This window comes from Callithrix jacchus, chromosome 4 (assembly GCF_049354715.1).
Source record: "Callithrix jacchus isolate 240 chromosome 4, calJac240_pri, whole genome shotgun sequence".
Lineage (NCBI taxonomy): Eukaryota > Metazoa > Chordata > Mammalia > Primates > Cebidae > Callithrix > Callithrix jacchus.
In genome coordinates, this window is record NC_133505.1 from 36228256 (window position 1) to 36370683 (window position 142428).

Below are 142428 nucleotides of genomic sequence, written 5' to 3' on the forward strand. Positions count from 1 at the left end.
GTCCCCACTATTCTTGGAATCTATCTCTCTTATTAAATGTACTCATGTTACAGGCTGCTCTTTGTTAGAAAAGAAAATGATTTCAGGGCTGCGTTTCATTACAAGAAAACCTTACTGAGGACTTCTGTACCCTCACTATCTGCCTAAATAATTTCTTCTTAGCTCCTATGTCACTGCCAGACTCTGAGCCACAATGCGGTGACTCAGAGAGCCTGGGACTGTGCAGAATGCATTTTAGTGGAAACAGCTGAGTGGCAGTGGCGATGTCCAGTTTCCAGGAGCAGCAGTGGCATCTGTCCTAGCCTCAGGGTCCAGTGTCCAGCACTAGGATGTCAGAGGTGTGAGCAGTGGCATCTGTGCTCAGCAGCAGGGGCAATTGTTCCTCGGAGGGACCTGATCCTGGGTGGGCTGTGGATTCTGTTCCTGGCTGTGTGATTTCCAGCCCTGTTCTGTGGCCTTCCCTACAATAAAATTAGCCCCCAATACCAGATATACCACTTTATGTGTACATTAGAGAAGTTTGGTTTCCATAGTTTGCTCCAAGAAGTGAGTGAGAAATCAGTCTGTGGAGCAGTGTCAGAGAGCAGCATTCAGGCGTTGTTCTTTGTGTGAGAGCCACATCCTGAATTGTCTATCTGGCCTCTACCCCATGGTGGAGAGGTCAACAGGGAATATCACATCTCACAATTGATTATATACATCCTGCCTTTTATTTCTGAGAGAAAAATCTTCTTTTAAACAAGGTTTGAAAACCCACCCTATCCACCCACCCTGGGCACTCTGATCTCTGATTTCAATGGTTCCCAATCTGGATCCCAACAGGGAGGGCAGGGGCTTAGAAAATAATCAGGCCACTTTCCAGAACACCTGTCTCAGAGTAAATGCACAACACCAAGCCATCACTTATATAACAAGCACTACAGGCAGGCTGATGCTCAGACATGTGGGATCCTGGTGTTCTTGATCTGGAGACCAGAAACACAGGCCCAGTCTTGTCAAAAATCCAGAATCTCATTCAACCCTGGACTTCTTGGATCTCAGCACCATGTCCAGGTGATTCCTGTGCACATGGGCGGTCCTTGCCTCAGTGTCCTCTAGGTGTGGGGTCAGAACTGTGCAGTCTGCTCTCAGTATGGTCTGATCAGATCCCTTAGAACTGGAGGTCCAGGGTTCAGTCTCTGCACTCATTCTCTTCTACAGCCAGTCACTTCCTTGGTGCCCTCATCCATGCTTGAGGTTATAAGTATTGTTTATATGGTGTGACCTCCTAAATCTATGTCTCCAGCCCCGTCTATTTCTCATTTCCCCTAAACTCTGGAGTTGTCTGTCCAACTGCCACCCCGGCTCCCTCACCTGTATTCCTAGTAGACATCTCCTCCACTGAGTGCCTGGGATGTTCCCTCCTCAGTATGCTCCTGCCAGAGTCTCTCCATTTCCACAGCAGCCCCACCCTTCCTTCTACTCACTAATTTTACAACTGTGGGTGTCCTTGATTCGACTTTCTCACACCACAGATACAATCCATTGGCAAATGCTGTGAGTCCATGTTAAAATTCATCCAGAATCCCCTCATGTCCCACTATTTCCCTGCTCACACCCCGATCAAGGTAGCAACATCTCCAGCCTGGAATACTGTACTCGCTTCTCACTGTTTTCCCTTCTGCCTCCCTCACCCCTTGCCTCTCAATTCTGTTCTCAGCACAGCAGTCAGAGCTCCTTTTAAAAGAGTTGTACCACATCTCTTGTCTGCTCAAAACTGTCTGCTACCTCCCCATCTTAGTCAGAACAAAGGTCAGATGCTTCTTCACACCCTCCAGGCCCACCTGCCCTGGCTGTACCTTTGACTTCACGTCAGATTCTCTCTCTCCAGCCCTCCTGGGCTCCTTCCTCTCCTGGGAACACAGACACCTTCCTGCCCTAGTGCATTTGTACTGGAGGTTCCCCGCCTGGAAAGAACTTCTTCAGACATCCTCGTGGACACTCCTCATGTCCCTCAATTCTTTCCTCAAAGGTCACCTTTGCAATGTGGTGCAGCCTGACCCCCCCAACACAACAGCCACCTTCCCTGTCCCCACTGCCCACACCCTGGATCACCTGCCTCAGAGCAAGTCCCACCTTCCAGCACTTTCCTTCCTTGCTCTGGTGATAGTGTATCTATCGTCTGCCTCTTCCCGCTGGAACACATGCTCCACAAGGTTAGAGATTTTTCTGATTTTACTTCAGTGATGTTCCGCAGATGCAGAACCACTCTGTCCTGTGTCTGGCCGACAACGAAGGTCACCGTAGAGCATCTCCTATTCTAAAGGCAGTATCCTTAGTAACACAGACTCAGGCCAAGTGCTGTTTCTTGGCAGCTACAGCACAAGGGCCCCTCACACTGACATCGAGGTTTCCTGTGCTTTTCTCAGCAGGGCTGCTGGTGTGTCCTCCCTCCCCCAATCCTCCCTGCAAACCAACTCCCAACCCACACACACCTCTGCACACTGCAGCACACAATCACAGTTCTCTCTTCAGGAAAGAATAGTCCTTGATGATGGGTCCAATTTCACAAACAAATGTCAGTCTAAATTAGACTCTGCTTTATAGATTCATGAGTTGGAATTGGAGCCAGCACCATGATCACTGGAACCAGGGCAGGAAGAGAGGGCAGGAGAACAGAGCAGAAGAGGAGCCCTGGAAGGAGGGCAGGAGCTGAATCGGTCTGAAAATTTGTCTCAGAAACACAGAGACTCCTGTGTGCAGGGGCTACTCTGGGCAATGTGTGAGCCTTTGTGGTCACAGCTCCCGATGGACAAGTTTCCACTGAAGGGACAAGGACAATGGAGCAGTGAAGCTGACCCAGCTGAGGACTGACCACATAAATCCCATGATGGACTCAACAGCAACTGGGCACAGGCCCGTCCACACTCGGCTCCTCACAGCCTTCTCCATCCCCACCTGCAACAGACTCAGCACAGAAAACATGTGGATTCTGGAAGGTTCTCAGGTCTTTATTTCCTCTCTCAGATTTTAGGAATTGACTTGTTTAATTAACCAATCAACCTCTCATGGGAAATATTTGAGAAAACACATTTATGTTCAGATTCTTATTTTCAGTAGGGAAGGAAGCAGTTACAGCTCAGTGCACCATGAAATTGAGACAGAGATGAAGACGCTCAGCCCCACCTCACTGGAACAGGAAAGATGACTGGGGAGGGAACACAGGTCAGTGTGGGGACAGGGGTCATGGTGGACATGGGGTGGGCTGTCTCTCCACCTCCTCACATTGTGCTAACAGGGACACAGACACATTCAGATGCCTTTGCAGAAAGAGATGCCAGAGGCTCTTGACGTCACAAAGGGGAGGAGTGAAGAAATCCTGCATCTCAGTCCCACACAAGGCAGCTGTCTCAGACTACAGAAAACAATAGTCATGAACAAATTCCGGTCAGTCATGGTAAGTGATGACACTCTGAACAGCCCACCAGACACTTGAAATGTCCCAATCAAAGAATCTCCATTACCCAGTCCTGTCCCATCTGCCCCTACTTCCACCCACTAGAGACCCCCAGGGTCTCACCTTTACAAGCCCTGAGAGACACATCAGAGCCCTGGGCACTGTCACTGCCTGGGGTAGAACAAAAACAGGACCTGGTCAGAGCCCGTAGGAGATGTGGGCCAGGAGGAATTATGGGGTGGGTGAGTTCCTCCACACTCCCGCCCCCACCACTTATATGCAGCCTGAGAATAGCTCCCTCCTTTTCCACCTGTGGGAAGAAAATGTCCTGTGAAGGGCAGGGAGGAGGCAGGGCCATGAGATTTTAGAGGACCCTCCTAGTCTTGGACGCAAGAGATATTTCTAGAACTGTGACTACACACCCAGGGCAGGATCAGGAAACACCAAGAAAGCAGGTGTGGGTCCTGGACCAACCAACCTCCTAAGGTCTGCCCTTAGCAGGGACCTTCCCCTGACTCGTGAATGCTGGGATCAGGTTCCCAACACCACAATCATCAAGGTGATACATCTGTCCTTCATTGTCAAGTGTGCTTCCAAAAAGAATAAGTGCTGGCACACAGGGCCCCAGGCTGGATCGGCACATGTGTGGATGGTGCTTCCCAGTAATGAGCGGGGGAACACTTCTACCTGGGGTTTGAAATACCCAGTGTGACAAGAAAACCCAGACCCCACTCCTCACCCCTTCCCTACCTGAGCTCTTCCTCCTCCACATCACAGCAGTGACCACAGCTCCAGTGACCACAGCTGCTAGGACAGCCAGGCCAGCAATGATGCCCATGATGGGGATGGTGGGCTGGGAAGATGGCTCTGGGAAAGGAGAGGAAGGTGAGGGGCCCTGACCCCAGACCTCAGCCCTGACCCAGCTGAAGGCTCCAGAAGGGCTCCTGCTTTCCCTGAGAAGAGATGTGAACCCCCAATCCTCTCCTTACCCCATCTCCCTCCTTACCCCATCTCAGGCTGAGGGGCTCCAGCAGCCCCTCGTGCTGCACATGGCATGTGTATCTCTGCTCTTCTCCAGAAGGCACCACCACAGCCGCCCACTTCTGAAAGGTTCCGTCCCCTGCTGGTCTGGTCTCCACAAGCTCTGTGTCCTGAGTTTGGTCCTCCCCATCCCGCTGCCAGGTCAGTGTAACCTCTGCAGGGTAGAAGCCCAGGGCCCAGCACCTCAGGGTGACCTCTTGGTTAGAGATGGGGTGGTGGGTCACGTGTGTCTTTGGGGGTTCTGATGGGAAAAGTCAGAAAATTTAAGCAATTTGCATCTCTCATGGGACACCTCAGCATCATCCATGGGACCATCCTGAGAATAGAGAGGACACCTGGGATGGGGAAGGGAGCACAGAACCCAGACACCAGGCTGGACACAGCACCTGCAATAATCTATTCTTTGAATTTCAAATTCTAGTCTCTGAGGGAAGAACAGGGACTTCTGGTCCTGACCTGACTGGAGGCTGAGGGACTGAGAAAAGCTGGAATCTGACCTTCAAACACATTTGAGTGTGAGGCAGAGAACAAGGCCTGAGAGAAAAAGTCAGGTGCCCACGGCGGCTGCAGGGGTCAAAGCGGACCCCTGATCAGTATTCCAGGAACCGTCATCCCCTCCATTTCCTCAGAGACGTCATCCCTTAATTGTCCTAGAGAGCAGGGGGGCCCTCAGAGGAAACTCAGGAAAACACGCCATTCTCCATTCAAGGGAGGGCGATATTCTAGCGCGGATCCCGTTTTCCTCCCCTCCTCCTGGGAGGCCATCCCGAGAGATCTATAGGAGATGGGGACGGCTCCCCAATGCCCATGGTACCTGCGCGCTGCAGCGTCTCCTTCCCGTTCTCCAAGTATCTTTTGAGCATCTCCACGCACTCTCCCTCCAGCTGTGCCCTCAACTGCTCTGCATACTTCTCCGCCTCCAACTTGCGCTGGGTGAACTCAGCCACCGTGTCCGCGGCTGTCCAGGAGCGCAGGTCCTCGTTCAGGGCGACGTGATCCTTGCCGTCGTAGGCTATGCGGCAGTACCCGAGAAGGAGGTGCCCATCGGGCCACAGGTCGCAGCCAAACAACACCTGGAGGGTGTGAGACCCTGGCCCCGCCATTGCGGTCAGCCCCGCCCCCCCAGCCCACCCAGCCCCGCGGGGATTTGGGCCTAAACTGAAGATGAAACTGGGTAAAGGCACCTTGGGGCCCTCTCGGGTCCAGGGTACGGACGGGTTCTGTAGCCTCGGGGTGGATCTTGGGCCCAGAGACTCGGTGGGACCCGGGCCGTCCGTGGAGGATGGGGAGGGGTCTTGATCTGCGCTCCGGGCCGGGGTCACTCACCGGCCTCGCTCTGGTTGTAGTAGCCGCGTATGTCCCGCAGGCTCACTCGGCAAGCCTGTGCGCAGGCCTCTGTTCTCCGTGTCAACAGGTCCCAATACTCCGGCCCCTCCTGCTCCGCCCACGGCGCCCGCGGCTCAGTCTTCGGAATCGCGGCGTCGCTGTCGAACCGCAGGAACTGAGTGTCGTCCACGTAGCCCACTGAGAAGTACCGGGGCTCCCCGCCGCCGGGCCGGGACACAGTGGTGCTGAAATACCTCAGGGAGTGGGAGCCTGGGGACGAGGAGGGGCTGAGACCGCCGACCCTCCTCCCGGCGCGGATCCCCGGGTCCTGCGCCCCCTCCCGACGGGCCCCTCGCTCCTCCCGACCCCGAACTCACTCGGCCAGGTCTCAGTCAGGGCCAGAGCCCCCGAAAGCAGCAGAAGGCGGCTTCGGGGCTCCATGACCCCAGCCTCGGTGTCTGGGGAGAATCCGAGTCCGGGCAGGTGACTGGGGGCCTCAGAACCGGGACCTCGGCGACGCCGATTGGCTTCTCTAGAAACCAATGGGCGGGGGAACCAGGGATAAGCCTAGGGTATCCAGGAAGAAGGATCTGACAGGTTGGGAGAAGTGAAACTCGGGGAAGTGGGGAATCCCCAACGCGGCACTTCGCCAGTGCAGACACGCCCCTCGGTGCCTGAGACCCCGAGAGCCACGCCCAGGAACTAGGACTTGGTCCTGATCCCTCTTCTCCTACACCAAGCCTCTTTCTCACACTGTCTTCCTGAGTCCTGGCCAAGGATCTGTCTGTGGAAACCAGAGAGAGACCCCCAGGCTGCGCCCAGCCTTTTCCCCTTCACTTCTGGTCCTGGAATCCCCGTTCCTGAACTGGACTCCCTGCCTCCCACTCCTTACTTCTCCCCTTGGACTCTTGTACACGGAGACTCACCACGGGGAAGTTGATGTCAGAGAGTGAGCTCGCCCTGGAATAGAGGTGTAGAGACAGGGGTTTTCTCTCTACACCTGGTGAAGTTTTGTCTGAATGCACCAGATAGAGACTCTCATAGAGACCAGTTTCCTTTTTATTAATACAGTAGGTAGCACAATATTGTAATCCCTGAATGATTAGGATTCCAATCTGTCAAAGACCTGGGTCAAAACAGCATCACAATTAAACTCTCAAAGCTCCTAAGTTTTACTTTCCCAGTCTATGGATCTGTGACTCCAGATTGTTGCATTTAAAATTATTTTCATTCCCTAGCTGGAGTTTTCCTATGAGTCCAGAGCACCTCCTGAATATGAAGAAGCAGGTTTGTTACTGTGTATTGAACCGGGAGCCTGTAGTCATCACTCAGAGTTGCGAGAGCTCCATGCAGTCCCAATGCTCTTCACCAGCGCTCAAGCACTGCCTGCTTTCGTGAGCTATGCACATGTAAGCACTGTGCATATTCTATTCAGACACTTGGAATTTTTGTACCTTTTTTTTTTTTTAAATCACAGGGAAGCCATTAGGAAGTATTTAATACATTTTAGGCAGTCCCACAAAATGTATTAAATACTGGAAGCAAAGAGCCCCCTGCTAGGCTCTTCCACTGCTTTAGAATTCTTTCCCCTGCTCCTTTTCCTCACCTCCTGCTTCTGCAGCCCTTCTCTCTGCCCCTCTCATCCCTCACACCCTCCTGTCCCCTCAGTTCCCATTGCCCAGTCACTCTCAAATTGTGGCACTGTAGAGGACAGTTTCTTTTCCCTAAAAACTTTCTTTCTGTCCCTTTCTATTTAATCCTTGCCTCCCACCCTCACCCCTTCCCTTTACTCAACAACTGCCCTGCTTTCTGCGACTGCAAGAGTGAAATTTCTAGAATTTCATGGACATACAATCATGTGCAGTCCTTTGTTTGGTCTCCCTTAGCGTAACAATGTTTGAGATGATGACATTCATTCCTTTTTTGTTGCTGAGTAGCTGCCCAGTATTGCTGGAATCCCAGTTTACTCATCTGTTTCTCTAGTCTCCAGTTGATAGACATGTGGATTACTCCAGTTAGGGTGTGTTATTAATGAAGCCACTATAAGTAACTGTTCACAAGTGTGGCCTTACACTTTTATTTCTTTTGGATAAATACATATTTGTGGAATTGCTGTGTCATGTGGTAATGGATGAGTAGCTGTATAAGAAATTGCCAAACCGCTTTACAAATTGACTGCAACATTTTTTGCATTTGAACCAGCAATATCAGACATTCCTGTTTTTTCCATATTCTTACCAGTTATTTAGACTTATCATATGTCTTTTTAACGTTGCCTATTCTAGGTGTTCTGGGGTGGTTTCTCACTGTGGTTTTAACTTGACTAGTGTTGTTTGCTCTCTTTTCATGTTCATCTAAGTCACTTATTACATATATTTTATGAACTATTTGGTGAATTCAGTAATTCAGAGATTTTTTTCTGAATTCCCTAGTGTTTTTTACATATACAGTGAAGCTGGTGACAAAGAAAGACATTTATTTCTTCCTTTTCATCTTTTTTCTTTTAAAATTATTTGTATGTAATAGAGATGAGGTCTCACTATCAGGCTTGTCTCAAACTCCTGAACTCAAGTGATCAGCTTTCCAAAATGCAGGGATTACAGGCATGAGCCACCATGCCTGGTCCTCCTATTGGTGTTTTATTTCATTGACTTGCCATGTTGCACTGGTTAGGATTCCTGTTACGTGTTTAAACAAGAATGACGAGAGCTCACGTGTTTGTTTACAAGGAACTTAAACAAATTTACAAGAAAAAACCCAGCCCCATAAAAAAGTGGGCAGAGGATATGAACAGACCCTTCTCAGAAAACATTTACATAGCCAGGAAACATATGAAAAAAAGTTCAATATAACTGATCATTACAGAAATGCAAATCAAAATCACAATGACATGTCATCTCTTGTCAGTCAGAATGGCAATTATTAAAAAGTCAAGAAAAGATAGATGCTGGCAAGGCTGTGGAGCAATGGGAACACTTTTGCACTGTTGGTGGAAATGTAAACTAGTTCAACCATTGTGGAGGACAGTGTGGCCATTCCTCAAAGATCTAGGACCAGAAATACCATTTGACTCAGCAATCCTATTCCTGGGCATATACCTGAAGGAATATAAATCATTCTACTATAAAGACACATGCACATGTATGTTTACTGCAGTACTATTTACAATAGCAAAGACAGGAAACCAAACCAAATGCCCAGCAATGATAGACTGGATTAAGATAATGCAGTACGTATACACCATGGAAAACTGCACAGCCATGAAAAGGAATTAGTTCATGTCCTTTTCAGGGACATGGATGAAGCTGCAAGCCATCATCCTCAGGAAACTAACATAGGAACAGAAAACCAAACACCGCATGTTCTCACTTCTAAGTGGGAGCTGAACAATGAGAATACATGGACACAGGGAGGGGGACATCACATTCCAGGGCCTGTTGGGGTGTAGGGATTGAGGGGAGGGAACTTAGAGAATGGGTCAATAGGTGCAGCAAACCACCATGGTAGACTATGTAACAAACCTGCAGGTTCTGCATGTGTCCTGGAACTCAAAGTAAAATAAAATAAATTAAATAAAAAAAGAAAGTGCATGTCGTATATGTACATATATGTTCACTGCAGCACTATTCACAATAGCAAAGACCTGGAATCAACCTAAATGTTCATCAGTAGTAGGCCAGATAAAGAAAATGTGACTGCCTCCAGCACTTTAGGAGGCCAAAGTGGGCAGATCATGAGGTCAAGTGAGGGAGACAACCCTGGTCAACATAGTGAAACACCATCTCTACTAACAATACAAAAATTAGCTGGGCGTGGTGGTGTATGCCTCTAGTCCCAGCTACTTGGGAGGCTGAGGCAGGAGAATCGCTAGAACTCAGCAGGCAGAAGTTGCAGTGAGCTGAGATCATGCCACTGCACTCCAGCCTGGAGACAAAGTGAGACTCCATCTCAAAAAAAGAAGTGAGAAATATACACCATAGAATACTATGCAACCATGAAAAAGAATGAGATCATGCCCTTTGCAGGATCATGGATGGACTTGGAGGCCATTTTCCTTAGCAAACTAATGCAGGAACAGAAAACCAAATACCACACGTTCTTACTTATTAGTGGGAGCTAAATGATGAGAAAGGATAGACACGTAGAGAGGAACAGCACACACTGGGGTCTACTTGAGGGTGGAGGAAGGGAGGAGGGAGAGGATCAGGAAAAAGAGCTAATGGGTACTCAGGCTTAATACTTGGGTGGGTAATAATGGGCACAGAAATAATCTGTACAACAAAACCCCATGACACAAGTTTACCTAAATAACAAACCTGCACATGTACCCCTTAACTGAAAATAAAAGTTACAAAAAAAAAAAAAAAAAAAAAAAAAAAGAAAAGAAAGTGCATATCTGGAAACTACATATAGTTTGGTTCTGTGGGTTTTTTAAATTTTTTATTTTATTATCTTTTTATTGGATTTTAGGTTTTGGGATACATGTGAAGAACATGCAAGATAGTTGCATAGGTACACATGTGGCAGTGTGATTTGCTGCCTTCCTCCCCTTCACCTATATCTGGCATTTCTCCCCATGCTCTCTCTCCCCAACTCCCCAGCCCCACTGTCCCTCCCTTATTTCCCCAACAGACCCCAGTGTGTAGTGCTCCCCTCCCTGTGTCCATGTGTTCTCACTGTTCAACACCCACCTATGAGTGAGAACATGTGGTATTTCATTTTCTGTTCTTGTGTCAGTTTGCTGAGAATGATGGTTTCCAGGTTCATACATGTCCCTACAAAGGACATGAACTCATCGTTTTTGATGGCTGCATAGTATTCCACATTGTATATGTGCCACATTTTCCCTGTCCAGTCTATCATAGATGGGCATTTGGGTTGGTTCCAGGTCTTTGCTATTGTAAACAGTGCTGCAATGAACATTCGTGTGCATGTGTCCTTATAGTAGAATGATTTATAATCCTTTCAATATATACCCAGTAATGGGATTGCTGGGTCAAATGGAATTTCTATTTCTAGGTCCTTGAGGAATCGCCACACTGTCTTCCACAATGGTTGAACTAATTTACACTCCCACCAACAGTGTAAAAGTGTTCCTATTTCTCCACATCCTCTCCAGCATCTGTTGTCTCCAGATTTTTTAATGATTGCCACCTGACAAAAACATGCAATGGGGAAAGGATTTCCTGTTATATAAATGGTGTTGGGAAAACTGGCTAGCTATGTGCAGAAAGCAGAAACTGGACCCCTTCCTGACACCTTACACTAAAATTAACTCCCGATGGATTAAAGACTTAAACATAAGACCTAACACCATCAAAACCCTAGAAGAAAATCCAGGCAAAACCATTCAGGACATAGGAGTAGGCAAGGACTTCATGACCAAAACACCAAAAGCATTGGCAACAAAAGCCAAAATAGACAAATGGGACTTAAACTTCACAGCTTCTGCACGGCAAAAGAAACAATCATTAGAGTGAATTGGCAACCAACAGAATGGAAAAAAATGTTTGCAGTTTACCTATCTGACAAAGGGCTGATATCCAGAATTTACAAAGAACTAAAACAGATTTACAAAAAAAAAAAAAAAACAAGCCCATTCAAAAGTGGGCAAAGGACATGAGCAGATACTTTACAAAAGAAGACATACATGAGGCCAAAAAACATATGAAAAAATGCTCATTATCACTGGTCATTAGAGAAATGCAAATCAAAACTACATTGAGATACCATCTCACACCAGTTAGAATGGTTCTGTGTTTTTTTTAAACCAAGTCACACAATTGCTGCTCTTCATTGGAATGCTGATTCATGTAGGTTTCTGTCATTATCGATGTGATAAGTGTTAGGTCTACCATGTTATTTTCCCAGTTTTGGTTTCTCTGTTTCTCCTGTCCTGACCAATGACTTCTTATTAGAAACCAACAAACGAAAGTAGAATAACATTTTTAAAGTGCTGCAAGAATAAAAGGTCAACTAAGAATTCTATATCCAGCATAGATGTCCTTTAAAGAAAGGCAAAATAAGAAGATATTTCAGGTAAAAGAAAATTGAGAAAATTTGTCACCAGCAGATCTGCACAGTAACAATTGGTAAAGAAAATTCCTCAGGCTAGAGGCAAATGATACCAGGTGGAAAATGGGATAATCAGAAAAGATGAAGATGATAAAAAATGGTAAATATTGAGCTAAGTGCAAAAGGCTATCTTGCTCCCCTCATTTACGCTTCCTTTATATACATAGAACTGTTTAAAGATAAGAAAAAGTAAAAAGTTCTTTTTGTGGGACTTATAACCTATATAGATATATTACATATAATATCTATATTATAAAAGATGAACATTTTATAGAGGATAAATGGTTGCAAGATTTCTATATTTATGGGTACTAGTACATTATTAACTGAAAGTGAACTATAAAATGTTAAGAATGAGTTAAATTCTGAAGGAAATTGAGACACAAAAAAAAATTTAAAAGATAAACAAATCTCAGAGATGGTGTTTTTGAAAAAAAAAATCTTAGCCAGTCTTAAGTCTCATCATTCTATGATTTCAGAACTATTATGAATACAAAGGTAATCAAACAACAGTCCTGCCCAGAAAGAGGAGTTATCCCTGAATATGGTGGCCCTGGAACAGCTGGCCCTCCCTGCTGGACCTCCTCCACGTGGCACTTTCTGCAGTGACTCCATTGCCCTGTTATTCCACTCTACCCAGTAACCTGACCCAAGAGACAAGGGGTGTCTGCTGCTGTGTCCACACTTGGAGGAAGAAATCTTGATGGAGTCAGTACAGGATGAGCCAAGCATGACAGCTCATGCCTGTAATCCCAGCAATTCAGGACACTAAGGCAAAAGGATCACTTAAGAGCAGGAGTTGGAGACCAGCTTGGAAAACATATGAGACCTTCATCTCTAAAAAATAAAATAAGTACCCTTAGGCGTGGGCATGGGCACTTGTATTTCCAGGTATTGGGGAGGCCGAGGTGGGAAGATCCCTTGAGCTCATGAATTCAAGGCTGCAGTGAGCTATGATTGCACCACTGGACTCCAGCCCAGTCACAGAGGTACATCTTGACTCTAAAAAATACATTGTAACCCTTTGCTCACTATGGGTTATTTTAGTTATTATTTATTCGATGTATATTTTGATTTTATTTTACTGGCAGCACAATAAACTAGGACATGCTGAAACTAGAAATCACATCCACTTTCCAGTGTTAAAAAGCCTAGTCCAGGGAGGTAAGGAGACAGTCCTCACTGGCTTTGAGGATTCAAGGAGAACGAGAAGGGCTGGGCAGGAAGGTTTTTACTTGGAACCTGGAAGATGAGCAATGACATCCCTCTCTTCACCTTAAAGCTCATCCTGGACATCCACCTCCTCGGAGCAGAAGCAGCGCAGCAGCCCCACCTGGTGGTTCATGCGCTTCCTTTTGCAAATCACGCACAGTCCTGAGATCCACCTCTCCTTTGCACTAGGGATTTCTTCACCGGATACCAGGTTGAATCGACTTTCCTGTGAAGCAAAAGAAGCGTGAGGTTGCTGGGGGAGGAATGGTGTCATGTCCACCTTTGGCGAGATCCATGTCACGTGTTCAGGGGAAGGGCCAGGCCTTACTCCCCCATGCAGAGGGGAGGCTCTGGCCGTGAAGGCGCCTGTGGAGAGGTGAGGACCAACTCCCTCTACACTGACGGCCAAGAGCCTGCAGACAGCGGGGAAGGCTTCCCCTCAGCTGTGTCCTATCAGGTTCTTCCAGGAGTCAAGGAGTAAACCTGTATATTGCCTCTGGCAATGTGAGCTGCATGCACACTTAGAAGTGAGGTCACCCTGCTGGGGGTACTGGGGTTGCTGGTTGTTCTGGGTGCTCTGTGTCCAGAGAGGAAAATGCAGAGGAGGCTTTGTACAAAACAGGAAGCATACTTTATAAAGTACTTTTTCATTAGCCTTTGTGTCATATGATAAAATACAGTACTCCAAAAGGAAAAAAATCTGTCTAAAATTTGTGTCCTTTAATAAAATGTAAACACCCATTAACCACCAGGGATAGACGTTTAGGGGGCAAACCAGAAGGCCCATCATTTGCCCCAGCCCAGGGGTAAACTCTTTTCTCTTCTGGCTTTGATGATCATCACTTCTTTCTTCTATTTTATAATTTTATCATCTAAAATTATAATTTAGTTTTACCTTTAGAAATACGCTTTGTTCTCTTTTATTCCACAGATTCTCCTTGAAATGTATATTGTGTGGTAGAGCTTCCCATAGTGTGCATTTTGCTGATGGTCCCCAAGGCATAGGTGAATGTGTATTTCTATTACCTGTATTGCCTCTAAACTGGTAATTGGCTGTGGAGGTTCGCTTAGCTTCAGGCTTGATTTCTTTTTCACTTGGACTTGTTTGATGGTACTGGATTCTGCCATCAAGAGGAAGAACCAAACATTAGTTTTTTCTTGTATTGTGTTAATAATTGTCATTGCTATTCAATGGCTAAATCTGTTAATTTATGATGGGTTGCAAAAGAATTATTATAGTCTCAGTCTCTCATTACTTCTTCACTTCCTGATAATTTCTGAAATAAGAGATTTACCCTCCTCTTCTGTTTGTTTACTACTAGAAACTTGTGTTTTGGGAGTTTGTTTTTTGAGCCAAGCATCTACTCACCTATGACCTACCACTTGCACTCTCAGTTATAAACCAATAAAAATGAATGTATGTCTGTGCCAAAATACATAATAATATTATTCATACCAGCACGGTTTGTAAAATCTGGATACAAAACAATTGTCTATCAATAGTAAAGGAATGAGAAGTGTGAGCTATTATAAAGTGGAGTATTGGACAGCCATGGGAGTGAATAGGCTACAGCCACGCACGTCAAGACCATGAGACCCAGGGACAAGATGGTGACTACATAACGCCATTCAACTAGAGCTGGCAGAACTAATCTGTGTTAAGAATCAAGAGTGGACTTCTGCCAAGATGGCCTGATAGGAACAGCTCTGGTTTGCAGTTCCCAGCAAGAGCAAGCCAGAAGGCAAGTGATCCCCACATTTCTAACTGAGGTCAGGTTCATTTCAGTGGGGCTGGTTAGATAGTGGGTGCAGCCCAAGGAGGGCTACTGAGGCAGGGTGGGGTATCAACTCACCCAGGAAGCCAAGGGGTTGGAGAACTCCCTCTCCTAGTCAACGGAAGCCATTAGGGACTTTTTGGACACTCTAGTACTCTGGCTCATATACTGCACTTTTCCCACAGTCTTCACAACCTGCAGACCAGGAGATTCCTTCTGGATCCTACAACACCAGCTTCCTGGGTTTGCAGCACAAAACTGGGTGGCTGTCTTAGCCACAGCAGTTTTCTTTTTTTTTTCTCATACTCCCACGGCACCTGGAACTCCAGTTAGACAGAACCGCTCATTCCCCTGAAGAAAAGGGAGCTGAAGCCAGGGAGCCAAGTGATCTGGCTCAGTGGGTCCCACCCCCAGGAAGACCAGCAAGCTAAGATCCACTGGCCTGAAATCCTCACAGCCAGCACAGCAGTGTGAGCTCAACCTGGGACATGAGCTCCGTGGGGGGAAGGGGTGTCCCCCATTGCTGAGGCTCAGGTAGGTGGTTTTAACCTCGCCTGTGTAAACAACACCCCTGGGAAGTTTACATAGCAACTGGGCAGAGCCCACAGCAGCTCAGCAGTGCCTCTGCAGGCAGACAGTGACTAGACCCCCTTCTTGCTGGGCAGGGCATCTCTGAAAAAAAGCGGTAGCCCATCAGGGACCTATTTAAAAAAGCTCCTACCTTCCTGGAACAGAGCACCTGGGGAAAGGGTGGTTGTAGGTTCTGCTTCAGCAGACTTAAATGTCCCTGTCCAGCAGCTCTGAAGGGAGCAACAGATCTCCCAGCACAGCACTTGAGCTCTGATAAGGGACAGACTGCTTCCTCATGTGGTTCCCTGACCCCCATTTATCCTGACCAGGAGACACGTTATACAGGAGAGCTCTGGCTGACATCTGGCAGGTACCCTTCTGAGACGAAGCTACCAGAAGAAGGAACAGGCAGCAATCTTTGCTGTTCTGCAGCCCTTACGGGTAATTCCCAGGCAAGCAGGGTCTGGAGTGGACCTCCAGCAAACTCCAGCAGACCTGAAGCAGAGGGGCCTGATTGTTAGAAGGAATACTAAAAAACAGAAAGAAATAGCTTCAAATCAACAGAAAGGACATCCACTCAGAGACCCCATCCAAAAGTCACCAGTTTCAAAGACCAAAGGTAGATAAATCCACGAAGATGGGAAGAAACCAGGACAAAAAGGCTGAAATCGTCAAAACCCAGAACACCTCTTCTCCTCCAAGGGATCACAATTTCTCAACAGCAAGGGAACAAAACTGGATGGAGAATGAGTTTCATGAATTGACAGAAGCAGGCTTCAGAAGGTGGATAATAACAAATTTTCCTAGCCAAAGGAGCATGTTCTAACCCAATGCAAGGAAACTAAGAACCTTGAGAAAAGGTTAGACAAAATGCTAACTAGAATAATCAGTATAAAGAACATAAATGACTTGATGGAGCTGAAAAATAAGAGTGTCTACTCTAGAATGGGGGAGGGTGGTTCATGACAGAGTAGGTCCCAAAGGTGTTTCCAGGAGGCTGTGACTGCTGTACTTTGATATGGGTGTTGTTTGCCTGAGTGTTCACTTAATGAAAATCCACTGCCTGCTTGTGGATTGTCCCCTTTTCTCCATGCATGCTGTCCTTCACTCAGATATACATTTCTGGTGTTTTCAAGCAATTCTATCTACAGTAAGAAGAATCACTTCTACAGTAAGAAGAATCACTTCTACTTGGAAATGCTGCATTGAAAAAAATTGCTGCATTTTTTTTTCATTCCAGGAAATAAATACATATAAAGAGGAGAATCTACAACAAGAGCAATAGGCTTGGGTGCTGACACCAGAATAGCTTTTGTAATGGCTGTGGAGCCAAGAACTAGGAATCAAAATCCAAACAGTCCCATGAAAGGTGGAGGATGTGAAATGATGCCCCAGTAGTGCATGAATGAATGAGTCATGGGCAGTGGCTTATGGCTTGGCTGGCCAGTCACCAACTTGAAGAAAACAGAGTTGAAAAATTGGGAGGTGGAGGAGAGAGGTACACATAGACCTCCTGCTATAGGCAGAGTGTGTGAAGATAGTGCTTGTATGTGGATGCCTACCAGAGGGTCTTTACAGGGTGGAGCTCCCTGTAATAAGGTGGGCGAGATGGCTTGATGGATGAGGCCACTCAGCCACAGAGGACTTGCTCATGGAGTCTCTACACAAAATGGCCATGATGGCTGGGATGGACACTGCATGGGCACAGCAATTGAGTCAACACTCACCAAGGATGACCTGGCAGCTGCCACTGTTGAGGGCCCAGTGTGCCAAAAGCAGCTGTGTCTTTGGATGAAAAAATAAATCAGGCAATGATAATTAAGAATCAAACAGCATTATGACAGATAAATATGCCAATAAAGATATAGTACAGGTTAAAATAATTGTGAAACTATGAACAAGATTACGTCAATGGGAAGAACTTACTACAAGTAAAGAAGTTAAAATGGTTGTAGAACTTTATTTCCCCTCAGGCGTATCCAGAATGTTTTACAGATAAGTTCTGCCAAAACTTAGAAGAAGGTTACTGAACTTATACATAATATTCCAGAGAATGAGGAAACATGGAGAAAGTGAGTGAACTCATTATTGTTTATGCATAAATCACATAGATTCTAAAGCCAGCTAGCAAATACATAAGAGAAAACCATGATAGGATAATCACTTCTAAGCAACTAGATGCAAAAATACTGAGATAAATGGTAGTAGACTGTGTTCACCAATGAGCTATAAGCAAATTAAATATCCTGCCCAGGTTATGAATCCCAAGAATACAAGAATATTTAAACTTTAACTCTGTAATGCAACTTACCACTTAATGAAAGAATAAAAGACAGAGATGATCACATTTCACTAGATGCAGAAACTACTGCAGATGAAATCCACACTCCCTCTCACCCACATTTCTTTAGTTATCTCCACTTTTAATAACTTGTGATCAGTGCTCGCTTTGGCAGCACATAGATTAAAAATGGAACAATGAAGGGAAGATCAGCATGTTCCCTGCACAAAGGTGACACACAAATTTTTGAAGCATGCCATATTTTTAAACTCTCAGTAAATTAGGTATTGAAGAAACATACCTCAAAACAATAAAAGCCGTCTATGGCAAGCCCATAACCAATATCATACTGAATGGGCAAAAGCTGGGAGCATTCCCCTTTAACACTAGCACAAGACAAAGATGCCCTCTCTCATCACTCCTATTCAACATAGTGTTAGAAATTCTGGCCAGTGCAATCAGGTAAGAGAAAAAAAGGATATTCAAACAGGAAGAGAAAAAGTCCAATTGTTTTTGTTTGCAAATGGCACGATCCTATATCTAGAAAACCCAATTGTCTCAGCAGAAAAGCTTCTTAAGCTAAGAAATAACTCCAGTAAAGTCTCAGGATACAAAATCAGTGTGCAAAAGTCTCCTTCTGCCTTAAGCCCCCTAAGCTTTCATCAGATTAGGGTCTCTCTCCCCTCATTATAGCCACTCCCTGTGGGCCGCAGGCCATTCCTCTCAATTCTTTTTTTTTTTTGAGACAGAGTCTCGCTCTATTTCCAGGAGCCAGGCTGGAGTGCAGTGGTGCGATCTCCGCTCACTGCAAACTCTGCCTCCCACGTTCAAGCAATTCTCCTGCCTCAGCCTCCCAAGTAGCTGTTACTACAGGTGCACGCCACTACGCCCAGCTAATTTTTGTATTTTTTAGTAGAAATGGGGTTTCCCCATGTTGGCCAGGATGGTCTTGATCTCCTGACCTTGTGATCTGCCTGCCTCGGCCTCCCAAAGTGCTGGGATTACAGGTGTAAGCCGCGGATACCGCGGCTTCGGAGCGCAGGTCCTAGTTCATAGAGATGTAATTTTTGTCGTCGTAGGCGAACTGGAGATACCCGAGGAGGAAGCTCCCATCCGGCCCCACGTCGCAGCCAATCATCCACTGGATGGTGTGAGGCCCTGGCCGGTCCCCGAGGTCAGCCCCGCCCACCAAGCACGGCCCCCGATCGGACCAACCCGCGGGCAATTTGGCCTAAACTGAAAATGAAACCGGGTAAAGGCGCCTGGAGCTCTCCTGGGTCGAGGATCTGGGCGGGTCCCGCAGCCCCGGGGTGGACCTCGGACCCGGAGACTCTGGGGGACCCGGGCTGTCCGTGGGGATGGGAGGGGTCGCTCACCGGCCTCGCTGTGGTTGTAGTTGCTCTGGTTGTAGTAGCCGCGCAGGATCCGCAGGTTCCCTCGGAAAGTCTGTGCCTTGGCCATGGCTCTCCGCGTCTCCCGGTCCCAATACTCCTGCCCCTCCTGCTCTACCCACGGCGCCCGCGGCTCCATCCTCGGACTCTCGCGAGTCCCCCCACGAACTGCGTGTCGTCCACGTAGCCCACGGCGATGAAGCGGGGCTCCCCTTAGCTGGGCCGTGACAAGGCAGTGCCGAAATACCTCAGGGAGTGGGGAGCCTGGGGACAAGGAGAGGCTGAGACCCGCCCGACCCTCCTCCCGGCGCCCCTGAGGCCCCGCCAGGCGGGCCCCTGGCTCCTCCCAGCAGAGGCCATTTCCCTCCCAACCCCGCACTCACCCGCCCTGGTCTCGGTCAGGTCCAGGGTCCCCGAGAGCAGTAGGAGGAGTGTTCGGGGCACCACGACCCCAGCCTCAGTGTCTGGGGAGAATCTAAGTCCCGGTGAGTACGTGGGGATTGTCTTCTCTAGAAACCCGATACCCAATGGGAGTGGGAACTGGGGTCGCCTGGTGAGTATCCTGGAAGAAGGACCGACACAGGTTGGGAGAAGTAGTGAAACACATGGAAGTGGGGAATCCACAACGCTGCACCTCCCCAAAGCAGACGCAGCCCTTGGAGCCTGACACCCTGAGACCCACGCCTAGGAGCTGGGACTTTGTCGGGATCCCTCACAAGCCTCTTTGTCACACTGATTGCATGAGTCCTGACCAAGGATCTGTCTATGGAAACCAGGGAGAGGCAGAGACTCCAAGGCTGTGCCCATCACTTTTCCTCCTGGAATTCCTGACCCTGGACTGGACTCCCAGCCTCCCATTCCTTACCTCTTCCCCCTCTCTTGTACATGGAGACTCACCACGGGAAACTTGATGCCAGAGAGTGAGCTCGCCCTGGGAATGGAGGCGTAGAGACAGGGGTTTTCTCTTTAAACCTGGTGAAGCAGCTTTAATCAGTTGCCCCCTTCTGTCTGGAGAAAGTCTCTTTCCTCCTTAGAGTAAGTAGGTATTAGATCAAGGGTCTGGGGAATCAGCGGGGCTATAACTGTTATTCAGTAGGGGGCAGATGCTGCCTTATGAGCTGTTGAATCCACTCAGGGATTTCCCAGGGCCATAGATGTTCCCACTGATGTCCTCAGCAATGCACGGCCACCACCCTCTGGGGCTTCCAGACTGCTTCTAGCAGTTGCAAAATTTCATGCTGCTACTTTATTTCTTTTCGCCCTGAAGTTAACAGGCCTCTCTCTCTTTGTACAGTGCTCCATGTACTTGGATAGTCAGGAAGGCATATTGAGAGTCAGCATTAATGTTTACAACCTTATCTTTACTCAGCTCTAAGGCTTGAGTTAAAGCAATGAGTTCAGCCTTCTAAGCCGAGGTGCCCTGAGGCAGGGATCTGGCCTCATTTACAGTGTCCAGAGTGACCATGGCGTAGCCTGCATGTCTTTCCGCTCTTGGATTGACTAAGCTGTTCCCATCCACATACAACTCCCAGTCTACCACTGTCCATGGCTGATCCCAAAGATCAGGCCTGCTGGAATAGACTATGTCCAAGACTTCAACACAGTTGTGTTCAACCAGACCCTCTGACATTGGGAGCAAAGTGGCGGGGTTTAAGGTGTTGCAGACTTCAATGGTGATGCAGGGATTTTCACATAGCAGGCCCTTTCATTTGGTCAGCCTAACATTTGATAACCAGTGGTGCCCTCTGATATTCATTAGAGTCACTACCCCATGAGGTGCCTTGATATTTAATTTCTGCCCCAGAGTTAGCTTAACTGCTTCTTGTGCTAGCAGAGTAGTTGCCGCCAGGGCCCTTAAGCATGGGGGCCATCCTTTGGAAACTCCATCCAGCTGCTTGGAGAGGTAAGCTACAGCCCTGGGCCAAGGTCCTACTGTTTGGACTAGGACCCCAACTGCCACTTTTTCTCTTTCTGCCACATATAATGTGAAGAACTTCATTAAATCAGGCAGCCCCAAAGCTGGAGCTGACATTAGTTTCGTTTTCAGTTCCTGATAGGCCTGACGCTGCTAGGATCTCCATTCAAAGAGTTCCTTGTCTCCCAACTTTGTCACATCATAGTGGAGTTTGGTTAGTACTGTGAAGTTTGGAAATCCACAATTTACAAAACCCACCACTCCCAGGAGCTCTCTCAAGTGACTTGCTTCCTCTTTGCTTCTAGGCTGTGTTCCCCCTTCTGGATGATGAGCCTCAGATATTGCATTTGCTTTTTTGGCAAATCTGGGCTTTCCTTTTAGACACTTTATACCCACAGTCCTCCAGGTGCTGGAGTAAGGCATTTGTTTGCACACCCAACTGCCGTGGGGTGTCCCAATAGAAGGTTATTAGCATACAGGGGCAGCATGCAAGCAAGAAGCTTCTGGGGGGTGGTCACATGCTGATGCCTCTCCAAGGATAATCAGAGAGTTTCTGATCCCCTGGGAAGCTGGGTCCAGGTGTATTGAGTGGTTACACCTGTTTCTGGGTTTCTCCCATTGAAATGCAAATAGTTTTTGACGCCCTGAGGCCAGTCCAATGCTAAGGAGGTATTCTTTAAGTCCAATTAAGTGAACCAACTAAACCCTGCTGGCAAAAATCCCAACTGTGTGTATGAGTTGGGTGTAAAGCCATGCAAACCCTGCATAGGTGATAATATCAGTCCTCTGCTTCTGGCCAGGAAGTTTCCACCCTCCTTCCCAAGGGACAATGAGAGCCTGGATGACCCCTGCCTGAGGCATTTTTAGCTGCAGGGAATCTCTTTTGTTGAATAGGATAGTGGCCCTTGATTTGCACAACAGGTTTTGCCAGAGAAGGGGGGCAGGGGCAGTCCATTAAGTACAAGAAAGTCTGCTCTCTTAACACCTTAATAGCTCTAAAAACATTGGTTACAAGGCTGTCATCTGGACCGTGGGCTCTTTGGGGGCATATGAGTCCAGACCCCTCTCTTTTAGTCCAGTTGTTGCATTGAACTTAGCACAGAAAGTCAACACCAGAACAAAAGTATGCCAAATTGCAGGGTTTTATTGCCGGCGACCACGGAGGACTCACATCTCTCCAACCCGTGGCAGAGAAAGAAGAGTGACAAGACCTTTTTATACCCACAAAACCACCTTGGGAGTGGGGGTGAGGAGCGGAGATGGGAATGAAAGCTGTCAATCACCTCCTAGGCTGAGACAAGGGTGAGGGGGCTCCAGATATTCCAAGGGCCAGGGGACTTTTGTCATTCCGATTGCCACCTAAGTGGTTTACAGAGGTCAAGATAAACATTAGTTTATACATTATTTGGACAGGTGTGGGGTCCACATAATTTTAGGTTACTTGGCACCAGGATGGAATTATCTGGGGGTGCTTACTTTGCTAAACAAAGGCCAGCAATTCTGGCAGTTACAGATAAGAGAAAGTATGCAGCTTGTCCTCTCTTTGCATTTTGCAAGGTAATCTTAGTAGTTTACAGAAGCCATGGCTGGCAGTCATTGTGAGGAGAATGGAAACAGTTTTCCCATTTTAAAATGGCATTGTACTGGTTCTAATTCTAGGCCAACTATATCACACAGTGGCCCTTCCATTAGATTGAACAGAGCCCCTTCACTTTTATCTGGATCCTCATGCTTAGGATAGCCCTGTTCTCCCATTAACTGTGGACATTATTTTTTCTTCCAATATCCTATTTCTTGACAAAATGCACCCTGATCGCATTGCAGGCGCGGGCGGGCAGACTGTGGGGCTTTCCAGGAACCCCCCTTTTTCCACGCTCTTGGGGGCATTCTTCTCATAGAGCAGCTATCAAGTTGGCCTTCCATTGAGCCTGATGTTCCCTTTCGCTATGATTTTCCCTCTGGCTTACTGCCTCTTGGTTACAAATACCTGGTTAGCTACTTCCAATAAGTGAAGTATTCATGCATGCAAATCCTGCCCGTTTCTGCCACTGAATTTGCCTGGACTTGAGAATCTGCATTTCTCGGTGGTGAGGGGGATAATGGTTTCTAGCAGTTTGTCCCCTGACTACTAAAACAGTTGCTGCCTTCTCTCTTAGCCACTTCGGAGGGTTTAACACTAACTGCAGCCATGAGTCTAGGTATGGAAATTGATTGAGGTGTTCTAGTTCACCGTATATAACCTCATGCCTTACTTTGGAGACAAGGGACCTGTCTAGGGTCCCCTCTTGGGGCCAACTTACCCTAAATGCTGGCCAATCTTTCCTACATAAAGCCCTTAATTTCTCTGGTGTCATAGTTACTTTATAATTCCCACTAAATCCCTTCTTTTAATTTTTCAGCATGGTTTCTAAAGGGCTGAGCTTGCTATGGGTGCGATCCATATTAACACTTCAAAGAAATAATTCCCACAGTTAGGAGAGTGTTAGTTCACTTACAGCAGTTCCTGCCTAGCAAGACGCAGCACAGAGCACTCTCCGATTTACATTCTTCAATCCTTTTACAATGCCCAGATGCTTCTTCATTCAGCCTAATGTGGCTGTCTCTAATTCTTACAAATTGCTGGGCGCATAAGGCCCTTCATAATGGGCCCAACACCTTTTATGACTGATGAGTTCGGTTGGACACATCTACACACACAGACACACATCCAATTGCTCTCCTTCCAATTCAAAACCATAAGCAAAAGCTTCCAAGGTTACAGAGAGAGCTACCATCAAAACTGCCGATCTGGAACCCATGGGTGATCAGGTCGTGCTTCCACCCAAAATGGGGGAGGCTACTTTCCCGGGTTCAATTTTACCAAATTCAGTGGTCCAGACTTCCCCAAATACTTGTTCCTCCTCGGTGTTCAGTCACTGGGTGGATCCACACTGCAGGGCCTCCCTGCTCTGCTCTGGTGAGGCTTTTCCACTAGGCAAATACCTGCCCAGGAACACTCTCAGGATGCATCACCCCAGCGAGCAGGAGTCCCCCTGCAGGGATGCTCCACAGGGCTAGGCAAACTACCTAAGAGACTTTTTCCCACCGTCTGCTATCCAAGACTCACTTCCCAGCCAACGCACCAAAAATGCAGCCAGAGCGGCCATGGGAAAAGGATCTCTGGGACACCGAATACAGGAGGAAGGACGGTTTATTCAGCCGGGAGCAACGTGGCATAGTTGCCTAAGAGCCAAGCTCCCCTAACAAAAGAAGGTTCCATCTTTATATAGGCTTATACTTTAGAGGTTACACATGGAAGAATCTTAGGTTTACAGCTTAACATATAAAAAGGGTCTTGGTTTACAGTCTCAGGAATTACATATGAAAAGGGTTTTGGTTTACAGCCTTAGGAATTACGTATGAAAAGGAACTTGGTTTACAGTCTCAGGGATTACATATGAAAAGGATTTCAGTTTACAGTCTTAGAAATGAAAAAGGGAAGTTGATCTGAGATGCCTGGGTCTCCCTCTTCAATAGAATTTAACATGTATGCTGCATGCAGAAGCTGGCATTTTATCTTTATAGTTTACAAGTCCCTTAGAATGTTTTACACTTTTGGCCACATTACTAAACACAAGAATGTTTTCAGCTCAATCTACCTGAGCTACATGGAGATATGATAAGCAAATAGAAAGTGAATGGAGATAAATTCCTTACTTACCTTCTGAGATGACACCTTCTAGTTAGCAAGTGGTAGATCCAAGACTACTGGGCTAGGAAACATTTTGGGCTGGAGTACAAGGGTAGTTTTAGGGATAGAGAAATTAACAGGCAGAGAGGGAATCTCTGAGACTAAGAAAGACTAAGTGTAGCTGGGCCTAGATGATCTGAGTTCCAAATGTAGTTGTTGATCTTAAATTACACACAGCAGCAATGGAATTGTCAGTCATTGTGTCCACCTAGTCAGACAGGTAATTACTTTAACCACTGATGCTGTGAGAAATTAGAAAAGTCTGGGATGGCTGTGAGAATATGTGTATAAAGATGTCTGTAGAGTGGGTGACAAATAAAGAAAACCACCTAAATATTTACCCCAGCAGAGCAGGTGCATATAAGATACTATGGAATATCAATAAAATGATGCATGAAACTTTTTTCTGTGAAATTCAAAAATGTTCATGATATAATAGAAATAAACACATCAAATGGTAGGGCACTGCAAATACAATAATGTAATTTTTAAAAGGTTAAATGAGAAATAAGATAAAATTAAATTCATCTAGGTTAAAAAGGAAGAGGTAAAACTATGTCAATTGCAGATGATTAAATCTATATATAGAAATACAAAAGAATTCACTAAAACAAGTTTAGCAACTACTAAACTACTAATACTAAATGAGTTTAGCACATTGATAGGATGCAAAATAAAAACACAAAAATTAAGTGTTTCTGTAGAGTATCAATTCATTAACAAAAATATTATTAAAAAATACAACTTACAACAGCATTAAAAAGAACAAAATGGACTGAACTTGAGGGTCCAGCAATACTCTTCACTTTCACGCTTAATTGGTTTTTGTAAATGGTGCTAATATAATTCAGTGGGGGAAGAAATTATCTGTCCATCAAATGATGCTGAGACAACAGGCTATTCATATGCAAAAGAATAAAGCTGGATCCCTACTTCACCCCATATATAAAAATTACCTGAAAGTGTATCAGAGACCTAAATATGAGACTTAACACTAGAAAGGTCTTAAAAGAAAATGTAGGCATAAATCCTTATGACTTTGGATTAGGTACAACTATCTGATCTTAAATGATACCAAAGGCACAAGCAATAAAAGGAAATTCAAAAATCTGAACATCATAAAAATTGAAAGTGTGTGTGTCTAAGGACACCACCAAGAAAGTGAAAAGCAACTCATTGAAAGGGAGAGAATTTTTGCAAATGTTACATCTGGTAAGGAAATGACTTGTATCTAGAATATAGAAAGAATGATTGTAACTCAATATAATGTTAGTAATAATAAAATAATAATCAAAAGACAAATAATACACAAAAGGCCTATAAGCACATAGAAACATATTCAATATCATCAACCATCAGGGAAATATACATCAACCTGAAACTGAGTTACTATTCCCCACCCACTAGCATGGCTATAATTGAAAAGATAATAATTAGTATTTATGAGAATGTGGAGATACTAGAACACTCACACTTTGCTGGTGAGAATTTAAGTGACATAGCCCCTTTAGAGAGCAGGCCAGCTGTTGTTCAAAATGTTGAATATTAAGTTATTGTATGATCCAGCAATCCCCTCCCATGTATAGAGTATACCCAAGAGAAATGAAAACACAAATTCACATAAAAACCTATACAAAATGTTTATAGCAGGATTATCAGTAATAATCCAAAATGAGGACCAAAATGTCACCAATAAATAAATTGTGATACATTCATACAGAAATATAATTAAGCAATAAAAAAGATATGAAGCACTGATACAAGCTACAACCCACACAAACTTTGAAAATTTTACGATAAGTGAAATAAGACAGACACAAAAGACCGCATATTGTATAACTTTATTACATAAAATGTTCAGAAAAGGTAAATCTGAAGAGCTAAAACATAGGTTGATAACTTCTTAGGGTTAGGGATTTGAATGTGGATTTTTCTCCTGAGCTGGAAGGAGAGGAATGTGATCTGTAATTGACTGTGGTAATGGAGGCACAACTGTGAATATTCTGAAAACCACTGAATTGTATATTTTCAATATGTGGATTTTATGCCATTTAAGTAATATCTCATGTGGTCCTTAAAATAATTAAATTATATGTAAAATTTTAGTCTTTTGCTCAAAAAAGCTACCAATAAGGTTTGCATGCAAGCGAAGAAAGTAGACACACAGAGAGTAGGCTGAGATAAAAGTAGTTATCTTAGTAAAGTGAATTTGGATTTAGTGATAGGATAGATTTGAAAGTATATTTATGCATATTTTGGTTGTTTCATTTCCTATGGTGAGCATGAATTACTTTTACGGTAAAATTTTAAAAATAGAGTTAAGAATCTTGAAAACTCTTCAGTCAAATAAACATAGTAACAAATGATAAAGAGCTATCTCAAATGTCTTCCTAGAGAATTGGCTGAAGCACATGCATGTAAAAGGAAGGCAATGGCTGAAGAATCAAGACAGGACTATAGTGGGAGAAGAGAAGAAAAATGTAAACGTGGAGATAGATGACAAGAAGATAACTGATGCATGAAGTGGACATTAATACTGTGAAAACCTCTTGGGGAGTCAGAAATGACCACGTCTACATGGGAGGGAAACTTTTTTTTTTTTTTAATTGAGATGGAGTTTCACTCTTGTTACCCAGGCTGGAATGCAATGGCGCGATCTCGGCTCACCGCAACCTCCGCCTCCTGGGTTCAGGCAATTCTCCTGCCTCAGCCTCCCAAGTAGCTGGGATTACAGGCATGCGCCACCGTGCCCAGCTAATTTTTTGTATTTTTAGTAGAGACGGGGTTTCACCATGTTGACCAGGATGGTCTTGATCTCTTGACCTCGTGATCCACCCGCCTCGGCCTCCCAAAGTGCTGGAATTACAGGCGTGAGCCACCACACCTGGCCTGGGAGGGAAAATGTCTTATCGCCCAAGATGACCAGCCATCAGGGACATGGGACAGAATCAGAAGGGCTGTCTAGTCATTTCCTTTCTTCTTCCTCCAACATCCCAGCAAGATTATTGACTAATTTACAGCCAATGCACATTGAAGAATCAGTACAATTTGTAGGCTTTGAGAAAATAGAAATTTCTTGAGCTCTTCTTGGGGGTAGTGAGCCGTTTCCCTGTATCAGACAAATAGATTCATCTGGTATTTCAGGAATAAAGTGTGTAATATAGAAATAAGAGCATACACTAATGTTTGGAAACCAGGGGTAGCAAATATTGACAAAGTCATGTGACAGGCAGAATAATGGTCTCCTAAACGTATCTGTGTCCTGAAATTTATAGAAACGTCTTCTAATAGGGCAGAAGGAACTTTTCAGATGTGATTAAGCTGCAGCTCCTGAGATGGGAAGATTATCCTGGATTGAAGGCAGCTTCAATGTAATCACAACAGACCTTATAAGTGAAAGGAGTAAAGACAGCATCAGAGTTAGAGATGTGACAACACAATCAGAGGTCGAAATGATGTGACTGCTGACTTGGAATATGGAGGAAAGGACCAAGAGCCAAGGAATGCAGGCAGCCCCAAGAAGCTGGAAATGGTGAGGAAACAATTTTCCCTTAGGGCCTCAGAAGAAATGCAGCTCTGATGACACATTAACTTTAGCCCCTAGTGACCCATTTTTGACTTCACACCTCCAGAACTGTAAGAGGTTAAATCTCGTATTAGCCATTCAAACTAAATTTTGAATTGCAAATCAGCCCCATATTTATTAATTTTTTTAAATTTCCATAGTTTTGGGGGGGCAGGTAGTTTTTGGTTACATTTAGAGTTCTTTAGTAGTGAATTCTGAAATGTTAGTGCACCATCACCCGAGCAGTGTACTCTGTACCCAAAATAGTCTTTTATCCCTCACCCTCTTCCCAACCTCCCCACAAGTCCCCACAGCCCATTATATCACTTTGTATGTCTTTCCATCCTCATTGCTTAGCTCTCATTTATGAGTGAGAACATTCAGTATTTGGTTTTTCCATCCCTGAGTTACTTCACTTATAATAATAATCTCCAGCTCCACCTAAGTTGCTGTATAACACATTATTTTATTCCTTTTTATGGTCGAGTAGTGTTCCATGGTGCATTTACACCACATTTCTTTTATACACCCACTGGTTGATGGTCACTCAGGTTGGCTCCATATCCTTGCAATTGTGAATTGTGCTGCCCTAGATATGCATGTGCATGTGTCTTTTCCATATAATGATTTACTCCCCTTTGGGTAGATACCCAGTAATAGGGTTGCTGAATCAAATGGTAGATCCAGTTTTAGATATTTAAGGAATCTCCATGAAGTGGAAATTTGGCCCAGGATTTTGTCAGCACGTAGTGGGTAACTGTCCCCATTTTAAAACTGCCCCTATTTTTGTTAGTAACTGCCCCTTTCTGCTTCTGTACCTCAGCTTATTGCTTACTAACTGGAAAGCCTTAAGGGAAACTGCTGTGTCGCCTAAAATGTGCTGCTTTGTCTAAAGTCCTGAGTTACTTCCCCTGCCCCTTTACCTATAAAAACTGTGTACTTTTCTTAGCTGGGGTCCAGACTTTTGGGTGTGAACCCTTCTGGGCCCCCCGACATAATAAAGTGTGTTCCTCTGATCCCTGAGTTCTGCTTTGGTTTCTTATCAGGTAAAATTTTCCAGAACATTTTGTTCCCTGACCAGGAAACCCAACTGCGCTGGCCCCTTGAGCCACTGGTTTGGGGTCAGAAAGAACAGATAGCTTGCCTGTTCGCCACTGGGAAACAAGGCAGGGCCCCCGATAAGCTTCTACAGGGCCTTCTTTCCTGGAGGGAGAACGGCAGTTGCTCCGGCATTGCCACTCGCCGAACTCACGGGGGAGATGGACTGAACTGAAGGGAACTCTGAATAAGGTAAGGTCCTGGGATCTGACCCTAGGCAGGCCCATCTACAGGTGGAAGGAGAGATTGGATCTCCATTTGGAGACAGCAGTCAGATTTCCTGAGTTAGGGTAGGAATGTGATAATCTGAGTGAGTGTGTGAGTGCATGGGGAGCTCAAGGGCCCACCCTTGAACCTCCATTCTGTGGTGAACTCATAAGGCTTATGGAAGTATTGAGCTAAGTGAGAGCTGAGCTCGATCCGAGTTGGGGGATTATACTGACCTGCTGATGCTAAGAGGCACCTAAGTTTCTGCAAGGGATGTGACCAGGTGGGAAACCAAGTGGTCCTTCATGGGACACCCCCTCCTTTGTCTATCTTGTGCCAATGGTCAGAAAGGGACACACATCATGGGGAAAAGTCAGTCTAAGCCCACGGTCCTAAACTGTATGGTCAAAAACTTCAGGAAGGGCTTTTCTGAAAATTATGGGGTCAGAATGACCCCAGAAAAGCTAAAGATCCTCTGCAGATCAGAGTGGCTGGTTCTTAGCATTGGCTGGTGACCAGAGGGCACCCCGGACCTCTCTATAGGCTGTTTGGAAGGCTGTGACCAGCAACCCCAGCCACCCGGACCAGATCCCATATATTGACTCCTGGTTGGAGATAGCTCAGACCCTTCCCCTTGGGTTCAATTCTGCACTGGAAAAAAGTGACAGTTCAAGGTCCTCATGGCCCAAGCAACTAAGGGACCCAAGGAACCAATTCATCAGGGTGACCCCAAGGAGGAGCTGTCACTGCTTTATGTCCTTCTGGCACCATCAGCCCCCAGCCCACCACCCTTGCCTGACACACCCGCCACACAAAGAGGGGAGATCTGAGCACCCTCCCTTGTGGCTACATCACTGGGCATACTGCAAAGAGGTGGGACATTGGAAGAACAAGTGCCCCAAACAGATGGTCCTGGGTGGGGCACCCCCCACCAAGAGAGGGCAGAATACCAGCCAGAACCTAGCCAGGCCCACCTGATTGCCTTGTCCAGGATGAACTCAGACTAGGACGGGCCAACCTCTGTGAAACTTGGCCCCTGAGAGCCCACGTCAGGATAAAGGTCTGGGGCCACCCAATGACTTTTATAGTAGACACTGGAGCAGAGTACTCGGTGGTCACCACTCTGGTTGCCCCATTTAGCAACTGAAAGGCAACTGTTGTGGGAGCAACAGACAACCAAGTAGAGCCCTGGCCATTCTGCCAAGATCAGATATGCCAATTAGGAGGGCACCAGGTATGCCATGAGTTCCTCTACCTACCAGAATGTCCTGTTCCCCTTTTGGGAAGAGACTTGTTAAGGGCGCAAATTGCTTTTAAACCAGGGGAGCCAGCCAGTCTGACTTTGAGTGAGCCAAAATGGGGCCTGGTCCGGGCAGTCACACTTCCACGTGAGGAAGAATGAAAACTGCACACTGCCGAGAGGTCAGAGGAAATCCCACCAGAATTCCTGGACTCCTTCCCTGCAGTCTGGGCAGAGATGAAGCCCCTAGGGATGGCTAAGGCCCAAATCTGCAGATGACAGGTGAGATACCTGGGGTTCATCAGCACCAAAGGACACCGGTCCTTGGGACCAGAGAGAAAAAGGGTGATTTGCTCCACACCCACTCCCAATACCAAGTGGAAGCTCAGGGACTTTCTCGGGGTGACAGGCTTCTGCTGCATATGGATTCCCGACTATGGACCCCTTGAGGGGGGTGGTAGCCAAGACATGGCTTTCTGGGAAATCAAGGCACTGCTCCAAAGTGCCCCAACACTAGGACTTCCAGATGTCACCTGAGAATTCAATCTATTCATTCAGGATAGAAAGAAGATAGCACTTGGGGTCCTCACCCAGACCATTGGGCCTTGGCAGAGACCAGTAACATGTGTCTAAACAGTTGGATGCAGTAGCATCGGAATGACCCCCTTGTCTCCGAGCCTTAGCTGCCACAGTTATTCTGATGAAGGAAGCTGACAAGCTAACCTTGGGCCAGACTGTCCATATCAAAGTGCCTCACTCAGTGTCCACCCTTATGAGCAGTCAGGGGCACCAGTGGCTCTCAAATGTTTGTTTAACCCACTACCAAGGGCTGCTCTATGAAAACCCACGGGTCGCCATTGAGACAGTGGCCTCAACCCAGCCACATTTCTACCCACAGAGGAGGGGACCCCAGACCAAGACTGTGAGGAGGTGGTAGATGAAATCTTTACTAGTCTGCCAGACCTGAAGGACTGTCCCCTTCCAAAGGCAGACTTAAACCTGTTCACTGATGGAAGCAGCTATGTCCAAAATGGGAAGAGGTATGCAGGGTATGCAGTCACCACTGCCACTGAAGTGGTCGAGGCAGCCCCTTTGCCCAGCAGCTGGTCAGCACAATGGGCAGAAGTACATGCCCTCATTCAGGCCCTGTGCCATGCAGAAGGTAAAGTGGCCAATATTCACACTGACTCCAAGTATGCCTTTGCGACTGTCCACATACATGGGGTGATATACAAGGAGAGAGGGCTGCTAACAGCAGGAGGAAAAGAAATCAAAAATAAGGAAGAAATTCTCAGGCTGCTAGAAGGAGTTTGGAAGCCCAAAGGGGTAGCTGTCGTGCATTGCAAGGGCCACCAAAGAGGAACTGATCTTATCTCTATAGGAAACCGTCTGGCTGACAGAGAAGCTAAGGCAGCCGCACTGCAGAACCTGTACGGGCCCCTGCCCACTTATTCAGTCACCCCTTGGCTCCAAGAGAATATGGGAAAGCCAGAGTGCCCTAAGGAAGAAAACCAGTGGGCACAGCAGGAGGGGGAAAGCAGAGTGCTGGGGGATGGTGGCTACTCCCTGACCACAGACCGATAGTGCCCAGGAACTTGGCTCACACCATCGTTACTCAGGGCCATGGTCTCACTACCTAGGTAAAACTGCTCTGGAGACCTTACTCCACAGCTATTACTATATTGCAACCCTCCCTAAACTCTGCTGCAGTAAGCAATCAGTGCCTTACCTGTGCTAAAAGCAACCCCCCCACAGTGACTGAAACCTGCCCCAGGGGTGCAACAGGTGGGGGTCTACCCCTTTGAGGACATAGAGGTGGACTTCACTGAAATTAAGCCCAGTAAAGGGTACAAATGCCTACAGGTCCTTGTATGTATGTACTCAGGCTGGGCTGAGGCACTGCCAACTAAGATGGAAAGAGCCCGAGAAGTAGTGGAAGTCCTATTTTGTGAAATTGTTCCCTGATATGGGATTCCACCATACACAGTGACAGTGGGCCAGCATTCACCATACACAATGACAATGGGACAGCATCCACCATACACAGTGACAATGGGCCAGAATTTGTGGCAGAAATCATCCAAGCCCTCACCAGTGTGCTCAAGATTAAGTGGAAACTTCATACAGCCTAAAGGCCACAAAGTTCAGGGAAAGTGGAGCACATGAATCCAACCCTGAAGGTTACACTAGCAAAGCTCTGTCAGGAAACCCAGGCTTCCTGGGTAGATATAATTCCCCTAGCCCTGTTGCAATCATGGTGTACAGCAGGACCTGTGGGCTACTCACCCTTTGAAATCCTATTCGGGAGCACCGCCACCGCCCCCCCCACCCCGTCCCATTAACAAAGTAACAGGAGACCTGAGACAGCTAGGGGAAACAAGCATGACATCCCAGCTGCAGGCACTGGGAAAAGTGCTGTCCCCGGTCAGTCAGTTTGTAACAGAAAGAGCACCTCTCCCTAGCTAATCCAGTACATCCCTTCCAACTTGGGGACCAGGTCTAGGTGAAAGATTGGAAAAAGGAACCCCTCCAATCTGTCTGGACAGGGCCCCATGCTGTAATCCTTGTCATCCAAACTGTTCTGCAAATTACAGGAGTCGTTCTGTGGGTACACTATTCCAGAGCAGAGAGGGCCCACCCAGACACATCGCTGGACAGGTGGTCTGTGCGCCCAGACCCTCGGCATCCCATGAAAATCATGCTCCAGCAAGATGTGGTCTGAAATCTTAATACTTGGACAGCATTTGTTGTTCTACTGTTGTGCTGACATTATTGTCTTCCCTTGAGGGATATTCTTTGTCCATTTCTGGTGTAAAATGTCACTTCCTGTTTTGCTATTAATAATCTTGGCCCTTGCCTAATTAACATACTCTGGCAGTTTCCTGAAGTCATGGTAATTAGAAAACCAAGTGCTCAGTTACTAGCCCTCTCTGAGTATAAGCCGCTAAGTACAGACACCAGGGTGTAAAAGGGGATGCTCCCTAATAACCATAAGAGAGCATCAAAGTGGGGGATGAAGTGGAAATTTTGCCCAGGATTTTGTCAGCACGTAGTCAGCAGCCGTCCCTATTTTAAAACTGCCCCTATTTTTGTTAGTAACTGCCTCTTTCTGCTTCTGTACCTCAGCTTATTGCTTACTAACTGGAAAGCCTTAAGGGAAACTGCCACTTCGTCTAAAACCTGCTGCGTTGTCTAAAGTCCCGAGTTACTTCCGCTGCCCCTTTACCTATAAAAACTGTGTGCTTTTCTTAGCTGGGGTCCAGACTTCTGGGTGTGAACCCTTCTGGGCCTGCTGGTGTAATAAAGTGTGTTCCTCTGATCACCTGAGTGCCACTTGGGTTTCTTGTTGGGTAAGATTTTCCAGAACATCCGTACTTTTTGCCAAAGTGCCTGTACTAATTTATATTCTCACCACTAGCAGTGTAAGAGTGCTCTCTTTTCACCATATCTATGCCAACGTCTACTATTTTTTGACTTTTTAATTATGCCCATTCTTGCAGGAGTAAGGTGGTTTCTCATGGTCGACCCCACATTTATTTAGCAAACCTGTATGAGGCAGTGACTATGCATCAGGCTCTCCTAGGCCTCAGTGAGTGAAACACCAAAGATTCCACAACAGGATTGAAAGAACTGGTAAATGCAGGCTACTGTAATTAGTGTGGGAAAACTGCTTCCAGGAGGATGCAATGTCTAAACAGAGGCCTGGATGAGGAACCCAGTTAATCCAGGTGAATGGCAGGAAAGATCTTCTAGGGAATCAGTATCACAAACACAGGCTCAGAAGAAAGAGCACACAGGGAGTCTGGGGAACTGTTAGCAGTTCATGGTGAAGATTAGAGAAAGGAGCACAGGGGCAGAAAGCAAGGTTGGAGCAGTGAGCAGGCTCAATGGCTGAAGCTCGTGGGCTTCGGGAGAACCTTGGCTTTTATCCCGAGGACAATGTGCAGCTTTGGCAGCAATGAAGTCAGGAAGAACCTTGATCAGATCTGCATTCCAGAAGAATCACTGTGAGTGAGAAAAGAAATAAAGACAAAGACACAAGAGTAGAATTTTACAGCATGAGTCCAGGGGTCCAACACACTCTCCAGTGGGGTGATCCACACAGGTGATCCACATTGACATTGAGCTCTGAGCTTCCTGTGCTTTTATTGGGTGCATGATCTTGTTAATCTTGCAGGCTTTGGGGAGGGGGGCTGAGAAGGAAGATAGCCTGAGGAAGAGCACTTGTCTGCAGCATTCAATAGCAAATGTGGTTCTCCTAAGAAATGCTAACTAAGGACCCTGAGACTTTACCACCCATTATCTATCCAGGTGCTTTGGCAAAAGAGGTGCAGTCAATAAGGTGCCATAGGGTCTGCCCAAACACATATGCATCAAGGGGCTTTTATCTCCAGAGTGTTGTGGACACAGAGCAATTAGAATTGCTCCTTATTTTGAGAACATAGGCAGAGCCTGTGGTGTTCCGGTGATCTCTACCCTGCAAGACCTTCAGGCTTCACAAGCATCCATCTGCAAAGACCCTCCTGAGTCTAGTGAGTAAAGGTTGTATTTCTTCCCAGAGTCTTCTGCATAAGCCCTCTTTATGAGACCCTCATGCAAACTCTATGTTGGGAAGAGATGTGGGACCAAAGCAGTTTTTCCTTCTCTGCAACCACACACACAGCAGTGTTCTGCAGTCATAGGGCGCTCTCAGGTGGTCTTTATTATAGGCCTCCTGTTATGGCTGGAGCTCTGCTTTTATTTTACTGCACCGCAGTTTGGATTTGATCTGTGGACCACAGGTCTGCCCTTGGCCATCTCTTTCTGTAAGAAAGGGCACTGGCCAGACACGGTGGCTCATGCCTATAATCCCAGCACTTTGGGAGGCCAAGGCAGGTGGATCATGAGGTCAAGAGATCAAGACCATCCTGGTCAACATGGTGAAACCCCATCTCTACTAAAAATGCAAATATTACCTGAGCATGGTGACACATGCCTGTAGTCCCAGCTACTCAGGAGGCTGAGGCAGGAGAATTGCTTGAATCCAGGAGGTGGAGGTTGCGGTAAGCCGAGATCACGCCAGTGCACTCCAGCCTGGGTAACAAGAGTGAAACTCCATCTTCTTAAAAAAAAAAAAAAGAAAAAGAAAAAGAAAGGACCCTGAGTGATCAACATCCAGTGTTTCACATCTGGAAAATGAGGTGGAAAAGGAGAAAGGGCCCCATGTGAACAGCACCCCACCTGGAAACATAACATAAAACAAGGGAATTCAGCCCATGACATGAGAGGTTGTTGGGCTCACATATTATTGAGTGATCAGGGAGGAGTTTAGATGAGTTCACCTCTACAAACAGGTATTGAATGCCAGGTATGGTGTCATCAATGACAGAAGGAAATCAAAGATATATGTTTTATATCTTTGTGACCAACATGTCTGCTCCTGCTTCAGAACGATGCCAATCCCCGACTTTCCAGGATTCCCACTAATTTTGTCTACTGCCCATGTGGGAAGTGAGCTGAGGCTTGTCAAGAGGATTTTAGCTTATATGGTCCAAAAAATAGTAGAAAGATTTCTTTAGAAAACACCAATTCCCTAATTAAATTGACTAGTTAATCCATACAAGAGAAATAAACCACTAAAAAATAAACTGAGTGAAAGATAACAAATAATTACTAGAAGTAAGTTTGTGGGCATCTGCATGAAAACAAGCTTGAAAAAATAGTAAGAGCGAATTTGCCTGACAGTATGACACTCGACTGCTTCTTCCAAATATTCAAAATAATTATTTTGGAATAAGACTAACTAGCAGAGATATCTTACAAGACAGTTCATACTGGACATGTATTCAAAAGGGTGTCTCTCTGAACTGACCCACTAATTTATTTATAAATTAAACCCCCTAACCTTCCTCCTCCCTGGCCCACTTTTTTTTTTTTATAAAGTAATATGATTTCAGCTGGGCACAGTGGCTCATGACTTGTAATCCCACCACTTGGGAAGCCAAGGTGGGTGTCGATCACTTGAGGTCAGGAGTTCGACCAGCCTGGACAACATGTGAAACCCTGTCTCTACCAAAAATACACAAGTTGGCCTGGTGTGGTGGTGCACACCTGTTATCCCAGCTACTCAGGAGGCTGAGGCACGAGAATCACTTGAGCCCAGGAGGTGGAGGGTGCAGTGAGCCTAGATTGCACCATTGCACTCTAGCCTGGGAGACAGAGTGAGACCCTGCCACACAAAAAGAAGAAAAAAAAAGGTAATACAATTTGGATTTGGGTATTAAAAAAAAAATTCCTCTGAAGACCCAAAGTTTCTGAGAAATACTTATCGAAACAGGAAGCATCACACTTGTGCAGTATAAAGCTTTCAAGAGCTTGCCCTTGATTTTAGCTCTTTTAGGTTAAACATTCCCATGACTTTTCTATTCAGCTAACAAGTGAACTTATTCCCTTACTCGATACAATTCCTACCTACACATTGGGACAAAGCCTCAGAGCCCAAAGGAGAGAGCCAATTGGCCCTAAAAATGCCTTGTGCACTCTGATGCCAAGGTGCCAAGAGCATGAAGCGACAGACCAGCCATAAGAGATAGCCGCCTAGACTTTTGTCTTTGAAGGCTGCCAAAATCGGGTCCCTTCTCTCGGTAGTATCTCCCTCCTCCCAAACTTCACTTGAGACTCTCATCATTACAACTGTCAGCTGCAAAATGTTTGCAGTTGCTCTCCACTTGTGCATTAGCATAAAGCAGCTTGCTTTATTGGGTTAATTCAAAAGAGTTATCAAGTACTTACTGAGTGGCTGTAGGCACTAGAAAGACAGTAAAGAACAAATGATAGGCCGGGCGCGGTGGCTCAAGCCTGTAATCCCAGCACTTTGGGAGGCCGAGGCGGGTGGATCACGAGGTCAGCAGATCGGGACCATCCTGGTCAACATGGTGAAACCCCGTCTCTACTAAAAATACAAAAAATTAGCTGGGCACGGTGGTGCGTGCCTGTAATCCCAGCTACTCGGGAGGCTGAGGCAGGAGAATTGCCTGAACCCAGGAGGCGGAGGTTGCGGTGAGCCGAGACTGCGCCATTGCACTCCAGCCTGGGTAACAAGAGCGAAACTCCGTCTCAAAAAAAAAAAAAAAAAGAACAAATGATAAAAATCTGTCTTCCTGAAACTTACATTCTGGTAGAGGAGACTTTCAAGAAACAAGCTAAAGAAACAAAATATGCAGTACACTAAACAATACATGCTCAAGAGAAGAGAAAATGAAGCAGGCAAGGGGAATACACACTGTGGTGGGCTGGGTAGGAAAGGTTAGAATTTTAAGATTAAGTGGTCACACATAATCAGGCAGAGAGTATGTGCCTAAAGGGGTAGCCAGGGCAAAATCAGATGGAGTAAGAGAAAGGTGGTTAGCATATTTTAATAAGCCCTGAAGTGGAGAGGAAACCCTACAGGAAGGGGGACAAAGATTGAATATAGACCCCTGAAGACAAACGCAGATTTCACATTTTGCCAAGACCTGTCCTTTGAGTTGAGGATAGCACAACAGATGTTCTCCCTTCGTAGCCAAAGAACCAGGCTCTGCTGCTAAAACTCTCAGGCAGTTCATCGGACCGAGGGAACACACACACACACCCCCACCCACCCACCCACCCCGCTTAATGCCGAGAGGAAGCGGTACTAATCCAGAGTGGAGGACTGGCCTGGGAAACCCGGCAGAGAGAGGAGTTGTCCTAAAGAACACACCAGAAGTCCCTCCAACCCCAGACACTGATAAAACCCAGCCTCCTCCCAAGCCAATCTTTAAACCCAGGACGCAACATCGAGCGCACAGACACATCTCCGGGGTGCAGGGAGGAGAGGGGCCGGAGCTTAACCGTTAGGGCCCGAACCCCAGGACTCCAGAGGCAGGGTGGGTGCAGCGCGCGAGAAACGCCGTTTTCCGCTCCAGGCGCCGGCGGGCGGTGGCGAGAGCAGTTTCCGGGGGCCGGAGGGTGGGCTGCGGGCGGGAATGGCTCGCGGGCATCCCGGGCGCCAGCCCAGTGCAGCAACAGGGGGCTGAGCGCGAGCGGGCACCTCGAGGTACTGGAGCGGGACCGGGGAGCAGGAACAGGAACAAAGTTCCGGAGACCAGTGGGCCTCGGGCCGACCCGCGCGCCCCCGGCCCAAACGCTCAGCTCCCGCTCCCTAGACCCGCGGGGACCCTGCCCCTCCGAAGGTAGCCGGTTCCAGCGGCGAACCCGCAAAGTCCGCGCAGCCACCCGCTCGGCCCTTTCCCGCCAGGTGCGTGGGTCCAGGAGAGAAAGAAAGCGCGGCGGTGGCGGTGGCGGTGGCGGTGGCGACGCGCAGTCCCACTCACCATGATCCGCAGCGGCTGTGGCGCGGCAACCCAGGCGGGCGGCGATGCACTGTCCAGGGTAGCCAGGTCCCTCTGCCCGGCGCTGTCTCGGCGCCCGCACCGGTTACCCTCACCCACGCCCCCGCCCGCGCCTCCCCGCCCCCTCGGGCTCGCGCCGCCACCATGCAGCGTACGGATCCTCGGGGCCGTTTCGTCCCCGCCCCCTCGCCCACAGAGGCCTCGCGGGCCGCCCCGCCTGGAGGGCGCGCGGCGGGAGGGGCTCAGGGCTAGCGAAGCGGCGCCCTTTTTCCCTGCGGCGCCGCGCGCCCCCTCCTAGGCGATCCGCCTCGCTCTCGCGGCTGCGCCGCTCCCTGGCGGCCGGGAGGTGATTTGCAGGCCCAGCCGGCGTCGGTTGCGCGTGGCGGCTCAACGTTCGCGGAACCCCACGAGGACCCACCACCTGCCCGGATGGGCGGCTGCTGCCGCGGGAGGAGTAGCGTGCAGGGCAGGCACGCTGGTCCTGCTTCCAGTTGGGTTTCGTGGGTTTGAAGCACACATTAGGAGGAAATGGCTCTGTTCGTGCAGTTTTGCGGGGTCTGGTTTTCTTAGGTTTAGGGGATGGAGTGGGTTTCTCTGGGGGTGCGGTGGGGAGCGGATCAGTTTGGATACCGGCCCATGGCAGGAGGCACCGTCCCCCTCCCGGTCCGACCCGGGGCTTCCAGCTGACGCCACCGACGGTGAGCGCACTGTGAACAGAACGGTGCACTTCTAGTTACTTTATTTTTGTGTGGGGCCCAAGTGAAAGACGTGGGAAGAATTGGACTTCCCTGAGTATTACATGAACTTTCCTCCATTTCACCCTTAAACTTGGGAAGTTGGTGGCTCCCTTCTGTATCCACAGCATTTCGGGAGACTGAGGCGGGCTGATCACTTGAGGTCAGGAGTTCGGGAGCAGCCTGGGCAACATGGCAAAACCCTATCTCTTAAATCAAAAATACAAAATATTAGCCGTATGTGGTGGTGCGCGTGCCTGTGATCCCAGCCACTCGGGAGGCTGAGGTGGGAGGAGCGCCTGAGCCCAGGAGGTCGAGGCTGCTGTGAGCTGAGATCGTGCTACTGCACTCCAGCCTGGGCGACAGAATAAGACCCTGTCTAAAAAAAAAGAAAAAAAGAGGTGATTATTGGGGTTGAGAACAGCATGTGTGGATGTGCACGGAGGTACCTGCCCCATGCACTTTGCATCCCACACCTTGGGTGGTGTGGGCGCCCTTGCAGAGTTTTGTGCGGTAGCAGAGTGACATAGGTACCAGGGCTCAATCTTAACTGTGATACAATCACCTAATATATAGTTTCCTAATGGAGAGTTTTTAAATGTTATATAGAAGTTCCCATAGCTGAAGTGGTCAGCGTTATGCACGTTTGTTTATAAAAGGTAGATGACTTTATGACCATGAACAGGTAGATTAACCTGGTCTGATAAAGCCTCGGGAGACAGCTCTGCCACATACTGGGTGTGTGGTATTGGGTTGATTACCTAAACTCTCTGTGCTCCAGTGTCCTGATCTAAAAATTCAGAATAAAATAGCGCTTACATGACATGTGGCTGTTAGGGTTAAATTAATATCGCTAAAATGCTAGAAAAATATCTGATACCGAAGTACTAGTTATTGATTTGTTATCAATTTTGAGAATCAGAAAGTGATATTCTATTTAATGCTGGTATATTTTTATAAAAAGTGTGACCCAAATCAAAGATACAATTTGATTTCAGCTTCACTTACTTTGTTCACTCAGCAAAGCTTTCAATACCTACTATGTGCTAGGCATTTTGGGAAGAGCTAGGGTTACAGTGATGAAGAAACACAGTCCCTGTTAAGAGTTTTCAGAACCTATGATGATCTATATTATGATATTTAGAGACTTGAAGGAAATTCACACAAATAGTCCTCAACTATTGTTTTTCCTTGGATAACAGTATTATGGAATGATTTTCTTCTTCTTCTTGCTCTTCTCTTTTTCTGGGGGGGTTCCACTCTGTCACAGAAGCTGGAGTGCAGTGGCTAGATCTTGGCTCACTGCAACCTCCGCCTCCTGGGTTCAAGAGATTCTCCTGCCTCAGCCTCCTGAGTACCTGGGATTGTAGGTGCCCATTACCAGGCCTGGCTAATTTTTGTATTTTTAGTAGAGATAGGGTTGGTCAGTCTGGTCTCAAACTCCTGACCTTGTGATCTGCCTGCCTCAGCCTCCCAAAGTGCTGGGATTGCAGGCCTGAGTCACCGCACCCAGCCATTGATTTTATTCTTTTTAAAGCTTGTTTGTATTGTCTATTTTACATGTGTTATGCTTTGAAAGCTATATAAAAGTCACTTCCATGTGTTTTGGATATTGAATGATAAAAACTCTGGACCTGAATTTCATTGTATCACTAATCCAATGCAGTAGAATGTGAATTCTTAATTTAGACAGTGATTTTTAGACATTATTGTGTATAAATAGCACCAGAGGGTTTAATACAATACAAGCATACCTGAGATCCATCAAGATGATCTCAGGTACAGACCAAGAATATGAATTTTTTTTCCAGTTTTGCTTTTGGATTAATATTTGCTATCAGTTTCACATCACAGGAATTCAAAAGGAGTATCTACTTCATTCTAGAGGCATCTGTGACTCTGCATAAAGCATAATGGAGTCTCTGTGGGTCTCGAAGTGGTGAAACCTCCATTCCCCAGGAATATGGATTTTGAACAAGCACCTCAAAATGATGCTGGTACAGAAAGGCAGTCCATGAACCATTATTTTGAGAAACTTAATTCCATTATCCATTCAGGGAAATCTTTAGTCTCTTTAACAACATAAAAGGAAGAAAACAATTTTTAGGTGACAACGGACCTTCAAGAACCCTGCTGCTGTTGCTTGCAAGAATTGTATCATTGATGTCATCTGGACCTTGCAAAGCACACCAGTTAAACATGGGGAAGGAATTCTTTTTTTTTTTTGAGATGGAGTCCCACTCTGTCACCAGGCTGGAGTGCAGTGGCCTGATCTCGGCTCACTGCAACCTCCACCTCCCAGGTTCAAGCAATTTTCCTGCCTCAGCCTCTTGAGTAGCTAGGACTACAGGTGTGTGCCACCACACCCAGCTAATTTTTGTATTTTTAGTAGGGACAGGGTTTCACCATGTTGGCCAGGATGGTCTCAATCTATTGACCTCGTGATCCACCCACCTTGGCCTCTCAAAGTGCTGGGATTACAGACATGAGCCTCCATGCCTGGCTGGGAAGGAATTCTTAAACTTTGAATTATCCCTGTACTTCCACATTACCATTTAGCCTAATAATCATTATTTTACCTCTATTCTGTAAAAACACATGTAAATCCATGAGGCCAGAAGGAGATCTAAAAAGTCATCTATATCTTATCTTTTTCTTGAAATATTATTTTATGGCTTTCCCTATCACTACAACAAAGGAACAAATGAGACAGCAAATGCCAGAGGGTCTTTTCCCCACCAATATTTTATTAGATAGAAAAAGGAAGTGGTGTCCGGGCTTAGTGGCTCATGCCTGTAATCACAACATTTTGGGAGGCCAACGTGGGCGGATGACGAGGTGAGGAGTTCGAGACCAGCCTCATGGTGAAACCCCATCTCTACTGAAAATACAAAAATTAGCCTAGCTGGGCATGGTGGCAAGCACCTGTAATCCCAGCTATCAGGAGACTGAGGCAGGAGAATCGTTTGAACTTGGGAGGTGGAGGTTGCAGTGAGCTGAGAACGCACCATTGCACTCCAGCCTAGGAGACAGGGTGAGATTCCATCTCAAGAAAGAAAAGAAAGAAAAAAAGAAGAGGTTCTACCTGTATAAACACAGGACTGGAAAGGTACCTTAACCAAACATAACTGTGAAGGGGTCTTCACTGGATATAACATGAATTCCCACTTATTGATCAGTGAAAAACTTAACATGCCATCACTTACATGATTTTATAGTATTTAATGTCATCGTTCCCTTGTATGGATTACCCAAAAGCTTGAATCTGCTTATGTTTCTTTAGCTGTACTCAAGCCCATATTGAGCGTGTGTCCAATAACAGACTAATTGTGTTTGGTACTTACATGGAGGTGGTGCTATATAAAGTGATCATTAGCATAATCTAAGAATCTGAAACCAAAAAATAGACATCAAACTGATTCTCTTTCTCTCCCTCTGTCACATATCTTAGATTTTGTAGGTGAAGAAAGTGTGTCTCAGAGGAGTTAGAGAAGACCAGTTAATAGATGACAATGCTATGGCCTGGAACTTCTATTTGGATCCTGGGTCTTCTATCTCACTCAGCCTGGGTGAGTTTTCTGTGTCTCTACTGCCTCTCCAGTGCTAGTCTGCCAGCCCTCATCACAATTGTGAAGTAGGTAAGCTTTGTTTTGGGGAGTTTAATCTCCTTTTAGTGTGGTTCTCTTCTGAAGCATCCCTTTTGATATGCCTAGCATCTTTCTGTTTTATCTTGAGAAAAATTCTCACTTAAAATGTATTGTGACTTTAAATCAATCTACTACATTTCTTAAAGTATTTGTACTTTTAGGGCAGTTGTAGAAACAGACTCTGGAAATCACATCCTTTCCTTGGCCATGTGCTCTGCTTTGTGTAAAGAAAGCTCTGCACCTGTGTGAGTTTAGAAATGAAAAATAATAAGATAAAGAGTAAAGAGCAAGCCCAAATGAAGGCACGTTGACTCTGGAAATCACATCCTCTTTCGCTAGAATGAGAGTAATGTAAATAAGAGACTAGACTAGCAACTCAGAATGAATCATTTTGAAGTCTATGATTTTCTAGCCTGTAGTTAAAACGTGGTCAGAAATAGCTGAGGTGTAGCAAATGATTTTTACAACATTATGTAAAGTTGGGTTTTTTTTTTGAGATGAGATCTATTTTTTTTTTTTTTTTGAGCCTGAGTCTTGCTGTGTCACCCAGGCTAGAGTGCAGTGGCACAGTCTCAGCTCACTACAACCTCCCCCACTCCTGGGTTCAAGTGATTCTCCTGCTTCAGCCTCCCAAATAGCTGGGATTACAGGTGCATGCCACCATGCCCAGCTAAGTTTTGTATCTTAGTAGAGATGGGGTTTCCCCGTGTTAGCCAAACTAGTCTCAAACTCCTGACCTCAAGGGATCCACCTTTTTTGACCTCACAAAGTGCTGGGATTACAGGCGAGAGCCACCATGCCTGGCCAAGATGGGATTCCCTTATGTCGACCAGGTCGGGGGGCCCTAGTTTATTCGGCATGCAGTCACGTGGTCCTCAAAATTACTCAGAAAATCTGAAAGGAAAAGAGACCTCAGAGAAGCATCAGGGGTGACCTCACCTGCAGCAAATCATTTCCAGTGTCTCTGCAGGGCTGAGGCTCTGAGCGGGTGCAGGACAGGGTCCCACACATTGCACATGGCCTCCCCACACTCACACTGCCTGGTGAGCATTTTCAGGAGGACCAACAGCCCCTTCAGGTCCCATCTGCCCATGTTAATCATGCTGAAGGGTTCCCAGGAGGATCCTGAAGTCCTGGGTACCAGACTGTGCTGAAGTCACAGTGGTGGGGGTGTGGTCCCCAAAGCACCTGGAGGGGCCACTTGTGCTGCTGGGTTCCTGGCTGTCTAGTGTGGCATTGGTCTTTCTGCTGTGAATGGTTTCCCCTTTTTGATAACAGCAGCACAAAGCAGTACCCCTCAGAGGCCTGACAGAGGAATGAGCCTTCAGCCAGGCCCAGGTTGAAGGGGTGCTTTGAAATAGGCAGGTGTCCTGGGTGTGAGGAGAGGGTTGATGGCAAGACCCAGCAGCCCCAAGGGATGGAGGGGGTGATGGGAATGGGGGCTTTCATAAGGCAGGTTCCAGCTTCCCAGGAACCCGGTGTTTCTGTGCCAGGCAGTGAATCTGTTGGTACAGACAACCATCAGCACCCATCAGGGAGCTTCCTCATGGGTCCCTAGGGAGCCTGAGGAAGGTCCAGGAGGCACCGCCCTTGTGCATGGCTGGGGCTCAGTGTGCACAGCCTTGAACATGCAGTGACCCTGCCCACTACTGATGCTGGCCAGGGATGGTACTGGAGTTCCACCATTCAGATAAGATTCTCCTTCCCCAATAAAGAGCAGGACCAGGAAGCACGAAGCAGGCTGGGGAAAGGATGGTAGTGTTGTGGGGCCCTTGTCTCCCCAGTGTGCTGCTGGCCTTAAAATCCACTTTGGGGGTGAGGCTCCCCCAGGTGTGAATACTGACTCTCCCTCCACCCAATGCCAGTTTGCAACCCCAGGGAGAAGGTCTCTGTGGGCCCCACTTGAGCTCCCTAAGAGCCCCTGTGAGTCCGTCCCTCTGCCAAGCAGCTGTGCCCCCTCTGGAAGTGGCACCACCAATACCATCACCTGAAGTGGAAAATTCTGGCTTACTCTTCAGCCTGTGACTATGACATCACCATTACTTTTGGCCTCACCCCCCACCCCCTTTGACCTTTACTAATAGGTTCTGGCCAACTAAGGATCATTGTCTGATTTGAGGTTGTTGTGGAAACCAGCTGGGGCAGCTTTGAGCTATTGAGAAGCGGTGGGCCCGTGGGGCATTTAGACTATACTTCAAATCTGATTCCCAGTCCAGCACTCCCACCCCCAGCGGCTCCCATTTATCTGTCCACTTGCCAAGAAAGGGCCCAGGGCAGCGTGCGGGGCTCAGGGAGGGAGAGCAAGGCTCAGGTACATACTGGGATTCATAACTCATATTTACGCTGAATGTTAGGAGTTAAATTCAATGAAAGAGTCTTAGAAAACATATCCTAGTTTTCAAAGCAACATATATCCAAATGTTGAAATCTGTATGCATTGGCATACAGAATAACCATACTTTATTAAGAATTTTAGAAAGAAAGATATATGGAGGGCCAGTGAAACCAGTTATTTAATTTATGCTCACACTTCATAAATTCACTGTGAGGTGTGAACTTTCTCAATGCACTGCCATGTATCAAAAACTTTCAGAGTCAATCATGGGTAGCTGTATGGACCTCACCTAGCAGTAGAGGAAAGCAAAATCCAACACACAGATTTTAGTAAGGTCTAGAAAGTGCCTGATCCAGCCGGGCACAGTAGTGGCTCAGACCTGTAATCCCAGAACTTTGGGAGGTCGAGGCTGGTGGATTGCTGAGCTCAGGAGGTTTAGACTATCCTGGCAACATGGCAAAACCCCGTCATGTTGCCACCATAGCTAGGTAAAATACAGAAATTAGCTGGCTGTGGTGGCACCCATCTGTAATCCCAGCTACTCAAGAGGCCAAGGTGGGAGGATGACTTCAGCCTGGGAGGCAGAGGTTGCAGTGAGCTGAGATGGCAGCACTGCACTCCAGCCTGGGTTACAGAGTGACACCCTGGAAAGAGAAGAAAGAAAAGGGAAGGGAAGGGAGGGGGAAGGGAGGGAAGAAGAGGGGAGGGGAGCAGAGGAGAGGATGTGTTTGGTGACGGTTCCCAACTCTGTGAATGTTCTAAAATGTACTAAAAAATCCTGAACTGTATGCTTTAGGTGTGTGAATTGCATGGTATGTGAATGACCTTGACACAGATGTGATTAAAAACAACAGAAATCAGCTAGAGGTGCATGGTGGCTGCCCTTAGACTTGGCCAGTGTGTTTGCTTGCCACAGTCTCCACCTCCCCGTTACTCCCTGACACTGCACCTTGGGGCCAGGTCCGTTTAGCACAGCACTTCCAGCTGTGTTCCTCACACCCCGCTGCCTCCCCTCACTGACTTTACACCTATCCTGCCCTAGAGGAAGTTTATTTAGTGACAGTCTATGTGAAGATAGTCAGTAGGTGCAAAAAGCCAATGAAAGGTGCCCTGGGTGTGTTTCTGGATGGAGACTGTGGGACATGGTCACTGCAAAGGTGAACTCTGACTTTGGCCTTTCCTGGAGCCAGGAAGTCATTTCCTGCTGCTGTGAGCTTTCGAGGGCTACCTCCATGAACCAGGCAAAGCCAAGAGCAAACCCGAGTATCAGGATGGCAGGAGACCCACAGTCAGGGCACCTCTAGCCCATCCACAGTGCTGCACCATCTGAGTCCCCACCACACACCAAGCACTGGATCAACCCAGGCCTCGCTGGGTCCGGGGAAAGTCTCCAAAGCTGGCCTGACTGCAACACTCCTCAATCACCGGGAACCACCCCTTTTAACAGAGGAAAGCAGGTCTTGGGCTTACAGCATCTCAAAGGCTACCGCACAACAATGGTTTAATGACATGCTGGGGTGGGTGTCACTGCCACTGTTGTATCAAACCAATGAGCTTTGGGCTGCCTTGGATTGATGACTTAGAGAGGGTCTGTTACACTTTCCGTAGTAAGAGCTCCCTTCTAAAGTAAGTTCTGTGTTTGTGATTGCATCATAACCCATCATGCAGATATGCAGACGTGTCTGAGTGTTTGTTTGTTCTTAATCTTTTCATTCTATTCTTCCCTATATTTTTGAAAGAACAAAAACATTTTGACCATCCAAACACTCTGATTAGAAAAGAACGGCAAAAGTACAAATGAAGACATAAAAATAATCAGCCAGCCTCCCTGTCAACATGGGGAAATAGAAAAAGTGAGACTAGAATAAGATATTGGAAAGCAGAACACTAAATTCTTCCATGCCACGAGCACAGATAAGTCAACACTTGCAAGAATAGGGAGAGGGTCAAGAAATCAACCTGGGGAAACAGAGAAAGGTACAACCTCTTTACAAGCAATTTTCTTGATTGTTGTTAGAGTGCTGCTTATGTAATAATATTTTTATTTTAATGGAAAGATTGACAGAAAGGAAACCATTAGGTAACAGTGTGGGTAGTTTGTGGACATGGAATGAAAATCATAAAGGTAACCTGGGTGCGGAGGGTCACACCGGTAATGCCAGCACTTTGCGAGGCCAGGGCGGGTGGATCCCTTGAGCCCAGGAGTTCGAGACCAGCTGGGAAACATTGTGAGACCCTATCTCTACAAAAAAAATACAAAAATTAGCCAGGTGTAGTGGTGTGCGCAGCCAGGTGGTGGTAGTCACAGCTACTCTGGAGGCTGAGTTGGGAGGATTACTTAAACCCAGGAGGTCAAGGCTGCAGTAAGCTATGATCCTGCCACTGCACTCCAGCCCAGGCAACAGAGTGAGACCCTGTCTCAAAAATAAAAAAAATTACAAAGGTAGCATGAAAATGACTAAAGTTGCAGAATAAATCAGAGACTCTAACAGCTTTGCTAGTTATCCTGATGACATTAAGTGACAGCTTTTAAAACACCAATCTATGAACATCACAATGGCCCAGAGGAAGAATGAAAATCACCCTGGGGACCAATGACCCAAACTTACCATGGTGATGGCCCTGGTTTCCTGGTAGGCCATCTTGATGTCATCCACAGCACTGGTATTGAGGACGAAGTCACCTGAGTCTTTCCTGAAGTGGAGCTCCACTGGCAGGAGGCAGATTCAGGGAGAGTTGGGCTGTGTCTTGGAGAGTGAGGGGGTCCCCTGGTGGGTCTTACCCAGGCAGCTGGCAGGGCATGGGCTGTATCTGGAAGCCAAGATGGTCCTAGATGGTCACCTCTTCCAGGCTCACCCTCACATCCTCTACCAGGATGAGCTCTGTGGAGACCGATGAAGGCACTGGAGGGTCATGCTGAAGGGCAAGGGCAAGGCCATGAGATGCAGGAGGCCACAGGACACCCACAGACCAATACCAGGTCATCCTGCAGGCCGCCCTTCAAAAAGAACAGGCCCAGAAGCCCCAGGGCCTGGCCTTGCTCCCAGCCACAAGCCTGATAAGCCCCTGGTGCTCCTGAGCCCCGTGGAATGGCCAAGGCCTATTTGAGGCCTCCCATCAGGCCCCCAAGGTGGAGTCAGTTACCGACTCCTGCACTCCAGACCCAGGATGCATTGGCAGCAGTCCCACTTAGGTGCCTCCCCACCCTACCAGGCCCCAGTGGTGGGTGACTCTCACACACACCCTGCCCTTCAAGACCTCACAGCAAAGGGCCAGCTTCAGAGCATGTGGCAGACACCACTCCAGGCAGGGACAGGAAGGCCACTCTCGGCCAGGCTAGGCAGTGTGGGTGGGTCCCCTGGAAGAGTGGCCAAGCCTGGCTCGCAAGAGAACAAGGACAGCCTTCATGCCCTAGGGCGGCACATGACCCACAGAGCTCTGCTTCCTGCCTCGTGTCACACAAGGGAGCCACCCAGATCCGAGGTCCCCAGGGAGTCGCGTGTTTGAGCACCTCCTCGGGTCCACAGTTGTGCCAGGCGTTCAGGGTGCAGCAGCTGCCCTCAGGGAGAGGCAACTCCAATGCACATATGGAAGAGCAGGAGCAGACCAAGTGTGGTGGCTCTCACCTGGAATCCCAGCACTTTGGGAAGCCAAGGTGGGAGGATCACTTGAGCCCAGGGGTTCATGACCAGCCTGGCCAACATGGCAAAACACATCTCCACTAAAAATACAAAAAATGAGCTGGGTGTGGTGGTGCATGCCTGTAATCCCAGATTCTCAGGAAGCTGAGGCAGGAGAATCACTTGAACCAAGGCAGCGGAGGTTGCAGTGAGCTGAGATCATGCCATTGTACTCTGGCCTGGGTGACAGAGTGAGACTCTGTCTTGGGGGGAAAAAAAAAAGGAAAATAAGTGCAGAATCCTGGGGAGAACATGTCAGGGTGTTCAGGCTCCAGGCAGAAGGCTATGACACCCCCCCATTGCTGACCAAGGGATTCCTAGTGCCAGTGAGGGCTGAGCCAACAGGGACAGGCACAGGTGTGCCCCTTCAGGGGCCATCTCCCTCCAGACCAACCTCCTGAGTGCTGCCCTCATGGGCCTCAGTCTCTTCCAAATCTTGCTCCCCAGGAGGCAATAAAAGCACCTCATCCTGGCATTTAGGAACCCTGGGAATCCAGCCCCACTTTCTCCTTCCAGCCTATGCCTGCTGCCTCCACCTAAATGTAGAAGGACCTACATTTCCTGGTGGCCATGCCCTCTGTGGGGTGGCTGTCATCCATGCAGGGTTATTCCTGGGGAGCCCTTCCCTTCCACCCTCCAGTGCACCTACGGGGCCCCTACTATTTATAGCAGCACCTCCACCTGGGGCAGAGTCAGGCTGTGAGGGCTGTGGCCCTGCGAGGGGCTCAGAACTATTCCACAACCCCAGTGCTGGAATACAGGCTCAGCCTCTGTCCTGGGACTTGAGTGCTCCCAACCTGGCCCCTGTCACTCGTTCAGACTAGCGCATCCCTCCAGAGAGCAACCCTCAGTCATCCTGGGCCTTTGCAGAGGCTACCCTCCTGCCCTTGTCTCTACTCACTTAGGCGACCCCTCCTCACACCACAGGGCTCAGCACACTGGCCTCCAGAAAGCCCCACTTCTTCCCTCACCAGTGCTGACCTGAGGCCCAGGCCACTCTTTGGCCCCCACTTCACCTGGTGCTTCTCACGCTGAAGGAGCTTCATGTCTGGGGGGGCCTTCCTGAAGAGGCTATGGGCTCATGGAGGGTAGGGTATGTCTGTTTATTCTCTGTCCATTACATAATCTCAACCACATGAGGAAGGAAAAACCCTACAAGGAAAGGAAAATATTCTCTCCCTTCTCAATGGTTCAACCATTGAGAGATGAAAGAAAAGGAATTAAATATGTTGCATGTAGACATTAGGAGATCTTCAAAATCCAAAAGCTATTTCAGATTTTGAAATTACAAATGATTGAAAACCACCATGGCACGTTAAACCTATGTAACAAACCTGCAAAATCTACACATGTACCCCAGAACTTAAGAGTACAATAAATATAGAAAAAGAAACTACAAATGAAAATGCTGTTGAAGCGTTGTACCAGTTTAAATAGCTGGGAAATGAAATATCAATCTCTATAATCCATCTAGACAAAAGCACTTACTTTTTAAAAGAGGAAGATGTTTTGGGGACCAAAAGAGAGAAAACCTCTGTGAAAGATCCCCAGCCATGATTGGCCCTGCTTTGCTCTGAGCTCATGAAAAGCCTTTGTGATGTCATAACAGACAGGCCTATATAAGGCCCTGGCTGGGTCATGGTTTTTGGTCTGAGAAATCCCTGGAAGCTTTTTTGGTGACCTGTGGACTCAGACCAGCTTAGCGATTACGAGTTGTTTGGCAGGGTGGGGGGAGTTTTTGTGGGAGGGGCGTTGTTGTGTTTTTTAGTTAGTATAGTTAATATAGTTGGTACTGTTTCTTAGCATTTTAGTGTTCTTTGGGATAGTTAGTATTGTTAATATTTTAGCGTAGTCCATAGAGTTAGAGTAGTTATTTGTATATAGTTAGTGTAGACAAAGTAGGCACCATGAGGCAGGGCTTGGCCTCCACCTCACCTGCCCTGCGGCCACCTTATTATCAAATACTAAACTTTATAGGCCGTGGTGCCTTTGGGGAGGTCACGCTGGCCCGCCACTTAATGACTGGCATCCGGGTGGCGGTGAAAACAATCAACAGAACCAGCTTCCTCTCTAGCCACAGAGAGATGACTGTTTTACAGTCGGTCCGCCACGGCAACATCATTAACCTTTACCAAATGATTAACAGCAGAGAGGCGTGCCATTTCATTATGGAGTATGCCGCAGGAGGAAGCCTGGCCAACTGGCTTGACCACCACATAGTGGAGGAGGAGGAGGCCCGAGGCAAGTTCCAACAAATGCTGTCCGCCGTGAGCTACCTCCACCGCCGAAGCATCGCTCACCGAGATCTTAAACCTGACAACATGTTGTTAGATGGCAACGGGAACATAAAAATTGCAGATTTTGGATCAGCCATAACTTTTTATGAGGGTCAGAGGCTGAGAGCAGGTCATGGGACCCTCCCCTACATGGCCCCAGAACTCTTTGGGGCCCAGGGCTATGAATGTCCCGCCATGGACATATGGAGCCTAGGCGTCACGTTATACCAGATGGTGTCCAACAGTCTGCCCTTCTTCGCAGTGAGTCGTTTCCAACTGATATCCCTCATTCTATCTGGCCAGTATGTTATTCGGCACTATTTCTCAGAAGGCCTAAAAAGCCTAATTAAAAACCTATTAATATCTAATCCCAATGAGCGGCCGACAGCAGACAAAGTCTTGAGGGACCCGTGGGTGAACAACGGCTTGCCTCCAGCGACATATGAAGAGCCGATTGAAGACCACCCAAACTGTGAGACCATAAGGCTCTTGGTGGCCATGGGATTGAAGCCAGAAAACATCGTAAAGGCAATTGAAGGCCACGTCTTTAATTATCCCATGGCCACCTACCGTATTGTAGATGGAGAAAAAAAGCCATCCATTACCACTCCACAGTCTCTTGCTCCTGGGGATCCTACATGTTTAGTCACTGAGATTTCCAGTTCACCTGCCGGCCTTCACAGGAAGTCAGACCCCCAGCATGCCCCCACAGCCTCCCTGACCATCGAGCGCAATTGTGGAGCTGTAGAAAACTTGGCACGGCAAGCCCTCCAGTGTGACCGTGTGGCCTCCTCCACTGTAAGCGCCATAGGCGGTGGTGGTGCTTTAGAAACCTTGGCAGAGCAAGCCCCCCAGCGTGACCTCGTGTCTGCAGCCTCCAGCAAGTGCTCCACCGGCAGTGAAAATTTAGAAACTTTGGCTCAACCAGCCCTCCCGCATAACCTCACGGCCGCCTCCACCCAGATCACCACCCAGAGCACCGTGGCTCAACAACCAGCACACGAAGGCAGCGTCCTCCAAGCTGGGCAGCCCGAGGCTGTGTTGGCCCGGCCAAGAAGAGGCTGGAGCTGCCGCAGGGCTGCCCGAAGGTGCATTGCCATAATAAGGAGATGCTGTTGCTGCCTCTGTCCACCCAAGAGGCAGAGTAAGAGGGCCCACCCAAGAGAAAAAGTAAGTAGGTGGGCGGTGAAGCCGCACTTCTTGCATTTTACTATATTTATTCTGTCTTTATTAGTATTGTTTTAATTGGCAAATCTCCGGGGCCGGAGAGTGGCAGAGGGAGGGAATGGGGGGGTATTGGTCAAAGGACCAAAGTCTAGACAGGAGGAAGAGGTTTTGACTCTAGTGCACAGCAGGGTGACCAGAGTCAATAAGAATGTATTGCATTTTGCAAAACATGTTCATGTCAAATGTCTCTGCATTTAGATTGGAGAGGACGAAGGCCCGAAACCTGAGATGCCCAGGAGCAACGTTGGAGCCTGCAGCACTTTATATAAAAAAATATAAAAATAAATGTATCATTCTGATAAATGACCATTTCTTGCTTTTTGCAAATTTTGTAGTAGCATTGGAAAGGTGGCACGTGGGTTGCAGACACTCTGCTGCTTTGTGCCCTCCCTGCACAGGACCGGGGCTAAGAGAAGGGCAAGGTGTGAGGCAAAGGAAAAGGCAGATTTACTAGCACCTGCCTTAGTTGAAAGAAAAGCGGGGATAATGAAAGGATGGAGGAGGACGTGGAAGAGAGCAAGAAAAAGATATAGCTAAACCAGGGTCTAAACCTGGTCCAGACTGGAGAACAGTCTATAAAGATCATGCAGTTTACCCCCGTGAGCACTGGAGGCTCACTGTCTCACACTACTACTATTGCGGCCATAGGAGTATCAGGTAAAAACGAACAAAACAAACCCTTTTGCCAATCAAAATATGTCACTGGAAGGCAAGAGGTGTGGCACAGGTTCTTATATCTTCCCAGCTGCCCTGTTCCTTTTTTGCGGAGGAATCTGCTCCAAAAACTACAAGTACAAATTACTTTTAAGCCTAAAGATAACAAGACTTTAGATTTTAAGTAACCAAAGACTATGGTATTAGCCTTCACAGTGGCAATTATTTGCTAGGGATATTTCTTACACAAGAAATCATCCCTACCTGCCACCATCCAGTTGAACAATGGTCCAGCATTTACTGCACAAGTTGTCCAGCTCATTGCTGAGTCCCTCAACATCTAGATACTACACATCCCTTACCATCCTCAGTCATCGGGTAAAGTTGAACAGACCAATGGCATCCTCAAAGACCATTTGGCCAAACTTGCTATTGAGGTAAAACTCTCTTGGCTCACACTCCTACCTCTTGCCCTGGCCCATATCCGGGCCACCCCATGGGGGCCAATGGGTCTGAGCCCCTTTGAATTGCTGTACGGCTGGCCTTTCCTGGTTTCCCATAATCTCCCTGCGTGACCGCCACCACTGGCCTCCTACCTTTCGTTTCTCTCTCTCCTGCACCAAGTACTTAGGGAGCATACCGACCGCACTCTCCCTGTGGTTCTGGGACCAGAGGACCCCCACCCGGCAGCACAAACTGTCATTGGTGGAACATCACCTATGCGGGGTGCCCGTACAACTCTTGTGTTATTCACAAGCCACAGCCTCCAAGCTGTCCCAACCGCATGCTCGCTCACTTCAGCAATGGTTTTTTAGCCCTCAACATCCGTGACCCCAACACAGCCATTAGGATACAGGATACTTGGCTTCCCAAGTGCTGGGATTACAAGTCATGAGCCTCTATGCCCAGCTGAAATCATACTACTTTATTTAAAAAAAAAAAAAAAGTGGGCCAGGGAGGAGGAAGGTTAGGGGGTTTAATTTAAAATAAATTGGTGGGTCAGTTCAGAGAGACACCCTTTTGAATACATGTCCAGTATGAACTGTCTTGTAAGATATCTCTGCTAGTCTTATTTCAAAATAATTATTTTTTTTTTCAAATTTTCTTTTGTTTTTCTATTTCTATAATGTGGATTTATGGCAGTAGTTTTAAAAGACTTAGACTAGAAAAATGTATTAATTGTAAATAAATTGTTTAATAAAGTTTACATGAGTAAGTTTTTGAAAAAGATGTAATTAGAGCTGACTATACAAGTTCAGCAGTTCTGTGGTTACCATTTTCCCAGATAGGTAGCAGAAATTAAATGTGAAAAGGAAAGAAAGTTTGTCTTTGAAATTAATACCAATGAACCAACCAAAGGTCAATGAAAGATACTTTATTGACTTCAATTTGTATTTGTAGGAGATTTTACTGTTAAGATTTCTAGGATTCAAAGTATCCAGCCTTTTTTTCTTTCTGTTCTTTGAAAGTAAGCATTTTCAAGGAGTACAAAATCCATTTTTAAAGCATCAGTTGGGTAAGCTTAATTTTTGGTTCTTCAACAAAGGTTCCATTTAGTTTAGCTTCCTTCAAAACGTTTTAGTCACTTTGACAGGTCCAGGTGCTTTTGTGCTCCAAAAGAGAATGTTGAAAATTTGTCAAGTAGATCTGTATTATCTGTCTAGTTATGTTCAGAAAACAGGCCCTGCTGTTTAGGATTAGGTGGATGATCGTCTCCGTTGGACAGTTGGATATGTACCATCTAACTTGATGGGTTTGCATTTCTGGGAATAAACATTGATAAAAGGAAAGAAGCTGCACCAGAAACGTCTTTAATGGCCGGATCTGGTGAAAATATGCCAGCATCAGTAGCTCATCATAATTCTAAAGTTACAAATCCACACGTTTGTAGCTTTTCTTCTTAATTGAATTGGGACATAACTGACTTTGACAATGAACCATTCTAATAAATAGTTTAAATATTAGAGCGCATACTTGTTCTGAAATTTCTGTCACCGTTTAGAACTTGAGATCTGGGGTCATCGTGGCCTTGAATCCTAACACCGACATTTAACTGTGTGACCTTGGGCCTCAGTATTTTATTCTATAAAAGATGTTTAATAAGGTTTTTGGGAGGAACAAATAAGACGGTGCCCTTTATGTGTCTAGCATAGTGCTTGGGGTGCTTAGTAAATATTAACTATTATGATGATGTGTTTCCTTTTTTCTTCCATATCTATGTTTAGTTGAGATACCTCAGAATGATGTCTCTATCCCTTTTGTGATCTTAATATATAACTAATATTGCTGTCCAATAGAAATATAACATAAGCCACATATGTAATTTTCAGTTTTCTACAAATCACGTTAAAAAAGTACAGACAAGTGAAATTAGTTTTAATAATGTTATTTAACCCAGTCCATGCATATATTTCATCATCTAATCAATGCAGAAAAAATGAGATTTTAAATTCTTTTTTTCCCATAGAAAATCTTCAAAATCTAATGTGTATTTGATGCTTAGAGCCCATCTCAGTTCAGGGTACCCATATTTCAGTTGCTCAGTGGTTGCCTGTGGTTAGAGGCAACTGTATTGGACAAACAGCTCTAGATTGCACAGAGCTTCCAAGTTTGCCTCTTAAAGCTCTTAGACCCTTTCCACTAGTGAGAACCTCGCCGCCACCTTAAACCCAGCATTACAAAAAGAAAGCTACTCATCTTTCAGACTCTCTACTCTGTTCCCTTTTGCTGTTAGTAATTCCACCAGCTCTTCAGTCTACTGTCTGAAATCGGATTCGTATTCTCTTTTTTCTTGTATGTTGTTTGTTGTCTAATATTCTCATATTTTTATTTGAAAATATTTTTTTCTTCAGTCTGACTTCATTCTTCCTACTATATATTTGAACATATTTTAAAATCTCTTTCCCTCACCCCTTGAGCCCTGTTTCCAACATTTTTGCCTTATCTACAAATTTCCTTTATTTTTTTTCTTATTATACTTTATGTTCTGGAGTACACGTGCAGATCTTGCAGGATTGTTGCTTAGGTACACACAGGCTCTCTCTGAGTCTCTGGGCTCCACATTCTCTCCATTCTTTCCTCAGCCCTTTATAACGTTAGAAATTGTTTCCATTTCATAGGTTATTCCTATCCTTACCTTTCCTTTATCAAATATCCAGAAAAGTATAATTAGTTTAACTGACAGTTTGACATTAAAATAATTTATTCAAGAGAAGAGGCACAAATGAAGGAGGAAAAACAAGCTGTGGGAAGGGAAGATGAAACCATTCTTTGAGTTTTATATGCCTTTCAGGAAATATCAGAAGGAATCGATTCTAGTAGTCTATAGTACAGTAATTATAGTTAACAATGTATTGTATATTTCAAGATAGCTAGATGAGAATTGTAATATTCCTAACATAAGAAAAGATAAATGTTTGAAGTGATAGATGTTCCAGTTACCCTAACTCGATCATTACATTGTATACATGTACCAAAACGGCACATGTATCCTGGGAAAATGTACAACTATGAGGCATAAATTTAAAAATAGAAATATCATGGAACTGATTAATAATAATCACAATCACCACCCCAAAGCAATGAAACCTGATTTTTTTTTTAAATTGTACTTTAAGCTCTGGGGCACATGTGCACATCCCGCAGGGTTGTTGCATAGGTACACACATACCATGGTGGTTAGCAGTCTCTGTCCCCCTTCGGCTACATCAGGCATTTCTCCCACTGTTTTTCCTCCCCAGCCTCCCTACCCCCCCACTGTCCCTCCCCAGCCCTTCCACCCCCAACCTGCCCCAGTGTGTGATGTTCCCCTCCCTATGCCCATGTGTTCTCATTGTTCAACACCCTCCTATGAGTGAGAACATGTGGTGTTTGGTTTTCTCTTCTTGGGTCAGTTTGCTGAGAATGATGGTTTCCAGATTCATCCATGATGTTTACACAGTGCTTTCTAAGAGACAGGGCACCTTCCTCTGTGCCTGGTGAACAGAGGGACAAAACAAAAGAAAGGCACTGGATGAAGAGTCAAGAAACCTGGGTTCTAGCCCTGGCTTTATTATTTACTAGCTCTATTCCCTTGCTTAAGTTGCTTTGAGACACTGTACACACCTGCTCAATGGGGTATTATATCTGTGGTGAGATTGTTTTGTTAGAATCAAATGGGGCCTCAGTGTTTTTACATTGTCTCTCCTTTGGCTGTGTAGATCTTCCCCTCCGTGCCCCCAGCCTACCCTAATTACTCTAGTAAAACTGGAACCTGCCTTATATTCACACACACAGCTAGATATGTACCACACTTGATCCTCTTACACTGCTTTTTTCCCACAGCACTTATGACCTAGCAGTTTGCTAATTTATGTAACAATTGAAACCATTTAATCATTAATCTCTCTTGATGCATTTAAAATCATCACAATTCAGTTTGGGCATGTTTCAGTAGTATAGCTGCTTCATCAATACACATAGGCTTGTGTTACCTTTTAGTAAATGATAATATGTATTCCTACAACTGTATTCATACTTCATAGTCCTATTTGTGGTGAGGGCCAGGTTATATCATTTATAAATAATGAAATCCATGTTTCATCATAAGTTTTAAATGAAATTAAAATGCATATGTATTTCTGTAATTTCATATTTATGGGTTATGTTCTTATTTACATAAATCTATATAGCATTAAGTTCTTGCTGAAATTAAAAATGATTTTCTTAGTAATATAAACAAAGCTATGCTATATTGACTTGCTGAGTAATTATTTTTACTTTACATATATGTAGCCTTGACCTAGCATAACTTAAATATGCTGCCAATACTGTATAATTATACTATTTTATATTTATTAATCAGCTGGATGTTTTTCAATGCATTTTAATACACATTAAAACTTTCTAAAGCCTCACAAAAAAACTTTTGTGAGAGGTAAGTCCTGTAGCAATATGCCTTCCTTCGTAAGGAAGACAATGGCCCCTTTCCTTTGGCCTTTTCTGTGTTCAGCCTCCTTAAAAAAAAAAAAAATGGCACACGTCACAAGTCATTTTGAGATTTACTGCCTGAAGTCTGCATCAGATTCATAAATACAAAGCAACCATGCTAGTGTCACAATATTTTGGAAGCCATGTTTTTCTGTTAAAAAATAGGGTTATGACATCAACCCCATTAAAGTCCTGCCGCTGCTACTAAAACGCTACCATGTTCCTTTTGTAAATTAGGTTTACTATCATAAATCATTTTCTGCTCACAATTTTAAAAGTAAGCAGAAACACCCTATTTTAATACATTTCTTAACACTAATCTCACCAGTACTTGCTTCATATAAGATAGAAGATAGAACATGTGTAACAGTCTTAAAGTTCTAAGCGCAAACTTTGGAATATTTTGCATTTGTTCTCCTTTTGAAGGAAATAAATATGCTCTCTACATTGAATATGTATTCTTTAAAATTGCTCTCAAGGAGACATGCAAATACATTGCCTCAGTCATTTTTTCATTAGATACACTCATTGTTTATTCAGCACGTGCTCAGTACTACTAATTAGAGGCAGTGTGTGGGCACTATGAATTTAAGTATAAAAGACAGCCCCTAGGGTTACAGTGATGAAGAAACACAGTCCCTGCTGTTAGGAGTTTTCAGAACCTATGATGATCTATATGATGATATTTAGAGACTTGAAGGAAATTCACACAAATAGTCCTCAACTATTGTTTTTCCTTGGATAACAGTATTATGGAATGATTTTCTTTTCTTCTTCTTCTTGTTCTTTTTTTGGAGTTCCACTCTGTCACAGAAGCTGGAGTGCAGTGGCTACATCTTGGCTCACTGCAATTCAAGAGATTCTCCTGCCTCAGCCTCATGAGTACCTGGGATTATAGGCGCCCACCACCATGCCTGGCTAATTTTTGTATTTTTAGAAAAGATAGGGTTGGTCAGTCTGGTCTCAAACTCCTGACCTTGTGATCTGCCTGCCTCAGCCTCCCAAAGTGCTGGGATTGCAGGCCTGAGTCACCGCACCCAGCCATTGATTTTATTCTTTTTAAAGCTTGTTTGTATTGTCTATTTTACATGTGTTATGCTTTGAAAGCTATATAAAAGTCACTTCCATGTGTTTTGGATATTGAATGATAAAAACTCTGGACCTGAATTTCATTGTATCACTAATCCAATGCAGTAGAATGTGAATTCTTAATTTAGACAGTGATTTTTAGACATTATTGTGTATAAATAGCACCAGAGGGTTTAATACAATACCAGCATACCTGAGATCCATCAAGATGATCTCAGGTACAGACCAAGAATATGAATTTTTTTTCCAGTTTTGCTTTTGGATTAATATTTGCTATCAGTTTCACATCACAGGAATTCAAAAGGAGTATCTACTTCATTCTAGAGGCATCTGTGACCCTGCATAAAGCATAATGGAGTCTCTGTGGGTCTCAAAGTGGTGAAACCTCCATTCCCCAGGAATACAAATTTTGAACAAGCACCGCAAATGATGCTGGTACAGACAGGCAGTCCATGGACCATATTTTGAGAAACTTAATTCCATTATCCATTCAGGGAAATCTTCAGTCTATTTAACAACATAAAGGGAAGAAAAAAATTTTTAGGTGACAACGGACCTCCAAGAACCCTGCTGCTGTTGCTTGCAAGAATTGTATCATTGATGTCATCTAGACCTTGCAAAGCACACCAGTTAAACATGGGGAAGGAATTCTTTTTTTTTTTTTTTTTGAGATGAAGTCCCACTCTGTCACCAGGCTGGAGTGCAGTGGCCTGATCTCGGCTCACTGCAACCTCCACTTCCCAGGTTTAAGCAATTTTCCTGCCTCAGCCTCTTGAGTAGCTAGGATTACAGGTGTGTGCCACCACACCCAGCTAATTTTTGTAGTTTTAGTAGGGACAGGGTTTCACCATGTTGGCCAGGATGGTCTTGATGTCTTGACCTCGTGATCCACCCACCTTGGCCTCTCAAAGTGCTGAAATTACAGGCATGAGCTGTAAGGAATTCTTAAACTTTGAATTATCCCTGTACTTCCACATTACCATTTAGCCTAATATTTATTATTTTACCTTTATTCTCTAAAAACACATGTAAATCCATAAGGCCAGAAGGAGATCTAAAAAGTCATCTATATCTCATCTGTTTCTTGAAATATTATTTTATGGCTTTCCCTATCACTACAACAAAGGAACAAATGAGACAGCAAATGCCAGAGGGTCTTTTCCCCACCAATATTTTATTAGATAGAAAAAGGAAGTGGTGCCCGGGCTTAGTGGCTCATGCCTGTAATCCCAACACTTTGGAAGGCCAAGGTGGGTGGATGATGAGGTGAGGAGTTTGAGACCAGCCTTATGGTGAAACCCCATCTCTACTAAAAATACAAAAATTAGCCTAGCTGGGCATGGTGGCAAGCACCTGTAATCCTAGCTATCTGGAGGCTGAGGCAGGAAAATCGTTTGAACTTGGGAGGTGGAGGTTGCAGTGAGCTGAGATCACACCATTGCACTTCAGCCTAGAAGACAGGGTGAGATTTCATCTCAAGAAAAAAAAGAGGAGGTTCTACCTGTATAAACACAGGACTGGAAAGGTACCTTAACCAAATATAACTGTGAAAGGGTCTTCACTGGATATAACATGAATTCCCACTTATTCATCAGTGAAAAACTTAACATGCCATCACTTACATGATTTTATAGTATTTAATGTCATCATTCCCTTGTATGGATTACCCAAAAGCTTGAATCTTATGTTTCTTTAGCTGTACTCAAGCCCATATTGAGCATGTGTTCAATAACATAAACTAATTGTGTGTTTGGTACTTACGTGGAGGTGGTGCTATATAAAGTGATCATTTGCATAATCTAAGAATCTTAAACCAAAAAATAGAGATCAAACTGATTCTCTTTCTTTCCCTCTGTCACATATCTTAGATTTTGTAGGTGAAGAAAGTGTGTCTCAGAGGAGTTAGAGAAGACCAGTTAATAGATGACAATGCTACAGCCTGGAACTTCTATTTGGATCCTGGGTCTCCTATCTCACTCAGCCTGGGTGAGTTTTCTGTGTCTCTACTGCCTCTCCAGTGCTAGTCTGCCAGCCCTCATCACAATTGTGAAGTAGATAACCTTTGTTTTGGGGAGTTTAATCTCCTTTTAGTGTGGTTCTCTTCTGAAGCATCCCTTTTGATATGCCTAGCATCTTTCTGTTTTATCTTGAGAAAAATTCTCACTTATAATGTATTGTGACTTTAAATCAATCTACTACATTTCTTAAAGTATTTGTACTTTTAGGGCAGTTGTAGAAACAGACTCTGGAAATCACATCCTTTCCTTGGCCATGTGCTCTGCTTTGTGTAAAGAAAGCTCTGCACCTGTGTGAGTTTAGAAATGAAAAATAATAAGATAAAGAGTAAAGAGCAAGCCCAAATGAAGGCACGTTGACTCTGGAAATCACATCCTCTTTCGCTAGAATGAGAGTAATGTAAACAAGAGACTAGACTAGCAACTCAGAATGAATCATTTTGAAGTCTATGATTTTCTTGCCTGTAGTTAAAAATTGGTCAGAAATAGCTGAGGTGTAGCAAATGATTTTTTACAGCATTATGTAAAGTTGGGTTTTTTTTGAGATGAGATCTCTTTTTTTATTCTTTTTTGAGCTGGAGTCTTGCCCTGTCACCCATGCTAGAGTGTAGTGGCACAGTCTCAGCTCACTACATCCTCCTTCTCCCAGGTTCAAGTAATTCTCCTGCTTCAGCCTCCCAAATAGCTGGGATTACAGGTGCATGCCACCATGCCCAGCTAATTTTTGTATCTTAGTAGAGATGGGGTTTCACCACGTTAGCCAAGCTGGTCTCAAACTCCTGACCTCAAGGGATCCACCTGTTTTGACCTTCCAAAGTGCTGGGATTACAGGTGAGAGCCACCATGCCTGGCCAAGATGGGATTCCCTTATGTTGACCAGGTCGGGGGGCTCAAGGGATCCTCCTGCCTTAGCCTCATGAGAAGCCAGGATTATAGGTGTATGCTACCACAAATTATTTTCATTATTATAAGTTATGGAAGATGTTATTGTAAATGTAGTTGATGATAAAATGTACATGGGTGCACAAAATTTAATAGTCTCTTCCCTTGACTTTGTTTCACCTTAGACTGATTGGTCTTGCATTTTCTTTCTATTGCCATCAAGAACAGCAGCCTTCAATATGAAAACCCTATATGCCAACAAATAATCAACTCAAAAATTTTGTCAACTTCACCCCAAAGTTAGGAATTTAAATGTATTAAGAAGTAATCAGGTGGCTGGATGCAGTGGCTCATGCCTGTATTCCCAGCACTCTGGGAGGCTGAGGTAGGTGAATCACCTGAGATCAGGAGTTCGAGACCAGCCTGGCCAACATGGTAAAACCCCATCTCTACTAAAAATAGAAAAAAATTAGCTAGGCATGGTGGTGGGCACTATAATCCCAGCTACTCTGGAGGCTGAGGCAGGAGAATCACTTGAACCCGGGAGGTGGAGGTCACAGTGAGCCAAGATTGCGCCATTACACTCCAGCCTGGGCAACAAGAGCCAAACTTCATCTCAAAAAGAAAAAAAAAAAGAAAAAAAAAATCTGGAGACAATAGATGCTGGAGAGGATGTGGAGAAATAAGAACACGTTTACACTGTTGGTGGGAGTGTAAATTAGTTCAACCATTGTGGAAGACAGTGTGGCGATTCCTCAAGGATCTAAAAATAGAAATTCCATTTGACCCAGCAATCCCATTACTGGGTATATACCCAAAGGATTATAAATCATTCTATCATCAAGACACATGCACATGTATGTTCATTGTGGTTTTGTTTATGACTGGGAAGATTTGGAAACCAAACCAAATGCGCATCAATGATAGACTGGGCAAAAAAAAAAAAAAAAAAAAAAAAAGGGGGGGCACATATACACCATGAAATACTATGCAGCCATAAAAAACAATGAGTTCATTTCCTTTGTACAGGCATGGATGAACCTAGAAACCATAATTCTCAGCAAACTGGCAGAAGAACAGAAAACCAAACACCACGTTTTCATTCATAGGCGGGTGATGAACAATGAGAACACTTGGGCACAGGGAAGGAAACACAGAGCTAGGTGTGGGGGAGGGGGGATGGTGGTGGGGAGGATGGGGAGGGATAACACTGGGAGAAATGCCTGATGGGGGGATGTAGAAGTGTTGGGGGGTGGTGGAGGTGGGGAATGGAGACAGCAGACCACAATGGCATGTAGGTACCTATGCAATAATCCTGCAGGATGTAGGATGTGCACATGTACTCCAGAGCCAAATACAATTAAAACAAACAAACAAAAAAGGTATGCTCTTCTATCATCCTAGCACAAATGGAAACTCAGGCCCATACTGACTGATGGCCTGTTTAAACTCTTAACAGTTTGAAGGGAAGGGGTTCAAAAGCAACCCATACTTGCCCTTGCTGATCTGGAAGGTGTGTAACCACTGGGAATTGCCATGCCTCTAAATCTCCCTCATTTCCCACTTGTTGAATCCCAGCTTGGATAGAACTGGTTACCATAGATATAGGAATATAAGCACCTGGACTGGTTACCATAGTTCTAGGAGCACACACGCCAACAGAAGCAGCGGTAGAAATATCAGGGAGGCTCTGACCATCTCTCTACAAGATACTGAGCAGGGCTGATGGGCACACCTTTTCCTTATTTGAGTTTTTATCTTTTTGCTCCATGATTTCTTTACATACTTAATCACACTCCTTCTCTTCTCCTGAATTTTCTCCTGAATCCTTTTCCTCATCTTATGTCTGAAACAGCTCCAGGGCAAAACACACCAAAGTCCAAATGGACCACACCAAATAAACCCTGTGTTGGCTTGATCTTTGGCTGATGTTACCCCAATATGACCGAGTTCCCCCAGCTGCCACCCTTGGAGATTTTTTCAAATGTTCTTGCGCCAATTCCGAGCTCCCCCAACTAACCCTGGGAGATTTTTTCAAACATTCTTGGTCTACTTCAAGGTTCTCCCTAATTCACCCTGGGAGTCTCCCTTGGGCTCCTCCTGAGCTCCCCAACTTACCCCAGGGATTTTTTCCAGTAGTATTTGGGCCACTTCTGGGTTCTCCCTAATTCACCTAGGAGTCTCCCCCCGGGCTCCTTCTGGCTCCCCCTAACTCACCTGGGGGATTCTTTTCAAACATTGCAGAGATACCTTCAGCTTAGCCTCTTTTTACATTGTTCAGGCAATCCTTCATCCTGGGTTTTAGTCTCCACATTTTGGCACCTCTTACCAAAACCCAGCTCAGTTGGGAGACCCCCACCCAGATGGCGCTGAAGGTATTTGAGAGGCAGATACCAAAACAGCACAACGGAGTGAATCTATCCTGGGGACCAACAGCCTGAGAGCCTGTGGGGCTGACAGCTCTCCAGACTGAAAACCCCTGAGCAGAGAGTCATCCATGTGTTTATTTGCTCTTTGACACGTGATTCTTATTAATACACAGGTGATCTACATATACAAATATACTAGGTAGGCAGCTGTTACCCGAATACCACGAATTAGAAACTAAAAGTATCTTCCACAAGAGAACCATGGGGGCAGGGTAAACTTAATGTTTCTCAACAGTGGTCATGCCTGCTTGCTGTTGGGAATCGGGTTGTTTTGCTCACTCAAACTGGTAAACTTACTGAGGCTTGCTCTCGGCTTTGATGACAGGGCAGCATGAAAGACAGCTTTCATTTTATCCGCCTACGTTAGAGAAGACTTTCAACCTTTTTGCTGAGTTGTGGAGCTCTGGTTCAATCTTAGAGAAAGGCAGGATAGTGGAGTGGGGCTTGGAGCCAAGGTAACTCCAATTTCCAACAGGCTCCATCACCGATGAGCTGTGTAGCCTCAGGCACATCACTGAACCACTCTGAGCCTGTTGCTTCAACTGTAAAATAGAGATAATAACACAGCATCTTGCAGGAGTTGTGTGAAGATGAAAGCTTTAGGTACATAAAGATATAAAATATGGAAGAGTTTGGCACATAATAGACCCTCATAAATGTTCAGGAGTGCACAGAATAATTAATCATAAATATTGTTTATGAAATTAACAAACCAGAAGATAAATTATGCTCATGCTAACCCACCCACCTTATGGATGATTAGTTCGGATTCAGGATCAGATTTGAAATATCTTTTGAAACATATGTAGGGCAGAGAAATTAACATTTGAGTGCCTGGAGAATCTTAAATTTTCTCATTCCTGACTTCTGATATAAAATTTGCAATAAGCATAAGTTTTTGGTATGCTCCCTTTTCTTTCAGACTTATTTACTTTTAATGAACAAACCAACCCACGGTATCATCTACAGTAATGGCAATTACAGCGAGTAGGAGATAGAGCAATAAAAATGAACCATAAACTCTAGTTCATAAAGGGACGCCCAAATCCAGGCGCTGACACAGTGAAGCTTCTAAAGACGTCATCGGTGACTGATGTTGCTGCAGTGTGATTGAATGGTTGTTTAGTCTGAAGGAGGTGGGCATCAGTCAAAAAGGAAGGATGGCATAGTTATCTCACCCATTTGCTAAATCAAAATTGGAGAAATTATCTAGGGCATTCAGCTATTCTCTTGAGAACATAACTATTTCTTAATTACCTAACTAGAAAACTCATGAGCCTCTGGAGAATTCTTAGGAAACGTTACAGAGAGTTTATGTGAACTGCAGCCTCTGGTGGCAAATGCCCCAGAGCAAATCTCTCACTTGAAATGAGTTCTCAGGGTCTGATGCAGCCAATCATCCCCTTGTTGCTGTTCCCTCCTCCCCATCCCTTTCTGCTACCACCAATCTACGTGACTTCCCAGCTGGCCCCCTGCCCCCAGCCTCTCCAGAGTTGCCTTCATGAAACACAGTTCTAATCACATCAATCTGACTCAGACACTTTTAGTGGCCCCCCCATGTCCCACATGATGAAGTCCAAACTTTTTCAAATGATACTTAAGGTCTTCCATGATCTGGCTTCAACTTACGTTGAAATCTCTTCTCCTAGGTCTCCTTTACCCAGCCCTTATTCTCATCCTCACTAGTAACCTCATGCATCCATTCAACAAACATTTTTAAAGTGCCACAAATCTAGCATTGTGATGGAGGGTGAGCAAGACACAGTCTCTGCTCTGGGGAGCTCAGAGTCTGGTGATGGGCTCAGAGTCTGGACAAGCCAAAGAGTGTTTTCTCCAGTTACTAACACAGAGAGTTAGTCCCCAGTCATTTACCCTAAGAATGCCTCGTACTTTTTCTTTCAAACACAAATAACAAGTAAAGGATTATCTAGGTAATTATTTAATGCCTATCTCTCCTCCCCTCATTAGCCTATAAACTTTTAAGGGCAGAGAGGGCAGAATCATGTCTGATAAGTTCATCCTACATGTGCATTGACAGTTATATAGTAAATGACCTAAAATAAATATTTTTGAATGATACGTATTTGTGTTCATTTTTTCTTTTTGGAGCTTTACCATATTACTCTCAGATACTGTGCAAAACATTCCAGAATCTGGAATGTGTTCTCTAGTTCCATGGGGCTGTTTCTCACCTGGTCTGATGGCCAATAACACGCATAGGACTCCTTTATTCCTGCCTCAATAGAAGTGTCTGTGCACACACACACACACACACACACACACTTGCACACGGTCTCACACACTCCCATCCCTCTATTTATTTTTACATTTGCATCCAGAAGCCAATATGTTATCAAGGGGATGTTAACCTGGTTAGAAAATCCGACTCTGACAGAATCTTGGATATTTGCTCCATAAATTCATCAGTGCAAGGGCAGACTTTATACTTAGCAACATTCAGAATTGCCTTGGTTCCAAAACTTTAAAAAGGAATGCAAAATTAAAAAGAATCAAAATGCTTAAAATGCTAAATATAGAGAATAACTATGAATACAAAACCCCTTGCTAATCTTATAGATTGCTCATCTCGACTTATGGCTTCAAATATTACTTATATGTTGTCTTAGGGTGGGTGACCCAGAAGCAGAGCCTGATTTGTACGCACATGCTTTCTTAAGGAAATACTCCCTGGACTGGTAAGGCTGAGGGAGATGTAAACAGAGGAGAGAAAGCCCAGCAAAGGTTTAATCTCAGGCAGGCTTTGCAAAGGGTGGTGGTTTTAACCCAATCCTGGGTGTACAGAAACCCTGGGGCTTAAGATATGCCCAGCCTTTTTTGGAACAAGAGAACTAGGCTTTCACACACCTTCTGCTCTGTACCCTGTGCCTGTGTGTCACTGGTCAAGGATTGTCCTAGAACACGAGTCTTCAAACCCTGGGCCATGAACCGGTACCTGTCTGTGGTACTGTTAGGAACTGAGCTGTAGAGTAGGAGGTGAGTGGTAGATGAGCAAGCAAGTGAAGCTTCATTTGTATTTACAGTCACTCCCTATCCCTCGCATTACTGCCTGAGCTCCACCTCCTGTCTTATAGCACAGGAATCCCCAACTTCTGGACCAGGGACTGGTACTGGTCCTGACCTGTTAAGAGCTGAGCTGCACAGCAGAAGATGAACAGTGGGCCAGAGAGTGAAACTGAGCTTCACCTCCTGTCAGATCAGCAGTGGCATCAGATTCTCATAGAAGCAGGAACACTATTGTGAACTACATATGTGATGGATCTAGGTTACATGCTCCTTATGGTAATCTAGTGCCTAATGATCCATCACTGTCTCCTATCACCCTCAGATGGGACTATCTAGTTGCAGGAAAACAAGTTCAGGGCTCCCGCTGATTCTACATTATGGTGAGTTGTGTAATTATTTCATTGTAGATTTCAATGTAATAATAATAGAAATAAAGGGCACAATAAATGCAATGTGCTCAAATCATCCCAAAACCATCCCCTGCACTGCCCGGTCCATGGAAAAACTGTCTCCCACAAAACTGGCCCCTGGTGCCAAAAAGGTTGGGGACCACTGTCCTGGAGGGAAGTCAATTTCCAAGTATATCTTGTTTTCTGATTGTGGAGGGGAAAGCAGCTCTAAAAGCCTAAGGGAAGACTCCAAAAAGACACAGGTGCTGGGTGTTAGAAGCAAAAGCAGGAGTGGGGCTCTCAAAAGAAAACAAGGTACCGCAGGGAGTCTAGGTGGAGCAGCTGTGTCCACTACGTTGCTGAATGCTCTCACAGTTTCCTCCAGCTTGGACTTCTCACCTGACCTTCAGACGCATGCATCCGACTGCCTGCTTGACATCTCTACTTGAACATATGTGTCCGTTACCCATTGCCACAATAATGTTGTATAACATACAACCACAAAACCTTAGTGCATATAACAAACTATTATTTTTGCTTACAGTATGTGGACCAGCTGGGCAGTTCAGATAATTTGTGCTGGGCTTGGTGAAGCTCATTTATGCATCTATTGTCAGCTGTGGGTTTGCTGAATGGCTTGAGTAATCTTTTCTGGGCTTTCTCAAATGTATGGGGCCTCAGCTGGGAAAACTGAGCTGATTTCACTCTGCTGCACATGTCTCATCCTTCATCAGGATAGCCTGGGAGAGAGGGAGGATGGGAAGGTAAGAGGGAGAGAGGGAGGGAGGGTAGGAGGGAGAGAGGGAGGGTGGGAGGAAGAAGAAGAGAGAGAAAACACGCAGGTGAGAGCGCCCTACTTTGCAACGTAGGCAGGCAGCATTTATAGACAGAGAACAGAAATGAGCTTCAGAAACAACTTGATTAGTTACAGCTCAGTAACCAATCAGCAGACACTATATTTGAAGCTGGTCTGATCAGTTGGCCACCTGTAACTGACTGAAGCTCAGTTGCTGTGACTGGTTGGGACTCAGCTATTTGTTACCAAAGTCTGCTTGTGAGTTTTGCTTTCATCTAATTTATGTCTAGGTTAGATTGCAGTTTGTTACTGCAATCTAACTTAGACACAAGAACGGAGGCAACCCCAGGTGGAATTTGGCTTCACTTAACAAGGCTTAGGCCCAGAACCAGCCACTGTTCCTATTACCACATTCTGTTACCAAAAGAAAGTCACTGGTCAATTCAAAGAGTGGGTAAATAGACTTCATCTTTGACAGAGGAGCTTTAGAGTCCATTTCTGTAATCAACCTCCTAATGTCTAACTGGCATCTGCTTTATTGGTGGCAGTTGAGCAGAGTTTCATTGCTAAAGACTTACAGGTCACCAAATGACAGTGTTTACCAATCCACAGTTTTCTGCAGGAAGAGGATACGATATAGCAGCAGCTTGAAGTAGGGGCATGCATCACAACCGAGGGCTGTGTGGGAAGTAGAAAAGTTCCTTTTTAAAGTTTGGTTTCTTGTTAAAGAATAAATCATAAGTGTGCTAATAACTCTTCGTTAAGCCCTATCCTATGCAGCTATTAGACATGCCATGCTTACAGGCACATAGTACATTTTATGTCCTTGTACTTTAACTGTGCTGGACGTGCTCACAGGCATTTCCCAGCTCTCCACTGCTTTTACCTGTTTAGAAAAGTCTTAAGTTGTTAGCCAATGGGGTTTTAGTTTAGATTGTGAGGTCTGGCTCCAGCCAATGGAGATCAGACACAGCAGTGACAACCCCAAATGTGTAAGAAATAAATTTGCATGTTTACCTTTGTTCTTTGTACTCTCATGCACGATGACTAGCGAGGGTACCCTTCCTGCAGTCCAGGAGGCAAAAATTGCCTTGCTGAAAGACACTTTGTCTCAGTGCCAGTTTTTCTTTGCAGCACTGAACATCTATTTCCAACAGGCTGTGTCACACAGCAAGGGGTCCAGAGGGGCCAGGTGCAAGCTCCAATTATCCTCCCTCTGGAAGGGCCACACTTGACATGCCCTCTCCCAGATCAGGAACCACTGATACGTAGATGGAACACCTTACAACTAGGGAGCCCCAAATGGAGTCTTGTCTTGGGTCTCAGGATTTTTTTTTTTTTTTTTTTTTGAGGAGTCTAGCTGTATCACCCAGGCTGGAGTGCAGTGGCATGATCTTGCCTCACCACAACCTCCACCTCCTGGGTTCGAGTCCCAGCCTCCTGAGTAGCTGGGACTACAGGTGCCCACGGCTATGTCCAGCTAATTTTTGTATTTTTAGTAGAGATGGGTTTCACCAAATTGGTCAGGCTGGTCTCAAACTCCTGACCGCAGGTGATCCACCGACCTCAGCCTCCCAAAGTGTTGGGATTACAGGTGTGAACCACCATGACCGTCTGATCTTGGGTGCCTTTTATCCCATAGGCATCACTTGGGCACTTGCTCTTGTGCAACTGAGCCCAATGGCAGAGCCTTCTAGGGGGTGAGGGAGGAGACGGTCCTCACTGAAACCAGGTGCAAGCCATCAATCTAACCTCACCATTACTAATCAACAATGCTGACAAGGTAGTATAAACCATCCAAAAACTCCACAGACCTATGGGTACAAAGTACCACTAGTAATCAATATGTTCTGTGTCTTCCCAGGGAACAATGCTATGCAGGTCTATTTCTCATTTCAGTAAAAGTTCAGGCCAATTCTAGACCTGCTGGAATCACTTCACAGAGCACAGCATCTCAAATGCAACGTGTTCAAAACTGAGATCTTGATGGTGCTTCCTCGATTCTTTCTCATCCTGCTAATGACAACTTCATTATATTTGCTCAGACCAAAGACCATGGCATCATGTGACAACTCTCTGTATTTCATGCCCCACCTCCAATCTATCAACAAATCCTGTTGGTGCTACCTTCAAAATATGTTCAGAATTTGGCTGAGTGCAGTGGCTCACACCTATAATGCCGGCACTTTGCGAGGCCAAGGTGGGTAGATCACATGAGGTCAGGAGTTAAAGACCAGCCTGTGAAACATGGGGAAAACCAGTCTCTACTAAAAATATGAAAAAAAATTAGTTGGGTGTGGGGGCATGCACCTGTAGTCTCAGCTATTTGGAAAGCTGAGGTTTTCAATCACTTGAACTTGGGAGGTGGAGGTTGCAATGAGCTGAGATTGCACCACTGCACTCCAGCCTGGGAGAGTGAGACTTCATCTCAAATCTGTATATATATTCAAAGTTCTATCACTCTCACCTTCCTCACTCACACTACCATGATCCAAGGTGCCCTCATCTTTCACCTGCTGCTGTGGTTTAAATGTGTGTGTCCCTCTAAAATCCATATGTTGGAACTTAAACCCCAACCTGATGGTACTAGAAGGTGGGATCTCTGGGAGGTGATTCAGTCATGAGGATTCTACCCCCATGAATAGGATTAATGCCCTCATGAAAGGGCTGCAGGGAACTAGCTAGGTCCTTTTGTCTTCTGCCATGCGAGGACACAGAGAAGGCACCATCTATGAGAAACAGGCCCTCACCAGACTCAGAATATGCTGGTGCCTTGACCTTGGACTTCACAGCTTCTGGAACTTTGAGAGTCAGTTTTGATTGTTTAGAAATTGTCCAGTCCCAGGTATTTTGTAATAGCAGCTGGGCCTCGACTAAGACACCTCTTAACTGGCTACCGGCTGTGCCTTGCCCCCTTTTCAGTCTCCTCTCAACATAGCAGTCAAGGCAAACCCATGAAAAGTGAGTCACTTCTCTGCTAAGACATCGCAAATGACTCTCATCCCACTCAGAAGAAAAGCAGAGGTCCTAACTCTGACCACGGGCTCAGTGTGACTTGGTTGCTCTTGACTTCTCTGATGCCATCACCTGCCACGCTCTTTTCTCCACTCTAGTTGGACTACCTTCCTCGTTCCTCAACATGCAGGCACGCCTCCGCTTCTGGCCTTCCAGGTTCCCTCCACTGGAATGCTCTTTTCCCCTGTGATCTGTTTTGCCCCCTACTTCCTGCAGGTTTTCTGGTGGAGGCTTTCTAGATACTTACCTAAAACTTCAGTCTCCTTCCAACATTTACAGTCCTCTTCCAGTCTTCAGTTACTTTTGTTTCTTAGCCTTTATCACTGACCAGCACTATATACATTTACTTATATGTCCCTTTTACAGACGGTCTTCCTTCTAGAAGGCGAGTTCAAGGAGGGTAGGAAGGTTGCTTTGTTTACTACTGTATTCCCAGTTCCCAGAACTGAACCCGATACATGGAAATTACTCAGTACATATTTTTTGAATGAATGTTACTCATAATCATAGATCAGTAATATCATGGATCAATCAGACTGTAAATTGTTTTGGAGTATGAGCTATCATATATTTTAATATTCCACATTGTATGTGATATATATCTCTTCATTTTTGCAGGTTTTCAGTAAACATGTATTGAAAGAGCTAAACTGAAATATGCTAACCTTTAAATTAAAAGTGTACCAGTTTTAATATTTGGAGCTGTGAATGACTTTCAAAAATAATACAAATGTTTAAGATTTTATACAAAAGAGTCGCTATGCTTGATTATATCGAAGATATCACTGAATATATAACACCATTATTTTATGTTCTATGGAGACAAAAAATGCTGCCAATTAAATGATGATTAAATACTTGTTTATCATTTTAATTTTTATTTGGACCTCATTGAAATTGCTTCTTAAGGCTTATTTAGCAAAGACATTCCTCTATATCATGTGTGTGTGTGTGTGTGTGTGTGTGTGTATGTACACACACATATGAAAAGTCAAATGTAATTGAAACAAACTGTCTAAGCATTCCTGAGACAACTTCACATTCCTAATTCAACTCTTCACAACCATTTTTTGACCTTGACTCATTAATGTCCATGTTTCAAAATCAAGAATGTTCTTTAAAGAGCGCATTCTTGTCTCTGGAATTGTCCCCCAGGTCCCCGACATGATTTAGCACTTTTGGATGAACCAGAGCAGGAAATGACAGCTACAGCTACATCCTGACAGCTGCCTGGTCTCAGTGCCTGTCACAGGCACCCTGAGTTCAGCAATGTTAAAACTGGAAAAAAATTTGCACCTTAGAGTCAGTGACATCGGGAATACAGTGAGATACCCACTTCCAAAGGTCTTAATGGTCTTTTTAAAAAAATCAATTCTAACTTTTCCTCTTTCTACTATTGTAAAATAGGTGAATTTTATTAACCATAGCAATCATTTGCAGCACATAAAAGAAAGCCTTTCATTAAAATTTATCCTAAGTATTTGCACAATAATAATCATAAGTCATTAAAATGAATTGCAGGGGTCAGAAAATTATTAAAGGTTGGTAATAGTTTTAATCCATCCAACTGAAGAAAAATAGTCCTTCAAACTCTGATTATAGTCAGTCTTTTATAGACTTGTTTGGAGGACATTTACACACAGCCTCTAGCATACTTCAAGTCATATCTAGTCACTTGTAATACCAACTACAATGTAAATGCTATGTCAACAGTGGTTATGCTGTATTGTTTAAAAATTTGTGTTATTTTTTATTGTTGTATTGTGGTGTTTTTTTCAGAATATTTTCAATCTACTGTTGGTTGAGTCTCTGGATGTGAAACTCCAAAAGAGGGAGGACTGGTTATAACCTTAATCCAAGAGAAACATACGACGGTTATTAAGATTGCAATGTCTTTTTATTATCTCTGTAGTAACTGGTTACTAAAGTGACTAGTTATTAAATATATTTTTAAATATTAAACAGTTTTTATTGGGGTAAAGCTCACAGAACATAAACTTCATGATTTAAGAGTATACAGATCTGTTTCTACAAAAAATAAACAAATTAGCGGGTGTGGTGGCCCATGCTTGTTGTCCCAGCTACTTGGGAGGCTGAGATGGGAGAGTGGTTTGAGCTTGGAGGCTCAAGCCTGCAGTGAGGCAAAATTGCACTGTAGTACTCCATCCTGGGTGACAGAGCGAGACCCTGCCTTAAAATAACAACAACAATAGTGTCTAATTCACAATATTGTACAACTATCACCTCTATCTAGTTCTAAAGCATCTTCATTGCCCCCCGAAAAGGGAACCACTTACTTACCCATTAAGCAGTCTACTCCCCTTCCCCCTGCTCCTAGTCCTTGGCAACCACCAACCTTTGTCTCTGTAGACTTACCTATTCTAGATAGTTCATGTAAGTGGAATCATATACTACTTTTAGGCTGGGTGCGGTGGCTCATACCTGTAATCCCAGCACTCTGGGAGGCTGAGGTGGGCAGATCACGAGATCAGGAGTTCAAGACCAGCTTGACCAATGTGGTGAAACTCTGTCTCTAGTAAAAATACAAAAATAAGCTGGACGTGTTGGCATGTGTCTATAATCCCAGCTATTCAGAAGGCTGACTCAGGAGAATCATTTGAATCCGGGAGGTGGAGGTTGTAATGAGCTGAGATTGTGCCACTGCACTCCAGCCTGGGTGACAGAGTGAGACTTCATTAAAAAAAAAAAAAGTGACTTTTTTGTATGGCTTCTTTTACTAAGCAGGTTTTCAGGTTTCATCTACCTCATAGGACATGTCGGTACCTCATTCTTGTTTATGGCTCCGTAATATTCCACTGTATGACTATACCACAGTTTCTTTAAGCACTTACCAGTTGATAGACTTTTGGGTTGTTTCCATTTTTGGCTATTGTAAATAGTGCTGCTATGAGCACCGATGCACAAGCTTTAGTTTGAATACCTCTTTTTCAGTTCTTTTAGGAATCTACCTAGGAGTGGAGTTGCTGGGTCATATGGTAATTCTATATTTAACTTTTTAAGGAACTGCCAAAGTGATTTCCACAGAGATTGCATCATTTCATATTCCTACTGGCAAGGCATGAGGGTTTCACTTTCTCTATGTCCTCACGAAACATTAAATAAATGATTAGAAACAGTTTTTTTCTGAAACTGTAATATAGAATTTACAAAAATATAAGATTACAGAACTGTTTGGAGGGCATTTTGGCACACAGCTTGGCATTTTTAAACATTAACAGTGCAAAGTATTCGGCACTTCCCTGCACTCAGAGCCCCTGGTTATTCTGAAAGCCATGTGGCACTTGACCTCAAAGTTAGTTTTAAGGCTCTGTCCCCTTGCTCCCTCCATGGTATAGAACGTTCCCATTTCTCATAGGCCTTTATGTCTCCATTCTCTTTCTGCAGAACACAAAGTCTTCCTCTGTACTCCCTGCCAAGTAACTCCTTCCAACCCCTCAGTCTCATTAACATCGCAGCCCATAGGGAAAACCATCAGAGGCGCTAACACCTGCCCACACATCTCCCACTGCAGTATGATAATGTCTAATGAGACTTTCCAAGGCTCACCTTCAGCAAGACAAACTCCAATTCTCCCCGCTGGATTCCTGCTGTTCCTGTCCCCAGTCCAACACCTTCTTGTTATGAAAACCTGGCAGTTTTTCAATTAAGCAGACTGCCCATGTCTTTCCAGAAATCTGATGATCCTGGTGTGGTGAAAGGACAGAATATCTGGGCTCTGGGCCTTATCTGCCACCCATGACCTTTATTCTTTACAGCATTTCCTATTGAGTTTCTGCCATCTGCAAAGTACTGAATTATATAGCAGACAGATCACTGGTCTTGCCTAGGTCTCAAATCTGTAACATGAAGAGGAGATATCTTATCTTCCCTGGATCTGATGATCCTGGACATCCATTCCAACCGAAAGTAATTCCATGCTTATGAATTGGAAAGACTGTTTTGATGGGAGGGAACAGCGGTTCTTAGAAATAGGTGTGTAACAAATGAGTAAACGTTCCCAAAATATTTGGGAGAGGAGATGAGACATGGAAAGAAAATTGCCAGTTGCCGTCACTTTCACAAGACCCCCCGAATTCAGCAGAACAGAAATCTCAGTATGAAAGGCAATCCTCGAACTTAAATGCATTTTTGTGTATTAGCCTTATTTTTCCAATTTCTAGGGAACCACTGGCTTAGAGGACAGAATCCAAAGAAGCAGAAACCCACTCTCCCATTGACGTCTCAATAATGTGCCATCTGAACGATTTCTCAGTTCTCTCTCTGGTTTCTTTCTCAAGTAACTCAAAAGTTCTCACGGACATATTTGAGCATTTTCAAAGTGTAACTAGCGTCTACAGACACTAGAGGGCAGAGCGCAGCCTGAGGTCCGGTCCTGAGGCTGCAGAGCCATCACCTCATTTCATTTTCCCTGTGTGCCTCCAAACGGCGCTGCAGCTCGCGTCAGTCTTGTCCCCAGCTCGGATGCTCCTGGCACTGAGCTCCTTTTTGGAGAGGGTAGGGAGAGTCTATCCTACCTGAGATGCAAACTGAGGAAGGGGCACCCTGCCTTCCTGGAGATGCTGCCCTGCATCAGAAGCCCAGGAGGAGCTTTCCTCTTTGTATTTAAATTCTGTAACTTGCATTCATCATTGGCATAAAAAATATTTATATGGCGCGGTGGCTCATGCCTGTAATCCCAGCACTTTGGGAGGCCGAGGCGGGTGGATCACGAGGTCAAGAGATCGAGACCATCCTTGTCAACATGGTGAAACCCTGTCTCTACTAAAATACAAAAAGTTAGCTGGGCATCATGGTGCGTGCCTGTAATCCCAGCTACTCAGGAGGCTGAGGCAGGAGAATTGCCTGAACCCAGCAGGCGGAGGTTGCGGTGAGCCGAGATCGCGCCATTGCACTCCAGCCTGGGTAAGGAGAGCAAAACTCTGTCTCAAATATACATACATATATATATATATATATTTATAAAGTCCTTTAGCAGCGTCATAAGCTACTGAGCGTGGACTCAACAGACGCTGCGCCGTCAGGGTTGAGTGACCCATCACACATGCTGAGGAACATTTTCCTGCCGTCAGTTTCTTCAGGGACAGCAGGACGACATTCTCCCTTCCCTCCCTCTAAAAAGGCAGGCAGGATAGCATCTTTGGTGTGTCTTAGCATTCTCACACAGTGTTCTCAGTTCATCCTGAACCTTGAGAGGGAGGTATTCTATTTATCCCTGTTTCATTATTCTTTTAAAACTCAGTCTCGGTTTTCAAAAATCAGTTTTAACAATTTTAAACTTTTCAAAGTAAAGTTGATGTTAAAAACATGAAATACCATGAAAGAGCTTGTCATGAGAAGGAACGTTCCCAGTCTATTCCTTCCCACACGCCACCCCTGCTTCTGCAGCTAAAGGCAGCCTTTAAGAACTCTTAACAGTTTCTATTTCAGGATTTAGTGGAGGTCACCTCCCTATCTCCAAGTGATGTGCCCATGATATTACTGCTTGTTTTATTGAGTCTAGATGATAAACGATCAATTGAGTTTCTCTTATAACAGACAAGGATTTATCCTTTTTTTTTTTTTTAAGATGGAGTCTTGCTCTGTTACCAGGCTGGAGTGCAGTGGTGAAATCTTGGCTCACTGCAATCTCCTCTCCACCCCCTGGGTTCAAGTGATTCCCCTGCCTCAGCCTTCTGAGTAGCTGGGATTATAGGCACGTGCCACCACGCCCGGCTAATTTTTTGCATTTTAGGAGAGACTGGGTTTCACCTTATTGGCCAGAATGGTCGGGATCGCTTGACTTTGTGATCCGCCCACCTCAGCCTCCCAAAGTGCTGGGATTACAAGTGTGAGCCACCACACCTGGCTGTTTTTAGCTTCTTGATAAAGTCCCTTATGATCTCTGCTTTGAAGATGAGAAAACCGAAGCTCACAAGGTTTGAGTGACGTGTCCAAGGTCATATAAACAAAAACTGATGGAGTGGCAATGAGGGAAAGAGGACTCAGTTTTCCTAATTTTAGGATTTTTGTAATTTCCACCCCACATTGTGAGGGACTGAATCTACCTTTGCAAATATTATAACCCAGAAAATGATGACAGTGAAAGAGATCTGACCTAGCCAACTCCATCTTGCTTCCAGCCTCCAAGCTGTCCTTGTTCATTCCTTGGTGTCAGCTCAACTAACTTTGGGAGGAACTTAGTTTATAGTTTAACTTTGAAACAAAGATGATGACAGCCCTTTCCCAAAACAAATCCCTTTCCCACTTGGGCACTAGACTGCCTTTACAGGACAAACAGATTAGCCACAAGATTAGAAATTATGGTTTAGGAGTTGTGCAGCTGGAGACTCTCAGGTTCTGAACCTCCTCAGATTACTCCTGGGGATAAATCACCATTGTAAAATCTAAGATCAGTGCTTGAGGTATTTTGCAGATGCTGTGCTGGATGTATCAGCTGGCAAAACCCAGATCGATAAGCTGACTCAGCTTGTCTTGTGGCTCCCACCCAGGGACTGACAGACGGCACAAGAGGACAGCTTCAACTCACTATGATTTCATCTCCAACCCAACAATCAGCACTCCTGACTCACTGGCCCCCTACCCATCAAATTATCCTTAAAACTCTGATCCCTGAATGCTCAGAGAGACTGATTTGAGTATTAATAAAATTCTGGTCTCCCATAGAGCCAACTCTGCATGAACTAAATTCTTTCTCTGTTGCGATCCCCCCATCTCGATAAATCAGCTCTGTCTAGGCAATGGGCAAGGAGAACCAACCGGGCAGTTCCAGAACCACTTCAAGGCTTACCTGCCAGGGTAATTACCTTCTAGGCTTGTCTTCAGATGTCAAGACTGATGTAGGGGCTGGGCGCGGTGGCTGACACCTGTAATCTTAGCATTTTGGGAGGCCGAGGTGGGCGGATCACCTGAAGTCAGGGGTTCAAGACCTGCCTGGCCAGCATGGCGAAACCCCATCTCTACTAAAAATACAAAAATCAGCCAGGTGTGGTGGCGCATGCCTGCAATCCCAGCTACTTGAGAGGCTGAGCAAGAGAATCATTTGAACCCAGGAGGCAGAGGTTGCAGTGAGCCGAGACTGCACCATTGCACTTCAGCATGGGTGACAGAGTGAGACTCCATCTCAAAATAAATAAATAAATAAATAAATAAATAAATAAATAAATAAAGACTAATGTAGTAAGACTCCTCAAAATGGGTCTGACAGATAAAATACAGAATTCTCAGTTAGATTTGAATTTCAGACAAAGAACAAATACTTTTTAAGTATAAATACACCCTAAATATTGCACAGGACATACCCACTAGAACATGCATGGGACAGATTTGCCTTCATTTGCTAAATCTGGCAATTATAGCAGAGAAAAGATTTCTTTCCCCACCCATTGCCAGGTTCAAGGTTGAGACTCATGGTTGAGACTCCTATAACAAGAGAGAGCTTAACAAGAGAAGAGTTCAGCAAATTTACTTCAAATAATTCTATGTGACAAGGGCTGGGCACAGTGGCTCATACCTGTAATCCCAGCACTTTGGAGGCTGAAGTGGGATGATTGCCTAAGTTCAGGAGTTCAAGACTGGCCTGAGCAACCTAGTGAGACCCCCATCCCTACAAAAAGTTTGAAAATGAGCTGGGTGTGGTGGCATGCACCTGTAGCTGCAGCTACTTGGGAGGCTAAGGTAGGAGGATCACTTGGGAGAATCCTCAGTGGGAGGAGGTCAAGGCAGCAGCAAGCCATGGTCACGCCCCTGCACTCTAGCCTGACTGACAGAGCAAGACCTTGTCTCAAACAAAACGAAAGAAGTTTTATGTGACTCAGACACCTTCAGAAATAAAGATCCAAAGAAACAGGGAAAACTGTGTATGTTTATGAACAGTCACGCAGAAGTCTGCTTGGATAAAGGGGTATAATCTAAAGGTTATAAACAGGAGGGAGCTTAGCAAGTCCTGTTCGGATTCTTCTTTGTGTCTCTGTGTTTTCAGATGGGGACATTCCTTTCCTCCAGGTATATGGTGGGCCCCTGGAGTGAGAGATTTACAACCTACATCAGAGGAAAAGGAACCAGGGGAAGAAAGTGGGGGACACCTTCCAGCTTCTGTTGTCTTCTGAAATGCCAAGGTGCCCTATTGTGGGGTAGTGTGTGCTGAACCCCATCACAATTCTTATTTATGACCATGAATCTAGGCTTATACTTAGGCTGCTTTTCCTTTTTCTTTTTGAGACAGAGTCTTCTTGCTTTTTCACTGAGGCTGGAGTGCAGTGGCGCCATCTCAGCTTATTGCAACCTCTGCCTCCCAGTTTCAAGCGATTCTCCTGCCTCAGCCTCCTGAGTAGCTGGGATTACAGGCACCCACCCCATGCCCGGCTAGTTTTCATATTTTTTAGTAGAGATGGGATTTCACCATATTGGGCAGGCTGATCTTGAACTCCTGACCTTGTGATCCACTCACCTCGGCCTCCCAAAGGGCCGGGATTACAGTTGTGAGCCACTGTGCCTGGCCTAGGCTGGTTTTAAACCTCTAGAACTGTGGGTACAGTAACAGGTCTGTGGTTTATTAATGACAAAGAAATTTTTCTGAGAAAGACACTATTTATGATTTTCATATAGATAAAAAACAGGCAAAGTTAAAATATATAATGTTTACAGATACAGACATAGAAAGTAAGATTACAAAAAAGAACAAGTCAATTGGTAACACAAAATCAGGAGAGGGGCTACCTGGTGTGTGTGGGGTATGTCATGAGAAGAAGCATACTAGAGACCTCAAAGGTTTAGGGAAACGGTGTGCATTTCATTTTTTAATGTAGTATGTTTCTTGAGATGGAGTTTCACTCGTCACCCAGGCTGGAGTGCAATGGCACAATCTTGGCTTACCACAACCTCTTCTCCCGGGTTCAAGCAATTCTCCTACCTCAGCCTCCAGAGTAGCTGGGATTGCAGGCATGTGCCACTATACCCGGCTCATTTTGTATTTTTAGTAGAGAGGTGGTTTCTCCATGTTGGCCAAGTTGGTCTTGAACTCCTGACCTCAGAAGATCCATCCGCCTTGGCCTCCCAAAGTGCTGGGATTATAGGCATGAGCCACCTCACCCAGACTGATGTAGTATATTTCTATGCACTGTTTGTGCATATATTAAAAAAAAAAAAAAGTCTGGGTGCAATGGCTTGTGACTGTAATCCCAGCATTTTGGGAGGCTTAGGTGGGCAGATCACTTGAGGTGAGGAGTTCAAGACCAGCCTGGCTAACAGGGTGAAACCCCATCTCTACTAAGAATACAGAAAAAAAAAATTAGCTGGGTGTGGTGGTGCATGCATGTAACCCCAGCTACTTGGGAGGCTGAGGCAGAGAATCACTTGAACCTGGGAGGCAGAGGTTTTAGTGAGCCGAGATCACACCACTGCACTCCAGCCAGGACAACAAAGTGAGACTCCGTCTCAAAAAAAAAAAGAAAATAAGCTTTCCTAGATTCTGAATGACACAGACCAAGGTTGTAAACCTAGCTGTAGCATCTCTAAGATTTGGTTTCTTTACAGAATGGGAATAATAACACATAGCTGGCAGCACTGTTGTGTGGTCTAAAAATAATATATGTAAAGAGCAGCACAGGGTGTGCACCTAGCTAGCATGTCTTTAGGAAATGCTACTGTCAAGCAAGTCTATGTGGGAGTGAGGCAGAGATTATGCCAGAACATCCGCATCCTATGAGGCAAAGCTGTGGTCAGGTCCTGTCTTTGCTTCTGTTGGCTGTTGCCTTCTTATCTAAACTCTTTATTTTGCTAGCGTATATTGAAATTCTGAAGAAATCACCTGAAATTTCACATAATTTTGAATGTTGAACTACTTCTTAAAAATAAAATGCAGGCCTTTATAAAATAGATTTGTGAACGAATGAGTGATGTTTGTAAAGAGAAGAGCCAAAAACGAAAGTCAATCCCTTGTTAATGTTAAGTTCTACCTTCAAAGCACAGGAGATATGTAGAGAAGTCAATGAGGAAAAGTCTGTTGATTGGAACAGGCCATCATTTGCCACGGACATGCAAAAGGCAAATTATTTTCCTTAATTGTACACTCTCAGGCTCCCCACTGGATAAAGAGATTTTTAGCAAAATTCTAAAATGTGATTTTTTTTTTGCATTTTCCCATGTTCTATATACTTCTATATGGAATTACTAACATACTGAAGTCTTATGGCTTAAAAAAAAATGACCAACTTCCCTTGACTGAAGAATTTGCTTTAAGCCATAATTGAATGTTAAACAAAGCCTCTTAAAAAAATAAGGTAAAGGAAACCTTCAAATTATGAATGCTAATTGAAGAATTTTTCATTTAAGTATTCAGAATTGGCAGAAAGGAGGATTCATCATGTCAATTTAGAAAGAAATATTCTATAAAAATTCATTTTTATACATTTCCTTTGAGTTAAAATATCCTGAGAGTAAAACATCCAGACTCACCAGTAATACAATCGCATAAGTCAAAATAATATTGAGAAATTGTTTTACCCTCAAAAATATTAACAGTCACTGCTGCCACAGCTGTGGTGTACAGTGAAGTGGGTTTTCCTGCACTTTGCTAGTGGAGTGTAAACTGGGCAATCTGGAAAGCAGTTGGCTGGTATATATTAAGAGCTCTAAACATGTCTATATTCTTTGACCTTGTAACTCTATAGACTGTTTCCCTAAAACCTCAGAGACACAGCTTTGGCCAATAAGACCTACCCTTCATCAGAGGTCTGGGTTCCGGTTCATGGAATAAAGGTGTGCGCATATTATCATTATATTTTCTGATGATGGTGGAAAAGTCGGCTATCTAAACTTGTTCATCGATAGGGAAATGTGAGGTAAATTAGTGTGCGCTCACATTACAAGTACATTTACCAAGATTTTAATGAAAAGGTAAAATGCTCACAAGTTTACATTAAGTGAAAAAAGCAGTAGGCAAATAACACACAGTTTTCTCGACTATGCAAAATACACACTTACAAAAATATTGGAATACGAGAAAGCAAACTATTGGCAAGTAATAATTTTAGGATTGTGGGCTTGCAAATGATTCTTATTTTCTTCTTTATATGTTTTCCTGTTTTCCAAATTTTCTATGATAAGCACTATTACCATTATAATAAAGCCAAAAAAGATACTTTAAAAACTTCTGAGGCACTGGCATTTTTCTGTAATGGTTATACATGAATTGACTCATGTTCAGGGGAGAAAGGAAGCTAATGAGGCAGGTACAATATACCATTTCGTTTCCTCAAGGCAGGGTTAAAATGGGATTTCTCAACATGTGGTTACTTCAAAGGGTGTGTGCAGCATACATTACCAATTACCAGTAAGTTGCATGATTTCACTATATTTCTAGAACTCCAGTGCCTGAGTTAAACAGAAGTCATGTTTTTCATGTTGATATATGAAATGACATACGTCTCTAGTTCCTTGGGAGAGCACGCAATTTGTAAGGCCTATTATTTTTATGTTATGAAACCCATCTCTGTAATTATTAGGCAGAAGGCGTAATGAAGTTGGCTGAATACAAAGGAAGGGGAAGCGAAGTGTTTCCAGCTCTCTGATGTTTTCTAGTGATAGCCATTGATTAGAACACTGTTATTTTAAAGCAATTCTACTGAAAATGAAATATGTTTACAGAACATTAAGTGATGACTTTATTGAGCTTTAAATTTCATGATTTGGGCATCAGTCTCTCCAGAATTTCAGGATATGTCTTAATATGTTTAGAGTTGTTGTAAAAAACACCTGAGACTGGGTAATTTATAAAGATAAAAGGTTCTTTGACTCATAATTCTGGTGGCTGGAAGGTCCAAGATTGGGCATTGGCATCTTGTTGAAAGCCTTAGGTTGCTTCAACTCACAGTGGAATGCGAGCCAGTATGTGCAAAGAGATAGTGAGAGAGGAAGCAAGGGAGATGGGGTGGGAGTGGGGGGTCCCAGGCTCTTTCTAACAACCAGCTCTGATGGGAATTAATAGAATGACAATTCACTCGCCCTGAGGGAGGCCATTAATCTATCCATGAGGGATTTGCCTCCATGATCCAAACACCTTCCACCAGGCCCACCTCCAACACCACTACACTGGGGCTCAGATTTCAACATGAGTTTTAGAGGGGACAAACGTCCAAACCACAGCATAGCATGGTGGGAATAGGATAAAGCAGGGATCCATTGTTAGATTTTACTCACAAGTAAAATGTGTTGTTCTGAGTCTTCTTGGTCAGATCCTCCTTTCAGATAATAATTCTTAGATTGAAAGGGTCAGTTCTAGAGTGACATTACATATACTGTTGTTTACAATGCAATGCTCTTTGCAAAAACAGGTTTAGGTTAAAGAAAGGCCAGTGGTCAGGCTGACTGGCAACATACAAAGGAAAGGCTATAAAAACTTTAACTTTACAAAGTTGTTCTTCAGCATTTTGCTATGTGGCATTTACTATTTCAGAAACTAAAGAACAATATTAACTGAAATGTTCATAAAGTCATCAAGTTTATATGCCTCCTTTTAAAAATATTATTTGAGAGGTGGGAGAATCATTTGAGCCCAGGAGTTCAAGACCATCCTGGGCAACATAGCAAGGCCCCATCCCTAAATTAAAAAAAATAAAAATTAAAATGTCATTTGATCCTGGAAGTCTCACACATTATAAAGGAAATATTTAAATAAGGCTCTTTAGGTTACTTGAAACACTCTTTGGCTTGGCTTAGCTTGGCTGAAATGAACATCGTATTATGTTGGAGAAGAGTACTTTGTTCTGCTAATATATAATATTATATATGTACTACTGCTTTATGAATTAATTGTTTCATGGATGTTGGCTTATATCCCCAACTAGGTTAAAAATAGCAGTGGGCAGGAGCTGTGTCTTATATTCCTTTTGTATACTTCATGGTATCAAACATAATGCTGAAGATAAGGCTGCATTTGGAAAGACGAGGAAAAACACAAGACCAGTGAGAGAGAAAGCACCAGAGAATGAAAATCTGAAAGGAGACTAGGGATGCTTCAGCCTAAAAGAACAATCTAGGGCTGGACTTAAAGGTCTGAGGTCTGAAGACCCTGCAACATGTCCCCTTCCAAAAGAAGCTGTTACAGGTGGGGCTCTGTTTGACTTTCAGAAGGATTTTTGCTGGGCATGACTCCTCACATTAAGTGAGAAAATTTTTAGAACTTTTGTGCTGACGCATTCATATTTGAAATGCAGTCTAATGTTCTTATCGAGCACATCAAAGGAAATAGCCCTATTTTGTAATCTATTGGAGCTTTAAGAAAATTTTAACTGGATCAAATCAACTATGTGCAGAGATGCTTTGAGTTGCTTTACGAAGCACTTATATGATTTATGGCATCGATTCCCAGGTATATGTAAAGGATTATTTCAGAATTAATCAATTATATCTTATATCATCACCCACAACAATCATCATCTTTAGCTACCATTACATTTGGACCAAAAGGGTGAACATCTTAAAATTCCTCCGGAATAAATGATCCATGCTAGTTCTCATCAATTCCTCAGACAAGGGTTCACTTGGCTAGATGTTAAAGTTTGAATCTGGCTAGGCACAGTGGCATATGCATGTAATCTCAGCACTTTGGGAGGCCAAGGCTGGTGGATTGCTTGAGCCCAGGAGTTTGAGACCAGCTGAGGCAACATGGTGAAACCCTGTCTCTACAAAAAAATGCAAAAATTAGACGGGTGTGGTGGTGCATGCCTGTAGTCCCAGCTACTTGGGAGGCTGAGCTGAGAGGAATCCTTGAGCTCAGAAAGTCGAGTCTGCAGTGAGGCATGGTCACACCACAGGGCAACTGAGCAAGATCTTGTGTTAAAAAAAAGTTTTAACTAATAGCATGCAACTTTTTGCTGCTGTTATTTAATTAATAGTTTATTTGATAAATATACTCCACGAGAGGCATTCCAAATGGATTTGGGAGATAAAGACAAACTTCTTTATGTTTGTGGAGAGAAGCATCAATAGAAGGAGGGAGACCATCAGGAATGATACGCGTTACCATAATCATGCGTTACCATAAACAACACATAAAACTAAGTCTTACATTGAGAAAAAGAGTTGGAATTTAAGCACTGCTGGTGTGTTATTTGTTAAGCTAGTGTCTCTCGGCTTTGAACCCATGCTTCCATATCCTGTTTTGTGATGCTGGCACTCTGCAAACCTTTCTCTGTGTTGGTTGCTCCCTTTAGGCTCTGCCAATTGGGCGCTAGAGAGAGACTGTGGGGCTGGAGGGGCAGACGGGGTGCTCTCTTTTCCGTCTGCTTCACAGTCACCTTAGCTGTATAGGCAGCAGCAGTTCCCTCCAGACGCCGCATGATTCCAATTTGCTGACTTCCTAAAATGTAGAGAACCAGCCTTATCACGCATGCCCAGAGATGTGGCCTCACTGAACAGGGAACTCCCTCCCTTCCTCACAGGTCTGGGTCTCAGCTCCCGAGGACCCTCTCCCAGATTTCTGAGGCACCAGCATTATCCGAGCAACAGTCACTCCTCAGAGGTCTGAATTCCCGTCTATAGCGACCCACTCTCCAACCCTGTGAGTTTCAGTCATTTCAACCTTTTTCTCTATTTCCTCAGTCCTGGGGGGACAGCAGCACCCTATGGGGGTGTGAGGCGTCTCTGAGATACCTTACTCTTCCTTTTTGCCTTTTGAGTTGTTCCATATCTGGCTAGCAATTCTTGTTACTACATTCTCTCTGTTAAACCAATTGGGGTGATTGCTGTCTTCCTACTGTATCCTGACCAACACAGCTTCCTCAAACAGTAAGGCTGGGGTCAATGTTAATCTTCATAAAATGCACATGGCTGGTTGCTGAAAATTTTGGGCAGATAAGAGGGAAAAATGTGTTCAAGTTTTTGTGTGAACATATGTTTTCATTTCTGTTGGGTAAATACCGAGGAGTGGAATGGTTGGGTCACAAGGTATTGGTTGAACTGTTTATGAAGCTGTCAAAATAGTTTCCGAAGTAGCTGCACCATTTAACATTCCTGCCAGCAACACATGAGAATCCCAAAGCTTTACATACTCTCCAATACTTAGTATTGTCACTCTATTTTAGCCATCCTGGTGGACGTATAGATGACATCTCATTGTGATTTAAAATTTCATTTCCCTAGCGACTACATTGAGTGTCTTTTCATATACTAAATGCCTTTTGGAGGTGCATTTTGGTGAAATATCTGTACAAAGCATTTGCCCACCTTTTATTAGATTACTTATCTTCTTGTTGTAAGAACTATTTACATATTCAAGATATCCATCTGTGTTTGGCAAATATTTTCTCCCAGTTTGTGGCTTGCCTTTTAATTTTCTTAACATTTTGAAAAGCAAAAGTTCTACATTTTGGTTAATTATTATTATTATTTTTTGAGACAGAGTCTTGCTCTCGTTGCTCAGGCTGGAGTGCAGTGGTGCAATCTCAACTCACTGCAACCTCTGCCTCCCAGGTTCAAGTGATTCTCCTGCCTCAGCCTCCTGAGTAGCTGGGATTACAGGTGCCCACCACCACACCTGGCTAATTTTTGTACTTTTTAGTAGAGATGGGGTCTCGCCATGTTAACCAGGCTGGTCTCTAACTCCTGGCCTCAGGTGATCTGCCCACCTTGGCCTCCCAAAGTGTGCCTGACCTTAATTAATTTATTTTAAAAAACTCTTTTCAAAACTCAAGATCACTAAATTCTCCTATTGTAGAAATTTTATAGTTTTGGCTCGTATATTTAAGGATTTATTTTGAGTTAATTTTAGTGGATATTGTGAGATAAAGATTCAGGTTTTGTGTTTTCTTTTTTTGGAACTGACACTCCAGTTGTTTCAGAACCATTTCTTTGAATGATTATCTCTCTCTCTCTCTCTCTTTTTTTTTCTGAGATGGAGTTTCGCTCTTGTTACCCAGGCTGGAGCGCAATGGTGCGATCTCGGCTCACTGCAACCTCCACCTCCTGGGTTCAAACAATTCTCCCGCCTCAGACTCCTGAGTGGCTGGGATTACAGGCACACGCCACCATGCCCAGCTAATTTTTTTTTTTTTTTTGTATTTTTAGTAGAGACGAGGTTTCACCATGTTGACCAGGATGGTCTCGATCTCTTGACTTCATGATCCACCTGCCTCGGCCTCCCAAAGTGCTGGGATTACAGGCTTGAGCCACCGCACCCGGCCTTGAATGATTATCTCTACCCCATTGAATTGCCTTGGCATCTTTGTCAAAAATCTATTGGTTACACGTGTGTGTATTTTATTTCTAGAGTCTCTATTCTGTTCCGTTGATTTATATGTCCATCTTGATACTAATATGAAACTATTTTGATTACTGTAGTGTAACAGAAAGTCTTAAAATGAGTTAGTAAGTTCTTCAACTTCTTTTTCAACATTGCTTTGGCTACTCTGGTTTCTTTGCATTTCCACATACATTTTAAAATTAGCTTGTCATGTTTATAAAAATAAAGTCTGTTGGGATTTTAATTGGGATGTCCTTAATTCTACAGACCAATCTGGGGTGATAGCAGTAAACATTTTATAATTTGTTACATTAAAATACCTAGGTCTATCTTGCACTTCGAATGAATTTTACCATACGTGATTTTGTGACATCATGCACTGCTCATTTGTGAAATATCAGATCACTGAGTCATGCAGAACTTCCAAAAGTTTACAAATTATATTATATATTTAAAATTATATTGATTAATATCACTATCTCACTGAAAATGTCTTTAAGTATCATGGAGCTTTTAAGCTCACAGTGGCACAAACATGTTTCTAAAAATTCTGACTTTTTCATGGAAAGCTCTAATTTTATCACTGGCAACAAAGGCTTTCAGTTGTTTTCCTTGAAGTGTCAGCCTTACTTTTGGTTCTTTTTTCAGAAAACATCTGCTAAAAACTCAAGCCTGAATCTGAGTTGTCTGTCAGTTGCTCTTAAAAAAAAACACACAACAATGTTAAAAGACAGACTGTCAGAGTGGATCAAGAAACAAGACCCAATTATATGTTGCTAACAAGAAACTCCTTTTTACAATGGGGCCAATTTGAGGGTGGAGGGTGAGGACTGAAAAACCACCTATTGGGTATTATGCTGATTACCTGAGTGACAAAATTGTCTGTACACCAATTCCCCACAATATGCAAGTTGCCCACTTAACAAACATGCACATGTACCCCTTGAAACTAAAAGTTGGAAAGGAAAAAAAAAAACTCATGTTAACTATAAAGGCATATAAAAGTAAAAGGATGGAGAAAGATATACCATGCTAACACTAATCAAAAGACAGCCAGAGTAGCTACATTAACTTTAGACAGAGCAGGCTTCAGGCCAAGGAAAGCTGGAGGGGATGAAGAGGAGTATTCCATAAAAATAAAAGGATTAATTCTCCAGGAAGATGTAATAACCCTTAATTGTGAATGTCCCTTACAACAGAGTATGAAAATACATGACACAATAACTGATAGAACCGTAAGGAGAAACAGATGGATCCACTATTATATTTGGAGACTTTAAACACCCCTTTATGGGTAATTAATAGATTCAGCTAGCAGAAAATCAAATAAAAATGGTGTTTTATGAAACAAAACCAAATAATGGTTAGGGCAGCAGCCAATTCAAACACAGAGGCTTTCTCTTGAGACAACCATTGTATAGCTGACCCAGGAACAACACAGATTTGAACTGAGCAGGTCCACTTATGCATAAATTTTTTTTTATATAGTGAAAATTGTTTTGGAGATTTGCAATAACTTGAAAAAACTCACAGACAAACCAAGTAGCCTAGAAATATCAGAAAAATTAAGAAAAAGGTATGCCATAAATGCATGAAATATATGTAGATGCTAGTTTATAATTTACTATCATAAACATATACAAATCAGTGATAAAAAGTTAAAATTTATCAAATCTTATAAACACAAACGCAGACCATATGTGTTTCCATTCCCAGTCAACAGAAATGTAAACAAAAGCAGTAAAGATGCAGTGTTAAATCATAACTACACAAAATTAACTGTAGTACACACTGTACTACTGTAATAATTTTGTAGCCACCTCTTACTGCTGTTTCAGTGCGCATAAGTGTATCCACTTAAAATGCCACATGAGCAGTTTGTCTCTCTAGTAAAATTCATATCACAGTGAAAAGTGATCTCTTGTTCTTACGTATTTTTCATCACGTTTAGGGCAACACCATAAACCTTGAATAACATTATGAGACCCACATGAGTTGCCACCAGTAATGCTGGAAGTGCTCCCAAGAAGCAGAGAAAAGTCATAATGAAGGAGTGTATTTTCTTTCTGGGTCCACAAGGGGGTGCAGTTTCAGGGGCAAGAACTACCTAATGCCCCTCTCTCCTCTCTCCATCCAGGAGACTTAACCGTTTTTGTTTTAAACTTTCAGGGGGAAAAAGACCAAAGATCAATCACTCCAGCGGAAGTTTAGAGGAACTCTTTTCATTGGCCAGGGGGCTTGGAAAAGGTGGGAATTCCTCCCAGGTTAAAAGTCCCTGTCTCCCTCATCAGGGCGGATTTCCCCCTCTGGGGTCCCCTTCCACAATCCTCGTCAAAGCTGCATTTCCTCTCCTGGATTCCATACTTGGGTCCCTTCCACACTCTTCGTGGAAGCCTTTTTCTCTCTCCTTTTTCTCTGCCTAAATAAATCACTTTCTGCAAAAACTTTTTGGGGTCCGGTATTTACTTTACAAGCTGTGCCCAGCGTGGTCCCCTCTCCCATTCTCAGGTGAGTGAAAGACCAAAAGCCTGGAAAAAAGTCCTCTCAGGGGAGCTAAGCGCTCCCCTGCACCCCAAAACCTGCAAACATTTTGACGAGTCAGCCATGAGAGGGGTACACAGGAAAAAAAAAAACTTCAAACTGTAAGTAAAACCGTTCCCATTCCGTCTGTCTCTTTAAAAACACCAAAGTAGCGGCGCCAAGCCTCGGGGGCAAAACCCAGCCTGTCTTTAAGCGGCGAGGGCCAGGTTTAAATAAAGGCGCAGTTTTTCCTCCAAACTCTCTACTTGCTTTCTGCTCCTCTGGGCCAAAAACCTGCAGGAGGCAAGGCAGGCAAACACTGTCTGCAGTTACCTGGTGTCCCCGGCCGTGTGTTCTTGCAGTAAACTAAACCTGCCGGGCAAAAAGGGCAAACACTCTCCCCGGGTCTTTCGCTCCTTGTCGTTTGGGAACTGAAACTGGAAAACCGTGGCTCAGCCCCGGGGATGGGCCCAGACACTTGCTGCGGCCACTGTCACCGGCGCTGCAGGCTGGAAAAAAACAGCAGGGGCCGGGGGCTGTGGCTCACGCCTGTAATCCCAGCACTTTGGGAGGCCAAGGCGCGTGGATCATGAGGTCAAGAGATCGAGACCATCCTGGCCAACATGGTGAAACCCGGTCTCTACTAAAATACAAAAATTAGCTGGGCGTGGTGGTGCACACCTGTTAGTCCCAGCTACTCTGGAGGCCGAGGCAGGGGAATTGCTTGAACCCGGAGGAAGAGGTTGCAGTAAGCCGAGATTGCGCCACTGCACTCCAGCCTGGCGCTTGGCGACAGAGCAAGACTTGTCTTAAAAAAAAAAAAAAAAAAAAAAAAAAAAAAAAAAAAAGCAGGGAGGGGGCAAGATATAGCCCAAGCCTGCACGGAGCCAAAAGGCACGGTGGCCTGTACAACAGCCCGGCTAGCCTCGCCGGCGTTCCCTAGTCAAAACAGCAGTAAGAAAGGGGCCCAGGGTGCGCACATGGTCCTGGCATCACGGCAACCACGGCAAAACAGGCCGCAAGGGGCGGGGCACGCCTTCTCCTCTGGCACTTAACAGTATAAAAAGGCTGTCCTGGGCCTTCGCCTGCCAGCCGTGGGTCCCTGTGTGCCTGTGTGGGCGGGGCTGAAAAGGCAGCGACTAGGGAAGTAGCCCAAATGCACAGGCAGTTCTGGCAAGGTCAACATGGCAAACCAAAAGCGGCGGGGGGACGGGGGCAGCAGGGGTCATGGTTCTCAAAACTCACAGCCGGCCCAGCAGCGGTTTCAAACAAAAGCCGTCTGTGTAACCCGTGCCCAATTTTTAAAATCACAGCGGCAAGCAGTTTTTTTTCTCTCGGCAGGATGGCAAAAAAAAAAAAACAAAAAAAAAAACAACCAGCCGTGGCCTAATCAGGCCAGCCATACCATCTCACGGTGCAGCATTCTCATTCAAATAAGGCTTAAAAAAGCTTTCTGCCTTCCCTTCCTGCAGGTGGCCAAGATGGTAAAGGAGTTAAGGTGCAGAACTGGCAGCTCTAAGGTTACTGGTACAAATCCCTGGTAAAGACAATCTTAAATTGGGGGAATCCTAAAAAAAATTAGAAAGCTGAAGGCTATGGGACCTTGTGTTTTGTGTATAATTTGTCTTGCTTGAGATTGGCTCTTGCTCTACGGCAAAACTTTTCCATCTAGAAAAGTATAGTTAAACCAGAACTATACTTTTGGCTAGAGCCCAGAAGTTCAAGGACGTAGTGCACTATGATCACAGCTGTGAACAGTCACTGTGCTCCAGCCTGGGCAACACGGCAAGACCTTATCTTTACAGTAATAGTAATAAGAATAATACAATTCTTCGTCCTGCCTCAGGCTAAAGCTACTTTCTCATTTGAACCCAAAGGGCAGAAATGCCTACTGAGGGCTCTATCAGAGAAAAGAAATGAGTTCTTCCCTCACAATCCATGATCCATTTTTTGGTTGTAGAGTTCAGCTGAGCATTAAAAGTAACACTAAAAACACCATCAATACATAGATTACTGATTGTCATATATGTGTACATGTATATACCTGTGTGTGAATGCATATATATATAGTGTACATATACACATACACACACATATATAGTGGTAAACATATATGCACACACACACATATATATAGTGGTAAACATATATATATGTTTATGTTATGTAAATATACGTATGTTTACATATATATATGTTTATGTTATGTAAACATACGTATGTTTACATATATATATGTATGTTTACCACTACCGAAAAGAGGCAGATGGATTCTTCCATTTCATAGATGAAAAGCTGAGCCCCTGAGAACTTTGAGGCTTGGTCTGTGTTCACTGAATGTCAGCCTTGAGAATTAGGAGTCACCTAGCCTCCTGCAGAGCCCATCTAGGCATGAGCCACACCAGTGGAGACACCTCAATAGCTTGAACAGCAACTGAGATCCAGGAACTTCCACACTTGTAGAGGGGCCATATTCAGTGGAATACAACTGAGAGATGTACAAAGGGTAGAGGAGAGTCTAGCTACTTCCTTCAGCTGCGGGTGGCAGATGAGTGGCTCAGTCAGCTACCTATGAAGTGTATTATGTTCCTAGGGCTGTCTTTCATTCCTCTGCTGAGAACTCCATCCTGCACAGGCAAACACTATATATTCACTGGTAAGCAGGATCCTTTTTAGAAACGCAAACATAACTTCCCTTACATTAAAGCCAAACATTGTCCCTCCCAGTGAGTCATCTTATTTGGATAATCTCCTAACTTCCCCTGAAGTTAGCCCAGAGTTGCATCTGAGCATCTGGATCCAAGACAGGAAGTTCTTTTGGGGTTTGGACCTGGCTGATCTTGGACCATGTGCTGAAATGAGGCTTTCTACTTGTAGAAGAGAAAGGGTGAGCTATGAATAGTAGATGAAATCCTCAGGCGAAAAGACAGACGGGCAGATTCCCAAGCAAGCTTGGAATATATTTTTCAGCCACTTTTTTATTGTGATAAAATACACATAAACACAACATTTATCACTGTAATCATTTAAGTGTACAATGCAGTAACATTTAGTAGATTCACAATATTATGTAGCCATCATCACTATCAAGTTCTAGAGCATTTTTATCACCCTGGAAGGAAACTCTGTACCCGTTAAGCAGTCACCTTCCACTCTCCCCTGCCACCAGCGCCTGGCATCATTTACCCAGTTTCTGTCTCTGTAGATTTGCTTCTTCTGAATATTTTATGCAAATGGAATCACACAATATATGGCCTTTTGTGACTGGCTTCTTTCATTTGACATGTTTTTAAGGTTCTTCCAAGTTGTAGCATGTATCAGTACATCATTCCTTTTATGGTCAAATAGTATTCCATTGCAGAATAGATTACATGTTGTTTATCCATTCATCAGTTGATGGGCATTTTCTTTTACATTAAATAGAGACAACAAAAGAGGAGTTAAAAACCACCCCACCAAAAATACTTGCTTTTCTATTTACCTATGAAGTTACTTTTAGCTGTGTACTTTTTTGCTTCATATGGATTCAAGTTACTCTCTAATGCCCTTTTATTTCTGCCGGAAGCACTCCTTTTAGCATTACTTGGAGAAAAGGTTTACCAGAGACAAATGCCATTAGCTTTTATTTGCCTGTGAATGTCTGAATTTCTCCATTATTTCTGAAGGAGAGTTTTGCCAGATATTCCACTGTCAGTTGACAGGTTTTTTTTTCTTAATGAACTTTAAGTTTGTCCTGCCAATGTCTTCTGAACTCATGGTTTCTGAAGAACACTCGGCTGTTAATCTCATGGAGGATCCTTGTACTCGAGAAGCCCCTTCTCTTGCTGTTTTAAGATGCTCTGTTTGTCTTTGACTTTTCACAGTTTGATTATAATGTCTCTCAGTGTGGACATCTTTGAATTTATGCTACTTTAAAAGTCTGGGTGTGTTGGATACCAAGGTTCCTGTTTGAAATAAAATGTTGAAGGTTTGGGGCCATTATTTCTTCAAATACTCTTTCTCCCCTCTTCTTTCCTCTCCCTTCTGGGAACTCCCGAAATGCATATGTGTGATGTTGTCTCTCAGATCTCTTCTGTTTATTTTTCTTCATACTTTTCCATTCTGCTTTTCAAATGGGACAATTTCAATTGACCTATGTTTGCATTTACTGCCTCTGCATTCTGCATACTGAAATCTGCCCTTGAAGCCCTCCAGTGAATTTTCTATTTTGCTTCCTGTACATTTCAGTTTCAGAATTTCCATTTGACTCCTTTCCACAATTTTTACCTCTGTATTGATTTTCATCATTTAGTGAAATGTAGTTCTCCTGATTTTCTGTAGTTATTTGTCCATTGTTCCCTTCAGCCCTTTGACTGTGTTTAAGACAGTTGATTTAAAGTCTGTCTAGTAAGTCAGTCCAGCGCTTGGCCTTCTTCAGGAACAATTTCTGTCCATTGCTTTTCCTGTGATGAGGTCATTCTTTCATACATGCATGACTCATGATTTTTCTAGTTAAAATCCAGACATTTTCAATATTATAATGTGGTAACTTTGAAAATTACATTTTCTAAACTATTTTTGTATAGACTGTATTCTTTATTATTATTATTGCTGTGTGTGATCACTGAAGTCTCTATTTGGTTAGCTTAGTGGTCCTCTCGTGTTTTGACAGAGATTTCCTTAATGTCTTGAGCCACAAAGAGAAAACATTCCAGTCATTTCATCCAGGGTCTGAGGATGCTGGGATCATGCCTTCAACAGTTAATTAGGCAGTTTACAACTCTGCCTTTGCCTTTACTTCCTGCCTGTTGGCATCAGCTAGAGATGTGAACAAGGGACCTTCTCAGGTCCCTTGTGAGCATGTGCCCCTCTCTAGTCATGTACAAGGCTATCTAGGTTCCCAGAAATATGGAAGCTTTCCCAAACCCTACTTCCCCAGAGCATCTCACTCCCAGCGTTCTCTTCCAGTCTTTTCTGCATGTCTGTTGCCGTCCTCAATTTATATTTCTTGCCCTAGAGGTAGCTGCTGACTCACTAGCTTTTACAAGTTTTTGTTTCTGTTTGTTTGTTTGTTTTAATCAAATGCTCTCCGCCTTGGCTGACTCTCTGTCCTGAGACAGATCAAAGTAGGGGGAAAATGCAAGCCATTTCTTTTCATCCTTCAGGGAGTTGCCCAAAATGACAAAAAAAAAAAAGATATTCTTTGAGAGCAAGATCTACTCAGATCCATCTGGCATCAGGAACCCACACTGGGAAGCCCGCCTGCTGTTGTCAAGACCACTGCTGACCTGAAGAGAAAGAAATGGGCCAAGGGTAAGTTGTGATCCCACTAAGCTCTGCTACTGAGTCCCAGTTGTTTTTCCTGCATTCACTTGGTGGCTATAAACTTTAAAATTTTTCAGAATTTCAATACACGTGATTGTTTGTCAACCCAATGAGAATATCTTCTGGTGCCATCCAGGAATCTGTGTTTTAACAGATCTTCTCAAGGTTGTGTGTGTGTGTGTGTGTGTGTGTGTGCGTGTGTGTGTGCTAATGTTTCACAAGCACATTGTCTCTTGTGTCATCCCTCTTTTTGGGGGCTGGGCTCCTGGAATTTCCCATACCACCATGTTCTCTGATGTTACTCCCGTCAGCTGCTGTTGAACTGTGCTTATGCAGCACAAGTCCTGGCCCATTAATTGTCTCCAGGAAACCCTTTTACTTGGTAAACACTCATCAAACCCCTACCTTATCCTGTGTACTGTACTCCATGGACTGGATTCTCAGAAAAAGAAATCAAACTCCCTCAGACCTCATGGATGGCACAGTCTAGGTAGGGATGAGAAGATGGATGAGGAAGTGATAACACAGCATAGTAAGTGGTTTATGTTATTTTTTCACTTTAACTCTACATTATTATTCTACAATGACAATATTGATTTACATGTACCTATTATTAGCCATTTATCTTTCTCTTTGTTTCTCTCTTTCTTTTTTCTCTTTCTTTCTCTCTCTCTTCTCTCTTTTTTCTTCTGTCTTTCTTTCCCTTCCTTCCTTTTTTCCTTCCTTCTTTGTTTCTTTCTTCCCTTCCTTTTTTTCTTTCTTCCTTTCTTATATTTTTTATGACCTAAATATTTTTAGAGTAGGAATTTTGCAAATAAATCAAGGGTACTATTAATATTGTAATGTCCTTATTTTGCTCTTCTTCTTGAAAGATGGATTTTCCAGCCACAAATATCTGCTTTGACACTGCTCTTCCCTGAGCTCTTCAGTGATGCTCTCCTCTGGTTGCCGTGGGTGACGAGGAGAAGTCAGCTGCATTCTAACGCAGTTGTTTTTCAGATAATCTGTGTTTCTTCTGTGGCTACCTTTAAGTTCACCATTTGTCTTTAGCATCTGACACTCCAGGGCGGTTTGAGTAGAGGTTCTCTTTCACTCACAGGGTTATGCACACATTTGCTTAATCTTTAATTATAATCTCTTTATGAAATGCCTCCTTCCATTTACTCTCTTTTCATCTTCTAAAAGTTTAACTAGTGCTAAACCTTATTCGGTCACCATATTTACTGTGAAACCCAGACGAATAACCTCACAAATACATCCAAACCCTAAGCCTTGGAACTTTGAAATATGTTACCTTACAGAACAAAAGGGACTTACAGATATGATTAAAGGTTTAGACTTTGTGATGGGGAGATTACTTTGGATTATCTTGGCAGGCCAGATCTGATCACAACTTCTTTTTTATTTTAATTTTTATTATAAGTCCTGGGGTACATGTGTAAAATATGCAGGTTTGTTACATAGACAAATGTGTGCCACTTTGTGCAGGGACTCCATGAGCAAGCCCTGTGGGGCTGAGTGGCATCATTTATGAAGCCATCTCACCCACCTGATTACAGGGAGCCCCACCCCCTTAAAGACCCTCTCGTAAATAAATACACCCCTAAAGATATGGTGGCATCCACACACAACCACTATCTTCTCACACTCTGCCTATAGCAAGAGGTCTATGTGTGCCTCTCTCCTCCACCTCCCAGTTTTGCAACTCCATTTCCCCAAAGTTCGTGACTGGCCAGCCAAGCCATGAGCCACTGCCCATGACTCATTCATTCATGCAATACTGGGGCATCGTTTCACATCCTCCGCCTTCCGTGGGCTTGTTTGGGTTTTGATACCTAGCTTTCCGGCCCAAAAGCCATTACAAAAGCTGTCCTGGTGTCAGCTCCCAAGCCTACTACTGTTGTTGTAGATTCTCCACTTTATATGTATTTATTTCCTGGAATTAAAGAAAATTGCATTAATTTCTTCAATGCAGCATTTCCAAGGGTGTGCAATAGGAGCGATTCTTCTTATAGTAGATAGAATTGCTTCAAAATTTCAGACATGTATATTTGAGTGAAGGACAGCATGCATGGAGAAAAGGGGACAATCCACAAGTGGGCAGTGGATTTTCACAAAGTGAACACTCAGGCAAACAAGACCCACACCCAAGCACAGCAATCGCAGCCTCCCGGAAACACCTGTGGGTCCTACTCAGTCATAAACCACCCTCCCCCACCCTAGAGTAGCCACTCTTGATTTCTAACACAGATTAGTTCTGCCAGTTCTAGTTGAATGGCACTAGACTGTCACCATCATGCCCCTGGGTCTCATCATCTCGCTGTGTGTGTTCGTAGCCTATTCACTGCCATGGCTGTCCAATGCTCCACTTTATAAATAGCTCACACTTCTTGTCCCTTCACTGTTGATAGATAATTGTGTTGTATCCAGATTTTACAAATCATGCTGCTATGAATAACATTTTCATATATTTAGGCACACACATACACACATTTCTATTGGTTTATAACTAGTAGTGCAATTGATGGGCCACAGGTGAGTAAATGCTTGGATTAGTCTCTCAAACAAACAGTAGAGGAGGGTAAATCTCTTTAGAAATGATTCAAATAGTAAATGAGGAAGGAATGAGAGACTGAGACTATAACAACTCTTTTGCAACACATAATGAATTAACAGATTTAGCCATCAAACAGCAATAACAATTAATAACACAATAAAAGAAAAAACTAATGTGAGGCTCTTCCTGTTGATGGAAGAACACAATCCAGTGCCATCAAACAAGTCCAAGTGAAAAAGAAATCAAGCCGAAGCTAAGCGAACCTCCAAAGCCAATTACCAATTTAGAGGCAATACAGGTAATAGAAATACATATTCAACTATGCCTTGGGGGCAATCAGCAAAATGCACACTATGGGAAGCTCTACCACACAATATACGTTTCAAGGAAAATCTATAGAATAAAAGAGAACAAAGTATATTTCTAAAGGTAAAACTAAATTATAATTTTGGATGAGAAATTATAAAATCGAACAAAGAAGAGATGATTGTAAAAGTCAGGACGTGTTTTTATTTGGGAGAGCAAAGAGTTTGTTGCTGAACTGGGGCAAATGATGGGACTTCTGCTTTGCCCTGCAAACGTCTATCCCTTGTGGTTAATGGGTGTTTGCTTTTTATTAAAGGACACAAATTTTAGACAGTTTTCTTTTTCCTTTTGGAGTCCTATATTTTATTTTATGACACAAAGGCTAATGAAAAAATAATTTAGAGATTATGGTTACTGCTCTGCACAAAGCCTCCTCCCCATCCTCCTCTCTGTACACTGAGCACCCAGAACACCCAGCAGCCCCAGGACCCCCCGCAGGGTGACCTCACTTCTAGGAGTGCGTGCAGCTCACATCACCAGAGGCAATACGCAGGTCTACTCCTTGACTCCTGGAAGAACCTGATAGGACACAGCTGAGGGGAAGCCTTCCCTGCCTTCTGCAGGCTCTTGGCCATCAGTGTAGAGAGAGCGGGTCCTCATCTCTCCACAGGCTCCTTCATGGCCAGAGCCTCCTCTCTGCATGGAAAGAAAGGCTTGGCTCTTCCCCTGAACACGGTGACATGGATCTCGCCAAAGGTGGAGATGACACCATTCCTCCCTTAGCAACCTCACGCTCCTTTTGCTTTACGGGAAAGTTGACCCAGGCTGATGTCCAGTGAAGAAATCCCAGGTGTATAGGAAGGAGAAGTGGATCTCAAGGCTGTGCCTGATCTGCAAAAGGAAGCTCATGGACCACCAGGTGGCGCTGCTGCGCTGCTCCTGCTCCCAGGAGGTGGATGCCCAGGATGAGATTTGAGGTGAAGAGAGAGATGTCATCGCTCATCCTCCAGGTTCCAAGTAAAAACCTTCCATTCCAGCCCATCTCGATCTCCCTGAATCCTTAATGCTAATGAGGAACGTCTCCTTCTCACCTCCCTGGACTGGGATTTTAACACTGAAAAATTGATGTGATTTCTAGTTTTAGCATGTCCTGGTTTATTGTGCTACCAGTAAAATAAAAGAAAAATACACCTCGAATAAATAATAAATAAAATAACCCATCGTGAGCAAAGGTTTACAATGTATTTTTTGAGTCCATATCTCACTCTGTAACCTGGGCTGGAGTCCAGTAGTGTAATCATAGCTCACTGCAGCCTTAAATTTATGAACTCAAGGGATCTTCCACCTCAGCCCCCCCAATACCTGAGAATACAAGTGCCCACCACCATGCCCAGATAAGTTTACTTATTCTTAATTTTTTTAGAGATGAGGGTCTCATTATGTTGTCCAAGCTGGTCTCCAACTTCTGATCTCAATCAATCCTCTTGCCTCAGCGTCCTGAGTTGCTGGGATTACAGGTGTGAGCTGTCATGCTTGTAATGTACTGAAACCATCATGGTTTCCTTCTCCAAGTGTGGACACAGCAGCAGACACCCCTTGTCTCTTGGGTCAGGACACTGGGTAGAGTGGAATAGCAAGGCAACACAGTTACTGCAGAAAGCGCCCATGTGGAAGAGGTCCAGCAGGGAGGGCCAGCTGTCCCAGGGCCACGATATTTAGGGATAACTCCTTTTTCTGGCCAGGACTGTTCTTTGATTACTCTTGTATTCACAGTAGTTCTGAAATCATAGGATGATGAGACTCAAGACTGGCTATGATTTTTTTTCAAACCATCTCTGAGATTTGTTGATCTTTTAAATGATTTTTTGTGTCTCAATTTCCTTCAGAACTTAACTCATTCTTAACATTTCACAGTCCACTTCAGTTAATAATGTACTAGTACCCATTAAATATAGATATCTTGCAACCATTTATCCTCTATAAAATGTCCATCTTTTATGACATATATTATATGTAATATACTCTATATAGGTTATAAGTCCCACAAGAAAAAACTTTTTCTTATCTTTAAACAGATCTATGTATATAAAGTAAGAGTAAATGGAAGGAGCAAGAAAGACTTTTGCACTTAGCTCAATATTTACCATTTTTGATCATCTTTATCTTTTCTGATAATTTTATTTTCCACCTGGTTTCATTTGCCTCTAGTCTGAAGAATTTTCTTTACCAATGATTCTGTGCAGATCTGCTGGTGACAAATTCTCTTAATTTTCTTTTACCTGAAATATCTCCTTATTTTGCCTGTCCTTGAAGGATATCTCTGCTGGATATAAGAATTCTTAGTTGACCCTTTTTTCTTCCAGCAATTTAAATATGTGACTCTACTATTTTTGTTTGTTTGTTTCTATGGTTTTAATAAGAAGTCATTGGTCAGGACAAGAGGAACAGAGAAAGCAAAACTGGGAAAATAACGTGGTAGACCTGAAACTTATCATACCAATAATGACAAAAACCTACATGAATAAACAGGCCAATGAAGGGTAGAGATTGTGTGAATTGGTTTAAAAAAACACACACACACTGAACCCAACCATATGCTCTTTCCAGACATGCATTTTTTTTTTAATTTAACTTTTATTTTTAGTTAAGGGGTACATGTGCAGGTTTGTTATATAGGTAAAATTCTGTCATGGGTTTTTTTTTTTTAACTTTTTATTGGATTTTAGGTTTTGGGGTACATGAGCAGAGCATGCAAGACAGTTGTGTAGGAACACACATGGCAGTGTGCTTTTCTTTCCTTCTCCCCTTCACCCACATTTGGCATTTCTCCCCAGGCTATCCCACCCACCTCCCCCTCCCACTGGCCCTCCCTTTTCCCCCACAATAGACCCCAGTGTTTAGTACTCCCCTTTCTGTGTCCATGTGTTCTCATTTTTCATCACCCGCCTATGAGTGAGAATATGCGGTGTTTCATTTTCTGTTCTTATGTCAGTTTGCTAACGATGACGTTCTCCAGATTCATCCATGTCCCTACAAACGACACAAACTCATCATTTCTGATTGCTGCATAATATTCCATGGTGTTTATGTGTCACATTTTTCCAATCCAGTCTATTATCAATGGGCATTTTGGTTGATTCCAGGTCTTTGCTATTGTAAACAGTGCTGCAATGAACATTCGTGTACATGTGTCCCTGTAGTAGAATGATTTATAGTCTTTTGGATATATACCCAGTAATGGGATTGCTGGGTCAAATGGAATTTCTATTTCTAAGGCCTTGAGGAATCACCACACTGTCTTCCACAATGATTGAACTAATTTACACTCCCACCAACAGTGTAAAAGTGTTCCTTTTTCTCCACATCCTCTTCAGCATCTGTTGTCTCCAGATTTTTTAATGATCGCCATTCTAACTGGCGTGAGATGGTATCTCAATGTGGTTTTGATTTGGATCTCTCTGATGACCAGTGATGATGAGCATTTTTTCATATGATTGTTGGCCTCATATATGTCTTCTTTTGTAAAGTGTCTGTTCATATCCTTTGCCCACTTTTGAATGGGTTTGTTTGTTTTTTTCCTGTAAATCCGTTTGAGTTCTTTGTAAATTCTGGATATCAGCCCTTTGTCAGATGGGTAAACTGCAAAAATTTTTTCCCATTCTGTTGGTTGCCGATCCACTCTAGTGACTGTTTCTTTTGCTGTGCAGAAGCTTTGGAGTTTCATTAGGTCCCATTTGTCTATTTTGGCTTTTGTTGTCAATGCTTTTGGTGTTTTGTTCATGAAGTCCTTGCCTACTCCTATGTCCTGGATAGTTTTGCCTAGATTTCCTTCTAGGGTTTTTATCGTGCCAGGTCTTATGTTTAAGTCTTTAATCCATCTGGAGTTAATTTTAGTGTAAGGTGTCAGGAAGGGGTCCAGTTTCTGCTTTCTGCACATGGCTAGCCAGTTTTCCCAACACCATTTGTTAAACAGGGAATCCTTTCCCCCTTGCTTGTTTTTGTCAGGTTTATCAAAGATTGTATAGTTGTAGATATGTTGTGTTGCCTCCGGTGCCTCTGTTTTGTTCCATTGGTCTATATCTCTGTTTTGGTACCAGTACCATGCTGTTTTGATTACTGTAGCCTTGTAGTATAGTTTGAAATCCGGTAGTGTGGTGCCCCCCGCTGTGTTCTTTTTGCTTAGAATTGACTTGGCTATGCGGGCTCTCTTTTGGCTCCATATGAAGTTCATGGTGGTTTTTTCCAGTTCTGTGAAGAAAGTCAATGGTAGCTTGATGGGGATAGCGTTGATTCTGTAAATTACTTTGGGCAGTATAGCCATTTTCACAATGTTAATTCTTCCTAACCACGAACATGGAATGTTTCTCCATCTGTTTGTGTCCTCTCTGATTTCGTTGAGCAGTGGTTTGTAGATCTCCTTGAAGAGGTCCCTTACGTTCCTTGTGAGTTGTATTCCAGGGTATTTTATTCTTTTTGTAGCAATTGTGAATGGCAGTTCGTTCTTGATTTGGCTTTCTTTAAGTCTGTTATTGGTGTAGACGAATGCTTGTGATTTTTGCACATTGATTTCATATCCTGAGACTTTGCTGAAGTTGCTTATCAGTTTCAGGAGTTTTTGGGCTGAGGTGATGGGGTCTTCTAGGTATTCTATCATGTCGTCTGCAAATAGAGACAATTTGGCTTCCTCATTTCCTATTTGAATACCCTTTATTTCTTTTTCTTGCCTGATTGCTCTGGCTAGAACTTCCAGAACTATATTGAATAGGAGTGGTGAAAGAGGGCATCCTTGTCTAGTGCCAGATTTCAAAGGGAATGCTTCCAGTTTTTGCCCATTCAGTATGATATTGGCTTTTGGTTTGTCATAAAAATTTTTTATTACTTTGAGATACGTTCCATCGATACCGAGTTTATTGAGGGTTTTTAGCATAAAGGGCTGTTGAATTTTGTCAAATGCCTTCTCTGCGTCAATTGAGATAATCATGTGGTTTTTGTTTTTGGTTCTGTTTATGTGGTGAATTACGTTGATAGACTTGCATATGTTGAACCAGCCTTGCATCCCCGGGATGAATTCTACTTGATCATGGTGAATAAGTTTTTTGATTTGCTGTTGCAATCGGCTTGCCAATATTTTATTGAAGATTTTTGCATCTATGTTCATCATGGATATTGGCCTGAAGTTTTCTTTTCTTGTTGGGTCTCTGCCGGGTTTTGGTATCAGAATGATGTTGGTCTCGTAAAATGATTTGGGAAGTATTCCCTCTTTTTGGATTGTTTGAAATAGTTTTAGAAGGAATGGTACCAGCTCCTCTTTGTGTGTCTGGTAGAATTCGGCTGTGAACCCGTCTGGACCTGGGCTTTTTTTGTGTGGTAGGCTCTTAATTGCTCCCTCGACTTCTGACCTTGTTATTGGTCTATTCATAGTTTCAGCTTCCTCCTGGTTTAGGCTTGGGAGGATGCAGAAATCCAGGAATTTATCCATTTCTTCCAGGTTTACTAGTTTATGTGCATAGAGTTGTTTGTAATATTCTCTGATGATGGTTTGAATTTCTGTGGAATCTGTGGTGATTTCCCCTTTATCATTTTTTATTGCATCTATTTGGTTGTTCTCTCTTTTCTTTTTAATCAATCTGGCTAGTGGTCTGTCTATTTTGTTGATCTTTTCAAAAAACCAGCTCTTGGATTTATTGATTTTTTGAAGGGTTTTTTGTGTCTCAATCTCCTTCAGTTCAGCTCTGATCTTAGTTATTTCTTGTCTTCTGCTGGGTTTTGAGTTTTTTTGATTTTGCTCCTCTAGCTCTTTCAATTTTGACGATAGCGTGTCAATTTTGGATCTCTCCATTCTCCTCATATGGGCACTTATTGCTATATACTTTCCTCTAGAGACTGCTTTAAATGTGTCCCAGAGATTCTGGCATGTTGTGTCTTCATTCTCATTGGTTTCGAAGAACTTCTTTATTTCTGACTTCATTTCACTGTTTACCCAGTCAACATTCAAGAGCCAGTTGTTCAGTTTCCATGAAGCTGTGCGGTTCTGGGTTGGTTTCTGTATTCTGAGTTCTAACTTGATTGCACTATGGTCTGAGAGGCTGTTTGTTATGATTTCAGTTGTTTTGCATTTGTTGAGCAGTGCTTTACTTCCAATTATGTGGTCAATTTTTGAGTAGGTGTGATGTGGTGCTGAGAAGAATGTATATTCTGTGGATTTGGGGTGGAGAGTTCTGTAAATGTCTATCAGGTTTGCTTGCTCCAGGTCTGAGTTCAAGCCCTGGATATCCTTGTTGATTTTCTGTCTGGTTGATCTGTCTAATATTGACAGTGGAGTGTTAAAGTCTCCCACTATTATTGTGTGGGAGTCTAAGTCTCTTTGTAAGTCATTAAGAACTTGCCTTATGTATCTGGGTGCTCCTGCATTGGGTCCATATATGTTTAGGATCGTTAGCTCTTCTTGTTGTATCGATCCTTTTACCATTATGTAATGGCCTTCTTTGTCTCTTTTGATCTTTGTTGCTTTAAAATCTATTTTATCAGAGATGAGAATTGCAACTCCTGCTTTTTTTTTGCTTTCCATTTGCTTGGTAAATCTTCCTCCATCCCTTTATTTTGAGCCTTTGTGTATCCTTGCATGTCAGATGGGTTTCCTGGATACAGCACACTGATGGGTTTTGGATTTTTATCCAATTTGCCAGTCTGTGTCTTTTGATTGGTGCATTTAGTCCATTTACATTTAGGGTTAATATTGTTATGTGTGAATTTGATACTGCTATTTTGATGCTAAGTGGCTGTTTTGCCTATTAGTTGTTGTAGATTCTTCATTATGTTGATGCTCTTTAGCAATTAGTGTGATTTTGAAATGGCTGGTACTGGTTGTTCCTTTCTATGTGTAGTGCCTCTTTTAGGAGCTCTTGTAAAGCAGGTCTGGTGGTGACAAAATCTCTGAGTACTTGCTTGTTCGCAAAGGATTTTATTTTTCCTTCACTTCTGAAGCTCAATTTGGCTGGATATGAAATTCTGGGTTGAAAGTTCTTTTCTTTAAGAATGTTGAATATTGGCCCCCACTCTCTTCTGGCTTGTAGTGTTTCTGCCGAGAGATCTGCTGTGAGTCTGATGGGCTTCCCTTTGTGGGTAACTCGACCTTTCTCTCTGGCTGCCCTTAGTATTTTCTCCTTTATTTCAACTTTGTTGAATCTGACGATTATGTGCCTTGGGGTTGCTCTTCTTGCAGAATATCCTTGTGGTGTTCTCTGTATTTCCTGCATTTGAGTGTTGGCCTGTCTTGCTAGGTGGGGGAAGTTTTCCTGGATGATGTCCTGAAGAGTATTTTCCAGCTTGGATTCATTCTCTTCATCCCCTTCTGGTACACCTATCAAACGTAGGTTAGGTCTTTTCACATAGTCCCACATTTCTTGGAGACTTTGTTCATTCCTTTTTGCGCGTTTTTCTCTAATCTTGGTTTCTCATTTTATTTCATTGAGTTGGTCTTCGACTTCAGATATTCTTTCTTCTGCTTGGTCAATTCGGCTATTGAAACTTGTGCATGCTTTGTGAAGTTCTCGTATTGTGTTTTTCAGCTCTTTTAATTCATTCATATTCCTCTCTAAGGTATCCATTCTTGTTATCATTTCCTCATATCTTTTTTTAAGTTCCTTAGTTTCTTTGCATTGATTTAATACATGTTCTTTTAGCTCACAAAAGTTTCTCATTATCCACCTTCTGAAGTCTAATTCCGTCATTCCATCACAGTCATTCTGCGTCCAGCTTTGTTCCCTTGCTGGTGAGGAGTTTTGGTCCTTTCTAGGAGGCGAGGTGTTCTGGTTTCGGGTGTTTTCCTCCTTTTTTCACTGGTTTCTTCCCATCTTTGTGGGTTTATCCGCTTGTCATCTGCGTAGTTGCTGACTTTTCGATTGGGTCTCTGAGTGGACACCCAGATTGTTGATGATGAAGTATTTCTGTTACTTGGTTTTCCTTCTACAAGCCTAGCCCCTTCGCTGTACGACTGCTGAGGTCCACTCCAGGCCCTGCTTGTCTGGGGTGCACCTCTAGCAGCTGTGGCACAGTGAGGGATGCTACCCATTTCTTTTTCTGCTATCTTTGTCCCAGGATGATGCCTGCCAAATGTCAGTCTTTTGGATATAGAGGGGTCAGGGAGCTGCTTGAGGAGACAGTCTGTTCTTTTTAGGAGCTCAATTTCTGAGCTATGAGCTCTGTTGTTCATTCAGGGCTGTTAGGCTGCTATGTTTGATTCTGCTGCAACAGAGTTCATTAAAAAAACCCTTTTTTTCTCAAATGCTCTGTGTTGGGGGGTTCAGGCTTTATTTTTCGATGTTCGTTGAGGTGTCCTGCCCAGCTAGGAGGCAGACTAGCCACTGTTTGCCTGCCAAGTCTCCGCCCTGCTGTTGAGTGATTTGCCCTGTTCCTGCAGGCTCTGCTGTGGTCTCCGCCATGCCCTGCGGCGGAGTCTCTTCGTTGTAGCGTGTTGCCTTGGCAATGGCAGGCTGCGTCGGCAGTGGGCGTGTATCTCAGTAGGGACGGGTTGCCTCGGCAATGGGAGGCTGCGTCGGCAGTGGGCGTGTATGTGAGTAGGGATGGGTTGCCTTGGCAATGGCTGGCTGTGTCAGCAGTGGGCGTGTATCTCAGTTGGGGTGGGTTGCCTCGGTAGTGGTGGATGCCCCTCCCCCACAGAGCGTCTCGGACCGTCTGCTCGGGATAGTTTGAAATCGCTGTTTTGTTCGTCCCACTGGGTACCCCGAACGCTCTGTCCCTGCAATCCCCTGGGCTGGCCTACTGTCCAAGTCTCGTTCAGTCTCAAGTGCAGCCCTCTCAAGTCTCAGGTTGCCAGTTCAACAGGGCACCCGGACAAGCGCACCCTGTGGGGATTGCTGGGTAGGGCCGGCCATCGCCGCCGCGGCTGCTGGCTTCGCCAGGCAGACTTACTGCCTGGCGTCCCGTGTCTCCCTTACACTTGGGAGTTTCCCCGTTCTGTGGGCAACAAAGATCAGTCTGGAAATGCAACTCCGACTCACCTCTTTGCGGATTCAACGAGAGCTCCAATCCTGGGTTGTTCTCACAGCGCCATCTTGAGCCCTCCCCCATGGGGTTTTGTTGTACAGATTATTTCTGTACCCAGTAGTACCCACCCAAGTATTAAACCTTAGTACACATTAGCTCTTTTTCCTCATCCTCTCCCTCCTCCCACCCTCCGCCCTCAAGTAGACCCTAGTGTGTGTTGGTCCCCTCTACATGTCCATGCATTCTCATCATTTAGCTCCCACTCATAAGTGAAAACATGTGGTATTTGGTTCTCTGTTCCTGCGTTAGTTCACTAAGGAGAATGGCCTCCAACTTTATCCATGTTCCTGCAAAGGACATGAGCTCATTCTGTTTTGACTGCATAGTATTTCATGGTGTACATGTGCCACATTTTCTTTATCCAGTGTACCATCGAAGGACATTTAGGTTGATTCCAAGTCTTTGCCATTGTAAACAGTGCTGCAATAAGCATATACATACATGTAAGACAGGAGTTTTATTTTTATATTTAATTTATTTTATTTTACTTTACATTCCAGGATACATGTGCAGAATGTGCAGGTTTGTTACATATGTATAGTCCGCCATGATGGTTTGCTGCACCTATTGACCCATCCTCTAAGTTCCCTCCCCTCATTCCTCACTCCCCAGCAGGCCCTGGTGTGTGTGCTTCACCTCTCTGTGTCCATGTGTTCTCTTTGTTAAGCTCCCTCTTAGGAGTGAGAACATGTGGTGTTTGGTTTTCTGTTCCTGTGTTAGTTTGCTGAGGATGGTGGCTTCCAGCTTTATCTGTGTTCCTACGAAGGACATAAACTCATTCCTTTTTATGGCTGTGTAGTATTTTATGGTGTATATGTACTACATTTTCTTTATCCAATCTATCATTGATGCTTTCCATGTCTTTGCCATTGGAAATAGTGCTACAATAAACATATGTGTGCATGTGTCTTTATAGCACAATGATTTATATTCCTTTGGGTATATATCCAGTAGTAGGATTGTTGGGTCAAATAGCATTTCTGGCTCTAGATCTTTGAGGAATGGCCACACCATCCTCCATAATGGTTGAACCAGTTTACATTCCCAACAACAGTACAAAAGTGTCCCTATTTCTCCAGAGCCTTGCCAGCATCTATTGTTTCTTGACTTTTTAATAACTGCGATTCTGACTGGCAAGAGATGGTGTCTCATTATGGTTTTGATTTGCATTTATCTAATGATTAGTGATATTGAGCTTTTTTTCCATACATTTCTTGGCCACTTAAATGTCTTCTTCTCAGAAGTGTTTGTTCATATCCTTTGCCCACTTTTTGAAGGGGCTTTTTTTCCTTGTAAATTTGTTTAAGTTCCTTGTAGACAAACATGACCTCTCATCATTCTTGTTTTAACACCTAGCAGGCATCCTAACCAGTGCAACATGGTAAGAAAATGAAATAAAAGACAAATAGAAGCACTGGGCATGATGGCTCCTGCCTGTAATCCCTGCATTTTGGGAGGCCGAGGTGGGAGAATCACTTGAGTTCAGGAGTCTGAGACCAGCCTGATAGTGAGACCTCATCTCTACCAAATAAAAATAATTGTAAAAGAAAAAGATCAAAAGTTAGAAAAGGAAGAAATGAAATCTTCCCTTGTCACCAGGCTCATTGCATATGCACAAAACACTAGGGAATTCTGAAAAAGCCTCTGAAATTAATCACTGAATTTGCAAAATAGTTCATAAAATATCTGTGATAAGTCACTGAGATGAACATGAAGAGATAGCAAAGAATACTAGTCATCAAAGAAGTGAAAGTAAAAACCACAATGAGAAACCACCACACATCACCTGGAATAGGTAAAGTTAAAAAGACATATGATAAATCTAAATACTGGCAAGAATATGGAAATAATAGAAATGTCTGATATTTCTAAAAGGAATGCAAAAAATGTGGCAGCCAATTTGTAAAGCGGTTTGGCAATTTCTTATACAGCTGCCCATCTATTACCACATGACCCAGCAATCCCACAAATATGTATTTATCCAAAAGAAATAAAAATGTAAGGCCACACTTGGAAGAGTTATTTATAGTGGCTTCATTAATAAAAAACCGTAACTGGAGTAATCCACATGTCTATCAATTGGAGAATAGAGAAACCAGTGAATAAACTGGGATTCCAACAATACTTGGCAGTTGCTCAGCAACAAAAATGAATGAATGGCATCATCTCAAACATTGTTATGCTGAGAGACCAAACAAAGGACTACATAAAATATGATTACATGTCCATGAAATTCTAGAAATTACACTACTGCAGTGACAGAAAGCAGAGCAGTGACTGAGTGAAGGGAAAGGGTGAGGGTGGGAGGCAAGGATTAAATTTTTTAGGGAAAAGAAACTGATCTCTACAGTGTCACAATTCAGGCGTTACTGGGCAGTAGGAATTGAGGGAAGAGGAGGCTGTGAGAGGTGAGAGGGCAGAGAGAAGGTCTAGGGAAGCAGGAGGTGAGGAAAAGGAGCAGGGGAAAGGACTCTAAAGCAGTGGAGGAGCTAGTAGGGGGTTCTTTGCATCTCGTGTTTCTCTACTGGGCAATGTGGCAGCTACATGACTATAAATAATTAACAATATTCACCAAATAGCTCAGCTAAAACTGGTGAATTTTATTACACAAAAATGCCCTAATAAGCAAAAAAAAAAAAAAAAAAAAGGGAGGAAAGGAGGCAAAAATAAAGATATTTTTAGATCGTCAAAACCATAAAATTCATTTCCTGGGGGTCCTGTACTACAAGTAATTTTAAAGGAAGTTCTTCAGGCTGAAGGGAAATGGTACTAGATGGTGACCCAGATACACAGAAAGGAACAATTAACATCAGAAATGATGCACACACACACATCACATACACACTCATTTTCTTCATTTCCTGAAGACATATGGCTGCTTGTCTACAACAAAAAGTATTACACTGTATCGCTGTTTGATGTAATATACACAACAATAATAGCATAATGATACGTTAAATGAAACTACACTGTTACATGTGTCCTTTATTTTGTGTAATATACACAACAATAACAGCATAACGATAGGTTAAATAAAACTACACTGTTGGCCGGGCGTGGTGGCTCACGCCTGTAATCCCAGCACTTTGGGAGGCCAAGGCGGGTGGATCACGAGGTCAAGAGATCGAGACCATCCTGGTCAACATGGTGAAACCCCGTCTCTGCTAAAAATAGAAAAAATTAGCTGGGCACGGTGGCGCGTGCCTGTAATCCCAGCTACTCAGGAGGCTGAGGCAGGAGAATTGCCTGAACCCAGGAGGCGGAGGTTGCGGTGAGCCGAGATCGCGCCATTGCACTCCAGCCTGGGTAACAAGAGCGAAACTCCATCTCAAAAAAAAAAAAAAAAAAAACTACACTGTTACACGTGTCGTTTAATATTACCTGAACTTCACTGTGAAAAGTCAAGGAATCAGGTTTCAGTTCTTACAACAATAAAAAATTAGTGTAAATAAAGACAGCTAAAAGCCACTGCGAGCATTTAAATCATAAATTAAAAAATGTTTACTTGACACTCAAGAAAGTAGCAAAGGAGGAACAGAAACTAAAAGATATGAGACAAATTGATACCATATAGCAAAATGGTAGACCAAAATTCAATCACTGTAAATGAAGAAATGACACGACCTGAGTCACATTAGCAGGACTGCTGAACACTGTGGGGAGAACAGACACGGGCAGGAAGTGAGGGACAGTGTTAGTGCCACAATTCAGGAGTGACAGGGTGGCGGGGACTAAGGGGAAGGGAGGGTGTGAGGGATGACAGGGGCAGAGAGAAGGGATGGAGAAGTAGGAGGTGAGGAAAAGGAACGGGGAATTAATTGTAAAGCAGTGGAAGAGCCTAGCAGGGGGTTCTTTGCATTCGTTTTTAATACATTTTATGGGACTGCCTAAAAACTAATGATCTCCTCATGATTAAAAAAAGAAAAAGGTTACAAAAGTACCAAGTGTTCAGCTTAGATGCTCATAGTTCACGAAAGCAGGCAGTGCTTGAGCGCTGGTGAAGAGCACTGGGACTGCATGGAGCACTCGCAATTCTGAGTGATGACGACAGGCTCCCGGTTCAATACACAGTAACAAACCTGCTTCTTTGTATTCAGGAGGTGTTCTGGACTCACACAGGGAAACTCCCACTAGGGAATGAAAATAATTTTAAATGCAGCAACCAGAGTCACAGATCCATAGCCTGGGAAAGTAAAACTTAGGAGCTTTGAGAGTTTAACTGTGATGCTGTTTTGACCCAGGTCTTTTACAGATTGGAATCCTAATCATTCAGGGATTACAATATTGTGTTACCTACTGTATTAATAAAAAGGAAACTGGTCTCTATGAGAATCTCTATCTGCTGCCTTCAGACAAAACTTCACCAGGTTTAAAGAGAAAACCCCTGTCTCTACACCTCCATGCCCAGGGCGGGCTCACTCTCTGGCATCAAGTTCCCCGTGGTGAGTTTCCTTGTACAAGAGTCCAAGTGGAGCGGTAAGGAGTGGGAGGCAGGGAGCCCAGTTCAGGGACGGGGATTCTAGGAGGAGAAATGAAGGGGAAGAGGCTGGGCGCAGCCTGGGGTTCTCTCTCTGGTTTCCACAGACAGATCGTTAGCCAGGACTCAGGCAGACAGTGTGACAAAGAAGCTTGTGTAGGAGAAGAGGGATCAGGACAAAGTCCTAGTTCCTGGGCGTGGCTCTCAGGGTCTCAGGCACCAGGTCGTTTCTGCTCTGGGGAGGCGCAGCGTTGGGGAATCCCTACTCCCAGTCACTTCTCCCAATCTGAGTCGGGTCCTTCTGCCGGGATACTCATGACGCGCACCCACTTCCCACTTCCATTGGGTGTCGCGTTTCTAGAGAAGCCAATCAGCGTCGCCGCGGTCCTGGTTCTAAAATCCCCATTCGCCCTCCCCAGTTGCCTAGGATGGCGGTCCTGGCGCCCCGAACTCTCCTCCTGCTGCTCTTAGGGGCCCTGGCCCAGACCAAAACCTGGGCGGGTGAGTGAGGGGTCGAGAGGGAAACAGCCTCTGCGGGGAGGAGCGAGGGGCCCGCCGGGCAGGGGAGCAGGACTCGGGGAGCCGCGCAGGGAGGAGGATCTGGGGGTCTCAGCCCCTCCTTGCCCCCAGGCTCCCACTTCATGAGGTATTTCCACATTGCTGTGTCCCGGCCTGGCCGTGGGGAGCCCCGGTACCTAGAAGTCGGCTACGTGGACGACACGCAGTTCGTGCGGTTTGACAGCGACGCCGCGAGACCGAGAATGGAGCCGCGGGCGCCGTCGGTGGAGCAGGAGGGGCCGGAGTATTGGGAAGAGGAGACACAGAGAGCCAAGGATGTGGCACAGACTTTCCGAGTGAACCTGCAGACCCTGCGCGGCTACTACAACCAGAGCGGGGCCGGTGAGTGACCGCCGCCCGGAGCGCAGGTCACGACTCCTCCCCATCCCCCACGGACAGCTCGGGTCCCCCGGAGTCTCCAGGTCCGAGATCCACCCCGGGGCTGCCGGACCCGCCCAGACCCTAGACGCGGGAGAGCCCCAGGCGCCTTTACTCGGTTTCATTTTCAGTTTAGACCAAAGTCCCCGCGGGTTGGTCGGGGCGGGGGCGGGGCTCGGTGGGCGGGGCTGACCGAGGGGGCGGCGCCAGGGTCTCACACCCTCCAGTTGATGTACGGCTGCGACCTGGGGCCCGACTGGAGCCTCCTCCGTGGTATCTCCAGTTCGCCTACGACGCCAAGGATTATATCTCCCTGAACCATGACCTGAGCTCCTGGACCGCCGCGGACACAGCGGCTCAGATCACGCAGCGCAAGTGGGAGGCGGCCAATGTGGCGGAGGAGTGGAGAGCCTACATGGAGGGCACGGGCCTGGAGTGGCTCCGAAGACACCTGAAGAACGGGAAGGAGACTCTGCAGCATGCGGGTATTAGGGACAGCAGGGAGCGTTCCTCATCTCCTATAGATCTCTCGGGATGACCTTCCAGTAGGAGGGGAGGAAAATGAGATCAGCGCTAGAATATATCCCTCCCTTGAATGGAGAATGGCATGAGTTTTCCTGAGTTTCCTCTCAAGGCCCCCTCTGCTTTCTAGGACAATTTAGGGATGACGTCTCTGAGGAAATGGACGGGATGACGGTCCCTGGAATACTTATGAGGGGTCCCCCCTGACCCCTGCAGCCGCCTTGGGCGCCGTGACTTCTTCTCTCAGGCCTTGTTCTCTGCCTCACACTCAATGTGTTTATTTAAAGTTTTGATTCCAGCTTTTCTGAGTCTTTCCACCTCCACTCAGATGAGGACCAGAAGTCGCTGTTCCCCTCTTCTCAGAGACTAAAACTTTGCAAGACATGGGAGATTATCCCAGGTGCCTGTGTCCAGGCCGGTATCTGGGTTCTGTGCTCCCTCCTCACCCCAGGTGTCCTGTCCATTCTCAGGATGATCACACGGGTATTACCATGATGTCCCATGAGAGATGAAAAGTGCCTGAATTTTCTGACTCTTCCCATCAGATCCCCCAAAGACACATGTGACCCACCACCCCATCTCTGACCATGAGGCCATCCTGAGGTGCTGGGCCCTGGGCTTCTACCCTGTAGAGATCACACTGACCTGGCAGCGGGATGTGGAGGACCAGACCTAGGACGTGGAGCTTGTGGAGACCAGGCCAGCAGGGGATGGAAACTTCCAGAAGTGGGCGGCTGTGGTGGTGCCTTCTGGAGAAGAGCAGAGATACACATGCCATGTGCAGCACGAGGGGCTGCCTGAGCCCCTCACCCTGAGATGGGGTAAGGAGGGGGATAGGGGTCATGTCTCTTTTCAGGGAAAGCAGGAGCTTTTCTTGAGCCCTTCAGCAGGGTGAGGACTGAGGCCTGGGGTCAGGGCCCCTCACCTTCCCCTCCTTTCCCAGAGCCGTCTTCGCAGCTCACCATTTCTATCATGGGCATCGTTGCTGGCCTGGTTGTCCTAGGAGCTGTGGACATTGGAGCGATGGTCACTGCTGTGATGTGGAGGAAGAAGAGCTCAGGTAGGGAGGGCATGAAGGAGGGTCTGGGTTTTCTTGTCCCACTGGGGGTTTCAAGTCCCAGGTAGAAGTGTTCCCTTCCTCATTACTGGAAAGCACCATCCACACATGGTCCAACCTTGCCTGGGGACCTGTATACCAGTACTTATTCTTTGTGAAGCACGTGTGACAATGAAGGACAGATGTATCACCTTGATGATTGTGGTGTTGGAGATCTGGTCCCAGCATTCACAAGTCAGGGGAAGGTTCCTGCTAATGACAGATCTTAGAAGGGCACTTGGTCCAGGACCAATATCTGTTTTCCTGGTGTTTCCGGTTCCTGCCCTGGGTTTGTAGTCATAGTTCTGGAAACTTCCCTTGAGTCCAAGACTAGGAGGTTCCTCTAAGATCTCATGGCCCTGCCTCCTCCCTGTCCCCTCACAAAACATTTTCTTCCCACAGGTGGAGAAAGAGGAAGCTACTCTCAGGCTGCGTGTAAGTGGTGGGGGCGGGAGTGTGGAGGAACTCACCCACCCCATAATCCCTCCTGGCCCACATCTGCGGACTCTGACCAGGTCCTGTTTTTGTTCTACCCCAGGCAGTGACAGTACCCAGGGCTCTGATGTGTCCTCATGGCTTGTAAAGGGGAGACCCTGAGAGGCCCAAAGTGGCTGGGGTGTGGGGCAGAAGGAAAAGAACTGGGTAATGTGGATTCTTTGATTGGGACGTTTTGAGTGTGTAGTGGGCTGTTCAGAGTGTCATCACTTACCATGACTGACCTGAATTTGTTCATGACTATTGTTTTCTGTAGCCTGAGACAGCTGCCTTGTGTGGGACTGAGACGCAGGATTTCTTCACGCCTCCCCTTTGTGACTTCAAGAGCCTCTGGCATCTCTTTCTGCAAAGGTTTCTGAATGTGTCTGTGTCCCTGTTAACATAATGTGAGGAGCTGGAGAGACAGCCCACCCCTGTGTCCACCGTGATCCCTGTCCCCACACTGACCTGTGTTCCCTCCCCAGTCATCTTTCCTGTTCCAAGAGGTGGGGCTGCGTGTCTCCAACTCTATCTCAGCTTCATAGTGCACTGAGCTGCAACCTCTTACTTCCCTCCTGAAAATAAGAATCTGAATATAAATTTGTTTTCTCAAATATTAAGCTGATGGATTAATTAAATACACCAATTCCTAGAATTTGAGAGAGGAAATAAAGACCGGAGAACCTTCCAGGGTCCGCATGTTTGGTATGCTGAGTCTGTTGCAGGTGGGGATGGAGAAGGCTGTGAGGAGCTGAGTGTGGGCGGGGCCTGTGCCCAGTTGCTGCCGAGTCCATCATGGGATTTATGTTGTCAGTCCTCAGCTGGGTCAGCTTCACTGCTCCATTGTCCTTGTCCCTTCAGTGGAAACTTGTCCAGCGAAAGCTGTGACCACAGAGGCTCTCACTTCTCCCAGGGCGGCCCCTGCACACAGGAGTCTCTGGGTTTCTGGCCCAAATTTTCAGACCCATTCAGCTCTTGGCCTCCTTCTAGGGCTTGTCTTCTGCTCTGCTCTCCTGCCCTCTCTCCTTGCCCTGGTTCCAGTGATCTTGGTGCTGGCTCCAATCCTAACTCATGAATCTGAAGCAGAGTCTAATCTAGATTGGTATTTGTTTGTAAAATTGGGTCCATAGTCAAGAATTGTACTTTCCTGAAGGGAGAAACCTGGTTGTGTGCTGCAGTGTGCGGGGGGTGGGGGGTGAGGGGTGGGTGGAACACAAGCGCCCTGCTGACAAAGGCACAGGCAGCTGGATGTCAGTGTGAGGGGACCTTGTGCTGTAGCTGCCACAAAACAGCACTTGGCCTGAGTCTGTGTTAACAAAGATACTGTCTTTAGAATAGGGAGGTGCTCTACGGTGATCATTCATTCAACTGACCTTTGGTGTCAGCCAGACATAGGACAAAATGATTCTGCATCTGGCAAACATCAGTCAAGTAAAATGAGATAAATCTCTGGTCTTTTGGAGCATATGGTCCAGTTTGAACAGGCAGACAATAGATAAACAATAACCAGAGTAAGGAAAGAAAGTGCTAGAAGGTGGTAAGTATTGTGAGGCAGGTAATCCAGGGTGTGGCATCGGGGACAGGGAAGGTGGCTGTTGTGCTGGGTAGTCTGTGTGCCTTGTTGCGAAGGTGATCTTTGAAGAAATATTTGAGGGACATGAGGAGTGTTCATGAGGATGTCTGTGAAAGTTCTTTCCAAGCAGGGGAACCTCCAAGGCAAATGCACTGTGGCAGGAAGGTGTCTGTGTCCCCAGAAGAGGAAAGAAGCCAGGAGGGCTGAACAGAGAGAAACTGAGGTGAGGTCAGAGGTGTGGTCAGAGCAGGTGGGCTTGATGGGGATGGGGTTGGATCTGACCTTTGTTCTGTGTGAGATGGGAGTTAAAGGACAATTTGGAGCAGAAGAGGGTCATAGTACAACTTCTCTTTTAAAAGGATCACTCTGACTGCTGTGCTGAGAACAGAATTGAGAGGCGAGGGATGAGGGAGGCAAAAAGAAAAAGAGTGGGAAGTGAGTGCCGTATTCCAGGCTGGAGATGTCATTACCTTGACTGGGGTGTGAGCAAGGGAAATAGTGGGATGTGAGGGGATTCTGGATGCATTTTAAGATAGACTCACAGCATTTGCCAATGGATTGTATCTGTGGTGTGAGAAAGAATCATCAAGGACACTCATAGTTCTAAAATGAGTGAGTAGAAGGAAGGGTGGAGCTGCTGTCAGTGGAGATGGGGAGACTGTGGCAGGAACATACTGAGGAGGGGCCATCCCAGGCACTCGGTGGAGATGTCTACTAGGAATACAGGTGAGGGAGCTGGGGTGGCAGTTGGACAAACAACTCCAGAGTTTAGGGGAAAGGACTGGGCTGGAGAAATAGACTTAGGAGGTCACACCATATGAATGATACTTAAAACCTCAAGCATGGATGAGGGCACCAAGGAAGTGATTGACTGAAAAGAATGAATGCAGGGAGTAAACCCTGGACCTCCAGTTCTAAGGGATCTGATCAGATCATACCCAGATCAGACTACACAGTTCTGACCCCACACCTAGAAGACGCTTAGACAAGGACCTCCCATGTGCACAGGAATCACCTGGACGTGGTGCTGAGATCCAGGAAGTCTGGAGTCAAGCAAGAGACTCTGGATTATGACAAGGCCGGAGCTCCTGCTGCTGGTTTCCAGATCACACCTGGAATAGAAAGAACACGTGGAGCCCACATGTCTGAACATCAGCCTCCTCACCTGTAGTGCTTGTCATGTATGTGATTCCTTGGTCTTTTGCATACTAATACTCTGAGACAGGCATTCTGAGAAGCCGCCTGAGTATTTTCTAAGCCCCCCACCAGCAATCCTATTAGTTAGATTGGGAACCACTGAGATCAGAGACCACAGAATGGTGGATAGATGAGGTGAGTTTTCAAACCTTGTTTAAAAGAGGATTTTTCTCACAGAAAGAAAAGGCAGGATGTATATCATCAACTATGAGAGTTGATATTCCCTGTTGACCTCTCCACCATGGGGAAGAAGCCAGGTAGACAATTCCGGATGTGCCTGAAGGGCAACCCCGAGGACCCCAGTACCTGCCGGCAGCAGCATCTCCTTGCCATGCTCCAGATGTCTGAGCAGCCACCTTTGACCCATCAGGGGTTCCCCGGTGGCCTCCGCGATCCAGAACCTCTCCCAGGTGCGCTGGATCCTCCAAGCCACGCTTTGAGCCACTGTCCAGGTCTGTAGGTCCTCATTCAGGGACATGAAATCTCCCTGTTGTATGCGAACTGAAAGTGTACCCTGAGTAAGGTCCCGTCCAGAGCCACTACCCAGCAGCGCAGCAGCATCTGCAGGTGTCAGGCCCTGGACTTGCCTCAAGGTGAGCCCTGGAAGGGGAGGGAGGTCGCCCCACCCACCCCAGGTCTTCCCTCCCTCTGTAATTAGTCACAGCAGACCTTAGTCATGATCTAGACTGAAGGAGAAACCTGGAGCACAATGTCCCTAGTGCTGCCTCCATACGCGAGGAGTCAGCTGAGGCCCCGCCATCCACACCTGGAAGACTCGGACCCGTCAGTGTGGGGCTCTGAGGACACCTCTACCCGCGGCGTGAAGTCACTCACCGGCTGGCCCTGGTGGTGGTGCCGGCCCAGGAACCTCAGGGCCCTCAGTAACACATTCCCACATTTTGGGAGGCTGAGGCAGGAGGATCACCTGAGGTCGGGAGTTCGAGACCATCTCCTAAACCATGTCTCCTTGGAGGGCTGACAGGATGCCCCCTCACCAAGGCATGAAGGTGCCACTTGACACACGGGTATAAAAACTGCTAGGTGTGCTTAACAGTCACCAATCTTGAGTCCTGGGTATTCAGATTACACCAAAGCCAGTTGATATGTCAGAGGCCCTTTTGTGCTAGGTATATTCTTTCTACAGGTCTTTCCCAGAGGAACATGTAGTCATATACCACTCTCCACTGGGGAATGGAAAGCCTCAAATAATCTGGGTGCTCAACATGAATGTATTTAATTCTGTCAAAGGTTACCCTGTGGTGAATACTTTGTTTGTCATTATTTTTTAAAATAATGACAGTTCTATTGGATTCTACTTACTGATTTAACCTTAGGAGCCCTCACTCCTTAGGTCAAGGTTCTGGGGGAGTGGCTGAGATGGCTGGCTAAATGCACCTAGGATGTGTGACTCTCATGGAGAGGAATGAAAGGGGCAAATAAATGCAGCACCTTCAACTGAAACGTTCAGGTACTTGCATTGGGATTAATCAAGGAAACAACTCAACCCATGCAGCTTTAGATACTCTAGAATTCTGGCTTCCTGGCAAAAGTAAGTGCAGCTCTGGCAAGGTGGGATATTAGACCCCCATACATACTTCTAGGAAAGAGGCTAAATTCACAGGGCTGCAGGCCCCACTTCCATATCACGTGACAGGACAAGATTCTTTTGGCTTGGGATTCTATCCACAGCATCAGTGTTGTGCCTAACTGGGACAGAGCTCCCTGGGGAGGGGTGGGCCCCCAACTTTGCTGTTTGTATGACTATGCCATTCCAGCCTTCCAATTTCAGAGTGTCCAAGGCAGCCAGAGGTCAAAGCAGAACCCCAGCACAGCATAGCTGCTCTACAAAAACATGGCCAGACTATGTTTTAAAGTAAATCCCCAATGCTGTTCCTTCTGACTGGGCAAGACCTTCCAACCAGGTTCCCTAGCACCTCCTACAGGTGTGTTTGGGCTGGCAACAGGCCCGTACTTCCCTGAGACAGAGCTCTCAGAGGAATGGGCAGACTGCCATCTTTGTTGTCACATAAATTTTACTGGTGATACCTCCAGATACTGGAAAATCTGAGGCAACTAGAAACTGGAGCAGGTCCCTAGCAAACTGCAGCAGCCCTACAGAAAAGTGGCCAGACTGTTAAAAGAGAAAGCAAAAGAGGAGAAAAACAAAATCGATTCAAAGATCAGCAACCTCAAAGATTGAAGGTAGATAAGCCCACAAAGACAAAAAGAATCAGCAAAAGAATGCTGAAAACGAAAAAGCTAGCAATGGTTGAGAACCAGGTTAAGGCTGAGATGGCTGAAACAACAGAAGTAGAATTGGGAATATAAATAGAAATGAATTTCACTATGATAAAGGAGTACACTGTAATCCAATGCAAGAAAGAGATGGGGAGAATGGAACCAATCTGGAAAACATTTCAGGACATCATGCAAGGAAGCTTAAAATCATGATAAAACATTGCAGGAGCTGAACAGCAAAATAGCTAGTATAAAGAAGAACGGCGGGACATGCTGGCTCAAGCCTGTAATCCCAGCCCTTTGGGAGGCCGAGGCGGGTGGATCACGAGGTCAAGAGATTGAGACCATCCTGGTCAACATGGTGAAACCCCATCTCTATTAAAAATACAAAAAATTAGCTGGGCATGGTGGTGCATGCCTGTAATCCCAGCTACTCAGGAGGCTGAGGCAGGAGAATTGCCTGAACCCAGGAGGTGGAGATTGTGATGAGCCGAGATCGTGCCATTGCACCCCAGCCTGGGTAACAAGAGCGAAACTCCTTCCCAAAATAAAAAAAAGAATGTAACCAACCTGACAAAGCTGAAAAACACTATAAGAATTTCATAGTATAGTCACCAGTATTAGTAGCAGAATAGAGGAAGTGGAGAAAAGAATCACAGTAATTGAAGACTGGCTTTCTAAAATAAAACAGGAAGACATGAATAGAGAAAAAAGAATGAAAAGGAATCAGCAAAACCTCCCAGAAACATGGGATTATGTAAATAAACTGAATCTATGAATAATTGGCGTACCTGAAAGAGATGGGGAGAATGGAACCAATCTGGAAAACATTTCAGGACATCATTCATGATAACTTCCGCAACCTAGCTAGACAGGCTAACATTCAAATTCAGAAATGCAGAGGACCCTGGCAAGTTACGGCATGAGAAGATCATTCCCAAGACATATAGTCATCAGATTCTCCAGGTTTTAAATGAAAGAAAAAACATTAAGGGCAGCCAGAGAGAAAGGCCAGGTCACCTCCACAGGGAAGCCCATTAGACTAACAGTGGACCTCTCAGAGGAAACCCTACAAGCCAGAAGCAATGACGGCCAATATTGAACATTCTTAAAGAAAAGAATTTCCAACAGAATTTCATATCCAGCCCAACTAAGCTTTATAAGCAAAAAAAAAAAAAAAAAAAGAAAGAAATAAGATTCTTTTTAGACAAGCAAATGCCATGGGAATTCATTACCACCAGTCTTGCATTACAAGAACTCCTGAAGGAAGTACTAAATATGGAAAGGAAAGACAGTTACCAGCCACAACAAAAAACACACTGAAGTACACAGACTAGTGACACAATAAAGCAACCATGTAAGCAAATCTGCAAAGTAACCAGCTAACATCATGATGACAGGATCAAATCCATACATATCAGTACTAACCTTTAAAGCAAATGTCTTAATGCCCCACTTAAAAGACACAGAGTGGCAAGCTGGATAAAGAACCAAGACTTATCAGTATGCTGTCTTCAATACACCCATCTCACATGCAATAAGACACAGAGGCTCAAAATAAAAGGATGGAGGAAAATTTATCAAGCAAATGGAAAGCAGAAAAAAGTTGGGGTTACAATCCTAGTTTCTGACAAAACAGACTTTAAACCAACAAACATCAGAAAAGACAAAGGGCATTACATAACATTAAAGGGTTCCATTCAGCAAGGAGATCTAACTATCCTAAATATAAATGCATCCATACAGGAGCACCCAGATTCATAAGGCAGGTTCTTAGAGACCTTCAAAGAGACTTAGAATCTCACACAATAATAGTAGGAGATTTTAGTATCCCACTGACAATGTTAGACAGATCATCAAGACAGAAAATTAACAAAGATATTCAGGACCTGAACTCAGCCCTTGATCAAATGGATCTGATAGATATCTATAGAACTCTCCATCCCAAAACAACAGAATATACATTTTTCTCATTGCCACATGGCACTTACTCTAAAATATATCACACAATCAGGAGTAAAACACTCCTCAGCAAATGCAAAAGAACTGAAATAATAACAAACAATATCTCAGACCACAGTGCAATCAAAATCAAGAAAAAGAAATTCACTCAAACCATATAATTACAGAGAGATTGAATAACCTGTTCTTGAATTACTTTTGGGTAGATAATAAAGTGTTTTCAAATTAATGAGAACGAAGATTCAATGTGCCAGAATATCTAGGAAACAGCTAAGGCAGTGTTAAGAGGGAAATTTATAGCCTTAAATGCCTACATCAAAAAGTTAGAAAAATCTCAAGTCAACAACCTAAAATCACAACTAAGAGAACTTGAGAAAGAAGAGCAAACATATCCCAAAGCTAGCAGAGTACAAGAAATAACCAAAAAAATTAACAAAGATATTATCTCCCGAAGGAGACAGAAAGACACAAAACACCATTCAAAAGTTCAGTGAAGTGGGGAGGTTTAAAAAAATTAGTAAAATATATAGACCACTAGATACACTAATAATGAAGTAAAGAAAGAAAATTCAAATAAACACAATTAGAAACAGTAAGAGGAACATTACCACTGACCCCATAGAAATACAAGCAACCACCAGAACATATTATGAACTCCTCTATGCACATAAACTAGAAAATCTAGAAGAAATGGATAAATTCATGGACACATATACCACCCTGAAGACTGAACCAAGAAGAAACTGAATCTCTGAACAAATAATGAGTTCTGAACTTGAGGCAGTAATAAACAGCCTACCAAACCACAAAAAAAGCCCAGGACCAGATGATTGACAGGTGAATTCTATTAGATGTACAAAGAAGAGATGGTACCATTTCTACTGAAACTCCTCCCTAACTCATTCTATAAGGTAGCATCATCCCGATATCAAAATATGGTGGAGATATAACAACAACAAAAAAGAAAACATCAGGCCAACATTCTTGATGAACAGTGATACAAAAATCTTGAACAAAATACTGGCAAACCGAATCGAACAGCACATCAGAAAGCTTACCCATCACAATTAAATAGGCTTCATCCCTAGGATACAAGTTTGGTTGAATGGATGCAAATCAATAAATGTGATTCATCACATAAGCAGAACAAAAAACCAATACCACACGATTATTTCAGTAGATGCAAAAAGGCCTTTTGATAAAATTCAACATATATTCATATTTTTTAAAAACTCTCAATAAACTAGGTATTGAAAGAACATATCTCAAAATAGTAAAAGCCATTTATGACAAACCCATAGCCAACATCATACTGAATGGGAAAAGCTAGAAGCATTCCCCTTGAAAATTGACACAAGACAAGAATGCCTTCTCTCACTACTGGCATTTAATATAGTATTGGAAGTTTAGGCAAGTGAAATAAATAAAGACTATTCAAATAAAAAGAGAAGAAGTCAAACTATTCCTGTTTGCAAATGACATAATTCTATGTCTAGAAAAACTCGCAGGCTCAGCTCAAAGGGTTCTTAAGCTAATAAACAACATCAGCAAAGTCTCAGGATACAAAATCAATGTGCAAAAATTACTAGCATTTCTACATGTCAACAACAGGTAAGCCAAGAGCCAAATCAGGAATGAACTCCCATTCACAATTGCCACAAAAAGAGTAAAATACCTAGGAATTCAGCTAACCTGTAGCGGTAAAAGATCTCTACAAGGAGAACTACAAACCACTGTTCAAACAAATGGAAAAGTTTCCTATGCTTATGGATAGGAAAAATCAATATCATGAAAATGGCCATGCTGCTCAAAGCAATGTTTAGATTCAATGCTATTCCTATCAAACTACCATTGACATTCTTCACAAAACTAGAAAAAATTATTTAAAAATTCACATGGAACGAAAAAAGAGCCCAAATCGCCAAACCAATTCTAGGCAATAGGACCAAAGCTGGAGTTATCATGGTTCTTGATTTTAACTATACTTCAGAGCTGCAGTAAGGAAAACAGCATGATACTGGTACAGAAACAGACAGTGTTTTAATGGAACAGAATAGAGAACCCAGAAATAACACCACACACCTACAACTATAATCTTTGACAAACCTGACAAAAACAAGCAATGGGGAAAGGATTCCCTTTATAAATGGTGCTGGGATAACTGGCTAGCCATATGCAGAAGATTAAAATTGAACCCCTTCCTTATACCATAGACAAAAATCACTTGAAGATGGATTAAAGACTTAAATGTAAAACCAAAAACTATAAAAACCTTGGAAGACAATCTAGGCAACACCACTCAGGACAGAGGCATCGGCAACAATTTTTTGACAAAGATACCAAAAGCAAGTGAAACAAAAGGAAAAATTGACAAAGGGGATCTAATTCAACTAAAGCGGTTTTGCACAGTGCAAGAAATTATCAACAGAATAAACAGACAACCTACAGAATGGGGGAATTTTTTTTTTTTTTTTTTTTTTTTTTTTTTAGACGGAGTTTCGCTCTTGTTACCCAGGCTGGAGTGCAATGGCGCAATCTCGGCTCACCGCAACCTCCGCCTCCTGGGTTCAGGCAATTCTCCTGCCTCAGCCTCCTGAGTAGCTGGGATTACAGGCACACGCCACCGTGCCCAGCTAATTTTTTGTAATTTTTAGTAGAGACGGGGTTTCACCATGTTGACCAGGATGGTCTCGATCTGTTGACCTCGTGATCCACCCGCCTCGGCCTCCCAAAGTGCTGGGATTACAGGCTTGAGCCACCGTTTTTTTTTTTTTTTTTTTTTTGAGACGGAGTTTCGCTCTTGTTACCCAGGCTGGAGTGCAATGGCGCGATCTCGGCTCACTGCAATCTCCGCCTCCTGGGTTCAGGCAATTCTCCTGCCTCAGCCTCCCAAGCAGCTGGGATTACAGGCACGCACCACTGTGCCCAGCTAATTTTTTGTAATTTTAGTAGAGACGGGGTTTCACCATGTTGACCAAGATGTTCTCGATCTGTTGACCTCGTGATCCACCCGCCTCGGCCTCCCAAAGTGCTGGGATTACAGGCTTGAGCCACCGCGCCCGGCCTAGAATGGGGGAATTTTTTTTGCAAACTATGCATCTGACATAGGTCTAATATCTAGCATTTTAAAGAAACTTAAACAAATTTACGATTAAAAAACTCCATTAAAAAGTAGGCAAAGCATATTAACAAACACTTTTCAAAAAAAAGACATACATGCAGCCAACAAATATGAAAAAAAGTTCAGCATCACTGATCATTAGAGAAATGCAAATCAAAACCACAATGAGATGCCATCTTACACCAGACAGAATGGCTATTATTAAAAACTCAAAAAATAACAGAAGCTGCCAAGGTTGTGGAGAAAAAGGAACACTTAGAAACTGTTGTTGGGAGTGCAAATTAGGCCAGCCATAGTGGAAGACAGTGTGGTGATTTCTGAAAGATCTAAAGACAGATTATAAGGGCACACGCCCACACATATTTTTATTGCAGCACTATTCACAATAGCAAAGACATGGAATCAACTTAAATGCCCATCAGTGATAGATTGGATAAAGACAATGTGGTACATATATACTGTAGAATACTATGCAGACAGAAAAAGGAACGAGATCATGTCCTTTGCAGGGACATGAATGGAGATTGAGGCCATTATCCTTAGCAAACTAATGCATGTTCTCACTTACAAGTGGGAGCTAAAGGATGAGAATTTAGAGGGGAAAATAGAGGGAAACAATATTGGAAAATAGAGGGGAACAACACACACCGAGGCCTTTCAGAAGATGGAAAGTGGGAGGAGGGAGAAGATCAGGAAAAATAACAAATGGGTACTAGGCTTAAAACCTCAGTGATTAAATAATCTGTGAGAAAAACACCCACAACTTTACATATAAACAGCCTGTCCTTGTGCCCCTGAACTGAAAATGAAAGTTAAAATAAGGAACTGATCTGTGGATTCTGCTTGATGCTGAGTAGGTCTATTTCAATTAAGCAAACTAGCGCTGAGGAAATAATCGCAGGGTGGGTCAGGGGCCCACTGGCCCATGAGAGAATGGTTCATGTATGTTAGGGCTTCCGGTTTTCTATTCTTCCTAATTTAATCTTGGTAGGTTGTCACCAGGAATGTATCCGTTTCCTCCAGGTTTTCCAGTCTGTCAGTACAGAATTGTTCATAATAGGCTCTGATGATCATTCACGTCTTTGTGGTATCAGTTGTAATGTTTCTCTTTTCTGATTATCTTTGAGTATTCTCTCTTTTTCTTGGTTTATCTAGCTAGTGGTTTATCACTTTTGCTTATCTTTTTGAAGAACAAAGTTTTTCCTTTGTTGATCATTTACATGGTTTTTAAAAGTCTTTATTTAGTTCTGCTCTGATCTTTATTATTTTTTCTGCTAATTTTGATGTGGTGGTTGTTGCTTTTCTAGTTCCTTGGGGATCATTGTTACATTGTTAATTTGTAATGTTTCTGCTTTACTAAGGTAGGCATTTATTGGTATAAACTTCCCCTTTAGCCCTGTTTAGCTGTATCCCACAGGTTTTAATATGTTCTGTTTCCATTTTCATTTGTTTCAAGAAACTTTTTGATTTCCATCTTAATTTCTCTGTTGACTCAATGATTATTCAGGAACATGTTGTTTAATTTCTATATATTTGTCCAGCTGCCAAAGTTTCTCTTGGTGTATATTTTTAGTTTTTTTCCACTGTGGCCAGAGAAGATATTTGATATGATTTTAATTTTTGGAAATTTATTGAAACTTGTTTTGTGGCTTAACATAGGCTCTCTCCCAGAAAAATGTTCCATGTGTTCGTGAAAAGAATGTAGTATTAGATAGAATGCTCTGTAAATATCTGTTAGCTTTATTTGGTCAGTTTAAATCCAATGTTTCTTTCCTGATTTTCTGTATAGATGATCTGTCTAATGCTGAGGTTTGGATATTGAAGTCTGAAGTCTTCGCTATTATTGTATTGGAATCTATCTCTCTTGTTAGATGTAGTAATTTTATAGTCTGCAATTTGTTAGAAAAGAAAATGATTTGGAGGCTGTGTTTCATTAAAAGGAAAACCTTACTGAGGACTTCCATACCCTCACTATCTGCCTAAATTATTTATTTATTTATTTACTGCCATAATCTGAGCCAGAATGAGGTGACACAGAGAGGCAGGGACTGTGCAGAATTCATTTTAATAAAGGTGGCTGGGTGGCAGTAGTGATGTCAAGTTTCCATCCAGGTGCAGCAGCGACATCTGTCCTAGCCTCAGGGTCCAGTGTCCAGCACCAGGGTGTCAGAGGTGTGAGCGGTGGCGTCTGTGCTCAGCAGCAGAGGCATTGTTCCTAGGAGAGACCCGATCCAGGGTGGGCTGTGGATTCTGTTCCTTAATGTGTAGTTTCCAGCCTTGTTCTGTGGCCTTCACAACAACAAAATTAGCCCCCAATACCAGATATACTGCTTCATGTATAAATTAGAAAAATTTGGTTTCCATAGTTTGCTCCAAGAAGTGAGTGAGAAATCACTATGTGGAGCAGTGTCAGAGAGCAGCATTCAGAGGTGTTCTTTGTGTGAGAGCCACATCCGGAATTGTCTACCTGGCTTCTACCCCATGGTGGAGAGGTCAACAGGGAATATCAACTCTCATAGTTGATGATATACATCCTGCCTTTTCTTTCTGTGAGAAAAATCCTCTTTTAAACAAGGTTTGAAAACTCACCTCATCTACCCACCATTCTGTGGTCTCTGATCTCAGTGGTTCCCAATCTAACTAATAGGATTGCTGGTGGGGGGCTTAGAAAATACTCAGGCGGCTTCTCAGAATGCCTGTCTCAGAGTATTAGTATGCAAAAGACCAAGGAATCACATACATGACAAGCACTACAGGTGAGGAGGCTGATGTTCAGACATGTGGGCTCCACGTGTTCTTTCTATTCCAGGTGTGATCTGGAAACCAGCAGCAGGAGCTCCGGCCTTGTCATAATCCAGAGTCTCTTGCTTGACTCCAGACTTCCTGGATCTCAGCACCACGTCCAGGTGATTCCTGTGCACATGGGAGGTCCTTGTCTAAGCGTCCTCTAGGTGTGGGGTCAGAACTGTGTAGTCTGATCTGGGTATGATCTGATCAGATCCCTTAGAACTGGAGGTCCAGGGTTTACTCCCTGCATTCATTCTTTTCAGTCAATCACTTCCTTGGTGCCCTCATCCATGCTTGAGGTTTTAAGTATCATTCATATGGTGTGACCTCCTAAGTCTATTTCTCCAGCCCAGTCCTTTCCCCTAAACTCTGGAGTTGTTTGTCCAACTGCCACCCCAGCTCCCTCACCTGCATTCCTAGTAGACATCTCCACCGAGTGCCTGGGATGGCCCCTCCTCAGTATGTTCCTGCCACAGTCTCCCCATCTCCACTGACAGCAGCTCCACCCTTCCTTCTACTCACTCATTTTAGAACTATGAGTGTCCTTGATGATTCTTTCTCACACCACAGATACAATCCATTGGCAAATGCTGTGAGTCTATCTTAAAATGCATCCAGAATCCCCTCACATCCCACTATTTCCCTTGCTCACACCCCAGTCAAGGTAATGACATCTCCAGCCTGGAATACGGCACTCACTTCCCACTCTTTTTCTTTTTGCCTCCCTCATCCCTCGCCTCTCAATTCTGTTCTCAGCACAGCAGTCAGAGTGATCCTTTTAAAAGAGAAGTTGTACTATGACCCTCTTCTGCTCCAAATTGTCCTTTAACTCCCATCTCACACAGAACAAAGGTCAGATCCAACCCCATCCCCATCAAGCCCACCTGCTCTGACCACACCTCTGACCTCACCTCAGTTTCTCTCTGTTCAGCCCTCCTGGCTTCTTTCCTCTTCTGGGAACACAGACACCTTCCTGCCACAGTGCGTTTGCCCTGGAGGTTCCCCTGCTTGGAAAGAACTTTCACAGACATCCTCATGAACACTCCTCATGTTCCTCAAATATTTCTTCAAAGATCACCTTCGCAACAAGGCACACAGACTACCCAGCACAACAGCCACCTTCCCTGTCCCCGATGCCACACCCTGGATTACCTGCCTCACAATACTTACCACCTTCTAGCACTTTCTTTCCTTACTCTGGTTATTGTTTATCTATTGTCTGCCTCTTCAAACTGGACCATATGCTCCAAAAGACCAGAGATTTTTCTCATTTTACTTGACTGATGTTTGCCAGATGCAGAATCATTTTGTCCTATGTCTGGCTGACACCAAAGGTCAGTTGAATGAATGATCACTGTAGAGCACCTCCCTATTCTAAGGACAGTATCTTTATTAACACAGACTCAGGCCAAGTGCTGTTTTGTGGCAGCTACAGCACAAGGTCCCCTCACACTGACATCCAGCTGCCTGTGCTTTTGTCAGCAGGGCTGCTTGTGTTCCACCCACCCCTCACCCCCCACCCCCCGCACACTGCAGCACACAACCAGGTTTCTCCCTTCAGGAAAGTACAATTCTTGACCATGGACCCAATTTTACAAACAAATACCAATCTAAATTAGACTCTGCTTTAGATACATGAGTTGGGATTGGAGCCAGCACCAAGATCACTGGAACCAGGGCAAGGAGAGAGGGCAGGAGAGCAGAGCAGAAGACAAGCCCTAGAAGGAGGCCAAGAGCTGAATGGGTCTGAAAATTTGGGCCAGAAACCCAGAGACTCCTGTGTGCAGGGGCCGCCCTGGGAGAAGTGAGAGCCTCTGTGGTCACAGCTTTCGCTGGACAAGTTTCCACTGAAGGGACAAGGACAATGGAGCAGTGAAGCTGACCCAGCTGAGGACTGACAACATAAATCCCATGATGGACTCGGCAGCAACTGGGCACAGGCCCCACCCACACTCAGCTCCTCACAGCCTTCTCCATCCCCACCTGCAACAGACTCAGCACACCAAACATGAGGACTCTGGAAGGTTCTTCGGTCTTTATTTCCTCTCTCAAATTCTAGGAATTGGTGTATTTAATTAATCCATCAGCTTAATATTTGAGAAAACAAATTTATATTCAGATTCTTATTTTCAGGAGGGAAGTAAGAGGTTGCAGCTCAGTGCACCATGAAGCTGAGACAGAGTTGGAGACACCCAGCCCCACCTCTTGGAACAGGAAAGATGACTGGGGAGGGAACACAGGTCAGTGTGGGGACAGAGGTCATGGTGGACACGTGATGGGCTATCTCTCCACCTCCTTATATTATGTTAACAGGGACTCAGACACATTCAGAAACCTTTGCAGAAAGAGATGCCAGAGGCTCTTGAAGTCACAAAGGGGAGGCGTGAAGAAATCCTGCGTCTCAGTCCCACACAAGGCAGCTGTCTCAGGCTACAGAAAACAATAGTCATGAACAAATTCAGGTCAGTCATGGTAAGTGATGACACTCTGAACAGCCCACCAGACACTGGAAATGTCCCAATCAAAGAATCCCCATAACCTAGTCCTTTCCCTTCTGCCCCACCCCCAGCCACTTTGGGCCTCTCAGGGTCTCCCCTTTACAAGCCATGAGAGACACATCAGAGCCCTGGGTACTGTCACTGCCTGGGGTAGAACAAAAACAGGACCTGGTCAGAGCCCGCAGGAGATGTGGGACAGGAGAAATTATGGGGTGGGTGAGTTCCTCCACACTCCCGCCCCCACCACTTACACGCAGCCTGAGAGTAGCTTCCTCTTTCTCCACCTGTGGGAAGAAAATGTTCTGTGAGGGGACAGGGAGGAGGCAGGGCCATGAGATCGTAGAGGAACCTCCTAGTCTGGGACTCTAGAGAAGTTCCCAGAACTATGACTACAAACCCAGGGCAGGAACAGGAAACACCAGGGAAACAGATATTGGTCCTGGACCAACTGCCCTCCTTAGCAGGAACCTTCCCTTGACTTGTGAATGCCAGGACCAGATCTCCAACACCACAATCATCAAGGTGATACATCTGTCCTTCATTGTCACACGTGCTTCACAAAGAATAAGTACTGGTATACAGGTCCACAGGCTAGGTCAGCCCATGTGTGGATGGTGCTTTCCAGTAATGAGGAAGGGAACACTTCTACCTGGGACTTGAAACCCCCAGTGGGACAAGAAAACCCAGACCCTCCTTCATGCCCTCCCTACCTGAGCTCTTCTTCCTCCACATCACAGCAGTGACCATCACTCCAATGACCACAGCTCCTAGGACAACCAGGCCAGCAACGATGCCCATGATAGAAATGGTGAGCTGGGAAGACGGCTCTGGGAAAGGAGGGGAAGGTGAGGGGCCCTGACCCCAGGCCTCAGTCCTGACCCTGCTGAAGGGCTCAAGAAAAGCTCCTGCTTTCCCTGAAAAGAGACATGACCCCTATCCCCCTCCTTACCCCATCTCAGGGTGAGGGGCTCCAGCAGCCCCTCGTGCTGCACATGGCACGTGTATCTCTGCTCTTCTCCAGAAGGCACCACCACAGCCGCCCACTTCTGGAAGTTTCCATCCCCTGCTGGCCTGGTCTCCACAAGCTCCATGTCCTGGGTCTGGTCCTCCCCATCCCGCTGCCAGGTCAGTGTGATCTCCGCAGGGTAGAAGCCCAGGGCCCAGCACCTCAGGATGGCCTCATGGTCAGAGATGGGGTGGTGGGTCACATGTGTCTTTGGGGGATCTGATGGGAAGAGTCAGAAAATTCAGGCACTTTTCATCTCTCATGGGACATCATGGTAATACCCGTGTGATCATCCTGAGAATGGACAGGACACCTGGGGTGAGGAGGGAGCACAGAACCCAGATACCAGCCTGGACACAGGCACCTGGGATAATCTTCCATGTCTTGCAAAGTTCTAGTGTCTGAGAAGAGGGGAACAGCGACTTCTGTTCCTCACCTGAGTGGAGGTGGAAGGACTCAGAAAAGCTGGAATCAAAATTTTAAATAAACACATTGAGTGTGAGGCAGAGAACAAGGCCTGAGAGAAAAAGTCACAGCGCCCAAGGCGGCTGCAGGGGTCGGGGGGACCCCTCATAAGTATTCCAGGGACCGTCATCCCGTCCATTTCCTCAGAGACGTCATCCCTAACTTGTCCTAGAGAGCAGAGGGGGCCTTGAGAGGAAACTCAGGAAAACTCATGCCATTCTCCATTCAAGGGAGGGGTATATTCTAGCGCTGATCCCATTTTCCTCCCCTCCTACTGGAAGGTCATCCCCAGGGATCTATAGAAGATGGGGAAGGCTTCCTACTGTCCCTAGTACCCGCACGCTGCAGCGTCTCCTTCCCGTTCTTCAGGTGTCTGCGGAGCCACTCCAGACAAGTGCCCTCCATGTAGGCTCTCCACTCCTCCGCCACATTGGCCGCCTCCCACTTGCGCTGCGTGATCTGAGCCGCTGTGTCCGCGGCGGTCCAGGAGCTCAGGTCATGGTTCAGGGAGATATAATCCTTGGCGTCATAGGCGAACTGGAGATACCCGCGGAGGAGGCGCCAATCGGGCCCCAGGTCGCAGCCGTACATCAACTGGAGGGTGTGAGACCCTGGCCCCGCCCCCTCGGTCAGCCCCGCCCACCGAGCCCCGCCCCCGCCCCGACCGACCCGCGGGGACTTTGGTCTAAACTGAAAATGAAACCGAGTAAAGGCGCCTGGGGCTCTCCCGCGTCCAGGGTCTGGGCGGGTCCGGCAGCCCCGGGGTGGATCTCGGACCTGGAGACTCCGGGGAACCCGGGCTGTCCGTGGGGGATGGGGAGGGGTCGTGACCTGCGCTCCGGGCGGGGGTCACTCACCGGCCCCGCTCTGGTTGTAGTAGCCGCGCAGGGTCTGCAGGTTCACTCGGAAAGTCTGTGCCACATCCTTGGCTCTCTGTGTCTCCTCTTCCCAATACTCCGGCCCCTCCTGCTCCACCCACGGCGCCCGCGGCTCCATCCTCGGTCTCGCGGCGTCGCTGTCAAACCGCACGAACTGCGTGTCGTCCACGTAGCCGACTTCTAGGTACCGGGGCTCCCCACGACCAGGCCGGGACACAGCAATGTGGAAATACCTCATGAAGTGGGAGCCTGGGGGCAAGGAGGGGCTGAGACCCCCAGATCCTCCTCCCTGCGCGGCTCCCCGAGTCCTGCTCCCCTGCCCGGCGGGCCCCTCGCTCCTCCCCGCAGAGGCTGTTTCCCTCTCGACCCCTCACTCACCCGCCCAGGTTTTGGTCTGGGCCAGGGCCCCCAAGAGCAGCAGGAGGAGAGTTCGGCGCGCCAGGACCGCCATCCTAGGCAACTGGGGAGGGCGAATGGGGATTTTAGAACCAGGACCGCGGCGACGCTGATTGGCTTCTCTAGAAACACGACACCCAATGGAAGTGGGAAGTGGGTGCGCGTCATGAGTATCCCGGCAGAAGGACCCGACTCAGATTGGGAGAAGTGACTCAGGGGAGTAGGGATTCCCCAACGCTGCGCCTCCCCAATGCAGAAACGACCTGGTGCCTGAGACCCTGAGAGCCACGCCCAGGAACTAGGACTTTGTCCTGATCCCTCTTCTCCTACACAAGCTTCTTTGTCACACTGACTGCCTGAGTCCTGGCCAAGGATCTGTCTGTGGAAACCAGGGAGAGACCCCCAGGCTGCGCCCAGGCCCTTCCCCTTCATTTCTCCTCCTAGAATCCCCGTCCCTGAACTGGGCTCCCTGCCTCCCACTCCTTACCGCTCCACTTGGACTCTTGTACAAGGAAACTCACCACGGGGAACTTGATGCCAGAGAGTGAGCTCGCCCTGGGCATGGAGGTGTAGAGACAGGGGTTTTCTCTTTAAACCTGGTGAAGTTTTGTCTGAAGGCAGCAGATAGAGATTCTCATAGAGACCAGTTTCCTTTTTATTAATACGGTAGGTAGCACAATATTGTAATCCCTGAATGATTAGGATTCCAATCTGTAAAAGACCTGGGTCAAAACAGCATCACAGTTAAACTCTCAAAGCTCCTAAGTTTTACTTTCCCAGGCTATGGATCTGTGACTCTGGGTTGTTGCATTTAAAATTATTTTCATTCCCTAGTGGGAGTTTCCCTGTGTGAGTCCAGAACACCTCCTGAATACAAAGAAGCAGGTTTGTTACTGTGTATTGAACCGGGAGCCTGTCGTCATCACTCAGAGTTGCGAGTGCTCCATGCAGTCCCAGTGCTCTTCACCAGCGCTCAAGCACTGCCTGCTTTCGTGAACTATGAGCATCTAAGCTGAACACTTGGTACTTTTGTAACCTTTTTCTTTTTTTAATCATGAGGAGATCATTAGTTTTTAGGCAGTCCCACAAAATGTATTAAAAACGAATGCAAAGAACCCCCTGCTAGGCTCTTCCACTGCTTTACAATTCCCCGTTCCTTTTCCTCACCTCCTACTTCTCCATCCCTTCTCTCTACCCCTGTCATCCCTCACACCCTCCCTTCCCCTTAGTCCCCGCCACCCTGTCACTCCTGAATTGTGGCACTAACACTGTCCCTCACTTCCTGCCCGTGTCTGTTCTCCCCACAGTGTTCAGCAGTCCTGCTAATGTGACTCAGGTCGTGTCATTTCTTCATTTACAGTGATTGAATTTTGGTCTACCATTTTGCTATATGGTTTCAATTTGTCTCATATCTTTTAGTTTCTGTTCCTCCTTTGCTACTTTCTTGAGTGTCAAGTAAACATTTTTTAATTTATGGTTTAAATGCTCCCTGTGGCTTTTAGCTGTATTTATTTACACTAATTTATTATTGTTGTAAGAACTGAAACCTGATTCCTTGACTTTTCACAGTGAAGTTCAGGTAATATTAAACTACACATGTAACAGTGTAGTTTTATTTAACCTATCCTTATGCTATTATTGTGTGTATATTACACAAAATAAACGACACATGTAACAGTGTAGTTTCATTTAACCTATCATTATGCTATTATTGTTGTGTATATTACATCAAACACTCAGCAATACAGTGTAATACTTTTTGTTGTAGACAAGCAGCCATATGTCTTCAGGAAATGAAGAAAATGAGTGTGTATGTGATATATGTGTGTGTACATCATTTCTGTTGTTAATTGTTCCTTTCTGTGTATCTGGGTCACCATCTAGTATCATTTCCCTTCAGCCTGAAGAACTTCCTTTAAAATTACATGTAGTACAGGACCCGTAGGAAATACATTTTATGGTTTTGATGATCTAAAAATATCTTTATTTTTGCCTCCTTTCCTCCTTTTTTTTTTTTTTTTTGGCTTTTTCGGGCATTTTTGTGTAATAAAAAAAAAAAACTATTGATAGTCATGTAGCTACCACATTGCCCAGTAGAGAAACACCAGATGCAAAGAACCCCCTACTAGCTCCTCCATGGCTTTAGAGTCCTTTCCCCTGCTCCTTTTCCTCACCTCCTGCTTCCCCAGCCCTTCTCTCTGCCCCTCTCACCTCTCACACCCTCCTCTTCCCTCAGTTCCTACTGCCCAGTAATGCCTGAATTGTGACACTGCAGAAATCAGTTTCTTTTCCCTAAAAAATTTAATCCTTGCTTCCCACCCTCACCCCTTTCCTTCACTCAGCCACTGCTCTGCTTTCTGTCACTGCAGTAGTGTAATTTCTAGAATTTCATGGACATGTAATCATATTTCATGTAGTCCTTTGTTTGGTCTCTCAGCATAACAATGTTTGAGATGCTGCCATTTATTCATTTTTGTTGCTGAGCAACTGCCAAGTATTGCTGGAATCCCAGTTTATTCTCTGGTTTCTCTATTCTCCAATTGATAGACATGTGGATTACTCCAGTTAGGGTTTTTTTTTAATGAAGCCCCCATAAATAACTCTTCCAAGTGTGGCCTTACATTTTTATTTCTTTTGGATAAATACATATTTGTGGGATTGCTGGGTCATGTGGTAATAGATGGGCAGCTGTATAAGAAATTGCCAAACCGCTTTACAAATTGGCTGCCACATTTTTTGCATTCCTTTTAGAAATATCAGACATTTCTATTTTTTCCATATTCTTGCCAGCATTTAGATTTATCATATGTCTTTTTAACTTTACCTATTCCAGGTGATGTGTGGTGGTTTCTCATTGTGGTTTTTACTTTCACTTCTTTGATGACTAGTATTGTTTGCTGTCTCTTCATGTTCGTCTCAGTGACATCACAGGTATTTTATGAACTATTTTGCAAATTCAGTGATTAATTTCAGAGGCTTTTTCAGAATTCCCTAGTGTTTTGTGCACATGCAATGAGCCTGGTGACAAGGGAAGATTTCATTTCTTCCTTTTCTAACTTTTGATCTTTTTCTTTTACAATTATTTTTATTTGGTAGAGATGAGGTCTCACTATCAGGCTGGTCTCAGACTCCTGAACTCAAGTGATTCTCCCACCTCGGCCTCCCAAAATGCAGGGATTACAGGCAGGAGCCATCATGCCCAGTGCTTCTATTTGTCTTTTATTTCATTTTCTTACCATGTTGCACTGGTTAGGATGCCTGCTAGGTGTTAAAACAAGAATGATGAGAGGTCATGTTTGTCTACAAGGAACTTAAACAAATTTACAAGGAAAAAAAGCCCCTTCAAAAAGTGGGCAAAGGATATGAACAAACACTTCTGAGAAGAAGACATTTAAGTGGCCAAGAAATGTATGGAAAAAAAGCTCAATATCACTAATCATTAGATAAATGCAAATCAAAACCATAATGAGACACCATCTCTTGCCAGTCAGAATCGCAGTTATTAAAAAGTCAAGAAACAATAGATGCTGGCAAGGCTCTGGAGAAATAGGGACACTTTTGTACTGTTGTTGGGAATGTAAACTGGTTCAACCATTATGGAGGATGGTGTGGCCATTCCTCAAAGATCTAGAGCCAGAAATGCTATTTGACCCAACAATCCTACTACTGGATATATACCCAAAGGAATATAAATCATTGTGCTATAAAGACACATGCACACATATGTTTATTGTAGCACTATTTCCAATGGCAAAGACATGGAAAGCATCAATGATAGATTGGATAAAGAAAATGTAGTACATATACACCATAAAATAATACACAGCCATAAAAAGGAATGAGTTTATGTCCTTCGTAGGAACACAGATAAAGCTGGAAGCCATCATCCTCAGCAAACTCACACAGGAACAGAAAACCAAACACCACATGTTCTCACTCCTAAGAGGGAGCTTAACAAAGGGAACACATGGACACAGGGAGGGGAAGCACACACACCAGGGCCTGCTGGGGAGTGAGGAATGAGGGGAGGGAACTTAGAGGATGGGTCAGTAGGTGCAGCAAACCACCATGGCGGACTATACATATGTAACAAACCTGCACATTCTGCACATGTATCCTGGAATGTAAAGTAAAATAAAAGGAATTAAATATAAAAATAAAACTCCTGTCTTACATGTATGTATATGTTAATTGCAGCACTATTTACAATGGCAAAGACTTGCAATCAACCTAAATGTCCATCAGTGGTACACTGGATAAAGAAAATGTGGCACATGTACACCATGGAATACTATGTAGCCAAAAAAGAATGAGCTCATGTCCTTTGCAGGAACATGGATAAAGTTGGAGGCCATTCTCCTTAGCAAACTAATGCAGGAACAGAGAACCAAATACCACATGTTTTCACTTATGAGTGGGAGCTAAATGATGAGAACGCATGGACATGTAGAGGGGACCAACACACACTAGGGTCTACTTGAGGGTGGAGGGTGGGAGGAGGGAGAGGATCAGGAAAAAGAGTTAATGTGTACTAAGGTTTAATACTTGGGTGGGTACTACTGGGTATAGAAATAATCTGTACAACAAAACCCAATGACAGAATTTTACCTATATAACAAACCTGCACATGTACCCCTTAACTAAAAATAAAAGTTAAATTTAAAAAAAAGTGCATGTCTGGAAAGAGCATATTCAGTGTGTGTGTGTGTTTTTTAAACCAATTCACACAATCTCTACCCTTCATTGGCCTGTTTATTCATGTAGGTTTTTGTCATTATTGGTATGATAAGTTTCAGGTCTACCACGTTATTTTCCCAGTTTTGCTTTCTCTGTTCTTCTTGTCCTGACCAATGACTTCTTATTAAAAACCATAGAAACAAACAAACAAAAATAGTAGAGTCACATATTTAAATTGCTGGAAGAAAAAAGGGTCAACCAAGAATTCTATATCCAACACAGATATCCTTCAAGGACAGGCAAAATAAGGAGATATTTCAGGTAAAAGAAAATTAAGAGAATTTGTCACCAGCAGATCTGCACAGAATCATTGGTAAATAAAATTCTTCAGACTAGAGGCAAATGAAACCAGGTGGAAAATAAAATTATCAGAAAAGATAAAGATGATCAAAAATGGTAAATATTGAGCTAAGTGCAAAAGTCTTTCTTGCTCCTTCCATTTACTCTTACTTTATATACATAGATCTGTTTAAAGATAAGAAAAAATTTTTTCTTGTGGGACTTATAACCTATATAGAGTATATTACATATAATATATGTCATAAAAGATGGACATTTTATAGAGGATAAATGGTTGCAAGATATCTATATTTAATGGGTACTAGTATATTATTAACTAAAGTGGACTGTGAAATGTTAAGAATAGTTAAGTTCTGAAGGAAATTGAGACACAAAAAATCATTTAAAAGATCAACAAATCTCAGAGATGGTTTGAAAAAAAATCATAGCCAGTCTTGAGTCTCATCATCCTATGATTTCAGAACTACTGTGAATACAAAAGTAATCAAAGAACAGTCCTGGCCAGAAAAAGGAGTTATCCCTAAATATGGTGGCCCTGGGACAGCTGGCCCTCCCTGCTGGACCTCTTCCACATGGGCGCTTTCTGCAGTAACTGTGTTGCCTTGCTATTCCACTCTACCCAGTGTCCTGACCCAAGAAACAAGGGGTGTCTGCTGCTGTGTCCACACTTGGAGAAGGAAACCATGATGGTGTCAGTACATTACAAGCCGGGCATGACAGCTCACACCTGTAATCCCAGCAACTCAGGACGCTAAGGCAAGAGGATTGATTGAGATCAGAAGTTGGAGACCAGCTTGGACAACATAATGAGACCCTCATCTCTAAAAAAAATTAGGAATAAGTAAACTTATCTGGGCATGGTGGTGGGCACTTGTATTCTCAGGTATTGGGGAGGCTGAGGTGGAAGATCCCTTGAGTTCATAAATTTAAGGCTGCAGTGAGCTATGATTACACTACTGGACTCCAGCCCAGGTTACAGAGTGAGATATGGACTCAAAAAATACATTGTAAACCTTTGCTCACGATGGGTTATTTTATTTATTATTTATTCGAGGCGTATTTTTATTTTATTTTACTGGCAGCACAATAAACCAGGACATGCTAAAACTAGAAATCACATCAATTTTTCAGTGTTAAAATCCCAGTCCAGGGAGGTGAGAAGGAGACATTCCTCATTAGCATTAAGGATTCAGGGAGATCGAGATGGGCTGGAATGGAAGGTTTTTACTTGGAACCTGGAGGATGAGCGATGACATCTCTCTCTTCACCTCAAATCTCATCCTGGGCATCCACCTCCTGGGAGCAGGAGCAGCGCAGCAGCGCCACCTGGTGGTCCATGAGCTTCCTTTTGCAGATCAGGCACAGCCCTGAGATCCACTTCTTCCTATACACCTGGGATTTCTTCACTGGACATCAGCCTGGGTCAACTTTCCCGTAAAGCAAAAGGAGCGTGAGATTGCTGAGGGAGGAATGGTGTCATCTCCACCTTTGGCGAGATCCATGTCACCGTGTTCAGGGGAAGAGCCAAGCCTTTCTTTCCATGCAGAGAGGAGGCTCTGGCCATGAAGGCGCCTGTGGAGAGGTGAGGACCCGCTCTCTCTACACTGATGGCCAAGAGCCTGCAGAAGGCGGGGAAGGCTTCCCCTCAATTGTGTCCTATCAGGTTCTTCCAGGAGTCAAGGAGTAGACCTGCGTATTGCCTCTGGTGATGTGAGCTGCACGCACACTTAGAAGTGAGGTCACCCCTGCTGGGGGTCCTGGGGCTGCTGGGTGTTCTGGGTGCTCAGTGTACAGAGAGGAGGATGGGGAGGGGGCTTTGTGCAGAGCAGTAACCATAATCTCTAAATTATTTTTTCATTAGCCTTTGTGTCATAAAATAAAATATAGGACTCCAAAAGGAAAAAGAAAACTTTCTAAAATTTGTGTCCTTTAATAAAAAGCAAACACCCATTAACCACAAGGGATAGACGTTTGCAGGGCAAAGCAGAAGTCCCATCATTTGCCCCAGTTCAGCAACAAACTCTTTGCTCTCCCAAATAAAAACACGTCCTGACTTTTACAATCATCTCTTCTTTGTTCGATTTTATAATTTCTCATCCAAAAGTATAATTTAGTTTTACCTTTAGAAATATAATTTGTTCTCTTTTATTCTACAGATTTTCCTTGAAATGTATATTGTGTGGTAGAGCTTCCCATAGTGTGCATTTTGCTGATTGCCCCCAAGGCATAGTTGAATATGTATTTCTATTACCTGTATTGCCTCTAAATTGGTAATTGGCTTTGGAGGTTCGCTTAGCTTCGGCTTGATTTCTTTTTCACTTGGACTTGTTTGATGGCACTGGATTGTGTTCTTCCATCAACAGGAAGAGCTTCACATTAGTTTTTTCTTTTATTGTGTTATTAATTGTTATTGCTGTTTGATGGCTAAATCTGTTAATTCATTATGTGTTGCAAAAGAGTTGTTATAGTCTCAGTCTCTCATTCCTTCCTCATTTACTATTTGAATCATTTCTAAAGAGATTTACCCTCCTCTACTGTTTTTTTGAGAGACTAATCCAAGCATTTACTCACCTATGGCCCATCAATTGCACTACTAGTTATAAACCAATAGAAATGTGTGTATGTGTGTGCCTAAATATATAAAAATGTTATTCATAGCAGCATGATTTGTAAAATCTGGATACAACACAATTATCTATCAACAGTGAAGGGACAAGAAGTGTGAGCTATTTATAAAGTGGAGCATTGGACAGCCATGGCAGTGAATAGGCTACGAACACACACAGCGAAATGATGAGACCCAGCGGCATGATGGTGACAATCTAGTGCCATTCAACTAGAACTGGCAGAACTAATCTGTGTTAGAAATCAAGAGTGGCTACTCTAGGGTGGGGGAGGGTGGTTTATGACTGAGTAGGACCCACAGGTGTTTCCAGGAGGCTGCGATTGCTGTGCTTGGGTGTGGGTCTTGTTTGCCTGAGTGTTCACTTTGTGAAAATCCACTGCCCACTTGTGGATTGTTCCCTTTTCTCCATGCATGCTGTCCTTCACTCAAATATACATGTCTAAAATTTTGAAGCAATTCTATCTACTATAAGAAGAATCGCTCCTATTGCACACCCTTGGAAATGCTGCATTGAAAAAATTAATGCAATTTTCTTTAATTCCAGGAAATAAATACATATAAAGTGGAGAATCTACAACAACAGTAGTAGGCTTGGGAGCTGACACCAGGACAGCTTTTGTAATGGCTTTTGGGCCGGAAAGCTAGGTATCAAAACCCAAACAAGCCCACGGAAGGCGGAGGATGTGAAATGATGCCCCAGCATTGCATGAATGAATGAGTCATGGGCAGTGGCTCATGGCTTGGCTGGCCAGTCA

At 44.5% G+C, this 142428-nt stretch overlaps 5 protein-coding genes and 1 non-coding gene across 43 annotated transcripts; 3 read left to right on the top strand and 3 right to left on the bottom strand.

The window, feature by feature from the left end:
* Nucleotides 1–2969: 2969 nt before the first annotated feature.
* LOC100388209 (HLA class I histocompatibility antigen, C alpha chain) lies at nt 2970–6301 on the bottom strand. Of its 5 annotated transcripts, XM_054254887.2 has the most exons (8): nt 6181–6301; nt 5804–6073; nt 5292–5567; nt 4443–4718; nt 4187–4303; nt 3710–3746; nt 3546–3603; nt 2970–3384 (listed from the first exon to the last, which is right to left on the bottom strand). In XM_054254887.2, exons 1-8 carry the CDS (start codon nt 6242–6244, stop codon nt 3292–3294), a joined length of 1191 nt encoding a protein of 396 aa, XP_054110862.2. In that variant the 5' UTR covers nt 6245–6301; the 3' UTR covers nt 2970–3291. The 5 variants fall into 5 exon arrangements, with proteins under 5 accessions (XP_054110862.2, XP_078226731.1, XP_054110860.2 ...); XM_078370605.1 differs by lacking the exon at nt 3710–3746 and having other exon boundaries at nt 2970–3394; nt 3560–3607; nt 4443–4631; XM_054254885.2 differs by lacking the exon at nt 3710–3746 and having other exon boundaries at nt 2970–3394; nt 3560–3607.
* Nucleotides 6209–51145, bottom strand: LOC108590138 (uncharacterized). 20 transcript variants are annotated; one of them, XM_078370608.1, is made up of 8 exons: nt 39196–39518; nt 35818–35963; nt 19491–19669; nt 19093–19371; nt 14117–14211; nt 13154–13316; nt 6730–6763; nt 6231–6335 (listed from the first exon to the last, which is right to left on the bottom strand). In XM_078370608.1, exons 2-6 carry the CDS (start codon nt 35823–35825, stop codon nt 13155–13157), a joined length of 723 nt encoding a protein of 240 aa, XP_078226734.1. In that variant the 5' UTR covers nt 35826–35963; nt 39196–39518; the 3' UTR covers nt 6231–6335; nt 6730–6763; nt 13154. The 20 variants fall into 20 exon arrangements, with proteins under 20 accessions (XP_078226735.1, XP_078226734.1, XP_078226746.1 ...); XM_078370620.1 differs by lacking the exons at nt 6231–6335; nt 6730–6763; nt 39196–39518 and adding exons at nt 48539–48740; nt 50626–50761; nt 51098–51145 and having other exon boundaries at nt 12180–13316; XM_078370615.1 differs by lacking the exons at nt 6231–6335; nt 6730–6763; nt 39196–39518 and adding exons at nt 48539–48845; nt 50626–50761; nt 51098–51145 and having other exon boundaries at nt 12180–13316.
* LOC118151290 (U6 spliceosomal RNA) lies at nt 17876–17982 on the top strand. The gene has a single exon (XR_004739438.2). It is a non-coding gene; the product is annotated as a U6 spliceosomal RNA (small nuclear RNA).
* On the top strand, nt 38524–73230 carry LOC128931934 (serine/threonine-protein kinase MARK2-like). Of its 14 annotated transcripts, none has more exons than XM_078370603.1 (6): nt 38524–38748; nt 43399–43516; nt 51756–53055; nt 53311–53769; nt 61692–61809; nt 66072–73230. In XM_078370603.1, exons 3-4 carry the CDS (start codon nt 51778–51780, stop codon nt 53389–53391), a joined length of 1359 nt encoding a protein of 452 aa, XP_078226729.1. In that variant the 5' UTR covers nt 38524–38748; nt 43399–43516; nt 51756–51777; the 3' UTR covers nt 53392–53769; nt 61692–61809; nt 66072–73230. The 14 variants fall into 14 exon arrangements, with proteins under 14 accessions (XP_078226729.1, XP_078226726.1, XP_078226717.1 ...); XM_078370600.1 differs by having other exon boundaries at nt 38740–39119; XM_078370591.1 differs by lacking the exon at nt 38524–38748 and adding an exon at nt 39649–39934 and having other exon boundaries at nt 43399–53055; nt 66072–71141; nt 71223–73230.
* A 40048-nt stretch (nt 73231–113278) lies between these two features.
* LOC100405484 (class I histocompatibility antigen, Gogo-B*0101 alpha chain) lies at nt 113279–116576 on the top strand. Its single transcript, XM_078368563.1, is given in 9 exon segments — nt 113279–113362; nt 113492–113761; nt 114008–114073; nt 114076–114282; nt 114865–115140; nt 115263–115379; nt 115818–115850; nt 115954–116057; nt 116167–116576. Coding segments are annotated over 8 exon segments (1101 nt in total). The 5' UTR covers nt 113279–113289; the 3' UTR covers nt 116013–116057; nt 116167–116576.
* A 14210-nt stretch (nt 116577–130786) lies between these two features.
* LOC100410344 (saoe class I histocompatibility antigen, A alpha chain) lies at nt 130787–134076 on the bottom strand. Of its 2 annotated transcripts, XM_054254889.2 has the most exons (8): nt 133993–134076; nt 133594–133863; nt 133072–133347; nt 132215–132490; nt 131976–132092; nt 131517–131549; nt 131341–131410; nt 130787–131191 (listed from the first exon to the last, which is right to left on the bottom strand). In XM_054254889.2, the coding sequence occupies exons 1-8, from the start codon at nt 134063–134065 to the stop codon at nt 131095–131097; spliced, it is 1212 nt and encodes a 403-aa protein (XP_054110864.2). In that variant the 5' UTR covers nt 134066–134076; the 3' UTR covers nt 130787–131094. The 2 variants fall into 2 exon arrangements, with proteins under 2 accessions (XP_054110864.2, XP_035153458.3); XM_035297567.3 differs by lacking the exon at nt 131341–131410 and having other exon boundaries at nt 130787–131197.
* Nucleotides 134077–142428: the final 8352 nt, after the last annotated feature.

Bases quoted from the DNA above. Each gene is read 5' to 3' on its own strand.
- LOC100388209 (XM_054254887.2), bottom strand. From the start codon at position 6,244: ATGGAGCCCCGAAGCCGCCTTCTGCTGCTTTCGGGGGCTCTGGCCCTG. The intron at 6,074-6,180 runs GTGAGTTCGGGG...CCTCGTCCCCAG, and splicing joins CCTGACTGAGACCTGGCCGA to GCTCCCACTCCCTGAGGTAT. The intron at 5,568-5,803 runs GTGAGTGACCCC...TGGCGGGGCCAG, and splicing joins CTACAACCAGAGCGAGGCCG to GGTCTCACACCCTCCAGGTG.
- LOC108590138 (XM_078370609.1), bottom strand. The intron at 14,212-19,092 runs GTGAGCGACCCC...TCTTGATGGCAG, and splicing joins CTACAACCACAGCGAGGCCG to AATCCAGTACCATCAAACAA. The intron at 13,317-14,116 runs GTAATAGAAATA...TTTGCTTCACAG, and splicing joins CCAGTTTAGAGGCAATACAG to GAAAGTCGATTCAACCTGGT.
- LOC128931934 (XM_078370589.1), top strand. From the start codon at position 51,517: ATGAGGCAGGGCTTGGCCTCCACCTCACCTGCCCTGCGGCCACCTTAT. The intron at 53,056-53,310 runs GTAAGTAGGTGG...CTCTGCATTTAG, and splicing joins GGGCCCACCCAAGAGAAAAA to ATTGGAGAGGACGAAGGCCC.
- LOC100410344 (XM_054254889.2), bottom strand. From the start codon at position 134,065: ATGGCGGTCCTGGCGCGCCGAACTCTCCTCCTGCTGCTCTTGGGGGCC. The intron at 133,864-133,992 runs GTGAGTGAGGGG...CCTTGCCCCCAG, and splicing joins CCAGACCAAAACCTGGGCGG to GCTCCCACTTCATGAGGTAT. The intron at 131,550-131,975 runs GTAGGGAGGGCA...TTCTTCCCACAG, and splicing joins GTGGAGGAAGAAGAGCTCAG to GTGGAGAAAGAGGAAGCTAC.